Raw genomic sequence first — 144,179 nt, 5'->3', positions numbered from 1 at the left:
CGCGTGGTTTAAATCCCAGTTTCTTGTCGCCATTAATACGTCCTTACTATACAGTATAAATACACACGAGGCCCATGCTTAAGAGAAGGTCAGTCTGTGACCTGTCCTTTATTTCATAGAACTCAAGTGCAGGAAGTGGGTGGAGCTTCCCCTTTTATATCTGAAGGTCTAGGTTAGGAGTGTCTCCCAAAAGTTCACCACCTAGTGGTCATTGTTCTCACAGTGTACAACTTAGGTTGGATCATACATGGGTTACAATGCTGGTTGAATACATGACAGCGGCGACTGCACCAATTTTTAGTGCGTCCCTCAGCACGTACTCCTGGACCTTGGATTGCGCCAGTCTGCAACACTCGGCCGTGGATATCTCCTTGCTCTGGAAGACCAGCAAGTTTCGGGAAGACGAAAGTGCGCCTTTCATCGAGTTGATGGCTCTCCAGCAGCAGGTGATGTCTGTCTCGGTGTGTGTCCCTGGGAACAGCCCGTAGAGCACAGAGTCCTGTGTTACGGAGCTGCTCAGGATGAACCTCGACAGCAACCACTGCATCTCTTTCCAGACCTGCCTTGCAAAGGGGCAATCCCAAAGGAGATGGATGACTGTCTCGTCCACACCACAACCAACTCGGGGGCAGAGTGCCATGTCTCTGAAACCCCACTGTGCATGAAGTATCTGACGGGTAGGGCCCTTCTCACCACCAACCAAGCTATGTCTTGGTGCTTGTGTGAAAGCTCTGGTGATGAGACATTCTGCCAAACGAGTTCGACAGTCTGCTCGGGGAACCGCCCGACAGGATCCATCATCTCCTTCTTTTGTAGGGCGTCCAGGACCTTGCGTGCTGACCACTGCTTTATGGCTTTGTGGTTCTCATGTATCTCACATTACTGTATATAACTGTATCTTACCATGCTATACATGACTGTAACTGGATATGACCTGTAACAATAAACATACCTTACCACCAGGGGTGCACTTGCAGGAGACACTCCATACCTGTCCCACTGAGGTATATAAAGGGAGGTCTCGGGCAAGTGCATCACGGGAGAGCTGGAATTAAAGGTGCAGATCCTGAGTGACCTTGACTTCAGCATGTGTCTCGTGTAAGTCAGTACATTGGAGTCAGGACATAACAGTGGCGACGAGTTACGGGATCATAGAATCCACAGAATGGCTACCAACAGCTCAGATGAGAAATACAATGCTGGAGACAATTGGGAGGACTTTATAGAAAGGCTCCAGCAAAGCTTTGTGGCGACGATAAGGCAGACAAGAGAAGAGCCCATCTATTGACCAGCTATGGCTCGAAAACATACGCCTTAATGAAAGACCTGCTGGCACCCGAGAAACCAGCAAGCAAGTCGTTTGAGGAGTTGAGCACACTGGTGAGAGACCACCTGAAGCCAGCGAGCAGCCTACACATGGCCAGACACAGGTTCTACAACTACAGGCGCTGCGTGGGCCAGAGCATACCCGACTTTGTGGCGGAACTTCAGAGGCTGGCTAGTTTATGTGAGTTCCCCGATGAACTAGGGAGAGAAGTACTGAGAGACTTTTTTATTGAAGGAATAGGCCACGGAAGCATATTCCGAAAGCTTATAGAGACTAAGAACTTGACTCTAGAGGCAGCAGCACTGGTCGCACAGACGTTCTTGGCAGGCGAAGAAGAAACGAGGCTGATCTATACTTCAGGTATGACAACCAACGAGACATCGGAACATTGTGTAACAAACCGCTAACCACACACACAGACAAAGGCAGGAGAGCAGGCCTTCAACAGCAGACAGTGGCGCCAGAAGCCATCAAAATCAAGGGCCACATGAACGGCCGATCACACCTCATCAACCCACAATGTGAGCAATCAACAACAGATTGAGAGAAGCTCAAGGGAGATCAGCCAGATGCAGCTCATCCTTCGGAAACAATGGAAACGGTCTGTGTTGGAGATGTGGGGGAAGGCACTCAACCAGGGTGTGTCGATTTCAGCATGCCGTTTGCAGAAACTGCAACTACACAGGGCATCTGGCTCGCATGTACAGAAAAACAGCAGCTCGGCTGGTATACAAATCGGAAGGGTCGGAAAGCGGACCAGAAGACGGTTGGAACAGTGCACGGGATGCCGAGGTACAGCGGGTCAACACGATCAATGTCTACTGTTCTTACAACAAGACGACTCCAATTATGATGAGGGTTCTACTCAACGGGATACCAGTCAACATGGAACTGGACACGGGGGCCAGTCAATCCCTCATGAGCGTTCAACAATTTGAACAGCTGTGGTCGCACAAAAGCAACAGACCAAAACTCACAAAGATCGACACCAAACTAAGGACCTATACTAAAGAAATCGTCCCAGTCCTTGGCAGCGCCCTGCTCTCAGTCACACACAAAGGGATGGTGAACCAACTTTCCCTGTGGATTGTCCCTGGGGATCTCCCAGCCCTGTTGGGGAGAAGCTGGCTAGCAGAACTTAATTGGAAATGGGATGATGTTCATGCCATGTCGTCAGAGGAACGGACCTCCTGCTCAACAGTTCTAAGCCGTTTTGAACATCTCTTTGAGCCAGGTGTGGGCACCTTCAAAGGGGCTAAAGTTAGAATCTACATCACACAGAATGCCAGACCGGTCCATCACAAGGCGAGAGCTGTGCCTTATGTGATGAGGGAAAAGATTGCAAACGAACTGGACCGGCTTCTGCGGAAGGCATAATTTTTCCTGTGGAATTCAGCGACTGGGCAAGTCCCATCGTCCCCGTCATGAAGCCTGATGGATCCGTACGAATCTGTGGGGATTACAAGTCTACCATAAACAGAGTCTCCCGACAGGAGCAATACCCGCTGCCCAGAGCAGAGGAGCTATTTGCCACGTTGGCTGGAGGAAAACTTTTCTCAAAACTTGACCTCACATCTGCGTATATGACGCAAGAACTGACCTAATAGTCTAAGCTACTCACCACCACCAACACACATCGAGGCCTTTTTGTGTACAATCGATACCCATTCGGCATCAGGTCGACAGCTGCTATATTGCAGCGCAACATGGAGAGTCTGCTCAAGTCCATCTCGGGGACGGTTGTGTTTCAAGATGACATACTCATCACGGGCAGGGACACCGACTCCCATCTCTGCAATCTTGAGGAAGTACTGAGTCGATTGGATCGGGTAGGCCTAAGAGTTAAGAAATCAAAGTGTCTGTTTCTCGCGCCTGAGATTGAATTTTTGGGCAGAAGGATTGCTGTCGATTGAATCCGCCCAACAGAGTCCAAAACCGAAGCAATTCGTCTGGCACCCAGACCCCGGAATGTCTCGGAACTGCGCGCCTTTCTCAGGCTACTCAATTACTTTGGGAACTTTATGCAGAACTTGAGCACGCTACTGGAGCCTCTCCACGTGCAACTCAGAAAGGGGTGCGATTGGTTTTGGGGGGACGCCCAAGAACGCGCCTTCAATAAGGCACGCAACCTTCTATGTTCCAAGCGTGTTTTAGCCTTTTTTGACCCAGGTAAAAAGTTAGTCCTTACGTGTGATGTGTTAGTGTACGGAGTCGGGTGCGTTGTACAGCATGTCAATGATGCGGGTAAATTGCAGCCCGTTGCTTATGCCTACCAGGAGCGCGGGTACGGTATGGTTGAGAAGGAGGCATTCGCTTGCGTGTACGGTGTCAAAAAGATGCACCAATACCTTTTCATGGGCCAAGTTTGCATTAGAAACCGACCACAAACCCCTCACGTCCCTACTATCTGAGTGCAAGGCAATCAACGGCAACGCCTCGGCGCGCATTCAGCGGTGGGCACTCATGCTGGCAGCTTACGACCACACGATAAGGCACAGAACAGGCACAGACAACTGTGCCGACGCGCTTAGCAGGCTACCCCTGGCGACCACAGAAGGGTCTGACGAACAACACTGTGAGATGGTCATGGCAATCAATGCCTTTGAATCCACAGGTTCGCCCATGACGACTCGCCAAAGCAGAGCCCGGACGACCAGCGACCCCACGTTATCTCTAGTTAAAAGATGCGTTTTAACCAGTGACTGGGCAGAGGCTCGCGATGCCTGCCCTGAGGAGGTCAAACCCTTCCATAGGCGCATGCATGAGCTGTCACTACAGGCAGACTGCCTGATGTGGGGCAGCCGAGTAGTTATGCCCTTACGAGGCAGGGAGGCGTTTGTCCCGGAGCTCCATCGCGAGCACCCGGGGATCATCCTTATGAAGGCCATAGCCAGATCTAATGTCTGGTGACCTGGCATTGACGCGGACTTGGAGCTCTGCGTCCGTCGGTGCACCATTTGTGCCCAACTCAGTAATGCCCCCAGGGAGGCCCCCCAAGCCCCTGGCCCTGGCCCACCAAACCGTGGTCGCGGGTGCATGTAGACTATGCGGGCCCATTCATGGGCAAAATGTTCCTCGTAGTTGTAGATGCATTTTCAAAGTGGATCGAGTGCACCATTTTAAACTCGAGCACCACCTCCACCACTGTGGAGAGCCTTAAAACCATGTCTGCAACGCACGGCATTCCTGACATATTGGTCAGTTATAATGGTCCGTGCTTCACCAGCGCAGAATTTCACGATTTTATAGTTGACCATGGTATAAATCACGTTAAGATGGCACCTTTCAAGCCGGCCTCTAACGGCCAGGTGGAGCGAGCAGTGCAGATCATTAAACAAGGCATGCTCAGAATCCAAGGTCCCACGCTGCAGAGCTGCCTGTCGCGACTGCTGCTGGCATACAGATCTCGTCCGCATTCGTTGACTGGGGTTCCCCCCGCACAACTATTGATGAAATGAACCTTAAAGACCAGGCTCTCGTTAATCCTCCCAGACATGCATGAAATTGTTGAGGCTAAGCATCAAAAGCTAACTGAGTACCATGACTGAAATTCGAGGGAGAGATGGAACGGGATAGGGGACAAAGTGTTTGTGCTAAACTATGGCAGGGGTCCCAAATGGCTTGCAGGGACAGTAACAGACAAAGAGGGAAACAGGCTACTGGTTGTACTAATGGACAATGGCCAAACCTGCCGGAGGCATGTAGACCAAGTAAAAAGTAGATTCACTGATAACACTGAAGATCCAGAGGCAGACTACAATGTGGAACTCACACCACACCTGGTGGACAGACAGGTGGAATAACCTGAGGAAAGGGCAATCTCAACAGACAGCCCAGGCGAGATACCAGCAATCACACCGAACGAAAAACAGGCACCAAGGCAAACAACTGAACCACAACTAAGACGCTCCACACGAGAGCGCAGACCACCTGAGAGACTGAATCTCTTAAGACAATAAAACCTTGGGGGAGGGTGATGTCATGTATCTCACATTACTGTATATAACTATATCTTACCATGCTATACATGACTGTAACTGGATATGACCTGAAACAATAAGCATACCTTACCACCAGGGGTGCACTTGCAGGAGACACTCCATACCTGTCCCACTGAGGTATATAAAGGGAGGTCTCAGGCAAGTGCAGCACTGGAGAGCTGGAATTAAAGGTGCAGGTCCTGAGTGACCTTGACTTCAGCATGTGTCTCGTGTAAGTCAGTACATTAGAGTCAGGACTTAACAGTGGTCAAAGGTGTTTTTCTTGAAAAACTGAGGCATGGTCCAACTGGTTGGAGCGTTCCGCGGCAGCCTGGCCGGACCCACCTTCGCAACACCGGGGACAGATAGAATCTCAGCACGTAGTGACACTTGGTGTTTGTGTACGAAGGGTCTGTGCACAGCTTGATGCAGCCGCACACAAAGGTGGCCATCAGGATGAGGGCCACGTTCGGAACGTCCTTTCCTCCCTTGTCCAGAGATTTGTACATCCTGTCTCTGCGGACGCGGTCCATTTTCGATCTCCAGATGAAATGGAAGACGGCTCGGGTGACTACCACGGCACAGGAGCAGGGTATGGGCCAGACCTGCACCACGTAGAAGAACACCGAGAGCACCTCACTCCTGATGACCAGGTTCTTTCCTGCAATGGAGAGGGAGCGCAGCTTCCACCATCCCAGTTTATGTTTCGCTTTAGCGATACGCTCCTTCCAGTTTTTGACGCACGCCCCATCCACTCCGAACCATATTCCCAGCACCTTCAGGTAATCTGAATTCACGGTGAAGGGAATAAAGGATCGGTCGGACCAGCTTCCAAAGAACGCGGCCTCGCTTTTGCTGCGATTTACCTTCATTCCCGAGGCCAGTTCAAACTGGTCACAGATTGTGAGCAATCCGCGAACCGACCGCGGATCCGAGCAAAAGACAGTGACGTCGTCCATGTACAGAGAAGTCTTGAGCTGAGCGTCTTAGCTGCCTGGAATTGTCACTATTGTGTTCCTAACACAGATGAGGCTGCACACAGGGAGGTTAAAGTAACAGTGACCTCAGTCTTTAATAAGACACTCCAGAGTGAGGAACAGGCCTTAGGGGCCGGCTTATATACAGTGCTCCCAAGGGATGCTGGGATCCCTTGGGACTTCAGGGGATGCGCACCCTGATGGCGGAACATGGGAGTGCATGCTTTACAGATACACAACATCACTCCCCCTCAAAGTCAAAGTGAAAACTATTTACAAGGTGAGGCGGTCGGGAGCCTTTCTTTCCCTGGTGGACCGCCTCGGTACAAATGTCTGTTCTGATCTGTTGGCTGTGCCCTCGCTGGGCTGGCGTGTTGTTGGCCCTGCAGGGCTGCTGGGTGAGCCTGACCTTGCTGGGCTGTTGGGCGTGATGGGTTCGATTTCCTGGTCCGGCGTGGTGTCGTTGATCCTTTGGGTGTGTGTTGTGGGCTCGAAAAAGGTGGTGTCTGCTGTGGGTTGTTCAGGGCAGTCTGTGAACCGCAGCCTCGTTTGGTCCAGGTGCTTTCTGCAAATTTGTCCATTGTCTAGTTTGACTACAAACACCCTATTCCCTTCTTTAGCTATCACCGTGCCCGCGATCCACTTGGGACCATGTCCATAGTTTAGCACATACACAGGGTCATTCAGATCAATTTCCCGTGACACAGTGGCGTGACCATCGTTTACATTTTGTTGCTGCCGCCTGCTCTCTACCTGATCATGCAGGTTGGGGTGAACCAGCGAGAGTCTGGTTTTAAGTGTCCTTTTCATGAGTAGCTCAGCCGGGGGCACCCCAGTGAGCGAGTGGGGTCTCATGCGGTAGCTGAGCAGTACTCGGGACAGGCGGGTTTGGAGTGAGCCTTCTGTGACTCGTTTAAGGCTCTGTTTGATGGTTTGTACTGCCCGCTCTGCCTGCCCATTGGAGGCTGATTTCAACGAGGCCGAGGTGACATGTTTGATCCCATTGAGGGTCATGAATTCTTTAAATTCGGCATTGGTGAAACATGGCCCGTTGTCACTGACCAGTATATCAGGCAGGCCGTGGGTGGCAAACATGGCCCTCAGGCTTTCAATGGTGGCGGTGGCGGTGCTTCCCGACATTATTTCACATTCAATCCATTTTGAAAAAGCATCCACCACCACCAGGAACATTTTACCGAGAAACGGGCCCGCATAGTCGACATGGATCCTCGACCATGGTCTGGAGGGCCAGGAACACAAACTTAGTGGTACCTCTCTGGGCGCATTGCACACACGCTGCATTGCCGTACACAGATCTCTAAGTCAGAGTCGATACCGGGCCACCATACGTGGCTATAGCTTTCATCATTACTATACCCGGGTGTGTGCTGTGGAGATCCGAGATGAACGTCTCCCTGCCCTTTTTGGGTAGCACTACACGGTTACCCCACAACAGGCAGTTTGCCTGAATGGACAGCTCGTCCTTTCGCGTTGGAATGGCTTGATTAGCTCTTGCATTTCAACGGGGATGCTGGCCCAGCTCCCATGCAGTACACAGTTTTTTACTAGGGACAGCAGAGGATCTTGGCTGGTCCAAGTCCTAATCTGGCGGGCCATGACAGGTGATTTATCATTTTCAAACGCTTCCATGACCATCAACAAGTCTGCAGGCTGCACCACCATCAACAAGTTTTCAGGCTGCGCCATTTCCACCCCCGTGGTGGGCAATGGTAGCCGACTGAGAGCATCCGTACAGTTCTCGGTGCCTGGCCTGGGGCAGATGGTATAGCTATACGCTGATAGCGTGAGTGGCCACCTTTGTATGCGGGCTGAGGCATTAGTATTTATCCCCTTGTTTTCAGTGAACAGGGATATGAGGGGCTTGTGATCCGTTTCTAGCTCAAATTTGAGGCCAAACAGGTACTGATGCATTTTCTTTACCCCAAACACACACGCTAATGCCTCTTTCTCAATCATGTTATAGGCCCTCTCGGCCTTAGACAAGCTCTTGGAAGCATAGGCGACAGGTTGCAACTTCCCCGCAATGTTATCTTGTTGTAATACACACCCGACTCCGTACGACGACGCATCACAAGCTAGCACAAGTCTTTTACACGGGTTATACAATACAAGCAGCTTGTTGGAGCATAAAATGTTTCTGGCTTTCTCAAAAGCAATTACTTGGTTTTTTCCCCATACCCAGTTCTCACCTTTAAGCAATAACACATGTAGGGGCTCTAAGAGGGTGCTTCACCCCGGTAGGAAGTTACCAAAATAGTTGAGGAGTCCCAGGAACGACCGCAGCTCCGTGACGTTCTGTGGCCTGGGCGCGTTCCTGATAGCCTCTGTCTTGGCGTCTGTGGGCCGAATGCCGTCCGCCACGATCTTTCTCTCCAAAAACTCCACTTCTGTTGCCATGAAGATGCATTTCGACCTCTTCAGCCGCAGCCCTGCGTGATCTATTCGCTGGAGGACCTCCTCCAGGTTTTGTAGGTGCTCGACGATGTCCCGACCCGTGACCAATATGTCCTCCTGAAAAACCACCGTGCATGGTACCGACTTGAGTAGGCTCTCCATGTTTCTCTGGAAGATCGCTGCAGCCAACCGAATTCCAAATGGGCATCTGTTGTAGATGAACAGTCCCTTGTGTGTGTTGATGCAGGTGAGGCCCTTCGAAGACTCCTCCAGCTCCTGCGTCATGTAGGCCGAAGTCAGGTCGAGCTTGGTGAACATCTTGCCTCCTGCCAGCGTCGAAAATAGGTCGTCTGCCTTAGGTAGCGGGTATTGGTCCTGTAGTAAGAAACGATTAATAGTTACTTTATAATCGCTGCAAATCCTGACCGTGCCATCACTTTTGAGTACTGGAACAATCGGGCTGGCCCACTCGCTGAATTCCACTGGGGAGATGATGCCCTCATGTTGCAGCCTGTCCAGCTCGATTTCCACTCTCTCCCTCATCATGTGAGGTACCGCTCGCGCCTTGTGGTGAATGGGTCGTGCCTCTGGGACCAAGTGGATCCGCACCTTCACCCCGGAAATGTTTTCAATGCCTGGTTCAAAAAGGGAGGGAAATTTGTTAATAACCTGGGTACATGAGGCCTCATCGACATGTGATAGCGCTCGGATGTCATCCCAGTTCCAGCGGCATTTGCCCGCTCCTTCCAAGCAGTGTGGGCCATCGCCGGGACAATCCAGAGTGGCAGTTCGTGCACCGTGCCCTCGTAGGTGACCTTGACCATGGCGCTGCCCAGGACAGTGATAAGCTCTTTGGTGTATGTTCTCAGCTTCGTGTAGATCGGGCTCAGGGCTGGTCTGAGTGCCTTGTTGCACCACAGTCTCTCAAACATCTTTTTACTCATGATGGATTGGCTAGCGCCAGTGTCCAGTTCCATGGCTATGGGTAAGCCATTCAATTTTACATTTAGCACTATAGGTGGACATTTCATTGAAAATGTGTGCGCCCTGTATACTTCAGCATCTGCCTCATCTCTCTGAGGCTCGAAATTGCTTTGATCCACCATGGACTGATCTTCCTCTGCCACGTGGTGGTTAGCAGGTTTTGCAGAGCTTGCAGCTCGTCTGCACGCTCATTGGAGGTGCTCCATTGTTCCACAGCTCTTGCAAACATACCCTTTGAAGCGGCATGAATAGGCTGAATGGAAGCCTCCACAATGCCAACAAGGTGTGAATTGCCTTGCATTCATCCTTTGTTGGGGATTTTGAGTCATCTGGGTCACCTGAGGCCTGCTGGCAGTTGCAGATCGTGGTTTCTGTCCTGCACATTTCTGCTCGCAAACACAGTTCCAGTTAATTTATGAACATTGCTAGCACTTTTGTGCTGAGAGATTTGTTTGGTGTTATCACAGGTGGACATAAACGCCTGTGCTATCGCAATGGCCTTACTGAGGGTCGGTATCTCTACAGTCAAAAGTTTTCATAGGATGGTCGCGTGGCCAATGCCCAGTACAAAAAAGTCTCTGAGCATTTGCTCCAGGTAGCCATCAAACTCACATTGTCCTGCAAGTCGCCTTAGCTCAGCAACGTAGCTCACCACTTCCTGACCTTCAGATCGCTGGCACGTGTAGAACTAATACCTCGCCATCAGCACGCTCTCCCTCGAGTTAAGATGCCCCAGAACCAGTGTACACAGCTCCTCATATGACTTATCTGTGTGTTTCACCGGAGCTAGAATATTCTTCATGAGACTATAGGTCGGTGCCCCGCAGACTGTGAGGAGGACCACTCTCCTTTTTGCAGCGCTTCCTTCTCCGTCCAGCTCATTGGCTACAAAGTACTGGTCTAGCCGTTTGACATAGGCTTCCCAGTCCTCACCCTCCGAGAACTTCTCCAGGATGCCCACAGTTTGCTGCACCTTTGTGTTGGATTCGTATACTCGTCGCCAGTTATTGTGTCCCTAACAAAGATGAGACTACACACAAGGAGGTTAAAGTAACAGTGACCTCAGTCTTTAATAAGACACTCCAGAATGAGAAACAGGCCTTAAGGGCCAGCTTTTATACAGTGCTCCCAAGGGATGCTGTGATCCCTTGGGACTTCAGGGGATGCGCTCCCTGGTGGCGGAACATGGGAGTGCTTGATTTACAGATGCACAACAGTCACCCCCCTAATGCCCGCATCCTTCCTGATGGATTCGGCAAAGGGCTCGATACAGCACACAAACAAGACAGAGGAGAGGGGACAGCCTTGCCTGACTCCAGAACTGATCGGAAAGCTTTCAGTTTCCCACCCGTTGATTAGAACTGTGCTACTGATGTCTGTGTAGAGCAGTTGGATCCAATTGCGGATACCCTCCCCAAACCCCATCTTGGAGAGCACGTCCATCAGGTACGTGTGCGATATCCTGTCAAAGGCCTTCTCTTGGCTCAAGCTGATTAAACAGGTGTCCAACCTCCTGTCCCGCATGTAGGCGATCATATCCATGAGTAGCGTGAGGCCATCAGAGATCTTCCTGCCGGGGACAGCGCAGGTCTGGTCCGGTTGGATCACCAACTCCAGAGCAGACTTTACCCTGTTTGCAATGACCTTCGACAGGATCTTGTAGTCCACATTGAGCAGTGAAATGGGCCGCCAGTTTTTGATTTCCTCCCTCTCCCCCTTCTGCTTGTAGATGAGGGTGATGATGCCTTTCCTCATTGATTCTGACATACTACCAGCCAGAAGCATACCCTCGTACACTTCCAGCAGGTCTGGGCCCATCCAGTCCCACAGAGCCCAATACAACTCGACCGGTAAGCCGTCGCTTCCGGGAGTTTTACTCGTCGCGAGGGACCGGACGGTCTTTGTCATCTTGTCCAGAGTTAGCGGGTGGTCCAGACTCTCCCGCTCGCTGTCGTCTAAGACCTCCAAAATAGACGACAGGAAAGACTGGGAGGCCGCGCGGTCTGTGGGCTTGACGTCGTACAGCCCGGCATAGAAGGATTTGCTGATCCTCAGCATGTCAGGCTGCGAAGACATCACAGAACCATCTTCTTCCTTTAGGCTGCTGATCACAGAGCTCCCCCTGTGTACCTTTTGGAAGAAGAAACGCGAACACGTCTCATCCTGCTCGACGGAGCGGACTCTGGAGCAGGAGATGATTTTGGAGGACTCTGAGGCAAAGAGTGAGGCTTGCTGGCCCTTCACCTCTTGGAGTTCCTCCGTGACATTGACCCCCATCGACTGCAGCAAACGCAGGTTTTGCATACTCTTCTGGAGTTGGGACAATTCCCTCTGTCTCCCTTTCGCCTCCTGAACACCTTTGAGGCATACCTCCTTGCTCTTGTATTCCATGCCTCAACTAATAAAGGCAAGTATTCCGTATGCCTTCTTAACCACCTTATCTACCTGCCTGCTACCTTTAGGGATCTGTGGACCTGCACTCCAAGGTCCCTTTGTTCCTCTACCACTACAGCTTCATACCATTAAATGTGTATTCTATTTCCTTGTTAGACCTCCCCAAATGCATTACCTCACACTTAACCAGATTGAATTCCATTTGCCACTGTTCTGCCCACCTGACCAGTACATTGATATCTTCCTGCAATCCACAGCTTTCTTCTTCATTATCAACCACACAGCCTATTGTAGTGTAATCTGCAAACTTCTTAGTCATACCCCCAACATTCAAGTCTAGATCATTGATATATACCACAAAAAGCAAGGGACCTAGCACTGAGCCCTGCGGAACCCCACTGGATACAGCCTTCCAGTCACAAAAACACCCATCAACCATTACTCTTTGCTTCCTGCCTTTGAGCCAATTTTGGATCCAACTTGCCACTTTGCCCTGGATCCCATGGGCTTTTACTTTCGTGGCCAGTCTGCCATGTGGGACCTTATCAAAGGCTTTGCTAAAATCCATATACACTACATCATACACACTGCCCTCATCAACCCTCCTGGTTACCTCATCCTTTAACGTAGTGAAATATCCCAAGGTGCTTCACGGGAGAATTATGAGACAAAAAATTTGACACTGAGCCGCGTAAGGAGAAAGTAGGCCAGGTTACTAGAAGCTTGGTCAAAGAGGTAGGGTTTTACGGACCGTCTTGAAGGTGGAAAGAGAGGTAGGGAGATGGAGAGGTTTAGGCAGGGAGTTCCAGAGTTTGGGGCCCAGGCAACAGAAGGCCCCACAACAGAAGAGATGCTCAGGAGCGCAGACATCTCGGAGGGTTGTGGGGCTGGAGGAGGTTACAGAGATAGGGAGGGGCGAGGCCATGGAGGCATTTGAAAACAAGGATGAGAATTTTGAAATCGAAGCGTTGCTTAACTGGAAGCCAATGTAGGTCAGCGAGCACAGGGGGTGATGGGCGAACGGGACTTGGTGCGAGTTAGGACACAGGCAGCCGAGGTTTGGATCACCTCTAGTTTACGTAGGGTAGAATGTGGGAGGTCGGCCAGGAGTGCGTTGGAATAGTCAAGTCTAGAGGTAACAAAGGCATGGATGAGGGCTTCAGCAGTGGACAAGTTGAGGCAGGGATGGAGACTGGCGATGTTACGGAGGTGTAAATAGGCGGTGTTAGTTATATTGCTGATATGTGCTCTAAAGCTCATTTCAGGGTCAAATATGACACCAAGGCTGCAAACAGTGTGATTCAGCCTCAGGCAGAAGTTGTTCATAAATGTAAGTTATTATTGTTATTACTGTGGCATCTCTGAGCCAGAAGGTTGTGTGTTCAAGTGCCACTCCAGAGACTGGAGCCTATAATCCAGGCTGATACTCCAGTGCAGTACTGAGGGAATGCTCCTCTGTCGGAGGTGCCGTCTTTCAGAGAAGATGTTAGACCGAGGCCCCGTCTTCCCTCTAAGGTGGACGTAAAAAAATCTCACGGTCACTATTTCGAAGAAGAGCAGGGGAGTTATCCCCAGTGTCCTGGACAATATTTGTCCCTCAACCAACATCATTAAAAACAGATTATCTGGTCATTATCACATTGCTGTTTGTGGGAGCTTGCTGTGTATAAATTGGCTGCTGCGTTTCCCACATTATAACAGTGACTACACTTCAAAAAGTACTTCATTGGCTGTAAAGCGCTTTGAGATATCCTGCGTTTTTTTTAGGACGCTGTACAAATGCAATTTCTCCCTCCCTCCTCTCCCTCCCTCCCTTCCTCCCTTCCTTCCTTCCTTCCTTCCCTCCTTCATCATGGCTGATATGTATCTTAACTCTATTTACCTGCCTTGGTTCCGTAACCCTTAATACCCTTGCCCAACAAAAATCTATTGATCTCCATTTTGAAATTTTCAATTGATCCCCAGCCTTGACAGCTTTTTGGGAGAGAGAGTTCCAGATTCCCACCACCCTTTGTGTGAAGAAGTGCTTCCTGACATCGCCCCTGAAAGGCCTGGTTCCAATGTTACGCCCTGTTGTTCTGGACTCCTCTATTCACCAGACTGTGTAGATGAGGAAAGTTCCTTTCCCCGAGGAGCATCAGTGAACCGGTTTGGATTCCGGTGTCATTTTATGTTAACAGCCCACAATATCAAATTTATTCAATTTAATTTGACAAAAAACGAAGGCGGAAATTCAACTTAAGTTCTCTCGGTTGCTGGTCTGCTGCCATAAACACTACACTACAATACCCATAGTTGAATTAAGAACATAACATAAGAACATAAGAAATAGAAGCAGGAGTAGGCCATTGGCCCCTCGAGCCTGCTCCGCCATTCAATAAGATCATGGCTGATCTGATCTTGGGCTCAGCTCGACTTCCCTGCCCCCTCTCTATAAACCTTTACTCCCTTATCGTTCAAAAATCTATCTATCGCCACGTTAAATATATTCAATGACTCAACCTCCACGGCTCTCTGGGGCAGAGAATTCCACAGATTTACGACTCTCTGAGAGAAGAAATTTCTCCTCATCTCAGTTCTAAATGGGCGACCCCTTATTTTTAAACTATGCTCCCTAGTTCTAAATTTCCCACAAGTGGAAACATCCTCTCTGCATCCTTCTCGAGTCCCCTCAGTAACTTATATGTTTCAATATCACCTCTCATTCTTCTAAACTCCAATGTGTATAGGCTCAACCTGCTCAACGTTTCTTCATAAGTCAACCCCCTTATCTCAGGAATCAACCTCGTGAATCTTCTCTGAACTGCCTCTAATGCAAGTATATCATTCCTTAAATAAGGAGACCAAAATTGCACGCATTACTCTAGGTGTGGTTTCACCAATACCCTGTACAGTTGTAGCAGGACTTCCCTGCTTTTATACACCATCCCCCTTGCAATAAAGGCCAATGTTCCATTTGTCTTCCTGATTACTTGCTGTACCTGCATACTCACTTTCTGTGTTTCATGCACAAGGACTCCCAGGTCCCTCTGTATTACAGCATTTTGTAATCTCTTCCCATTTAAATAATAATTTGCTATTTTATTTTTCCTGCCAAATTTGGATAACCTCACACTTTCCCACATTATACTCCATCTGCCCACTCACTTAGCCTGTCTATATCCCTTTCCAGATTATTTGTGTCCTCCTCATAATTTGCTTTCCCACCCATCTTTGTATCATCAGCAAACTTGGCTACATTACACTCGGTCCCTTCATCCAAGTCATTAATATAGATTGTAAATAGTTGAGGCCCCAGCACCAATCCCTGTGGCACCCCATTAATTACCATTTGCCAACCTGAAAATGACCCATTTATCCCGACTCTGTTTTCTGTTAGTTAGCCAATCCTCTATCCATGCTAATATATTACCCCCAATCCTGTGAGCTCTTATTTTGTGCAGTAACCTTTTATGTGGCACCTTATCGAATGCCTTCTGGAAATCCAAATACACCACATCCACTGGTTCCCCCTATCCACCCCGCTCGTTGCATTCTCAAAGAACTCCAGCAAATTTGTCAAAGGTGATTTCCCTTTCATAAAACCATGCTGACTCTGCTTGATTGAATTATGCTTTTCCAAATGTCCTACTGTTTCCTTAATAATGGACTCCAGTATATTCCCAATAACAGATGTTAGACTAACTGGTCTATAGTTTCCTGCTTTCTGTCTCCCTCCTTTTTAAAATAGGGGCGTTACAATTGCGGTTTTCCAATCTGCTGGGACCTACCCAGAAACCAGGGAATTTTGGCAGATTGCAATCTCTGCAACCACTTCTTTTGCCATCAGGTCCAGTGGACTTGTCCGCCTCTAGTCCCATTATTTTACCAAGTGCTTTTTCTTTAGTGATTGTGATTCTTTTAAGTTCCCCCTCCCTTTAGCCCCTTGATAATTTATTATTGGGATGTTTTTAGTGTCTTCTACCGTGAAGACCGATACAAAATATTTGTTCAAAGTCTCTGCCATTTTCCTGTTCCCCATTATTCATTCCCCAGTCTCATCCTCTGAGGGACCAATGTTTACTTTAGCTACTCTCTTCCTCTTAATGTACCTGTAGAAACTCTTATTATCTGTTTTTATATTTCTTGCTAGTTTACTCTCATAATCCATCTTCTCTCTCTTTATTATTTTTTTAGTCATCCTTTTCTGGTTTTTAAAAATTTCCCAATCCTCTGGCCTCCCACTAATCCCACTTTGTATGCCATTGTTTTTAATTTGATACTATCCCTTATTTCCGTAGTTAGTCATGGCTGCTTCTCCCTTCTCTTAAATTCTTTCCTTCTCACTGGAATATATTTTTGTTGAGAGTTATGCAATATCTCCTTAAATATCTGCCACTGTTTATCGATGGTCTTACTTTTCATCTATTTTCCCAGTCCACTTTATCCAACTCTGCTTTCATAGCTTTGTAGTCTCCTTTATTTAAGATCAGGACTCTACTCTGAGACCCAACTTTCTCATCCTCCAACTGAATTTGAAATTCAACCATGCTATGATTACTCTTTCCTAGAGGATCCTTTACTCTGAAATTGTATCATTGAACAATGTAACACTGTATATTATGGGTCTTTAAAATTCTCACCATTGTTTTCAAATCCCTCCATGTCCTCGCCCCTCCCTACCTCTGTAATCTCTTCCAGTCCTACAACTTTCCAACATCTCTGCACTCCTCCATTCTGGCATCTTGTGCATCACCAATGTCCTTCACTCCACCATCGGTGGCCGTACCTTCAGCTGACTCGGCCCCAAGCTTTGGAATTTCCTCCCTAAACCTCTGCCTCTCTACCATTCTCTCCACCATTAAGTCACTACTTAACACCTTCCTCTGTGACCAAGCTTTTGGCCACCCTTCCTAATGTTTCCTTATGTGGCTCGCTGTCAAATCTTAGAGAAAACGTTTCAAGGACACCCTCAAAGCCTCCTTGATAAAGTGCAACATCCCCACTGACGCCTGGGAGTCCCTGGCCAAAGACCGCCCTAAGTGGAGGAAGAGCATCCTGGAAGGGCGCTGAGCACCTCGAGTCTCGTCGCCGAGAGCGTGCAGAAATCAAGCGCAGGCAGCGGAAGGAGCGTGCGGCAAACCAGTCCCACCCTCCCTTTCCTTCAACCACTGTCTGTCCCACCTGTGACAGGGACTGTGGTTCTCGTATTGGGCTGTTCAGTCACCCAAGAACTTGCTTTTAGAGTGAAAGCAAGCCTTCCTCGATTTCGAGAGACTGCCTATGATTTATCTGATAATCGCTCCTCTGAAGCGCCTTGGAATGTCTTAGTACATTAAATGTGCTATATAAATACAAGTTGTGCAACGCATAGGAACCAAACCTTTGATGTCTCAGCACATTTTCTTCTAGTGAGCTGTCACTTGTTATTGGTGATGTGCCCGTCACTGCTCTCCACGGCATCTACTTATTTTATTTTACGGTTAGTTCACTGGTGATGTGAAATGTTGCATTGTGTGGGTCGCTGATGGTGCTTTCTTCCTCAAGTGTAATGTTTCAGTAACGGGCGGACTGGGGTCAGGACTATTGGGGGATTTACTTGTGAAAATTATCACATGTTTGTGTTCCTGAGGAAGAGCAGAGTACTCCTTTACTATAAAATAACTTCCCCACCCCAGAGTTACTTGTGTATGCATTTTTCCCTTTCTAGCACTATGGAAATAAATTTGGTAAAACAATTGACTTCAGTTTTAGAGACTTCAGCCGGCAGTGAGCTGGGCCGCCAGTCAGACTCTTCTTCACAAACCGATCTGGGACTTTATATTTGCCGTTCACTCTGAAATTCTTCTTTGCTACGACAAGATATAATAATCTTTACAGACGACAAAATACTTTGAAAGCCAATCATTAGGTAAGGAAATACTTTGCATAAGTGATGCATTATGGTAGGAAGAACAAGGAGGGGCAATATAAACAAAATGGTGCAATTTTAAAGTGGGCGCAGGAACAGAGAGACCTGGAGGTGTTTGTGCATAAATCTTTGAAGGTGGCAGGACAGGTTGAGTAGGCTGTTTAAAAAGCTTACGGGATCCTTGGTTAAATAAATAGAGGCATAGAGTACAAAAGCAAGGAAGTTATGATGGAGTTAGCTGGAGTATTCCGGGCACCACACTTTAGGAAGGATGTGAAGGCCTCTGAGAGGGTGCAGAGGAGGTTTACCAGAATGGTACCAGGGATGAGGGACTTCAGTTGCGTTGAGAGACTGGAGAAGCTGGGGTTGTTCTCCTTGGAGCAGGGAAGGTTAAGGGGAGACTTGATAGAGGTGTTCAAAATCAAGAAGGCTTTTGATAGAGTAAATAAGGAGAAACTGTTCCCATTGGCGGAAGGGTCGGTAACCAGAGGACACAGATTTAAGGTGATTGGCGAAAGAACCAGAGGGGAGATGAGGAAAAAGTACATTTACGCAGCGAGTTGCTGTGATCTGGAACGCGCTGCCTGAAAGGGCGGTGGGAGCAGATTCAATAGTAACTTTCAAAAGATAAACACTTGAAGAGGGGAAAATGTGTTGAACTGTGGGGAAAGAGCGGGGGGAGTGGGACTAATTGGATCGCTCGTTCACAGAGCCGGCACTGGCACGATGGGCCGAATGGCCTCCTTCTGCGCTGTATCATTCTCTGATTTTATAAAATGCAACTTACAGCAAATATCGTCAGGTTCCATTTAAAGATACTGGGGGGGGGGGATGGGGGGTGCAGGGGGAGGGGGGGGGGAATTAACAGCAAGACCTGAGCTAAATATGGGACCTCTGCTAAAAGTCATCATAATGCAGAAAACCTGATTATAACCACTTAATCATATTAATCTAAGTGTGACGTACTGTGATATGACTTGGTTTATTATTACTGCTGCAGTGTGTGAACATCCTACTGGCCGATTTCTTGATGCATTTTACTGCATGTTTTTTTTTAGGGTGAGGAGCCAAAAAATGTTCCCTCGACTTATTTTTAGTGCCTGTTCCCTTTAACTGGGCGCGTGGTCCCTTTAACTGGGTCCGCGGTCCCTTTAACTGGGTGCGTAGTCCCTTTAACTGGGCGCGTGGGCAGTCCCTTTAACTGGGCGCGCGGTCCCTTTAACTGGGCACGCGGTCCCTTTAACTGGGCGCGCGATCCCTTTAACTGGGCGCGCGATCCCTTTAACTGGATGCGCGGTCCCTTTAACTGGGCGCATGGCCCCTTTAACTGGATGCACGGTCCCTTTAACTGGGCGCATGGCCCCTTTAACTGGGTGCGTAGTCCCTTTAACTGGGCACGCGGTCCCTTTAACTGGGCGCGCGATCCCTTTAACTGGGCGCGCGATCCCTTTAACTGGATGCGCGGTCCCTTTAACTGGGCGCGCGATCCCTTTAACTGGGCGCGCGATCCCTTTAACTGGGCGCGCGATCCCTTTAACTGGATGCGCGGTCCCTTTAACTGGGCGCGCGATCCCTTTAACTGGGCGCGCGATCCCTTTAACTGGGCGCGCGATCCCTTTAACTGGGCGCGCGATCCCTTTAACTGGGCGCGCGATCCCTTTAACTGGGCGCATGGCCCATTCAGATTTTCGCACCTGCGCGGTTTCTTCCCATTCAAAGCTGGTGAGCGTCCCGCACAGGACCCCTAGATCACCGCGCGGCATAGCGGGAACAGTTGCCCTGATGGGACACCGACAGAAAAGGGATGGTGGTGGGGGGGGGGGGCGGGGGGCAATCGGTCTCGAGCGGGGGTGACAGAGAATACGCAGCTCGTTTTACGCCCAGCCCGATTTCCACTGGAGTCAACAGGGAGGTGAATCGGGCTGGATGTAGAACAGGGGGCCGATTCACTATCGCCTCTCCTGCGCTGGCCCCCCCCCAGACAGGTTTCACCCCCCCCGCAGTCTCGGAAGACGGTGTTGTCACTAATCGCTACTCAGTGTTCCTGCAGGAACAGCTGCTTTTAGCAGTGAAACGGGATGGAATGGTTTACCGTGCCCTCTATTAATACCGTGGCTCAGTGGGAGCACGTCTAAGGGAGAATACAAAACTCTTACAGGGATTGACAGCATAGATGCTGAGAGGCAGTTTCCGCTGGCTGGAGTGTCTAGAACTAGTCTCAGGATAAGGGGTCGGCCATTTAAGAAAGAAAGAAAGGAAGACTTGCATTTATATAGCGCCTTTCACATCCACCGGACATCTCAAAGTGCTTTACGACCAATGAAGTACTTTTGGAGTGTAGTCATTATTGTAATGTGGGAAACGCGGCAGCCAATTTGCGCACAGCAAGTTCCCACACACAGCAACATGATAATGACCAGATAATCTGTTTTTGTTATGTTGAATGAGGGATAAATATTGACCCCAGGACACCGGGGATAACTCCCCTGCTCTTCTTCGAAATAGTGCCATGGGATCATTTACGTCTACCTGAGAGAGCAGACGGGGCCTCGGTTTGATGTCTCATCCGAAAGACGGCACCTCCGACAGTGCAGCACTCCCTCAGCACTGCAATGGAGTTGAGTTGAGGAGGAATTTCTCCACTCAGAGGGTTGTAAATCTTTGGAAATGTCTACTCCAGAGGTCTGTGGAGGCTCAGTCATTGAGTGTGTTCAAGACAGAGATCGATTTTTGGACATTAGGTGGAATCAAGGGATATGGGGATCGGGCGGGAAAGTGGAGTTGAGGTCGATGATCAGCCATGATCTGATTGGATGGCGGAGCAGGCTCGAGGGGCCGAATGGCTGGACTCTTGCTCCTAATTCTGATGGTCCTGTGTGATATAGTTTGGGCAAATTAAAATTCCAGCCAGTCAGAATAAGTAAGGACCCAGGTCAATTTATATATTGAGGCCGCAGACGTGTAACTTTCTAACAGACCGTGTCATAACTGACTGTGATTTAAACCTCAAGAATCCCTTCTGCTGCAAAGCTTGCACTCAGAACGTTGGGACTTGGGGGCCCTCATTAAATTCTACGCATACGGTTTGTAAATCTGGTACAGTACAGATCTCAGTTATACACAAAATATCGCAGAAGCTGGGGCCCTCTGCTGCTGCCTGTGGGTACTGCAGCTTGGCCGAATGGTGACTGCAACACTTCGCTCAGCCTGTTCTGCCGGCTCGGGCGGGTTTGCAGATCACATGGTGTTATTCAAAGAGGTTGCAGGGAGTGCTCCCAGTGTCCTGGCCCACATTCCATCAACACCACCAGGGCCGGGTCAGAGGGCAGTGGGACTCAGAGAAAGGTCAGAGGGCAATGGGACTCAGGGCCGGGTCAGAGGGCAGTGGGAGTCAGGGCCAGGTCAGAGGGCAGTGGGAGTCAGAGGCCGGGTCAGAGGGCAGTGGGAGTCAGAGGCCGGGTCAGAGGGCAGTGGGAGTCAGGGCCAGGTCAGAGGGCAGTGGGAGTCAGAGGCCGGGTCAGATGGCAGTGGGAGTCAGAGGCCGGGTCAGAGGGCAGTGGGAGTCAGACGCCGGGTCAGAGGGCAGTGGGAGTCAGACGCCGGGTCAGAGGGCAGTGGGAGTCAGAGGCCGGGTCAGAGGGCAGCGGCATTTAAGGTCCATTCCTCATTGCCCTGAGAAGGTGGTGGTGGGCTGTCAACTTCACTGCAGCCGTTTTGACACAGCTGAGTGTTTTGCTGGGCCATTTCAGAGGGCAGTTTAGAGTCAACCACATTGCTGTGGGTCTGGAGTCACATATAGGCCCAGACTGGGTAAGGATGGCAGATTTCCTTCCCTGAAGGACATCAGTGAACCAGTTGGGTATTTCCGACAATCCGAAGTCATTGGGGCCAAAATTGTCCCTCTCAGGAAGGTCCGTTAGCGCCTCCGGGAAGTGCTGACAAGGCGCTAAAGGGCTTTTGCCGGAGCGACCACCCCACCCGCCCCCCCCCCCCCCCCAGCGGAATTGCCCACGGGGCTCCGCCAGCCAAGCATGGTTTGCACCGCGCCCCGTGATTAGCGCACCGTCGTGGCGCACGCACATGACGTCATCGGCGTACGGGCCAACCCCCTTTGCGCCCTTCTGGGGAAATCGCCCCGGGGGACGCGAGGTCGGCGTGGGGGCGATGCCATCCGGCAGCTTCTTGGGGGCGAGACTGTGGCGCCCCGGCCGCCCGTAAAGGGGGAGGCGGTAGCGCGGCGGCCGCCATCTTTGTTCGGTCGGCGCGACAATGGCGGCCGTCGGCCCGCCCGGCACCCACCCCTGGTGGCCGTTACCTAAGTGGCCGCAGAGCTCGCAGCGGCCCCGCCCCCTTTAAAATAAGGGGAGGGACGTTGTGAGGCACCACCGCGGAGGCTCACGCCCCGCGAGCGCGCCCCGCGAGCGCCCCATTGCTGCGCTCAACACTTGTTTTATTCAAAGAGGCCAATTCCCGCCGAGGCCGACGGTGCAAACTAATCAGATAATTGGCGCTGCCTCCAGACCCGGCGTGGCCGATCCCGGCCCCCTTTTATCCGGTGCACCGGTGGGATTGGAGCTGACGGGTTGCCAGTCCCGGACCGGACCATCTCTGGGCCCACTGTACCCGGGTAACCGAGGGGGACCCACAACGATCGGCCGATTGCCATCGCCTGCCGGGGAATCTGCCTCCGACTCGGGGCCGCGACCCCTCCGCCAGAATTTGATAAATAAAGTCACATTCCGTTCTTTAAAAATATCGCCCAGATTTCCCTGCTGATGTTTCGATTTCTGAACTTCCTTCACCGCAGAGAATAATGACTCAGCTGCGAGCGGCAGCTTTGGCAGCGAAGGGGATTTCCGGTCCCCCTCCTGCTCCGCGAGCGAGCGGGGGCCCAGGCAATGCGCAGACAAGGTTGCTTGGGCCCTCTGCTGCTGCCTCTGGGTACTGCATGCAGCGACACCCAGCTCGGTCTGGCCAGCCGGCTCGAGCGGGTTTGCAGATCGCACGGTGCGATTCGAAGAGGTTGCAGGGAGTGCTCCCAGTGTCCCGGCCCATATCCCGTCAACACCACCTAACATGTGGCAGCTTGCTGCGTACAAATTGGCCATTGTGTTTGCCAAGATAATAACAGCGAATACATTATAGTGTAGCTTGTATCAATATAATAAGATGAAGTATAAATATAACTCTTCCTTCTTTCTTTCTTTCTTTCTCTCTCTCTTTCTCTCTCTCTTTCTTTCTTTCTTTCTATTATGTATGAGAAAGAGTCAGACTGAACACTGTGAGCTCAAAGTAATATGTGACCTTAGTCTTCTATTGCAGGTCTCCAGAGTGCCTCTTCAACCTGTGAAGCCTCCTTAAATACTTGTGCTCCCAAGGGATTATGGGATTCCTTGGGACTCTGGGGAATGAGCCCTCAGGTGGCTGTACAGAGTAATTACAAGTCCACATATATAACAACATTCCCCCGCAAAGTCAATAGTGTAACTTTACAATGTGAGTCGATTTGGGGCCCTTCTTGCCCTGGTTGATTGCCTTGGTGTGAAAGTTGGTGTTGTTGAGTCATTTGTTGGGCCCTCGCTGGGCTGCTGGGCAGCTGGCCTTGCTGGGCTGCCTGTTGTGTTGGGCTCTGCAGGGCCGCTGTGGATGATGGGTTCTGCTTCGTGGTCAACCGTGGTGTCATAGGAACATAGAAACATAGAAAATAGGTGCAGGAGTAGGCCATTCGGCCCTTCGAGCCTGCACCGCCATTCAATGAGTTCATGGCTGAACATGCAACTTCAGTACCCCATTCCTGCTTTCTCGCCATACCCTTTGATCCCCCGCGTAGTAAGGACTACATCTAACTCCTTTTTGAATATATTTAGTGAATTGGCCTCAACAACTTTCTGTGGTAGAGAATTCCACAGGTTCACCACTCTCTGGGTGCAGAAATTTCTCCTCATCTCGGTCCTAAATGGTTTCCCCTTATCTTTAGACTGTGCCCCCTGGTTCTGGATTTCCCCAACATTGGGAACATTCTTCCTGCATCTAACCTGTCCAGTCCCGTCAGAATTTTAAACGTTTCTGTGAGATCCCCTCTCATTCTTCTGAACTCCAGTGAATACAAGCCCAGTTGATCCAGTCTTTCTTGATATGTCAGTCCCGCCATCCCGGGAATCAGTCTGGTGAACCTTCGCTGCACTCCCTCAATAGCAAGAATGTCCTTCCTCAAGTTAGGAGACTAAAACTGTACACAATACTCCAGGTGTGGCCTCACCAAGGCCCTGTACAACTGCAGTAACATCTCCCTGCCCCTGTACTCAAATCTCCTCGCTATGAAGGCCAACATGCCATTTGCTTTCTTAACCGCCTACTGTACCTGCATGCCAACCTTCAATGACTGATGTACCATGACACCCAGGTCTCGTTGCACCTCCCCTTTTCCTAATCTGTCACCATTCAGGTAATAGTCTGTCTCTGTTTTTACCACCAAAGTGGATAACCTCATATTTATCCACATTATACTTCATCTGCCATGCATTTGCCCACTCACCTAACCTATCCAAGTCAGTTGGTTGCCATTGGTGTGTGTGTTGGGGGGGTCAAAAAAGGTAGGGTCCAAGGTGGACTGCTCAGGGTAGTCCGTGAATCTGAGTTTGATTTGGTCCAAGTGTTTCCGGTGAATGAGTCCATTTGAAAGTTTGACCCGAAACACCCTGCTCCCCTCTTTGGCCACGACAGTGCCAGGAAGCCACTTGGGACCTTATGCATAATTTAATACAAATACAGGATCATTGACTTCAATCTCGCATGACACATTTGAGCTATCATGGTATGCACTTTGTTGAAGCCGCCTGCTCTCTACCTGTTCATGTAGATCAGGATGAACTAACGAGAGCCTTGTCTTAAGTGCTCCTTTCATGAGCAGTTCAGCAGGTGGGATCCCAGTGAGTGAGTGTGGTCTCGTGCGGTTGCTAAGCAGGCCTCGGGATAGGCGAGTCTGCAGTGAGCTTTCAGTTACCCTCTTCAAGCCTTGCTTTATGGTTTGCACTGCTCTCTCTGCCTGACCATTGGACGCTGGTTTAAACGGGGCAGATGTGACATGTTTGATCCCATTACGGGTCATGAATTCTTTGAACTCAGCATGTAAAACATGGCCCGTTGTTGCTCACCAGGATATTGGGTAAGCCGTGTGTGGCAAATATGGCCCGCAGGCTTTCAGTAGTGGCAGTGGACATACTAGCCGACATTATCTCACATTCAATCCACTTGGAGTACGCGTCTACAACCACAAGGAACATTTTACCCAAGAACGGGCCTGCATAGTCGACATGTACCCTAGACCACGGTTTGGAGGGCCAAGACCATGAACTTAGCGGTGCCTCCCTGGGTACATTGCTTAACTGCGAGCATGTATTACATCTGTGAACGCAGGACTCTAAGTCCGTATTGATACCAGGCCACCACACATGGGATCTGGCTATCGCTTTCATCATTACGATGCCTGGGTGGGTACTGTGGAGGTCATTGATGAAGGTGTCTCTGCCCTTCTTGGGGACCACTACTCGATTGCCTCACAGAAGGCAGTCTGCCTGTACAGACATTTCATCTTTGCGCCGCTGGAACGGCTTAATCTCTTCCTGCATTTCCACTGGGACACTGGACCAGTTCCCGTGAAGCACACAGCTTTTGACTAGAGATAATAAGGGGTCCTAGTTTGTCCAGGTTTTGATCTGCCGGGCAGTGACGGGTGATTGCTCACTCTCAAATGCTTCCATAACCATGGCTAGATCTGCGGGCTGCGTCATGGTCAATGGCAGCCTACTGAGAGCATCGGCGCAGTTTTCTGTGCCTAGCCTGTGGCGGATGGCGTAGTTGTATATGGATAATGTGAGCGCCCATCTCTGGATGCGGCCCGATGCGTTGGTATTTATCCACTAACTCTCGGAAAACAGATATAAGTGGCTTATGGTCGGTTTCCAATTCAAATTTGAGCCCAAACAGATATTGATGCATTTTCTTTACCCCATAAACACATGCTAACGCTTCTTTTTCAATCATGCTGTAGACTCTCTCGGCCTTAGACAGACTCCTGGATGCATAAGCAACCAAAATCATTAGCTTGTTGCAATACACACCCGACCCCATATGACGATGCATCACATGCTAGTACCAAACGCTTACATGGATCATACAACACAAGCAATTTGTTTGAGCATAACAATTTTCTCACTTTTACAAAGGCATTTTCTTGGCTTTTGCCCCAAACCCATTCGCCCCCTTTTCATAGTAAGACATGTAGTGGTTCTAACAGTGTGCTGAGACCCGGTAAGAAGTTACCAAAGCAGTTCAAGAGTCCCAGAAACGACCGCAGCTCTGTCACGTTCTGTGACCTCGGTGCGTTCTCGATTGCCTCCGTCTTCGCGTTGGTGGGCCTGATGCCGTCTGCCGCAATCCTCTTTCCCAGGAACTCTGCTTCAGGCACCAGGAAAACGCACTTCAAGCGTTTTAACCTGAGCCCCACGCGGTTGAGTCGACTAAGAACCTCCTCCAGGTTCTGCAGGTGCTCGACTGTGTTCCGACCTGTGACCAAGATGTCGTCCTAGAAGACCACGGTGTGCGGGACCGACTTCAGTAAAATTTCCATGTTTCTCTGAAATATCGCCGCCGCTGATCGGATTCCAAACGGGCATTTGTTATAAACAAAAAGATCTTTGTGCGTGTTGATGCAGGTGAGGGCCTTCGATGATTCCTGCAGTTCCTGCGTCATGTAGGCTGAAGTCAGATCCAGCTTTGTGAACGTCTTTCCTCCCGCCAGCGTTGCAAAGAGGTCGTCGGCTTTTGGAAGAGGGTATTGGTCCTGCAGGGAGGAACAATTGATAGTTACTTTGTAATCGCCACAGATTCTGACGGTGCCGTCTTCCTTGAGGATTGGGACAATAGGATTGGCCCACTAGATGAACTCGATCGGGGAAATGATGCCCTCTCTTTGCAGCCGGTCTAGCTCGATCTCTACCCTTTCTCTCATCATGTACGGTACTGCTCTCGCCTTGTGATGGATGGGTCGCGCCCCCGGAATTAGGTGGATCTGCACTTTTGCTCCTTGGAATTTCCTGATGCCTGGTTCGAATAGCGAAGGAAATTTGTTTAAGACCTGGGCACATGAAGTGTCGTCAGCGGGCAATAGCGCTCGGACATCGTCCCAGTTCCAGCGTATCTTTCCCAGCCAGCTCCTGCCGAGCAGCGTGGGACCATCGCCCAGTACCACCCAGAGTGGTAGCTTGTGCATCGCTCCATAGTAGGAGACCTTTACGGTAGCACTGCCGATTACAGAAATCAGTTCTTTAGTGTAAGTTCTTAGTCTCGTGCGAACTGGAGTTAAGACTGGCCTTGAGGCCTTGTTGCACCACAACATTTCAAAAGTCTTTTTGCCCATGATGGACTGGCTCGCGCCCGTGTCCAGCTCCATTGACACCGGGAGTCCATTTAGCTCAACATTCAGCATTATCGGGGGACAATTCGTGGTGAATGTGTGCACCCGATGTACCTCTGACTCCTCTATCTGAGGCTCTGGTTCATAGTGATCCTCTGTGGATATGTCCTCCTCTGCAATGTGGTGGTTTGCAGGTTTAACAGGCTTAGCAGATCGCCTGCACACTCGTTGGAGGTGTCCCATTGTTCCACAGCCCTTGCAAATGTATCCTTTGAATCGGCATGAATCGAAACGATGATCACCCCCGCAGCGCCTTCAAGGTGATAAAGGACTTGCATTCATCACCCTTAATGGTGGACTCTGAGACATCTGCGGACAGGTAGCTGCAGGTATGTGTGACCTGCCCTGTACATTACGATTGGAAAACAACATCACTTTTTCACAGTACTTGTAGCAGCACTTGTGTGCTGAGAGAATTGCTTCGTATTGTCACTGGTGGCAATCAACACCTGGGCTATTGCTATGGCCTTACTCAAGGTTAGTGTAAAGTTCTGACCCTGCAGTACAGACTTACACGAGGCACATGCTGAAGTTAAGGTCACTCTGGACCTGCATCTTTATTTCACAGCTCTCGAATACCACACTTGCCTGAGACCTGCCTTTATATACCTGTGTGGAACAGGTATGCAGTGTATCCTGCAAGTGCACCCCTGGTGGTAAGTATGCTTGTGGTTACAGGTCATATCTAGTTACAGTCATGTATAGCATGGTAAGATACAGTTATGTACAGTGGTGTGAGATACATGACATCACCTTCCCCCAAGGTCTTATTGTCTTTATAGATTCAGTCTCTCAGGTGGTCTACGCTCTCGCATGGAGCATCTTAGTTGTGCTTCAGTTGTTTGCCTTGGTGCCTGTTCTTCTTTCGGTGTGATTGCTGGTATCTCGCCTGGGCTGTCTGTCGAGACTGCCCTTTCCTCAGGTTGTTCCCTCTGTCTGTCCACCAGGTGTGGTGTGAGTTCCACATTGTAGTCTGCCTCTGGTTCTGCAGTGTTGTTGGTGAATCCACTTTTTACTTGGTCTACATGCCTCTGGCAGGTTGGGCCATTGTCCATTTGTACAACCAGTAGCCTGTTTCCTTCCTTGCCTGTTACTGTCCCTGCAAGCCATTTGGGACCCCTGCCATAGTTTAGCACAAACACTTTATCCCCTATCTCATTCCACCTCCCCCTCGAATTTTGGTCATGGTACTCAGTTAGCTTTGCCTCAACAATTTCATGCATGTCTGGGAGGATTAATGAGAGCCTTATCTTTAAGGTCCATTTCATCAATAGTTGCGCGGGGGCGTGGGACCTTGGATTTTAAGCATGCCTTGTTTAATGATTTGCACTGCTCGCTCCACCTGGCCATTGGAGGCCGGCTTGAACGGTGCTGTCTTAATGTGATTTATGCTGTGGTCAACTATAAAATCTTGAAATTCTGCGCTGGTGAAGCACGGACCATTATAACTGACCAATATGTCAGGAATGCTGTGCATTGCAAACATGGTTCTAAGGCTCTCCACAGTGGTGGAGGTGGTGCTCGAGTTTAAAATGGTGCATTCGATCCACTTTGAAAATGCATCAACGACTACGAGGAACATTTTGCCCATGAATGGGCCCGCATAGTCTACATGCACCCGCGACCACGGTTTGGTGGGCCAGGGCCAGGGGCTTGGGGGGCCTCCCTGGGGGCATTACTGAGTTGGGCACAAATGGTGCACCGCCGGACGCAGAGCTCCAAGTCCGCGTCAATGCCAGGCCACCAGACATTAGATCTGGCTATGGCCTTCATAAGGACGATCTCCGGGTGATCGCAATGGAGCTCCGGGACAAACGCCTCCCTGCCTCGTAAGGGCATAACTACTCGGCTGCCCCACATCAGGCAGTCTGCCTGTAGTGACAGCTCATGCATGCGCCTATGGAAAGGTTTGATCTCCTCGGGGCAGGAATCACGAGCCTCTGCCCAGTCACCGGTTAAAACGCATCTTTTTACAAAGGATAACGTGGGGTCGCTGGTCGTCCAGGCTCTGATTTGGTGAGCCGTCATGGGCGAACCTGTGGATTCAAAGGCATTGATTGCCATGACCATCTCACAGTCCTGTTCGTCAGACCCTTCCGTGTTCGCCAGGGATAGCCTGCTAAGCGCGTCGACACAATTGTCTGTGTCTGGTCTGTGCTTTATTGTGTAGTCGTAAGACGCCAGCATGCCACCGCTGAATTCGCGGCGAGGCATTGGCGTTTATTGGCTTGCAGTTGGATAGCAGGGACGTGAGGGGTTTGTGGTCGGTTTCTAATGCGAGCTTGGCCCCGAAAAGGTATTGGTGCATCTTTTTGACACCGTACACGCACGCGAGCGCCTCCTTCTCCACCATTCCGTACCCGCGCTCCGCCCGTGAAAGTGACCTGGAGGCATAAGCTATGGGTTGTAATTTACCCGCATCATTGACATGCTGTAAAACGCATCCGACCCCATACGCCGACGCATCACATGTAAGAACTAGCTTTTTACCTGGGTCAAAAAAGGCTAAAACACTGTTGGAACATAGAAGGTTGCGTGCCTTATTGAAGGTGCATTCTTGGGCGTCCCCCCAAAACCAATCGCACCCCTTTCTGAGTTGCACGTGGAGAGGCTCCAGCAGCGTGCTCAAGTTCTGCATAAAGTTCCCAAAGTAATTGAGTAGCCCGAGAAAGGCGCGCAGTTCCGAGACATTCCGGGGCCTGGGTGCCAGACGAATTGCTTCGGTTTTGGATTCTGTTGGGCGGTTTCCATCAGCGGCAATCCTTCTGCCCAAAAATTCAATCTCGGGTGCGAGAAACGGACACTTGGATTTCTTAACTCTTAGGCCTACCCAATCCAATCGACTTAGTACTTCCTCCAAATTGCGGAGATGAGAGTCGGTGTCCCTGCCCGTGATGAGTATGTCATCTTGAAACACAACCGTCTCCGGGATGGATTTGAGCAGACTCTCCATGTTGCGCTGGAATATAGCAGCTGCCGACCTGATGCCGAATGGGCATCGATTGTACATAAAAAGGCCTCGATGTGTGTTGATGGTGGTGAGTAGCTTAGACTCTTCGGTCAGTTCTTGCATCATATACGCAGATGTGAGATCTAGTTTCGAGAAAAGTTTTCCTCCAGCCAACGTGGCAAATAGGTCCTCCGCTCTGGGCAGCGGGTATTGCTCCTGTCGGGAGACTCTGTTTATGGTAGACTTATAATCCCCACAGATTCGTATGGATCCATCAGGCTTCATGACGGGGACGATGGGACTTGCCCAGTTGCTAAATTCCACGGGTGAGATAATGCCTTCCCGCAGAAGCCGGTCCAGTTCGTGTTCAATCTTTTCCCTCATCAATAAGGCACAGCTTTAGCCTTATGATGGACCGGTCTGGCATCCTGTGTGATGTATATTTTAACTTTAGCCCCTTTGAAGGTGCCCACACCTGGCTGAAAGAGATGTTCAAAACGACTTAGAACTGTTGAGCAGGAGGTCCGTTCCTCTGATGACATGGCGTGAACATCATCCCATTTCCAATTTAGTTTTGCCAGCCAGCTTCGCCCCAGCAGTGCTGGGAGATCTCCGGGGACAATCCACAGGGGAAGTCGGTTCACTGTCCCTTTGTGTGTGACTGAGAGCAGGGCGCTGCCAAGGACTGGGACGATTTATATGGTATAGGTCCTTAGTTTGGTGTCGATCTTTGTGAGTTTTGGTCTGTTGCTTTTGTGCGGCCACAGCTGTTCAAATTGTTGAATGCTCATGAGAGATTGACTAGCTCCCGTATCCAGTTCCATGTTGATGGGTATCCCGTTGAGTAGGACCCTCATCATTATTGGAGGCGTCTTGTTGTAAGAGCAGTGGCCATTGATCGTGTTGACCCGCTGTACCTCGGCGTCCCGGACACTGTCCCCACCGTCTTCTGGTCCGCTTTCCGATCATTCCGATTCGTATACCAGCCGAGCTGCTGTTTTTCTGCACATGCGAGCCAGATGCCCTGTATAGTTGCAGTTTCTGCAAACAGCATGCTGAAATCGACACCCCTTTGTTGAGTGCCTTTCCCCACATCTCCAGCACAGACCGCTTCCATTGTTTCCGAAGGATGAGCTGCGTCTGGCTGATCTCTCTTGAGCTTCTCTCAGTCTGTAGTTGATTGCTCGCATTGTGGGTTGATGAGGTGTGAACGGCCGTTCATGTGGCCCTTGATGGCTTCTGGCACCACTGCCTGCTGTTGAAGTCCTGCTCTCCTGCCTTTGTCTGTGTGTGGGGGTAGCGGCTTGTTTCACGCTGTGAACCCCTTGTTCCGATGTTTCGTTAGTTGTCGTACCCGCAGTGTAGATCAACCTTGTTTCTTCTTCTCCTGCCAAGAATGTCTGTGCAACCAGTGCTGCTGCCTCTAGGGTCAAGTTCTTGGTCTCTATAAGCTTTCGGAATATGCCTGCGTGGCCTATTCCTTCAATAAAAAAGTCTCTCGGTACTTCTTTCCTTAGTTCATCGGAGAACTCACATAAACTAGCCAGCCTCTGAAGTTCCGCCACAAAGTCGGGTATGCTCTGGCCCACACAGCGTCTGTAGTTGTAGAACCTGTGTCTGGCCATGTGTAGGCTGCTCGCTGGCTTCAGACGGTCTCTCACCAGTGTGCTCAACTCCTCAAACGATTTGCTTGCTGGTTTCTTGGGTGCCAGCAGGTCCTTCATTAAAGCGTATGTTTTCGAGCCACAGCTGGTCAAGAGATGGGCTCTTCTCTTGTCTGCCTTATCGTCACCCAACCAGTCTTTGGTTACAAAGCTTTGCTGGAGCCTTTCTATAAAGTCCTCCCAATTGTCTCCAGCATTGTTTTTCTCATCTGAGCCGTTGGTAGCCATTCTGTGGATTCTGTGATCCCGTAACTCATCGCCACTGTAAAGTCCTGACCCTGCAGTACAGACTCACACGAGGCACATGCTGAAGTCAAGGTCACTCTGGACCTGCACCTTTATTTCACAGCTCTCGAGTACCACACTTGCCTGAGACCTGCCTTTATATACCTGTGTGGAACAAGTATGCAGAGTCTCCTGCAAGTGCACCCCTGGTGGTAAGGTAAGCTTGTGGTTACAGGTCATATCTAGTTGCAGTCATGTATAGCATGGTAAGATACAGTTATATACAGTGGTGTGAGATACATGACAGTTGCGGTCTCTACAGTCAAAAGCTTGCGAAGTATGGTTTCGTGGCCAATGCCAAGTACGAAAAAGTCTCTGAGCATGTGCTCCAAATGTCCTTCAAATTCGCAATGTCCTGGCGACATAACTCGCCACTTCCTGGCCTTCAGACCTTTTGTAGGTGTAAAACTGGTACCTCACCATCAAAACGCTTTCCTTCGGGTTCAAATGCTCTTGGACCAGTGTGCACAAATCATCATACGATTTCTCCGTAGGTTTCGCTGGAGTGAGCAGATTCTTCATGAGGCCATACGTTGGTGCCCCACAGACGGTGAGGAGGATCGCTCTACGTTTGGCAGCGTTCTCTTCCCCATCTAGCTCGTTGGCCACGAAGTATTGGTTGAGTCGCTCCACAAAAGTTTCCCAATCATCTACCTCCAAAAATTTCTCCAGGATGCCCACTGTTCTCTGCATCTTTGGGTTCGTTATCTGTATCTCGTCGCCAGTTGTTGTGTATGGAGAAAGAGTCAGACTGAACACTGTGAGCTCAAAGTAAAGTGTGACCTTAGTCTTTTATTGCAGGTCTCCAGAGTGCCTCTCCAACCTGTGAAGCCTCCTTAAATACCTGTGCTCCCAAGGATTATGGGATTCCCTTGGGACTCTGGGGAATGAGCTCTCTGGTGGCTGTACAGAGTAAATATAAGTCCACATATATAACACTTGCTTCCTTTCTTTCTTTCCTTCCTTCCCATCAGGACACCACACTTGGTGTGAGCAAAGGTAACTGGACAGAGCTTCACAGTAAAAGAGGTTACGAGTTGGATAATCGGATTAAATGTGATATTTATCCATGTAATGGCCAATAGTCCATTGACAGAATGTGTGTCTGACTTACGTACGGTATTGTTTTAAATTATGAAAAATTACACCTTTTAACTCCATATAAAGAGTTTTAGAGTAGATCGGGAGAAACTGTTTCAGTGGCAGGAGGGCCGGTACCCAGAGGGCTCTGTAACACGCTGCCTGAAAGGGCGATGGAGGCAGACACAATCGTAACTCTCAGAAGGGAATTGGATAAATACTTACGAAGAAAAAATGTGCAGGGCTGTGGGGAAGGAGCAGGGGGAGTGGGACTGATTGGATCGCTCGTTCACAGAGCCGGCACAGGCACGATGGGCCGAATGGCCTCCTTCTGTGCTGTGTCATTCTATGATTCTAGGTGAGTAATGTAATGAGCTGTTCAGAACATGGAAGTTGACATATAAATTCTGCAGGGTTCATTTTATGAAGCAGCAGTCCAGGCGAGAGCTTGCCCCGATGTCTCTCCGCGTCCGATCGGCCAGGACGGTCCCCAAAGGTCCCAGGCTGCGGCCTCCCCATCTCCCCCGCTCCCTCCTCCCCTGCTCTCTCCCCATCTCCCCCGCTCCCTCCTCCCCCGCTCTCTCCCCAATCCCTTGCACCCTCCCCCGCTCCCTACTCCCCGCACCCTCCACATCCCCATTTTTTTTTACTCGTTCCTGGGATATGAGCGTCGCTGGCAAGGACGGCATTTATTGCCCATCCCTAATGCCCTTGACGAAGTGGTGGTGAGCAGCCTTCCTGAACCGCTGCAGTCCGTGTGGTGAAGGTGCTCCCACAGTGCATCTTGTAGATGGTGCACACTGCAGCCACGGTGCGCCGGTGGTGGAGGGAGTGAATGTTTAAGGTGCTGGTTGGGCTGCCGATTAAACGGGCTGCTTTGTCCTGGATGGTATCGAGCTTCTTGAGTGTTGTTGGAGCTGCACTCAACCAGGCAAGTAGAGAGTATTCTCTCACACTCCTGACTTGTGCCTTGTAGATGGTGGAAAGGCTTTGGGGCGTCAGGAGGTGAGACACTCGCCGCAGAATACCCAGCCTCTGACCTGCTCTTGTTGCCACAGTATTTATGTGGCTGGTCCAGTTAAGTTTCTGGTCAATGGTAACCCCCAGGATGTTAATGGTGGGGGATTCGTCGATGGTAATGCCGTTGAATATCACGGTGCAGTGGTTAGACTCTCGCTTGTTGGAGATGGTCATTGCCTGGCACTTGTGTGGCGTGAATGTTACTTGCCACTTGTCAGTCCAAGCCTGAATGTTGTCCAGGTCTTGCTGCATGCAGGCATGGACTGCTTCATTATCTGAGGAGTTGTGAATGGAACTGAACACTGTGCAATCATCAGCGAACATCCCCACTTCTGACCTTATGATGGAGGGAAGGTCATTGCTGAAGCAGCTGAAGATGGTTGGGCCCAAGACACTGCCCTGAGGAACTCCTGCAGCGATGTCCTGAGCTGGGACTATTGACCTCCAACCACCGCAACCACCTTCCTTTGTGCTGGGTATGACTCCAGCCAGTGGAGAGTTTTCCCTCGGATTCCCATTGACTTCAGTTTTACTCGGGCTCCTTGATGCCACACTCGATCAAATGCTGTCTTGATGTCAAAGACAGTCACTCTCACCTCACCTCTGGAATTGAAGCCTTTAATGAGGTCTGGAACGGAGTGGTCCTGACGGAATCCAAACTGGGCATCGGTGAGCAGGTTATTGGAGTAAGTGCCACTTGATAGCACTGTTGAGGACATCTTCCATCACTTTGCCGATGATTGAAAGTAGACTGATGGGCAGTAATTGACCGGATTGGATTTGTCCTTTTTGTGGACAGGATATATCTGGGCAGTTTTCCACAATGTCGGGTAGATGCCAGTGCTGTAGCTGTACTGGAACAGCTTGGCTAGAGGCGCGGCTAGTTCTGGAGCACGAGTCTTCAGCACAACAGGCGGGATGTTGTCGGGGCCCATAGCCTTTGCTGTATCCAATGAGCTCAGCCGTTTCTTGATATCCTGTGGAGTGAATCGAATTGGCTGAAGGCTGGCTTCTGTGATGGTGGGGACCTCAGGAGGAGGCCGTTATGAAACATCCTCTCGGCATTTCTGGCTGAAGATGGTTGTAACCGCTTCAGCCTCGTCTTTTGCGCTCACATGCTGGGCTCCGTCATCACTGAGGATGGGGATGTTCACGGAGACTCCTCCCCCCATTAGTTGTTGTTTAATGGTCCACCATCATTCACGACTGGATGTGGGCAGGACTGCAGAGCTTTGATCTGATCCGCTGATTGTGGGATCGCTTAGCCCTGTCTATGGCATGCTGCTTCCGCTGTTAACATGCATGTAGTCCTGTGTTGCAGCTTCCCCAGGTTGGCACCTCATTTTAAGGTACGCCTGGTGCTGCTCCCGGCATGCTCTTCTGCACTCCTCATTGAAACAAGGTTGGTCCCCTGGCTTGATGGTAATGGTAGAGTGAGGGATGTGCCGGGCCATGAGGTTACAGATTGCGGTGGAATACAATTCTGCTGCTGCTGATGGCCCACAGTGCCTCATGGATGCCAAGTTTTGAGCTGCTAGATCTGTTCTGAATCCATCCCATTTAGCTCGGTGTAGTGCCACACAACACGATGGAGGGTGTCCTCAGTGTGAAGACGGGACTTCATCTGCACAATGACTATGCGGTGGTCACTGCGACCAATGCTGTCATGCACACATGTGTCTGCCACAGGAAGATTGGTGAGGACAAGGTCAAGTAGGTTTTTCCCTCATGTTGGTTCTCTCACCACCTGCCGCAGGCCCAGTCTGACAGCTATGTCCTTCAGGACTTGGCCAGCTCGATCAGTAGTGGTGCTGCCCAGCCACTCTTGGTGATGGACATTGAAGTCCCCCGCCCAGAGTACATTTGCTGCCCTTGCTGCCTTCAGTGCTTCTTCCAAATGGTGTTCAACATGGAGGAGTACTGATTCATCAGCTGAGGGAGGGCAGTAGGGGGTAATCAGCAGGAGGTTTCCTTGCCCATGCTTGACCTGAAGCCATGAGATTTCATGATGTCTGGATTCAATGTTCAGGACTCCCAGGGCCACTCCCTCCCGACTATATACCACTGTGCAACCACCCCTGAGCGATAAAGGATTAAAGGGTTACGGGGAGCGGGCTGGGAAGTGGGGCTGAGTCCATGATCAGCTCAGCCATGATCTTATTGAATGGCAGAGCGGCTCGAGGGGCCAAATGGCCTACTCCTGCTCCTATTTCTTATGTCCTTATGTGGGACAGGACATACCCAGGGATAGTGATGGAGGGGTCTGGGACATTGGCTGAAAGGTACGATTCTGTGAGTATGACTACATCGGGCTGTTGCTTGACCAGTCTGTGAGACAGCTCTCCCAATTTGGGCACAAGTTTCCAGATGTTGGTGAGGAGGACTTTGCCGGGTCGACTGGGCTGGGTGTGCCGTTGTACTGTCTGTAGGTGGTGCCAAATTCAATGTCGGGTGTTCCATCCGATATTATTCTTATTGTTTTTCGTAGCGGCTGTGTACAACTGAGTGTCTCACTGGGCCACATCGGAGGGGCGGTTGAGTCAACCACTTTGCTATGGGTCTGGAGTCACATATCGGCCTGACCGGGTAAAGGCAGCAGATTTCCTTCCCTAAAGGGTATTAGAGAACCAGATGGGTTTTTAACAACAATCCCGTAGTTTCATGGTTACCATTACTGAGAAAAGGTTTTTATTATGGATTTTTATTGAATTAACTGAATTTAAATTCCCCAGCTGCCGTGGTGGGATTAGAACTCATGTCTCCGGATCATAGTCCAGGCCTCTGGATTACTAGTCCAGTGATGTTACTACTATTCTATCGTTTCCTACTCCCGCGCACCATTCCCGCACACGCCCCCTCCCCCTCCCCCGCATCCTTTCCTCCCCACCTCTCCCCCTCCCCCTCCCACTCCCGGCTCCCTCCCCCTCCCCTCCCCACCCCTCCCCCTTCCCGCACCCTCCCCCTCCCCCTCCCCGCTCCCTACCCCTCACCCGCACCCTTACTCGCCTGCACCCTCACCCTCCCCTCCCCGCTCCCTCCCCTTCCCTGCTCCCTCACCCTCACCCCTCTCCACCCCCACTCTGCCTCTCCCCCTCCCCGCTCCCTCCCCCTCCCCCGCACTCTCCCCCTTCCCGCACCCTACCCCTCCCCGCCCCCTCCCCGCTCCCTACCCCTCACCTGCACCTCTACTCGTCTGCACCCTCCCCCTCCCCAGCACCCTCCCCCTCCGTGCTCCCTCCCCCTCCCTGCTCCCTTTCCCTCCTCCGCACCCTCCCCCTCCCCAGCAAGCTCCCACAAACAGTGATGTGATAATGACCAGATCATCTGTTTTTTCTTCCGTTGATTGAGTATTAAATATTGGCCAGGGCACCATTCTAGTAAATCTCCTCTGAACCCATTCTAAGGCCGTGACATTCTTCATGAAGGGGGGTGCCTAGAATTGACCACAATACTCTATCTGGGGTCTACCAGGGACATCGGGAGAACTCCCCTGCTCTTCTTCAAATAGTGCCTGTGGGATCCTTTACACCCATCATGGAGGCAGACGAGCTCTTGGTTTTAATGTCTCATCCAGAACATAATGCCTCCGACAGTGCAGCACTCCCTCAGTACTGGCCCTCCGACAGTGCGGCGCTCCTTCAGTGCTGCCCCTCCGACAGTGCAGTTCTCCCTCAGTACTGCCGCTCCGACAGTGCAGCGCTCCCTCAGTATTGCCCCTCCGAGAGTGCAGTGTTCCCTCAGTACTGTCCCTCCGACAGTGCGGCACTCCCTCAGTACTGCCCCTCCGACAGTGCAGCGCTCCCTCAGTATTGCCCCTCCAAGAGTGCAGTGTTCCCTCAGTACTGCCCCTCCGACAGTGCAGTTCTCCCTCAGTACTGCCGCTCCGACAGTGCAGCGCTCCCTCAGTATTGCCCCTCCGAGAGTGCAGTGTTCCCTCAGTACTGTCCCTCCGACAGTGCGGCACTCCCTCAGTACTGCCCCTCCGACAGTGCAGCGCTCCCTCAGTATTGCCCCTCCAAGAGTGCAGTGTTCCCTCAGTACTGCCCCTCCGACAGTGCAGTGCTCCCTCAGCACTGCCCCTCCGATAGTGCAGCGCTTCCTCAGTACTGCCCCTCCGACAGTGCAGCGTTCCATAGAAACATTGAAACATAGAAACATAGAAAATAGGTGCAGGAGTAGGCCATTCGGCCCTTCTAGCCTGCACCGCCATTCAATGAGTTCATGGCTGAACATGCAACTTCAGTACCCCATTCCTGCTTTCTCGCCATACCCCTTGATCCCCCTAGTAGTAAGGACTTCATCTAACTCCTTTTTGAATATATTTAGTGAATTGGCCTCAACAACTTTCTGTGGTAGAGAATTCCACAGGTTCACCACTCTCTGGGTGAAGAAGTTTCTCCTCATCTCGGTCCTAAATGGCTTACCCCTTATCCTTAGACTGTGATCCCTGGTTCTGGACTTCCCCAACATCGGGAACATTCTTCCTGCATCTAACCTGTCTAAACCCATCAGAATTTTAAACGTTTCTATGAGGTCCCCTCTCATTCTTCTGAACTCCAGTGAATACAAGCCCAGTTGATCCAGTTCTTGATAGGTCAGTCCCGCCATCCCGGGAATCAGTCTGGTGAACCTTCGCTGCACTCCCTCAATAGCAAGAATGTCCTTCCTCAGGTTAGGAGACCAAAACTGTACACAATACTCCAGGTGTGGCCTCACCAAGGCCATGTACAACTGTAGCAACACCTCCCTGCCCCTGTACTCAAATCCCCTCGCTATGAAGGCCAACATGCCATTTGCTTTCTTGACCACCTGCTGTACCTGCATGCCAACCTTCAATGACTGATGTACCATGACACCCAGGTCTCGTTGCACCTCCCCTTTTCCTAATCTGTCACCATTCAGATAATAGTCTGTCTCTCTGTTTTTACCACCAAAGTGGATAACCTCACATTTATCCACATTATACTTCATCTGCCATGCATTTGCCCACTCACCTAACCTATCCAAGTCGCTCTGCAGCCTCATAGCATCCTCCTCGCAGCTCACACTGCCACCCAACTTAGTGTGATCCGCAAATTTGGAGATACTACATTTAATCCCCTCGTCTAAATCATTAATGTACAATGTAAACAGCTGGGGCCCCAGCACAGAACCTTGCGGTACCCCACTAGTCACTGCCTGCCATTCTGAAAAGTCCCCATTTACTCCTACTCTTTGCTTCCTGTCTGCCAACCAGTTCTCAATCCATGTCAGCACACTACCCCCAAGCCCATGTGCTTTAACTTTGCACATTAATCTCTTGTGTGGGACCTTGTCGAAAGCCTCCTGAAAGTCCAAATATACCACATCAACTGGTTCTCCCTTGTCCACTCTACTGGAAACATCCTCAAAAAATTCCAGAAGATTTGTCAAGCATGATTTCCCTTTCACAAATCCATGCTGACTTGGACCTATCATGTCACCTCTTTCCAAATGCGCTGCTATGACATCCTTAATAATTGATTCTATCATTTTACCCACTACCGATGTCAGGCTGACCGGTCTATAATTCCCTGTTTTCTCTCTCCCTCCTTTTTTAAAAAGTGGGGTTACATTGGCTACCCTCCATTCGATAGGAACTGATCCAGAGTCAATGGAATGTTGGAAAATGACTGTCAATGCATCCGCTATTTCCAAGGCCATCTCCTTAAGTACTCTGGGATGCAGTCCATCAGGCCCTGGGGATTTATCGGCCTTCAATCCCATCAATTTCCCCAACACAATTTCCCGACTAATAAGGATTTCCCTCAGTTCCTCCTCCTTACTAGACCCTCAGACCCCTTTTATATCTGAAAGGTTGTTTGTGTCCTCCTCAGTGAATACCGAACCAAAGTACTTGTTCAATTGGTCCGCCATTTCTTTGTTCCCCGTTATGTCTTCGCCTGATTCTGACTGCAGGGGACCTACATTTGACTTTACTAACCTTTTTCTCTTTACATATCTATAGAAACTTTTGCAATCAGTCTTAATGTTCCCTGCAAGTTCTTCTCGTACTCTATTTTCCCTGCCCTAATCAAACCCTTTGTCCTCCTCTGCTGAGTTCTAAATTTCTTCCAGTCCCCGGGTTCGCTGCTATTTCTGGCCAATTTGTATGCCACTTCCTTGGCTTTAATACTAGCCCTGATTTCCCTTGATAGCCACAGTTGAGCCACCTTCCCTTTTTTATTTTTACGCCAGACAGGGATGTACAATTGTTGTAGTTCATCCATGCGGTCTCTAAATGTCTGCCATTGCCCATCCACAGTCAACCCCTTCAGTATCATTCGCCAATCTATCCTAGCCAATTCACGCCTCATACCTTCAAAGTTAGCCTTCTTTAAGTTCTGGACCATGGTCTCTGAATTAACTGTTTCATTCTCCATCCTAATGCAGAATTCCACCATATTATGGTCACTCTTCCCCAAGGGGCCTCGCACAACGAGATTGCTAATTAATCCTAATTAATCCTCTCTCATTACACAACACCCAGTCTAAGATGGCCTCCCCCCTAGTTGGTTGCTCGACATATTGGTCTAGAAAACCATCCCTTATGCACTCCAGGAAATCCTCCTCCACCGTATTGCTTCCTGTTTGGTTAGCCCAATCTATGTGCATATTAAAGTCACCCATTATAACTGCTGCACCTTTATTGCATGCACCCCTAATTTCCTGTTTGATGCCCTCCCCAACATCACTACTACTGTTTGGAGGTCTGTACACAACTCCCACTAACATTTTTTGCTCTTTGGTGTTCTGCAGCTCTACTCATTTAGATTCCACATCATCCAAGCTAATGTCCTTCCTAACTATTGCATTAATCTCCTCCTTAACCAGCAATGCTACCCCACCTCCTTTTCCTTTTATTCTATCCTTCCTGAATGTTGAATACCCCTGGATGTTGAGTTCCCAGCCCTGATCATCCTGGAGCCACGTCTATGTAATCCCAATCACATCATATTTGTTAACATCTATTTGCACAGTTAATTCATCCACCTTATTACGGATACTCCTTGCATTAAGACACAAAGCCTTCAGGCTTGTTTTTTTAACACCCTTTGTCCTTTTAGAATTTTGCTGTACAGTGGCCCTTTTTGTTCTTGCCTTGGGTTTCTCTGCCCTCCACTTTTCCTCATCTCCTTTCTGTCTTTTGCTTTTGTCTCCTTTTTGTTTCCCTCTGTCTCCCTGCATTGGTTCCCAACCCCCTGCCATATTAGTTTAACTCCTCCCCAACAGCACTAGCAAACACTCCCCCTAGGACATTGGTTCCGGTCCTGCCCAGGTGCAGACCGTCAGTACTGCCCCTCCAACAGTGCAGCGCTCCCTCAGTACTACCCCACCGACAGTGCAGCACTCCCTCAGTGCTGCCCCTCCGACAGTGCAGCACTCCCTCAGTACTGCCCCTCCGACAGTACGGCGCTCCCTCAGTACTGCCCCTCCGACAGTGCAGCGCTCCCTCAGTACTGCCCCTCCGACAGTACGGCGCTCCCTCAGTACTGCCCCTCCGACAGTGCGGCGCTCCCTCAGTACTGCCCCTCCGACAGTGCGGCGCTCTCTCAGTACTGCCCCTCCGACAGTACGGCGCTCCCTCAGTACTGCCCCTCCGACAGTGCGGCGCTCCCTCAGTACTGCCCCTCCGACAGTGCAGCGCTCCCTCAGTACTGCCCCTCCGACAGTACGGCGCTCCCTCAGTACTGCCCCTCCGACAGTGCAGCGCTCCCTCAGAACGGCACTGGGAGCGTCAGCCTGGATTATGTGCTCAAGTCTCTGGAGTGGGATTTGAACCCACAACCTTTCGACTCCGGCGCGAGAGTGCCACACACTGAGCCATGGCGAACACAGAGTATTCTTTAAGAGCTGCTGCCTCATTGGATTCCATCTGGCGGCCAATTGCTCACCTCCCTGGGCTCCACGCACTGACTGCTCTCGTTAAATCCGGTGAGGGATGAGTCGGAGCCTGCCCACAAAGGCAGCATTCCTGATCTTGACAGGACGGACAATGCATTCTCTGGATGTGTGTGTGACGCTGGCAATGCTGCACCTACAGTCCCGAGAAGGTGATGGTGGGCCTCCTCCAACACTAATTGGCTTTAGAACTGAACGGCTCGCACGACCACTTCAAAGCACATCAACCCTATGGTGCGGGACTGGAGTGACTGGGAGTACAGACCAAGTCGGGCTTGTAGGCTCCATTCCTCCTCAGCAAAATGGGGACGGCCATTTTGGACTGAGATGAGTCGAAATGTCTTCACTCAGAGGGTGGTGAATCTTTGGAATTCTCTACCCCAGAGGGCCGTGGATGCTCAGTCATTGAGTACATTCAAGGCTGAGATCGATAGATTTTTGGTCTAACGGAATCAAGGGATATGGGGATCGGGCGGGAAAGTGGAGTTGAGGTTGATGATCAGCCGTGAGCTCATTGAATGGCGGAGCAGTCTCGAGGAGCCGAATGGTCTACACCTGCTCCTAATGCTTATGTTCTTATGTTTGAGGCCCCTGCACATTACTGGACAGACCCATCGCTGGATCAGCTCGAGGCCTCGTGCAATTGCACGGTTCCAACTCCGCCCCTGAATGGTGAGCAGGGCCAGTGCGGTGTCAAACCAAGTGTGAACATTGCCCAGCCTGTCTTACAAGCTCCTGGATTCTTCCCGAACTCACCCACCACTAATCTTAATGTTCAGAAAGTGCAGACGCTGCTGCCCAGGGAGAGGAGCTTTTTCATACAAAATATGACCCCCATCTGCATATACTCTCCTGGACAGCATATTGAAGTATCAGCCAAGCAAAGCAGCCCACTTGATTGGCACCCCATCCACCATATTCAACATTCACTCCCTCCATTACCGGCGCACTGTGGCTGCAGTGATGCACGGAGGCAGCAAGTGCATGGCCTACTCCTGCTCCTAGTTCTCATGTTCTTATGTCAACTGAAGGACATTAGTGAACTTTCAGGCTCTTTTCTCTTGTAAAGAGAAGTCTGAGGGTTGACCTGGTTGAGGTGTTTCAAATTATGAAGTGGTTCGATAGGGTAGACGTAGAGAAGATGCTTCCCTTTCTCGGGGGAGTCCAAAGCAAGAGGACACAAATATCAGATAGTCACTAATAAATCCAGTAAGGAATTCAAGAGAAACCTCTTTACCCAGAGAGCGGTGAGAATGTGGAACTCGCTACCACCGGGAGTGGTTGAGGTGAATAGTATCGATGCATTTAAGGGGAACCTGGATAAACACACGAGGGAGAAAGGAATAGAAGGATAGGTTGATGGGGTGAGATGGCGAGGGGTGGGAGGAGGGTCGTGTGGAGCATAAACACCGGCACGGACCTGTTGGGCCGAATGGCCTGTTTCTGTGCTGTACGCTCGATGTCATTCTATGTGAATGGTTGAGACTGTGGGGTCTGGGGAAATCCGAGGCAATTCTGGGGCAGTGCTGGAGCAGGGAGGGGGATGGGCGGAGACCCTGGGCTTCCAGAAAAGGAGGCTGCTGACCAAACACAGCCCAAGCAAACATTTTTGTTCCACAGAGAGCAATTGTCAGAAATTGTTAAATGTATATTCAATTCTTCTTCTTCCTTAGAGCAGAGGGGAGATTTAACAGAGGTGTTCAAAATTACGAGAGGTTTTACATAGAAACATAGAAAAGAGGTGCAGGATCAGGCCATTCAGCCCTTCGAGCCTGCACCACCATTCAATAAGATCATGGCCGATCATGCAACCTCAGTACCCCATTCCTGCTTTCTCTCCATACCCCTTGATCTCTTTAGCCGTAAGGATCGTATCTAACTCCCTTTTGAATATATCTAACGAACTGGCCTCAACAACTTTCTGTGGTAGAGAATTCCACAGGTTCACAATTTTCTAAGTGAAGAAGTTTCTCCTCATCTCGGTCCTAAATGGCTTATCCCTCATCCTTAGACTGTGACCCCTGGTTCTGGACTTCCCCAACATCGGGAACATTCTTCCTGCATCTAACCTGTCCAATCCTGTCAGAATTTTATATGTTTCTATGAGATTCCCTCTCATTCTTCTAAATTCCAGTGAATATAAGCCTAGCCGATCCAATCTTTCTTCATATGTCAGTCCTGCCATCCCGGGAATCAGTCTGGTGAACCTTCGCTGCACTCCCTCAATAGCAAGCATGTCCTTCCTCAGATTAGGAGACCAAAACTGAATACAATTTTGATCGAGTAAATAAGGAGAAACTTTTTCCACAAATTTAAGGTAATTGGAAAATGAACCAGAGGGGGAGATGAAGAGAATGTTTTTACGCAGCGAGTTGTTGTGATCTGGAACGCGCTGCCTGAAAGGGCGGTGGGAGCAGATTCAATAGTAACTTTCAAAAGGGAATTGGATAAATACTTGAAGGGGGGAAAATGTGCAGGGCTAGGGGAGGGTGCAGGGGGGAGTGGGACTGATTCGATCGCTTACACAGAGCCGGCACAGGCACGATGGGCCGAATGGCCTCCTGTAAGATTCTATGATGATAATATAGAAAAAGGTTGCTGGCTTCAACTGCACAGAATATTGTATTGTGTTATTTGTAGCAGCATTGGAGAACAAGAAATAGTTCAATGGCAGTTTCCCTTTTCCTTTGTGGGGAGTTGACATTCGGCTTTGAAATTACTTCTTTATTGAGGCTATTTATGAAGAAGTTGTGTGTGTCACGTGGATTTAGTCAAGTCATATCCTGGCTCCAAGCGGTGAACAACCTGTGTTCTGTTTCTTCCATTCACAAGAACAGGTGTTGGACGTAATGGGGAAGCAATGAACCTGTTTGGCAATTTACCATCAAATTGCGATCACTTGGCTTTTATTTATGGTAATACAGGTACTATAGAAAGTTAAGCAATTCACGCCCGAAGGTTTTTGTAGTCGCTATTCTTTTGCAATGATAGTTTTATACATCAGCAACTTGCATTTATATAAAGCAAAATGAAGACTTGCATTTCTATAGCGCCTTTCATGACCACCGGATGTATCAAAGCGCTTTGCAGCCAATGAATACTTTTTAAAGTGTAGTCACTGTTGTAATGTAGAAAATGCGGCTGTCAATTTGCACATAGCAAGCTCCCGCAAATAGCAATGTGATAATGATCCAGATAATCTGTTTTTGTTATGTTGAAAAATATTGCCTCCAGGACTTGGAGGGGAACGTGGAGGTGGTGGTGTTCCCATGCGCCTGCTGCCCTTGTCCTTCTAGGTGGTAGAGGTCACAGGTTTGGGAGGTGCTGCCGAAGAAGATGCAGTGCATCTTGTAGATGGTACACACTGCAGCCACGGTGCGCCGGTGGTGGAGGGAGTGAGTGTTGAAGGTGAAACATCACAGAGGTACAGGGGAAAATAGACACTGAATCAAAGAAGGAGAGATTAGAACGGGTGACCAAGTGTTGGTCGAAGAGAAGGGTCTGAGTGCTATCTCTGTTTACCAAGGTATCCCTTATCTGCTAATTTATTATAGTTAACATTTATCCACATAGCAAGCTGGAGAAGTACCACCAGCGCTGCCTCCGCAAGATCCTGCAAATCCCCTGGGAGGACAGATGAAACAATGTCAGTGATCTTGATCAGGCCAACAGCCCCAGCATCGCAGCACTGACCACACTCAACCAGCTCCGTTGGTCGGGCCACATCGCTCGCATGCCCGACACGAGACACGCAGTCGGCTTGCCGGCTTTTCAATGGGAAACACCGCCCATGCCAGTATTTTGGATGGGTCGTGCACCCAACAGAATTAACGGGAACATTGACTCCCCAAATCCTCACCACCATCTACAAGTCACAAGACAGGAGTGTGATGCCTGGATGAGTTGCAGCTCCAGCAACACTCTGGAAACATCCAGTACAAAGCAGCCCGCTAGATTGGCAGCCCACCTACTGGCTGAAACGTTAAATCTCTCCACCACCAGAGCACCGTGGCTACCATGTGTACACAAGGGCAGTAGGTGCATAGTATAATGTATGCACATGTGAGCATGCTCACAGCTTTGTAGAGCTGCTGCATTGTGAGTGGCTCAGCCAGTCACGTGATGTTCACAAGACTCAATAAAACCCCAGTCAGTCGGTTCTAGGTCAACCCACGATGAGGTATGCAGTTGTGAGCCTAGTGGTTGAACTGGCTGCGCGTGTTCAGAGGCTGAACTCCAAGTCATCGTCAACATCTTCACTGAGGTGTACGAAAGCGAAAGCATAGGCCTTACACTAAACATCCGCAAGACAAATATCCTCTGCCAACCTGACCCCACCACACAGCGCTACCCCCCGGTCATCAAGCTCCACGGCGCGGCCCTGGACAACGTGGACCACTTTCCATACCTCAAGAGCCTATTATCAGCAAGTGCAGACATCGATGGCGAGGTTCAACACCGCCTCCAATGCACCAGCGCAGCCTTCGGCCACCTGAGGAAGAGAGTGTTCGAAGATCAGGCCCTCAAATCTGACGCCAAGCTTATGATCTACAGGACTGTAGTGATGCCCGCCCTCCTGTATGGCTCAGAGACGTGGACCATATACAGTAGACGCCTCAAATCGCTGGAGAAATACCACCAACGATGTCTCCGCAAGTTCCTGCAAATCCACTGGGAGGACAGACGCATCAACATCAGTGTTTTCGATCAGGCCAACATCACCATCATCGAAGCACTGACCACACTCAACCAGCTCCGTTGGGCGGGCCACATTGTTCGCATGCCTGACACAAGACTCCCAAAGCAAGCGCTCTACTCGGAACTCCTACACGGCAAGCGAGCCCCAGGTGGGCAGAGGAAACGTTTCAAGGACACCCTCAAAGCCTCCTTGATTAAGTGCAACATCCCACCGACAGCTGGGAGTCCCTGGCCAAAGACCGGCCCTAAGTGGAGGAAGAGCATCCAGGAGGGCGCTGAGCACCTCGAGTCTCGTCACCGAGAGCATGCAGAAAACAAGCGCAGGCAGCGGAAGGAGTGTGCGGCAAACCAGTTCCACCCACCCTTTCCCTCAACGACTGTCTATCCCACCTGTGACAGGGACTGTAATTCCCGCATTGAACTGTTCAGTCACCTGAGAACTCACTTTTAGAGTGGAAGCAAGTCTTTCTCGATTTTGAGGGACTGCCTAAGTGATGGTGGATGAACTGGTAATGTGTAACGTGATTGTTAAACCTTTTGCTAATAAACCAACTAGTTCTTAATAGCAATGTGTCGCTATGAATTCTTAAGCAAAGAGCCCATGAAGCAAATACAGGGGAACACCACCACCTCCAAGTCACACACCACCCTGACTTGGACATTTATCACCGTTCCTTCATCGTCGCTGGGTCACAATCCTTAAAACGGCCCCAACCACCCAAAAGATAAAATCAAAAACCCCTCCACATGGTACGTTCCCATAGCAACCCAGCTGAGATTGGGAATGCAGCAGAGTGGAGGATTGAGCCTGTATCCAGTGAGAGTAAAGTTGATGGAGCGATCTAAACTCAGCAGGTTATTCATGTTGCTGGTAATTGTAGTGGCTGTGCTTTATACACTGTTACATTAAAACAACGCCACTGTCTGACTGGGGGTTCTGGGGGGAAAGAGAGGGAGGTTTGTCTCAACTAACCATACTGTTATGTAGAGACGCCATTAATCTATCCTCTATAACAAGGGAAACCCTAGATCTTTGTGGGCTCGTGCAGAGCACAAAATAAAGGGGAAATAGGGAATCTGAAGAAGCTGTCAAAGGTTACTGAGACAGAAAAAAGTAATAGACTTTTTCCACCAGTAACTGCGGGGGCACAGAATGGGGAACCATCACCAGAATAACAAAGGGGCAGTGGGGTCTGAGTAATTGTTTTCACACTGAGGGATTTTAGTGTCAGCTGTGGTTCAGTGGGCAGCACTCTCACCTCCGAAGCAACAACGGCATCTTGCAGTTATATCGCACCTTTAACGCAGTAAAAATGTTCGAAGGCATTTCGTACGAGTGCTATCATACACAATTTCACACTGAGTCATGTAAAGAGATATTAGGACAGGTGAACAAAAGCTTGGTGAAAGAGGTAGGTTTTAAGGAGCTACTTGGAGGAGAGAGAGGCGGAGAGGTTTAGGGAGGGAATTCCAGAGCTTGGGGCCCAGGCAGCTGAAGGTACGGCCACCAATGGTGGACAATGATGATGAAGGAAATCAGGGATGCACACCAGGCCAGATTTCAGAGGGAAGATGGTTGTGGGTTCAAGCCCCCACTCCAGAGACATGAGCACATAATCTAGGCTGACCCTCCCAGTGCAGGGCTGAGGGAGCGCTGCACCGTCAGATCTGCTGTCTTTCAAATGAGACTTCAGACCAAGGCCTCATCTGCTCTCTCGGGTGGATCCCACAGCACTATTTGAAAGAAGAGAAGAGAAGTTACCCCTGGCGCCTTGGCCAATATCTATCTCTCAATCAACATCACTAAAACAGATTATATGTTCATTGTCTCGCAGTTGTTTCTGGGAGCTTGCTGTGCATAAATTCACTGCCGTGTTTCCTACATTACAACAGTGACTACCCTTCAAAAAGTACCTCATTGGCTGTAAAGTGGTTTGGAATGTCCCTGGGTCATGAAAGGCCCTGCACCAATGCAAGTTTTTTTTTCTTAAAACGCGGACAGAGACTGTCGATAAATTTCCGGTTTTGCACTCCCACTGGGAATCCTGGCCCAATGTGAATTCTGGGTGGGCAGGCTGTGACTTTTCCCTCCATTGGAATGAAGGGATGGACTGTCAGGAACTGCTCGCACATGATTAACGTTCCCAGAGGATGAGGCTTCACACTGGAAGCGCTCAAACAGAGGATTTACCCTGACAATATCCAACATTGTATTTGCAAAAGAAGACTATTCCTGGGATGGGGGGTGGGAATTGTTGTCCTATGAGGAGAGATAGCGTAGAGTTGGGCCTATATTCTCTGGAGTTTAGAAGAATGCGAGTTGATCTCATTGAATCATATAAGATTCTGAGGGGGATTGACAGGGTAGATGCTGAGAGGCTGTTTCCCCCTGGCTGGGGAGTCTAGAACCAGGGGGCATAGTCTCAGGATATGGGGTCAGCCAGTTAAGACTGAGTTGAGGAGGAATTTCTTCACTCAGAGTGAATCTTAGGAACTCTCCAACCCAAAGAGCTGTGGAGGCTCAGTTGTTGAGTATATTCAAGGCTGAGATAGATACATTTTTGGACTCCAGGGAAATCAAGGGATATGGAGATCAGGCGGGAAAATGGAGTTGAGGTGGAAGATCAGCCTTGATCTTATTGAATGGCGGCGCAGGCTCGAGGGGCCATATGGCCGACTCCTGCTCCTATTTCTTATGTTCTTGTGTAAAAGGATACAGGTAAGAGGGCGGGAAAATGGGATGAGATTAGACAACTCCTGCAGAAGTGTGAGCTCTCTTTGAAATGGGCCGAGAGCTTTGGTTTGCCCTGTCTCTGCCATCACTGATGTTATCCAGACTAACGTGGCAGCCTATTTGAATACAGCAAGGTCCCACAAACAGCAATGAGATCGGAACAGGAGTAGCCCCTCGAGCCTGTTCCGCCATTCAATTAAATCTTGGCTGATCTGCGACCTAACTCCATCTCCCTGCCTTGGTTCCGTAACCCTGAATGACCAGATAATATGCTTATTTTTAGTGATGTTGATTTGGCAGCTAAATATTGGCCAGGACACCGGGAGAACTCCCCAGCTCTTCTTCAAAATAGTGCCCCAAGTGTTGTGTTCATACTCTATTTGTTTGTTACACGAACCCTCACTAGACGTGCATTAGGACCCTGCGGGAGCTATTCACACACTGTTGTAAAGATGCTGGTTCATGCTGGTTTGGGGACACCATTTTGGGAGTTGCTATAAAGGACACAGTTAAGTTACCTTACTCCTGGTTCAGTTAGTCTGTTTATTTACATACACAACATAATTTGGTGACGAGGATGAATCAAATTAACCTCCCTACCCACCCCCCTCCGCCTTTCCTCTCCACACCCGGGGACCCTCCAATCCCGTAGCCGAAATGGATAAAAAGCTTTTCAACCTACATCACGGCGAGTGGGTTAGACGGCGACAACGTAACACCAGCTCACCACCGTGCAATACTTATCCACTGCCTCGGCACCGAAGGTCAACGCACCTTTGGCCAAATCGAAGACACGGAGTCCTACAGCAAAGCGGTAAGCGCCCTAGAGAAATATTTTGGGCCAAAGAAATGTATCCTGATGGAGAGATACCAATTTCATCAAAGGGGGCAAGGGAACGGTGAACCAATCAAACAGTATATCATTTCATTAACTGAACTGGCCGCTACGTGTAACTTTGGAGCACTCACAAAGGAAATGATCAGGGATCAAATGATTGAGAAAACAACGATCCCCCTCATTCGGGAACACTTGCTAATGGAGGTTTACAAAATGACATTGGACAAAGCAACTAATTTGGCCATCCAAATCGAATCAGCGTTTCCGATTCAAAAGCGATCAGATCCCCTGCTCCCCCTGTGCAGCAGACTTCAGCTACAGCCCATGTGCAAGGCGTTCGTCCAAAGCGGAAATCACAGCAGAGACCCAGGGCTAGTAATAAGCCACCCACTACGGATCACGGGCCTAACTTCCACGGCTTTAACTGTGGGGACACATCACACTCAGTAAAGAGACCAAATTTCCCTGCACATGGGAAGAAATGCTCCGCATGTGGTATAATTAACCATTTTGCTAGTGTCTGTCACTCATTGCAGCATATTCAACATGTGGACAATGCATATAGCGATGAACACAGTATGGTTTACACCGTTAGTGACATTTCACACATCGGTTCGGACAAATTCAAGGACTGTGATGTAAACACTGACGGCACGCCCTGCTGCCTCCTCATTGACCTTGGAGCCGAAGTCTCCATATTGAGCGAGGCTGTGTACAAAACCCACTTCACGCACCGTCAACTGCAGCCCGCAACTTCCACTCGACATGCGTACTCCGACTCCAAAATTGAGGTACTTGGGGTCATATCTGTCCTGATATACGACAAGGACATAACATTGGAGAACTTTTCCTTTCATGTCGTGAAGGAACGAAGCCTCATGGGTGTTGACCTTTTTGACGAGCTTGGGTTCAAAGTTTACGACCCAACCGGCACACCTGTGTACACGGCGCACTTTGACAAGCAGCATCCCTCAATCTTCACAGGGTTTGGAGTGACAACAACATTTTGCCATCGTCAATGTGGTGACCCTTCCGTCAAACCGGTTACACAGCGACTTCGCCGTCTCCCATTCGCGGTCCGTGACCAAGTATCCGCAGAGGTAACCCGACTCGAATCTCAGGGAATCATTGAGAGCATCGACTCCTCACCCTGGACCTCGAACTTAGTCATTGCTTGGCCTAAAAATGGGGAGATCCGCCTATGCATCGACCTGAAAGAGGTCAACAAGGCCATCATCCCCGACAAGTACCCTCTTCCTACCATCGACGAATTGTCGTCAGAATTCCACGGCTCAATAGTTTTTACGAAACTCGACATGTGCCGCAGTTACCTGCAAATACCCCTAGCGGAGGACAGCAAACCGCTCACGGCATTCACGACGCATTCAACATTCAGGAATGATAGACAGAAAGGAAAAGGAGGTGGGGTAGCATTGCTGGTTAAAGAGGAAATTAACGCAAGAGTAAGAAAGTACATTAGCTTGGATGATGTGAAATCTGAATGGATAGAGCTGTGGAATACCAAAGGGCAGAAAACGCTAGTGGGAGTTGTGTACAGACCACCAAACAGTAGTAGTGAGGTTGGGGATGGCATCAAACAAGAAATTAGGGATGCGTGCAATAAAGGTACAGCAGTTATCATGGCCGACTTTAATTTACATATAGATTGGGTTAACCAAGTTGGTAGCAATGCGGTGGAAGAGGATTTCTTGGAGTGTATTAGGGATGGCTTTCTAGACCAATATGTCGAGGAACCAACTAGAGAGCTGGCCATCCTAGCCTGGGTGTTGTGTAATGAGAAAGGACTAATTAGCAATCTTGTTGTGCGAGGCCCCCTGAGGAAGAGTGACCATAATATGGTAGAATTCTTTATTAAGATGGAAAGTGACAGTGTTATTTCAGAGACTAGGGTCCTGAACTTAAGGAAAGGTAACTTCAATGGTATGAGACGTGAATTGGCTAGGATAGACTGGCAAATGATACTTAAAGGGTTGACAGTGGATAGGCAATGGCAGACATTTATAGATTACATGGATGAACTTCAACAATTGTACATCCCTGTCTGGAGTAAAAATAAAAAGGGAAGGTAGCTCAACCGTGGCTAACAAGGGAAATTTGGGATAGTGTTGAATCCAAGGAAGAAGCATATAAATTGGTGAGAAAAAACAGCAAACCTGAGGACTGGGAGAAATTTAGAATTCAGCAGAGGAGGACAAAGGGTCCAATTAGGAGGGGGAAAATAAAGAATGAGAGGAAGCTTGCAGGAAACATAAAAACTGACTGCAAAAGCTTCTATAGATATGTGAAGTGAAAAAGATTAGTGAAGACCAACGTAGATTCTTTGCAGACAGAATCGGGTGAATTTATAATGGGGAACAAAGAAATGGCAGACCAATTGAACAAATACTTTGGATCTGTCTTCACTAAGGAAGACACAAATAACCTTTCAGAATTATTAGGGGTTCGAGGGTCTAGCGAAAAGGAGGAACTGAAGGAAATCCTTATTAGTCAGGAAATTGTGTTGGGGAAATTGATGGGATTGAAGGCCGATAAATCCCCAGGGCCTGATAGGCTGCATCCCAGAGTACGTAAGGAAGTGGCCCTAGAAATAGTGGATGCATTGGTGATCATTTTCCAACATTCTATTGACTCTGGATCAGTTCCTATGGACTGGAGGGTAGCTAATGTAACACCACTTTTTAAAAAAGGAGGGAGAGAAAAAATGGGGAATTATAGACCGGTTAGCCTGACATCAGTAGTGGGGAAAATGTTGTAATCAATTATTAAAGATGAAATAGCAACGCATTTGGAAAGCAGTGACAGGATCGGTCCAAGTCAGCATGGATTTATGAAAGGGAAATCATTCTTGACAAATCTTTTAGAATTTTTTGAGGATGTAACTAGTAGAGTGGACAAGGGAGAACCAGTCGATGTGGTGTATTTGGACTTTCAAAAGGCTTTTGACAAGGTCCCACACAAGAGATTAGTGTGCAAAATTAAAGTACATGGTATTGGGGGTAATGTATTGACGTGGATAGAGAACTGGTTGGCAGACAGGAAACAGAGAGTCAGAATAAATGGATCCTTTTCAGAATGGCAGGCAGTGACCAGTGGGGTGCCGCAGGGTTCAGTGCTGGGACCCCAGCTATTTACAATATACATCAATATAGATGAAGGAATTGAATGTAATATCTCCAAGTTTGCAGATGACACCAAGCTGGGTGGCGGTGTGAGCTGTGAGGAGGATGCTAAGAGACTGCAGGGTGACTTGGACAGGTTAGGTGAGTGGGCAAATGCATGACAGATGCAGTATAATGTGGATAAATGTGAGGTTATCCACTTTGGCGGCAAAAACAGAAAGACGGAATATTACCTGAATGGTGACAGATTAGGAAAAGGGGAGATGCAACGAGATCTGGGTGTCATGGTACATCAGTCATTGAAGTTTGGCATGCAGGTACAGCAGGCGGTGAAGAAGATAAATGACATGTTGGTCTTCATAGCCAGAGGATTTGACTATAGGAGCAGGGAGGTCTTACTTTAGTTGTACAGAGCCTTGGTGAGGCCACACCTGGAATATTGTTTTGGTCTCCTAATCTAAGGAAGTTCTTGCTATTGAAGGAATACAGCGAAGGTTCACCAGATTGATTCCCGGGATGACAGGACTGACATATGAGGAGAGACTGGATCAACTGGGCTTGTATCCACTGGAGTTTAGAAGAATGAGAGGGGATCTCATAGAAACATCTAAAATTCTGACGGCACTGGACAGGTTTGAGGCAGGAAGAATGTTCCCGTTGCTGGGGAGTTCCAGAACCAGGGGTCACAGTCTAAGAGTAAGGGGTAAGCCATTTAGGACCGGGATGAGGAGAAACGTCTTCACTCAGAGAGTTGTTAACCTGTGGAATTCTCTACCATAGTTTGTTAGATATATTCAAAAGGGATTTAGATATGGCCCTTACGGCCAAAAGGATCAAGGGGTCTGGAGGGAAAGCAGGAAAGGGGTACTGAGGTGAATGATCAGCCATGATCTTATTGAATGGCGGTGCAGGCTCGAAGGGCAGAATGGCCTACTCCTGCACCTAATTTCTATGTTTCTATGTTTCTATGATGGTCTGTATCAGTATCAACGCATGCCCTACGGACGATATCATCGTCCATGGAAGGACAATGGAAGAACATGACCAGCAACTTCATGTAGTTATGGCTAGACTTGCTACACATAATATTACACTAAATGCCGATAAGTGTACATTCACTGCTGGAGAAATAAACTTTCTGGACTATAGAGTCACAGCACAAGCTCAACGCTTGACAACAGATTGACACGATCCAGCGAAAGAGGGAGGCTACCAACGTCAAAGAATTTTCATCATTCCTCGGCACTTGCAACTTCTATCTGAAGTTCGTCGCACACTACGTGCACATTGCCGAACCACTTCACAAGTTGCTGCGCAAGGACGTCCCTTGGGAATGGACAGATTCCCAGGCTCAGGCATTCACCACGCTAAGGAGAAAATCACATCTCCTCCTATCCTCGCGCACTTTGATCTGAATGCCACTACATACGTCACCACGGTCTGCGTCGATACTGATACAGATCAGGCATCACCATGGGAGCTGTGCTCTCGCAATTGATTGACGGCCTGGAGCGCCCAGTAGCCTTTGCCTCTCGCACGCTCGCATGCCAGATTTCGGAACGCCAACGAAAAGCGAAGTCGTACACTGACACAAAACGATGCGCTCAAAAGCCCCAACTGAAGAACGGAGATTGGGTCAGAGTTAAACGCCAAACCGGAGTAATAAGCTCGCATCTTCATTTTGGCCTCCAAAACAGATCGGGTGAAAGTTCAGCCCTCACACCTACGAGTTCAATGCTGGAACTCGATGGAACGCTCGTGGACACATCCTAACTCACAGGCCAACAGACCAGCAGGATGGAACGGAGGCACCGTTCTGTTTTCCAACCGAAAATCTCGATCAAACACCGCAAGCTCCAATCCGGTCTCAGCGTATCAGAACACGGCCTGGCTATCTCACGGACTTTATCTGTTCATAGACTGTGTTGTTCAGAAGGGGGGAAATATGTTGTGTTCACACTCTTGTTTATTTGTTACACGAACCCTCACTAGATAGGCATTAGGACCCTGCGGGAGCTATTCACACACTTCTGTAAACATGCGGGTTCATGCTGGTTTGGGACACCATTTTGGGAGTTGCTATAAAGGAACAGTTAAGTTACTTTACTCCTGGTTCAGTTAGTCTGTTATTTACGTGCATAACACTGGGCTCTGTTACATCCACCTGAGAGGGCAGATGGGGCCTCGGTTTAACGCCTCATCCAAAAGAGTAACGATGAAAGTTGGTTATTCTTGGTAAGGTTGGCCGTGAGGAGGGGATCACAACTCCTCCAGCCTTACAACTCTCAGAGATCTCTGTGCTCCTCCAATTCTGGTTTGTTGCACATCCTTGATTTTCATCGCTCCGCCATTGGAGGCCGTGACTTCAGCTGCCTGGGATCTGAGCTCTGGAATTCCCTCCCTAAACCTCTCCACCTCTCTCTATCCTGCTTTACAATGCTTCTTAAGATCAATGTCTTTGATCAAGCTTTTGGCCTAATCTGTCCTAATATCTCCATATGTCGCTCGGTGTAAAATTTTGTTTCATAACGCTCCTGTGAAATGCCTTGGGATGTTTGGCTATGTTAACTGCGCTATAGAAATGCAAGATGCAGTTGTTGTTGATTATGCCGTACTTCGGAGCTCCGTAAAATATGTTCCAATTTAATACGTGAAACTCTGCTGTAGCCCAAAAGAGTCACTCAAATGCAGTTGTGGTTGACCCAGAAGCACCTCAGCAGAAGAAGAGAAACTTTACTGAGTGAATAATCCAACAGGAAGTTCAGGAGTAAAAGCCGTCGTGATCTGGTACAACTCTGAGTGTCCCCGTGGCAAGTAAACAAGGAAGGTTATAACAGAAACCATGCTTGCTCACTGAGTGAGTAATAAAGGCTTGTTGTGTTTTCTGACACTTCTCCAAAAATATCAATAGTTCACATTTTTTGGGGCGGGGGGAGCTAATTTTTTAGAAAGAAAAAAATACTTGGATTTATATAGCGTCTTTCATGATCACCGGACACCCCAAAACGCGATACAGCCAATGCAGCACTTTTGGAGTGTAGTCACTGTTGTAATGTGGGAAATGCAGCAGCCAATTTGCGCACAGCAAGCTCCCACAAATAGCAATGTGATAATGACCAGATAAAATATTTATTTTGCACTGTTGATTGAGGGATAAATATTGGCCCCAGGACACTGGGGAAAACTCCCCTGCTCTTCTTCAAAATAGTGCCATGCGATCTTTACGTCCACCTGAGATGGTAGACGGGGCCTTGGTTTAACGTCTCATCTGAAAGACGGCACCTCCGACAGTGCAGCACTCGCTCAGCACTGCCCCTCCAACAGTGCAGTGCTCCCTCAGTACTGCCCCTCTGACAGAGCAGTGCTCCCTCAGTACTGCCCCTCCGACAGTGCAGCGCTCCTTGAGTACTGCCCCTCCGACAGTGCGGCGCACCCTCAGTTCTGCCCCTCCGACAGTGCAGCGCTCCCTCAGTACTGCCCCTCCGACAGTGCAGTGCTCCCTCAGTACTGCCCCTCCGACAGTGCAGTGCTCCCTCAGTACTGCCCCTCCGACAGTGCAGTGCTCCCTCAGTACTGCCCCACTGACATTGCAGCGCTCCTTGAGTACTGCACTGGAGTGTCAGCCTAGATTTTGTGCTCAAATCCCTGGAGTGGGACTTGAACCCACATCCTTCTGACTCAGAAGCGAGAGTGACTACACTTCAACAGTACTTCGTTGGATGTAAAGCATTTGGGACATCCTGAGGTCATGAAAGGTGCTAGAGGAATGCAAATCTTTCCTAATAGCTCTGGAATTGTAAGACTGCGCTGATGGCGGATTGTCTTTATCAGCGAGTGTGTAAATCAGAGGTAGATATGTCTCATTCACACTACTCTCGATTTTCCTGCCAATAATTCCGGGATTCACACTCCTGTCAAGAGAGACTCGACACTGAGAGTGAAATCTTGCAAAGTGAGTTTGATTAGCTGCAGGCATTTTATAGCAAACAATATAAGTTCCCTGTATTCTTTCCATAGCTTCATAAACTTCCATATTTAGCATTCTCCTGTGACAGTCGCAAAGCAGAAGCAATTCTCACTACTTCCACACCTCGCCAAGGTCCTGTTTGTTTGTAAAATCTGAAGCTCGTGCTGTCTGCCCCTGAACCCCAGGCCTGGCATTGTTAAAGTAGAAATACAATCAGATCATGTAAACAATGAGCAGGAGGAGAATCAATAATTCCAGTGTGAAACCTCAGGACTCGAACTCTGTGTTGGTCTGTAGAATCTTAGGCCGCGAAATCCGGTTGGGTATCGCCTCCCATTAGCGCCCTGGAGATTTTAGCGGTGTCCGTAAACTTCGGTTGACTTTCACCGGCTACGCTAACAGTTACCGCCTCGCCCCCTAACGCCAGCCAGATCATAATAAGAACATAAGAACATAAGAAATAGGAGCAGGAGTAGGCCATACGGCCCCTTGAGCCTGCTCCGCCATTCAATACAATCATGGCTGATCCGATCATGGACTCAGGTCCATTTCCCTGCCCGCTTCCCATTACCCCTTATTACCTTATCGGTTAAGAAACTGTCTATTTCTGTCTTAAATCTACTCAATGTCCCAGCTTCCACAGCTCTCTGAATTCCACAGATTTACAACCCCCTCAGAGAAGAAATTTCTCCTCATCTCAGTTTTAAATGGGAGGCCCCTTATTCTAAGATTATACCCCCTAGTTCTAGTCTCCCCCATCAGTGGAAACATCCTCTCTGCATCCACCTTGTCAAGCCACCTCACAATCTTATATGTTTCGATAAGATCACCTCTCATTCTTCTGAATTCCAATGAGTAGAGGCCTAACCTACTCAACCTTTCCCTCATAAGTCAACCCCCTCATCCCCGGAATCAACCGAGTGAACCTTCTCTGAACTGCCTCCAAAGCAAGTATATCCTTTCTTAAATATGGAGACCAAAACTGTACACAGTATTCCAGGTGTGGCCTCACCTATACCCTGTATAACTGTAGCAAGACTTCACGTCAGTCCGCGTGTAACACCCCACTAGTATCCCCCCCAGACGCGAACTTCGGTTGGTGCGCCTCACATACCAATAGCCGCTGAACACGCCAGAGAAACCAGGCAGACCCAGCTTCTTTGGGCGATACCGGGAGGGTATTTCAAGGGATGAGCAACCGAGGTACTCAGAGATCGCAGTGAGCGCTAAGTTTCCACATAGCACAGTGCGTGTATCTCTGGGATCGCTGTGGCACATCCGTCTTCAAAGTTACAATTAATCATAGAATCATATCATAGAAAGTTACAGCATGGAAGGAAGCCATTTTGGCCCATCGTGTCCGTGCCAGCCTAATCCCACTTTCCAGCTCTGGGTCCATAGCCCTGCAGGTTACGACACTTTAAGTGCACATCTTTTAAATGTGGTGAGAATTTCTGCCTCTACTACCCTTTCAGGCAGTGAGTTCCAGACCCCCACCACCCTTTGGATGAAGAAATTTCCCCTCATATCTCCTCTAAACCTCCCCCCAGTTACTTTAAATCTATGCCCCCTGGTTGTTGACCCCTCTGCCAAGTGAAACAGGTCCTTCCTATCCACTCTATCCAGGCCCCTCATAATTTTATACACCTCAATCAGGTCTCCCCTCAGCCTCCTCTGTTCCAAAAGAAAACAGACCCAGCGTATCCAATCTTTCCTCAAAGCCAAAATTCTCCAGTACAGGCAAGATTCTTGTAAATCTCCTCTGCACCCTTTCCAATGTAATCACGTCTTTCCTGTAATGTGGTGACCAGAACTGCACGCAGTACTCCAGCTGTGGCCTAACCAGTGTTTTATACAGTTCAAACATAACCTCCCAGCTCTTGTATTCCAAATGCCTTCTTAACCATCTTATCTACCTGGCCTGCTACCTTCAGGGATCTGTGGACCTGCACTCCAAGATCCCTTTGTTCCTCTACACTTTTCAGTGTCATACCATTTAATGTGTATTCCCTTTCCTTGTTAGCCCTCCCCAAATGCATTACCTCACACGTCTCCGGATTGAATTAAGTAGCGAGTTGAGGTGTGCATTTAGATGGGTGCAGTGCTAACACGTCAACTTTGTGTCCTCCAAGCAATTTGCAGGCGGTGTCTATAGAGAAGGGAAATTTGGGAATGTGGGTCACGAATGAGGAGACCCCACAGACATCGGGACCAGAGGCCTTCCCGCCCACAGGTTTATTGGGAGCACGTATCATACCTGGACATGTCTGAGGAGCAGTGCGTAAGAAGGCTGTGGTTCCACGAGGAGGTCGTCACCAAGCAATGCCATCTCCTGCAGCCAGATCTACAGGCTGACATCGGGACCAGGACTTCGCTGTCCGTCACAGCGAAGGTCACTGTGGTGCTCAGTTTCTATGCCTCCGGCTCCTTCCAGGCTGCAGCAGGGGACATCTGCAGCTTGTCGCAATTTGCTGCTCATTACTGCATCCGCAAGGTCACAGGCGCTTTCTACCGCAGGAGAATGGACTACATAACGTTCCCCTTGACGAGGGAGAAACAGAAGGAATGGTCATGTGGGTTCGCCAGGATAGAGAACCTTCCGATGGTTCAGGGTGCCACTGATTGCACCCACATGACATTGCAAGCGCCACACCAGAATGCGGAGGTGTTTCGCAACCGCAAGAGCTACCACTCTCTCAATGTACAGTTGGTGTGCGACCACACGTAACGCATCCTCGCTGTGAATGCCCGCTATCCTGGCAGTGAATCCTCGCTGTGAATGCCCGCTATCCTGGCAGTGAATCCTCGCTGTGAATGCCCGCTATCCTCGCAGTGAATTCTCACTGTGAATGCCCGCTATCCTGGCAGTGAATTCTCGCTGTGAATGCCCGCTATCCTGGCAGTGAATCCTCGCTGTGAATGCCCGCTATCCTGGCAGTGAATTCTTGCTGTGAATGCCCGCTATCCTGGCAGTGAATTCTCACTGTGAATGCCCGCTATCCTGGCAGTGAATCCTCGCTGTGAATGCCCGCTATCCTGGCAGTGAATTCTCACTGTGAATGCCCGCTATCCTGGCAGTGAATCCTCGCTGTGAATGCCCGCTATCCTGGCAGTGAATTCTTGCTGTGAATGCCCGCTATCCTGGCAGTGAATTCTCGCTGTGAATGCCCGCTATCCTGGCAGTGAATTCTCGCTGTGAATGCCCGCTATCCTGGCAGTGAATCCTCGCTGTGAATGCCCGCTATCCTGGCAGTGAATCCTCGCTGTGAATGCCCGCTATCCTGGCAGTGAATTCTCGCTGTGAATGCCCACTATCCTGGCAGTGAATTCTCGCTGTGAATGCCCACTATCCTGGCAGTGAATCCTCGCTGTGAATGCCCGCTATCCTGGCAGTGAATTCTCGCTGTGAATGCCCGCTATCCTGGCAGTGAATCCTCGCTGTGAATGCCCGCTATCCTGGCAGTGAATTCTCGCTGTGAATGCCCGCTATCCTGGCAGTGAATCCTCGCTGTGAATGCCCGCTATCCTGGCAGTGAATCCTCGCTGTGAATGCCCACTATCCTGGCAGTGAATTCTCGCTGTGAATGCCCGCTATCCTGGCAGTGAATCCTCGCTGTGAATGCCCGCTATCCTGGCAGTGAATCCTCGCTGTGAATGCCCGCTATCCTGGCAGTGAATTCTCGCTGTGAATGCCCGCTATCCTGGCAACGCACACGATGCTTTCATCCTGCGGGAGACCGCTGTTCCACGACTCTTCCAGCCACTGCACGAAAGTCGCGCTGGCTGCTCGGCGACAAAGGCTATGGTGTAGCCACCTGGCGCACGACACCCCTCCGCAGCCCCAACACCCGTGCTGAGCATCGGGTTCAACGAGAGCCACGCGGCCACCCGGAACCTCATAGAGCAGATTAGCGGGGTGCAAGAGCAGCGTTTCCCCATGCCTTGGCCGCTCTGCAGGCAGCCTTCTGTACTCCCCTGATCAAGTCTCGCTCTTCGTTGTGCTCTGCTGCATTCTGCACAACCTGGCCATCAGGAGGCCCCAGGCATTGGCACTGGGGATTGCAGCTCCACCTCAGGAGGAGGAAGAGGAGCATGACGATGCACAGCATGGCGAGGCAGACGAGGAGGAGGAACAGCAGACACGGAGGAGGCACCGTGCCAATGCTGCCGTTGCAAGAACCACGTGTCAACACCTCATCCCGCATCGATTCCGATCAATCAATGTCCAGACGATGACTGGGCCTCATAGTCACATCGCTAGATGCTAGGCTCATGGTACAGCTCCGCGAAATTCTCCGTTAACACACATCACGGCAATGCACACAGTCAAACCAACATTTTAATACCTCTAACAAGAATGTGCCCTCAAGCAGCACACCAACAACCCTTCACCAGCAACTAATACAGAATGTAACAAATGCCCTTTGAAACAGCATGACACGCAAGCAACTTCATGAATATATATAGAAACATCCCTCCCATCAGAAATGCAAGACCAGCTCCCATAAACCATATTGTGCCAAGACTCTTCCACAAATAACAGGCGGCAAACATCCGCAGCAAAATATGTACAATTCTATTTAGAAGATTAGGACATCTGGCCATGGTTGGGATTTACTCACATATTTCCCACCCCTTCTCTTTTCCCCCCTCACACGCCTAGTGCTCCTCCTTAATGTGTCCGCAGTGCCTGCAGCAAGGCTGCTGGAAGGCTGCTGTGTAAGTGAGGCAGAGACTGCAGATGGCCTAGCAGGATGCCCCCGACCAGCTCTGGGCCTGCAAAGCCCGGCTGCAGACTGCACCACCTCAGCATGGGCGGCAGCAGTCTGGGATGGGTGGGGTGCAGACTGCGGCAGGTGCAAAGGCGGAGCGGCAGTGGTGGGAGCCGGAATGCTGTCATCGTGAGAGAGGACAGCACCTTCCATTTTTATCAACATAAGAACATCAGAAATAGGAGCAGGAGTAGGCCATACGGCCCCTCGAGCCTGCTCCGCCATTCAATAAGATCATGGCTGATCTGATCATGGTCTCTCAGCTCCACTTCCCTGCCCGCTCCCCATAACCCTTGACTCCCTTATCGCTGAAAAATCTGTCTATCTCCACCTTAAATATATTCAATGACCCAGCCTCCAAAGCTCTCTGTGACAGAGAATTCCACAGATTTACAACCCTCTGAGAGAAGAAATTCCTCCTCATCTCAGTTTTAAATGGGCCACTCCCCCGGGGCGGAGCCTCAGCATCCCAAGCAATCGGCTGGAGCACAGGTTGCTGGCCTACTTCAGCACCATCAGTTCCCCGTTGGACTGTGGGGGCTCCAAAGGATGGCAGCAGTCAGTGTTGGTGTGGCATCAATCTGAGTCAGCCAAGCAGCAGACTGAGAATTGATGCCACCAATCAGTGACTGCGCCATATCACGACGGCCTTGTGTTGCTTCGGCCTGTGCCGTGATAGCTGCTGCCACGTCAGCCATGGCACGCACCATCACCTCTGGGACCCCAGGTTTCGCTCGTCGACTCCGACATCCTTTGGTGCTTGCCAAGGCTGGGCCCGATGGGCTGCTCAGAGCCAGGCGCAATGCTTGAGGCGGCGTTCCCCCAACCTCACAGCAAGTGTGCCCATGCTCTGTGGGACCCTTGCCAATGCACCCTTAAGCTCGCTGTGCATCCCTTGAGAAGCTCGCCAGATTTTCCCAGATTTTTTTTCTCCCTAAATTGGCCTGGGGGGTTTTTGCTTCTCCCAGGAGATCACATGGCTCCGGTTGGGGTGGGAGTGTAGAATGTTTCAGTGCAAGGGGTGTCGCAGTTGTGTGGGGTGGACTGGTTGGGCTGGGTGCTCTTTACTTTTGCGCCATTGTTCATTGTTCATAAGTTTATATGTAACCTTCAGGGCTGCTGACCGAGGGCCGTGCGGCTCTTTGTCGGCCGGCGCGGACACGATGGGCCGAAATGGCCTCCTTCTGCGCTGTAAATTTCTATGTTTCTATACCCTCCAAATCCAGGTCCACATCTGAGTCAGGCACAGCAGGACTCAGGCGCCGACTCACCCGCCAGGGAGCTGGCACCCCCCCCACCCCCACCCCCAAGCTTCCCTTTGCGCTGGGTGTTGCTGCAGGTCACTGGATCCCGGAGCCTCAGGCTTGTCAAACCCCAGGACATTTGGCTCTTCCCCACTGTCTGCTGCAGATGGATCCAGCCGGACTTGCACAGAACTGTCGTCCCCTTCCCCCTCGTTCCCCCGTTGTAAGGGGGTGGTCCCGGGGGTCAGGTTCACCTCTGACCAACTTGAGCGGTTCGAATCGCTCCCACTCCCTTGGGCCCTAGACTCTGGATTTATTTGGGGGATGTGATAAAGTGCAAAGGACAACTGGTTTGGTGCAAAAGAACTTTGATTTTATTAAAGACAAGAAAATACAATGTCAAACTTATAATCACTCTAATAAAGAACAATACATTGCACATTCAAAGGAGGGTACAGTAAAATTACATCTCCCACCTCCCAATACCTAATTCTAGCTAGGTTAGACTCCAGGGCAGGCTTACCAATCCTCTATTGTCAGTTAGCGATAGTTCGCGATTTCGGGGTTCGTTGAAATCTGTAGGTTCTGCTTGCCGTACCCCGAACGTCGGAGAAGACTTCTTACTGCGCAATCTTCAGTTGGGTTGAGTCCGCTGATGCAGTAAGGCGTGTTTTGGATCTATGAGGTAAGTACCCGGTTTTCTTTGTTAGAAATAGGTTCAAAGTCTCTTTAGGTAATGTTTTCACCTGTTGGTAGTCAGGTCTTAGATTGTAGAGTGGAAACTTTCGATTCTTCGGTTTCTTCCTGTTGGAATTTTGTTTCGAGCTTGGTCGATTGCGGTGGCTTTTCGTTGATAACACATTGGCTGTGGTCGGTTGTTGCCACGATGGTGATGTTCTTCCTTCCTTCAGGACTTCAGGACTTCGAGGCTGGAGAAGTTGGTTTACAACTGTCACATTGGTTTCTCTCCCTGTCTTGATGACATAAGCGTGGTCTCGGTTGTATGGCAAAGTGTGTCATCTGAGGTGGTAGAACCTTGTAGCTACCTAGCAACCTAACCTCTGTTAAAAACAGGGGCCAGTTATACGGTTTGAGTTGTTCTAATCTTGGCACCAAATCAGTTCAGAATTCTTTGTTTAAATTTGGCGGGCTTGACTCTTCTTTGTAATATTTTGGTGGGTTCGTTAAAAGTTGATATGTTTTAGGTGGGTTGATGTTCGAAAACTGTTTCCCGATGGAAATATTAGCTTGGTAATCGCAATGTCCTTTTGTGCTTAGTTTTTCGCATACAGGCTGGATTGGGCCTCTTTGCAATGTATATGCTGAAATGGTTTTCCAGATTCAGGTTGATGGTTGGCTATCTCTGGGTTATTTGTTGTAATGTTAACGTCTCTTGTGGAGAAGGATTCTCGAATGCCCATTTCTCCAGTCAACTTAGTCCCAACACCCAGACAATCCTAATAATCAAGTGGGCTTCCTGTGTTCCCTAGGCCCGCCCACAAGCTTGAACTTGTCTTGTAAAAGTCCAAAATTCGATTAAAGTTCGTAGTTTCTTCCATAAGCACTTTAGGATTTCAAACTTTCTGGTGGATAGTCCCAAATTATATTTCCTTTCGAATGAGCCCAAGCACTGGGGGGGTTTCTTCTGAATTTTTCATCCTTTCACCGTCGTTGGAGGTGGACGCCTCACGGGCAGACTGATGCACTTCTGGCTTATTCTCTGTAAATGCAAAGCGACAGAAGTGTGGTTAGCACCAGTGGAAGGGGGCAGGAAGAGAACAATGAGGTGACAAAGGACATTTATATGTAAAGTGGGAAAGAACATAAGAACATAAGAAATAGGAGCAGGAGTAGGCCATACAGCCACTCGTGACTGCTCTGCCATTCAATAAGATCATGGCTGATCCGATCATGGATTCAGCTCCACTTCCCCGCCTGCTCCCCATAACCCCTATGGGACTATAGTGCCATGGGACATTTTAGGTCCACCTGAGAGAGCAGACAGAGCCTCGGTTTTAACTTCTCCTCCAAAAGACAGCACCTCCGACAGTGCAGCACTCCCTCATCATCATCATAAGAACATAAGAAATAGGAGCAGGAGTAGGCCATACGGCCCCTCGAGCCTGCTCTGCCATTCAATAAGATCATGGATGATCTGATCATGGACTCAGGTCCACTTCCCTGCCTGCTCCCCATAACCCTTATCCCCTTATCATTTAAGAAACTGTCTATCTCTCTTAAATTTATTCAATGTCCCAGCTCCACAGCTCTCTGAGGCAGTGAATTCCACAGATTTACAACCCTCTGAGAGAAGAAATTTCTCCTCATCTCTGTTTTAAATGGGCGGCCCCTTATTCTAAGATCGTGCCCTCTAGTTCTAGTCTCCCCTATCAGTGGAAACATTCTCTCTGCATCCACCTTGTGAAGCCTCCTCATAATCTTATACGTTTCGATAAGATCACCTCTCATTCTTCTGAATTCCAATGAGTAGAGGCCCAACCTACTCAACCTTTCCTCATAAACCCCTCATCTCCGGAATCAACCTAGTGAACCTTCTCTGAACTGCCTCCAAAGCAAGTATATCCTTTCATAAATATGGAAACCAAAACTGCAGACAATATTCCAGGTGTGGCCTCACCAATACCCTGTATAACTGTAGCAAGGTTTCCCTGCTTTTATACTCCATCCCCTTTGCAATAATCATTGGCCTTCCTGATCGCTTGCTGTACCTGCTTACTATCCTTTTGCGTGTGGTTTCAGTGGCAAATGGTCTCATTTCAGAGGGAAAGGTGATGGAGATACCGTCACTGTCTCTCGGGGGGCTCGGCTACAACGACCAGTGCCGCACCCACTTGTGCGCCCATGAGGGCGGGCACTCACTCTTCCACCTCTGTGAGGGCGTAGAGGTCAACCTCCCCTCCTCCGCTCCGCATTTGCTGTCGCCTGTTGTGAGCGAGTTTCGCCTGCACTAACAAACAGACGAAGGTGTGAGTAAGTGTGCAGCTAGTCATCTGCCACATGGGCCTTGCAGAGTTGAATAGCTGCAACTGTATGGAAGTGTGCAGATGTCCATTTGACTCTCAGTAGTTGTGCAGAGTGGCTGTGTGAACAGTGGGATTCGGTGGCAACCAGTTACGACTAAGGGTAAGGCTAACGTTTTGCAAACGCATATAAAGAGTGAAAAGGTAGCCATTATCATAGGCACTCCCTCGAAATCGAGGAAGACTTGCTTCCACTCTAAAAGTGAGTTCTCAGGTGACTGAACAGTCCAATACGGGAATTACAGTCTCTGTCACAGGTGGGACAGACAGTGGTTGAAGGAAAGGGTGGGTGGGGAGTCTGGTTTGCCGCACGCTCTTTCCGCTGCCTGCGCTTGATTTCTGCATGCTCTCGGCAACAAAACTCAAGGTGCTCAGCGCCCTCCCGGATGCTCTTCCTCCACTTTGGGCGGTCTTTGGCCAGGGACTCCCAGGTGTGGGGGTTGTTGCACTTTATCAAGGATGCTTTGAGGGTGTCCTTGAAACGATTCCTCTGCCCACCTGGGGCTCGCTTGCCGTGTAGGAGTTCCGAGTAGAGTGCTCGCTTTGGCAGTCTCGTGTCGGGCATGCGGACAATGTGGCCCACCCAACGGAGCTGGTCGAGTGTGGTCAGTGCTTCGATGCTGGGGATGTTGGCCTGATCGAGAACACTGACGTTGGTGCATCTGTCCTCTCAGTGGATTTGCAGGATCTTGCGGAGACAGCGTTGGTGGTACTTCTCCACGCTTTGAGATTTTTGCTGTATATAGTCCACGTCTCTGAGCCATACAGGAGGGCGGGCATCACTACAGCCCTGTAGACCATAAGCTTGGTGCCAGATTTGAGGTCCTGGTCTTCGAACACTCTCTTCCTCAGGCAACCGAAGGTTGCACTGGTGCACTGGAGGCAGTGTTGGACCTCGTCGTCGATGTCTGCCCTTGCTGATAGTAGGCTCCCGTGGTATGGAAAATGGTCCACGTTGTCCAAGGCCGTGCCGTGGATTTTAATGTCCAGGAGCAGTGCTCTGTGGTGGGGTCAGGTTGGTGGAGGACCTGTATCTTATGGATGTTTAGTTTAAGGCCCATGCTCTCGTACGCCTCGGTGAAGGTGTTGACGATGACTTGGAGCTCGGCCTCTGAGTGTGCGCAGACGCAGGCTTCATCTGTGTACTGCAGTTCGACGATAGAATAAGAGGAGGGGTGGGGCTGTGTAGGGACCAAGAAGGGGAGTTACACATGGTGGTCCATGGTATGTCTGCTGAACCGAGGTGGATCTTTGCAGCTCTCTTCAGTAACAAAGAGTATTGGCCCGGTACACATAGTGAAGGAGCAGGTACCGCACAAACTGTACATTGTGTTCTGCTGGGCAGGCCTCATTGTCTGTATGCCCGACACGAGACTCCCAAAGCAAGCACTCTATTCGGAACTCCTTCACGGCAAACGAGTCAAAGGTGGGAAGAGGAAACGTTTCAACGACACCCTCAAAGGCTCCCTGATAAAGTGCAACATCCCCACCGACACCTGGGAGTACCTGGCCAAAGACCGCCCCAAGTGGAGATAGTGCATCCGGGAGGGCGCTGAGCACCTCGAGCCTCGTTGCCGAGAGCATGCAGAAAGCAAGCGCAGGCAGCGGAAGGAGTGTGTGGAAAACCTGTCCCACCCACCCTTTCCCTCAGCGACTATCTGTCCCACCTGTGACAGTGACTGTGGCTCTCGTATTGGACTGTACAGCCACCTAAGAACTCACGTTGTGAGTGGAAGCAAGCCTTCCTCGATTCCGAGGGACTGCCGATGATGACATTGCGTGAGATAGTGAGGTTCACATTATCGCATCGTAAGGTTAATAGAAAGGGTACTCGCCCTGATGACCCGAGTGAGGTCGTTGAGCTTCTTGTGACATCGTGTCCGGGCACCGTGCTCCTTGCAGACACGTGCGTTGCCACCTCCCTCCACAAACACCTGAAAACTCTAGGCAGGAACCTCCTGCCACTCTCAGGCTGCAGGGCATCCCTTCGCCTCTCCACAGCCTCCATCAAAGCCTCCAGGGCCGCGTTGGGACAGCGGTGGACACGCTGGCGAGCTGCACGCTCCGCCATGTTGTCGCTCTGACCAGACTGCGATGGTGAAACTGCGCCTCGCAGAGTCATGTCACCGCGCCTTTAAGGAGCGTCTGGCGCCGGAATATCTAACGACCATCAACATTCGCTCTGGGAAATTATCGCGATGATTTTCGGCTTCACCGCCCCAAGAGAATTGTGCAATGACTGATTTCCCGATCCAGTTCCCTCTCGGGGCGCTGAAACCCAATATCGCGGTCGACGGCGTTAACTTTCACAAGGAGCTAGACTTACCGACCAGCCGGGATTACCGCCCGAAAATGGGCGATGCCAAATTTCTAGCCCATCGAATCTTACAGCACAGAAGGAGGCCATTCGGCCCATCGTGCCTGTGCCGGCTCTGTGAAAGAGCGATCCAATTAGTCCCACTCCCTCGAGGGAATATGTTGTTTGTACCCCAATCACTACCTGTTGGTAATTTCCCGTTGTTTGTGCACTAATTTGCCAATCAATTCCCTTTTCAATTCATTGATATTTGTTTTTGTTTAAAAAAAAGTCAGGCAGCTTTATCACTGACTATTCCCTCTCCTGTTCCACGAATGTTCTGGTTGCTGTTTTCTGGATGATGCTCTAACCTTACCTCAACCACAAGCCCCACTTCATTTCTTGGAACTAGATCAGTCCTGCCTCCAATCTTGCTGGTCTAAAAACGTGCTGATCCAGAAAACAGTCCTGGACTTGAAGCCACACCTTTCTGACTGAGGCGAGAGTGATACCATGTGATCGCGGCTCACTCCTATGATGCTATGGACCTGTGTTCCTATATTCCTAAGGACCCCACTTCCTGAAGGGTCTGCAGGCTTGCTTTGTGCAGGCGAAACACCAGTTTTTAAAGGTACTGTTGCAGGAAATGTCCCTTCCCCACCCCCACCCCATCCTCTCCACGTTCCCTCCGCTACCCTCTCCCCCCTCTACCCACCCCCTCCCCAACCCTCTCCCCATCCCATCCTCTCCCCATCCTCTCTCCTGCCCACGTCCTCCCCAATCCTCTCCCCATCTCACTCCATCGCACCTCCTCCCCATCCTCTTCCAGCGAACCCTGGCACAAGACACGAGAGGCAGCGCTGCCCCCACAGCCCCCCGCCCCCCCCCCCCTACAAACCCCCCACCACTAAAAGGTCTGACCCCAGAATCTGATTCCATCCGCCATGCACACGCCCCCGAAACATCGGGGGCCATGGGTTTTAGTGGCCCCAGTACCGCCACGCTACTCACCCGCTGGGGGTGTGGTGGGGGTGGGGGGGGGGGGGGGGAGCGGTCTCAGACTTGGAAGGAATGAGCAACACAACGAGGGAGTTTGACCTGAAAGCCCAGAGCACTTGCCGATTACCACGATGTTGTCAGCCCAGGACTGCTGACGTGTTCTGTCCTGGGTTCTGCTACTGCCTCGTGTTGAGGCAGGAAGCAGCTCAGAAACTTGCAGCTTGGCGACTTGTTCCTCCACCAGCGATGCGCTAAATATACTTTATCTTGTTTTTCTAACTAAGTTGAAGGGCCGGAGAGCGATGGGAAGCCTTCACGGGCCCCTGGGATATGGGGAGTATCGCACAGCGTGGACATGCTAGACGGGGGCAGAAAGTAAAAATCATTTCGTGCCATGGCACGATTGGTGCTGCTCTCGTACCGCTGGTTAAAGCGCGGGTTGCTGGTTAGCCGGGTCAAACACCTGGTTTACAACGACGGAGGGTAAGAGTGTGCAAAGCGATTTGTTACGGCAGCTGGCCCGGTTGTCGGGGAATCTAAAACCAGGGGTCACAGTCTCAGAATAAGGGCTCGGCTATTTAGGACTGAGATGAGGAGACATTTCTTCACTCAGATGGCTGTGGAGGCTCAGTCATTGAGTATATTCAAGTCAGAGAGTGATAGATTTTTGGACTCTCAGGAAATCAGGTTATATGGGGATCGGACGGGAAAGTGGAGTTGAGGTAGAAGATCAGCCGTGACCTTATTGAATGGCCGAGCAGGCTCGAGGGGCTGAAAGGCCTACTCCTGCTCCTAATTCTTGTGGTCTTATTGTAATTTACACCCTGATTCTGCCAACAAAGACATTCTAGTATTTACAGCACAGAAACAGGCCATTCGGCCCATCGGGTCCGTGCCGGTGTTTATGCTCCACACGAGCCTCCTCCCACCCCTCTTCATCTCACCCCATCAACATGATACAGATGCTGGGCTAAATTCACCAATACCCAGTGGGGATTGTGTGAGGAATGAGGACACATCAGAGATAGGGCTGAATCTTTGGCCTCTGCTCCCTTCAGGCACAGCTCCCCGATGGGAGCGCGGGATCAGTGAATTAAAATGCAGTAAACCTCCCGCATATATTAAACCCAACTTCAGAAGAGCGGCTCAGTTGATAGCACTCACACCTCTGAGTCAAAAGATTCTACAGTTCAAACATTACTCTGGGACTTCAGCACACTGACACTCCTGTGCAGTACTGAGGGAGTACCATACTGTCGGAGGGGCAGTACTGAGGGAGTAACCGTACTGTCAGAGGGGCAGTACTGAGGGAGTAACCGTACTGTCAGAGGGGCAGTACTGAGGGAGTAACCGTACTGTCGGAGGGGCAGTACTGAGGGAGTAACCGTACTGTCAGAGGGGCAGTACTGAGGGAGTAACCGTACTGTCAGAGGGGCAGTACTGAGGGAGTAACCGTACTGTCGGAAGGGCAGTACTGAGGGAGTAACCGTACTGTCGGAGGGGCAGTGCTGAGGGAGTACTATACTGTCGGAGGGGCAGTACTGAGGGAGTGCCGCACTGTCGGAGAGGCAGCACTGAGGGAGTGCTGCACTGTCGGAGGGGCAGTACTGAGGGAGTGCCACACTGTCAGAGGGGCAGGACTGAGGGAGTGCTGCACCGTCAGAGGGGCAGAACTGAGGGATCGTTGCAATGTCAGAGGGGCAGTACTGAGGGAAGGTTACACTGTCGGAGGGGCAGTACTGAGGGAGTGCTGCACATTTGGAGGGGCAGTAATGAGGGAGTGCTGCACTGTCGGAGGGGCAATACTGAGGGAGCGCTGCACTGTTGGTGGGGCAGTACTGAGGGAGGGCTGTTCTGTCTGAGGGGCAGTCTTTCAAATGAGATGTTAAAGTGAGGCCCCATCTGCCCCCTCAGGTGAATGTAAAAGATCCCATTGCACTATTTTAAGAAATGCAGTGGAGTTCTCTCCAGTGTCCTGGCCAATATTTATCCCTTAACCAAAATCACTAAAACAGATTATCTGATCATTTATCTCATTGTTTTACGTAGGAACTGCATGCAAATTATCTGCTGCGTTTCCCTGGACACATGTTATGCTCCTCCTGTACTATGTGGGAAGTCAGGGACGCTTCCGGTGTCCCTGACGACTACGTGTGCGGGAAGTGTGTCCGCCTGCAGCTCCTGACGGACCGCATTGCGGCACGATGCTGAGAATGATGTGAATAGCATGTTTAGTGAGTTGGTCTCACCACAGGAAAAGGGTACACAGCCAGATAGTAAATGGGTGACCAGCAGGAAGAGCAGTACAAGGAAGGTAGTGCAGGGGACCCCTGCGGTCATCCCCCTGCCAAACAGATACACCGTTTTGAGGGGGATAACTTATCAGGGGGGAGCAGCAGCAGCCAAGTTCATGGCACCGTGGGTGGCTCTGCTGCACAGGAGGGCAGGAAAAAGAGTGGGAGAGCGATAGTGATAGGGGATTCGATTGTAAGGGGAATAGATAGGCGTTTCTGCGGCCACAACCGAGACTCCAGGATGGTATGTTGCGTCCCCGGTGCAAGGGTCAAGGACGTCTCGGAGCGGGTGCAGGACATTCTGAAAAGGGAGGATGAACAGCCAGTTGTCGTGGTGCATATAGGTACCAACGATATAGGTAAAAAACAGGATGAGGTCCTTCGAGACGAATTTAGGGAGCTAGGAGCTAAATTAAAAAGTAGGACCTCAAAAGTAGTAATCTCAGGATTGCTACCAGTGCCATGTGCTAGTCAGAGTAGGAATCGCAGGATAGCTCAGATGAATACGTGGCTTGAGGAGTGATGCAGAAGGGAGGAATTCAAATTCCTGGGGCATTGGAACCGGTTCTGGGGGAGGTGGGACCAGTACAAACCGGACGGTCTGCAGCTGGGCAGGACCGGAACCAATGTCCTAGGGGGCGTGTTTGCTAGTGCTGTTGGGGAGGGATTAAACTAATATGGCAGGGAGATGGGAACCTATGCAGGGAGACAGAGGGAAATAAAATGGAGGCACAAGCAAAAGATAGAAGGAAGAATAGTAAAACTGGACGGCAGAGAAAGCCAAGGCAAAAAACAAAAAAGGCCACTTTACAGCAAAATTCTAAAGGGGCAAAGTGTGTTAAAAAGACAAGCCTGAAGTCTCTGTGCCTCAATGCGAGGAGTATTCGGAATAAGGTGGACGAATTAACTGCGCAGACAGCAGTTAACGGATATGATGTAATTGGCATCACGGAGACATGGCTCCAGGGTGACCAAGGCTGGGAACTCAACATCCAGGGGTATTCAACATTTAGGAAGGATAGACAGAGAGGAAAAGGAGACGGGGTGGCGTTGCTGGTTAAAGAGGAAATTAATGCAATAGTAAGGAAGGACATTAGCTTGGATGATGTGGAATCGGTATGGTGGAGCTACGGAATTCCAAAGGGCAGAAAACGCTAGTGGGAGTTGTGTACAGACCACCAAACAGTAGTAGTGAGGATGGGGACAGCATCAAACAAGAAATAAGGGATGTGTGCAATAAAGGTACAGCAGTTATCATGGGGGCGAATTTAATCTACATATTGATTAGGCTAACCAAACTGGTAGCAATGCGGTGGAGGAGGATTTCCAGGAGTGTATTAGGGATGGTTTCTAGACCAATATGTCGAGGAAGCAACTGGAGGGCAGGCCATCCTAGACTGGGTGATGTGTAATGAGAAGGGACTAATTAGCAATCTTGTTGTGCGAGGCCCCTTGGGGAAGAGTGACCATAATATGGTAGAATTCTTTATTAAGATGGAGAGTGACACAGTTAATTCGGAAATGAGGGTCCTGAACTTAAGGAAAGGTAACTTCGATGGTATGAGGCGTGAATTGGCTTGAATAGACTAGCAAAGGATACTTAAAGGGTTGACGGTGGATAAGCAATGGCAAACATTTAAAGATCACATGGATGAACTTCAGCAATTGTACATCCCTGCCTGGAGTAAAAATAAAACGGGGAAGGTGGTTCAACCATGGCTAACAAGGGAAATTAAGAATAGTGTTAAAGCCAAGGAAGAGGCATATAAATTGGCTAGAAAAAGCAACAAACCTGAGGACTGGGAGAAATTTAGAATTCAACAGAGGAGGACTAAGGGTTTAATTAAGAGGGGGAAAATAGAGTACGAGAGGAAGCTTGCAGGGAACATAAAAACTGACTGCAAAAACTTCTATAAATATGTGAAGAGAAAAAGATTAGTGAAGTCAAATGTAGGTCCCTTGCAGTCGGATTCAGGTGAATTTATAATGGGGAACAAAGAAATGGCAGACCAATTGAACCAATACTTCGGTTCTGTCTTCGCGAAGGAAGACACAAATAACCTTCCGAATGTACTGGGGACAGTGGGTCTAGTGAGAAGGAGGAACTGAAGGATATCCTTATTAGGCGGGAAATTGTGTTAGGGAAATTGATGGGATTGAAGGCCGATAAATCCTTCGGGTCTGATAGTCTGCATCCCAGAGTACTTAAGGAAGTGGCCCTAGAAATAGTGGATGCATTGGTGATCATTTTCCAACAGTCTATTGACTCTGGATCAGTTCCTATGGACTGGAGGGTAGCTAATGTAACACCACTTTTTAAAAACAGAGGGAGAGAGAAAATGGGTAATTATAGACCGGTTAGCCTGACATCAGTAGTGGGGAAAATGTTGGAATCAATCATTAAGGATGAAATAGTAGCGCATTTGTAAAGCAGTGACAGGATCGGTCCAAGTCAGCATGGATTTATGAAAGGGAAATCATGCTTGACAAATCTTCTGGAATTTTTTGAGGATGTAGCTAGTAGAGTGGACAAGGGAGAACCAGTGGATGTGGTGTATTTGGACTTTTAAAAGGCTTTTGACAAGGTCCCGCACAAGAGATTGGTGTGCAAAATCAAAGCTCATGGTATTGGGGGTAATGTACTGATGTGGATAGAGAACTGGTTGGCAGACAGGAAGCAGACAGTCGGGATAAACGGGTCCTTTTCAGAATGGCAGGCAGTGACTAGTGGAGTGCCGCAGGGCTCAGTGCTGGGACCCCAGCTCGTTACAATATATATATTAACGATTTAGATGAAGGAATTGAGTGTAATATCTCCCAGTTTTCTACTAAATTGGGTGGCGGTGTGAGCTGTGAGGAGGTCGCTCAGAGGCTGCAGGGTGACTTGGACAGGTTAGGTGAGTGGACAAATGCATGGCAGATGCAGCATAATATGGATAAATGTGAGGTTATCCATTTTGGGGGCAAAAACACGAAGACAGAATATAGAAACATAGAAACATAGAAAATAGGTGCAGGGGTAGGCCATTCGGCCCTTCGAGCCTGCACCGCCATTCAATAAGATCATGGCTGATCATTCCTTCAGTACCCCTTTCCTGCTTTCTCTCCATACCCCTTGATCCCCTTAACCGTAAGGGCCATATCTAACTCCCTTTTGAATATATCCAATGAACTGGCATCAACAACTCTCTGCGGCAGGGAACTCCACAGGTCAACAACTCTCTGAGTGAAGAAGTTTCTCCTCATCTCAGTCCTACATGGCCTAACCCTTATCCTAAGACTATGTCCCCTGGTTCTGGACTTCCCCAACATCGAGAACATTCTTCCCGCATCTAACCTGTCCAGTCCCGTCAGAATCCTATATGTTTCTATGAGATACCCTCTCATCCTTCTAAACACCAGTGAATAAAGGCCCAGTTGATCCAGTCTCTCCTCATATGACAGCCCAGCCATCCCTGGAATCAGTCTGGTGAACCTTCGCTGCACTCCCTCAATAGCAAGAACGTCCTTCCTCAGATTAGGAGACCAAAACTGAACACAATATTCCAGGTGAGGTCTCACCAAGACCCTGTACAAATGTAGTAAGACCTCCCTGCTCCTATATTCAAATCTCCTAGCTATGAAGGCTAACATACCATTTGCCTTCTTTACCGCCTGTTATACCTGCGTGCCCACTTTCAGTGACTGATGAACCATGACACCTAGGTCTCGTTGCACCTCCCCTTTTTCTAGTCTGCCGCCATTCAGATAATATTCTGCCTTCATGTTTTTGCCCCCAAAATGGATAACCTCACATTTATCCACAGTATACTGCATCTGCCTTGTATTTGCCCACTCACCTAATCTGTCCAAGTCACCCTGCAGCCTCTTAGCGTCCTCCTCACAGTTCACACCGCCACCCAGTTTAGTGTCATCTGCAAACTTGGAGATATTACACTCTATTCCTTCATCCAAATTGTTAATGTATATTGTAAAGAGCTGGGGTCCCAGCACTGAGCCCTGCAGCACCCCACTAGTAACTGCCTGCCATTCTGAAAAGGACCCGTTTATCCCGAGCCATTAACGTTTATTAACGAGCCAAATGTGGGCAGAGGAAATGCTACAGGGACACCCTCAAAGCCTCCCTGAAAAAGTGCAACATCCCCACTGACACCTGGGAGCCCCTGGCCAAAGACCGCCCTAAATGGAGGAAGTGCATCCGGGAGGGCGCTGAATACCTCGAGTCTCATCGGCGAGAGCATGCAGAAATCAAGCGCAGGCAGCGGAAAGAGTGTGCGGCAAACCAGTCCCACCCACCCTTTCCCTCAATGACTATCTGTCCCACCTGTGACAGGGACTGTGGACTGTTCAGCCACCTAAGGACTCATTAAGAGTGGAAGCAAGTCTTCCTCAATTCCGAGGGACTGCCTATGATGATGATGAGGAGAATCTTGGAACGGTTACAGCACGGAAGGAGGCCATTCGGCCCGTCGAGCCCGTGCCGGCTCTCTGCAAGAGCGCCTCAGCCAGTCTCACTCCCCCGCCCTTTCCCCGTAGCCCTGCACACTTTTTTCCTTCAGGTTCTTATCCAACTCCCTTTTGAAAGCCGCGATTGAGTCTGTCTCCACCGCCCTCTCAAGCCGTGCATTCCAGATCATAACCGCTTGCTGCGTTTAAAAAAAGTTTTCCCGCATGTGGCCCTTGGTTCAGAAGTTCAGAAAGAGTTCACGTGCCCGAGTTGTGCTTTATTTGTGGTTACACATTTGCCATTTGAAGTAGTGCCCACTTTAAGAAACAAAAAAGGAACCATGAGGTTCTGTTGGAATGTTAGTTCCTGCTCTGTGTGACAAATTTTCAACCATAACCGGCGTGCTCTTTGAAACAACAGCCCTAATATCACCTTGTGTTGTTGATGATGGTTAAGAGCAAGACCCATGTATAATCCAGTAATAGTTGCCAAGCAACATCAGAATAGCTTCTGCTGTGTCATGCAGTATTGCTGAACATTATTGACTCAGCAAAGTTCCTTCCAGAATGTTCTGGCTGTTATTGGAATAGCTTGCCAGTAAGAAAAATACATGTATATGTTCAAAGTTGTTAGTGCGATATACATCTGGGGCTTTAGAGGACATTTATTACAGTTTTCAACATGCAGCAGCAAGGGAGTGCTACATTGTCACATGTTCTCGTCATTTGGTTGGGAAGTTAAATCAAGGCTCCGACTGCCCATTCAGGTGGATAGGAACAGGGGGAGGGTCATTCAGCCCCTCGAGCCTGTTATGCAGGAACAGGAGGAGGCCATTCACCCCTCGAGCCTGTTATACAGGAACAGGAGGAGGCCATTCAGCCCCTCAAGCCCGTTACACAGGAACAGGGGGAGGCCATTCAGCCCCTCGAGCCTGTTACACAGGAACAGGAGGAGGCTATTCAGCCCCTCAAGCCCGTTACACAGGAACAGGAGGAGGCCATTCAGCCCCTCAAGCCCGTTACACAGGAACAGGAGGAGGCCATTCAGCCCCTCAAGCCCGTTACACAGGAACAGGGGGAGGCCATTCAGCCCCTCAAGCCCGTTACACAGGAACAGGAGGAGGCCATTCAGTCCCTCAAGCCCGTTACACAGGAACAGGAGGAGGCCATTCAGCCCCTCGAGCCTGTTACACAGGAACAGGGGGAGGCCATTCAGCCCCTCCAGTCTGTTACACAGGAACAGGGGGAGGCCATTCAGCCCCTCCAGCCTGTTACACAGGAACAGGAGGAGGCCATTCAGCCCCTCCAGCCTGTTACACAGGAACAGGGGGAGGCCATTCAACCCCTCGAGCCTGTTATACAGGAACAGGAGGAGGCCATTCAGCCGCTCGAGCCGGTTCCGCTATTGAATCAGATCACGGCCGATCTGCACCTCAACTCCAGTTACCCGCCATAGCTCCCTATCCCTCGATACCCTTACCCATGAAAAATCTACCCATCTCAGCCGCGATAATTTTCCATTGCCCCGCAGCCCGCGCCCCCCCCCCTCCCCCCCCCCGCCAGCATCCACAGAAAGTTCCGGATTGCCACTACACCTTTGCGTGAAAAAATGCTTCCAAATTTCACTCCTAAATCCTGCTCCTACCTTTTTGGTAAAAATCTGAGGGGACTGGGCCCAGCACAGGCTCTACTCCAGGCAGCCCGGTGTCCCAGAGGGGTCCTCGGGCCATCATTGGCATGTGGGAGGGGCCTAAATGGTCCAAGGCCAATATGGCGTTGAATGTTTGCCCTTTGAACGCAGGGCAAAGTGAAATCGGGCATTTTAGTCCCCGTTTTACGTCCAGTGTTATGTCTATAATGGAATTATGAATGATTCCACGAGATAATGTGTTGTACTCAAACTGTAGTGACCTTGGTCCTTTATTCCAAACTCCAGAGTGCCCCACAAGCATGGTGTGCAGCCTTTTATACAGGGCCCTGCCACCAGGGCAGGAAGGCCCCGGTCTCCACCAGTTGTGCCCTCTAGTGGTGCCAGTATGCATGTACACAGTGTAAACCTTATTGATAGTACATCAGGTAAACAAGTCTCCATCTTATGCAATCACACAGTGACTACACATCGAGTACTTCCATAGTCTGCATGTACAACATCCGGGAATTAGGCACAATGAGCCCCAATTTCTATACCTGTGTATCTGTATATTACACACTGAAATTGTTCTGCGATAAAGCCAGATGTCGTAGACCTGCCAGATCCAGTTCCCTTTGGGAGCGACCTGCACTTCAGAGAGAAGGTTTTGTATTGATTCTGCCTCAGAGACAAATCCGTAAACAATGCGTGTCACACAGAGATTATGGTCCATATCGGGGAGAGCGACAGTCAGGGCGACTCTAGATCAGGGTGCTGGGTCCGAGACACCAGCACGATTCAGGGGGCTAGAAATTCCACTGCGTCCCGAATGGGGCGATCACTTTTGAAAAGTGATCCTTTTTTGATCCAGGAACTTCAGCTTTTAGCGCTCCAAGAGGGAAGTGGAGCTAAATCAGGCACTACCACTTCCCACAGCGCACTAAAGTGTGTGAGAGGGGCGGGAGCGACAGAGCGCTGGAGAATGTTCTGTGCAGTGTTGCCGGCCTTCGAGGCTCCTTCCCTTGCTCAAAGGGAAGGGCCAATGGTGGGTTGTAACATTCTTCTTACTTCTGTGGGGCCATGGGACTTGCACAACTTGTATTACAGCCCCAAAAGCTCTGAGAGAGAGTGGAGGGCTAAGACATTGCACAGCAATGAGCCATCGAAAACATTCAGCAGGCACCAGACTTGTGCAAGGAATAAAGTTTGCCCTACCTGACCACCACTACTTTTAATTACCGCTCCCCAAGTGGCCGGCTGAGGTAACCACTCCTCCTGTTGCTGCCGTTGTTGACGCCCGGCGATGCTGCAGGAGGCGGGAGCGAATATCACATCCGGGGCAGTAACGGGGCGCTGCGCACCGGATGATGTCACGATCTCCGGGGAGCAGGAGAGCGAGATGGTAAGTGTTAGAGCCAGCGCAAAACTGCCAGGGAAGTTCGCTGGGGTCGGTGAATTTGCCGCGCCCGGTCGGTAACCCCTCAGCACCCTGTTATCGCCCCCCCGCAGGCGCTAATGGGAGGTGCAAACCTGCCCAATTTCTCCCCCTGGGAGTTGGGTACAGGATTACAACAGGAGTCAGGGTGAAGGCCCTAAGACGGGCAGGATTTGGGGTTTGGGTCTCGGAGATGGGCAGGAGTTGGGGTTTGGGTCTAGACCAGCAGGATTTGGGGTTTGGGTCTCGGAGATGGGCAGAAGTTGGGGTGTTGGGTCTCAGAGACGGGCAGGAGTTGGGGTTTGGGTCTCGGAGATGGGCAGGAGTTGGGGTTTGGGACTAGACCAGCAGGATTTGGGGTTTGGGTCTCGGAGATGGGCAGAAGTTGGGGTGTTGGGTCTCAGAGACGGGCAGGAATTGGGGTTTGGGTCTCGGAGATGGGCAGAAGTTGGGGTGTTGGGTCTAGGAGAGGAGCAGGAGTTGGGGTTTGGGTCTAGACCAGCAGGATTTGGGGTTTGGGTCTCAGAGATGGGCAGGAGTTGGGGTGTTGGGCCTAGGAGACGGGCAGGAGTCAGGGTGCCAGCATTTTCACAGATGCCACAGTTTTAAAGTAGGAGAACGTGGGTCTTAACTGCAAATGCTGAGATCTTGATTGACTGACCTGAACAGGCTAATCAGAAGCTCAGAACATTGGGGAGAAATTTTCTTGGGGATTTTCCAAATTTTCCGCTGTAACTCTAGCAGAAGATTCACGGGAACCCCGGAGAAAGGGGGGAATTTCCTGTCGCTTCTCCACGATGGTTCCAGCGGACAAGTGGAACACCCCCCCAATGGACGTTTATCCCTTAGTCCCACAGTAAGTGTTCGCAGGCCCTCCATTTCCTGAGAATTTTCTCAGGTTGTGAACATGCCCTTGGCAGATAATCGAGGTTACTATAGATTATCTCTTAAACAGTGAATTTCACATCTTTAACATCTATTCCCTCCACCACCCGTGACTGCAGTGTGTACCATCTACAAGATGCACTGCAGCAACTCGCCAAGGCTTCTTCAACTGCACCTCCCAAACCCGCGACCTCTACCACTTAGAAAGACGAGGGCAGCAGGTACATGGGAACACCACCATTTCAAAGTTACTCTCCAAGTCACACACTTAGACATATATCACCATTCCTTCTTCATTGTGTTATGTATGCAACACCTTGTAACCAGCATTTTACCACCACCTGAGGGCGCATCTGTTGGAGTCCCAAGGGATCCCAGCATCCCTTGGGAGCACTGCATATAAGCAGGTCTCCCACACTGTACCGGTACTCTGGAGTCAGAATAAAGAGACTAAGGTCACGCTTACTCAAGTCTACAGTACTCAGTCACATTGCTTTATTTGAGACATGACAAATCGCAGAGTCAAACTCTTGGAATTCCCTACCCAACACCACTGTAAACGAAAAACAGAAAGACTTGCATTTATATAACGCCTTACCCGACCACCGGACTTCCTAAGCACTGTACAGCCAATGAAGTATTTTTTGAAGTGTAGTCAGTGTTGTAATGTAGGAAACGCGGCAGACAATTTGCACACAGCAAGCTTCCACAAACAGCAATGACCAGTTAATCTGTTTTAGTTTATTAAAAAATGTATTCGTTCCTGGGATGAGGGTGTCACTGGCAAGGCCAGCAGTTATTGCCCTTGAGAAGGTGATAGTGGTGAGCTGCCTTACACAACTGAGGGGTTATTTCAGAGGGCAGTTAAGAGTCAACCACATTGCTGTGGGTCTGGAATCACATATAGGCCCAGACCGGGTAAGGGTGGCAGATTTCCTTCACTCAATAACATCAGTGAACCAGATGGGTTTTTCCAACAATCCAGTAGCTTCACAGTCACCAGCTTTTTAATTCCAGATTTATTTATTAACTGAATTTAAATTCCCTAGTTGCCATGCTAAGATTCAAACTCACATCTCTGGATTATTTGGCCTGAGCTCTGGATTACTAGCCCAGTGACATAACCACTATGCTACCATAGTGATGTTGATTGAGGGATGCATACTGAGCTGTGCAGCCCTGCCATGTTGGAAGGCTCCTGCCCTCCTTAAAGGGAAGGGCCATCGCTGCAGGCCTTGCAAAGAACTTGCCTTCTCCCCGACGGCAGCCGTAACCCAGCCCGATCAGCCCCATGCACTGGGGCAGAGCGCCAGGCCGATCGATCATGGGCAGGAACCAGCAAAAAAAACTGAAAGAGAGGAGTGACATTTTTTTTTAACTTACCCCGGCTACCTCTCCTTTAAGCATGGCCCTCAAAGCGCCTGGCCTCTCGATGGATGCCCCCTGCTGCTGTCGTTGTTGACGCCCGGCGATGCTGCAGGGGGCAGGAGCGAATATCACATTCGGGGCGGTAACGGGGCGCTGCATATCGGATGACATCATGATCTCCGGGGAGCAAGGGAGCGAGGCGGTAAGTATTAGTGCCCCATTGCCACCCGATAGTCTGCATCTCAGAGTACTTAAGGAAGTGGCCCTTGAAATAGTGGATGCATTGGTGATCATTTTCCAACATTCTATCGACTCTGGATCAGTTCCTATGGACTGGAGGGTAGCTAATGTAACACCACTTTTTAAAAAAGGAGGGAGAGAGAAAATATTATAGAAAGGTTAGCCTGTCATCGGTGGTGGGAAAAATATTGGAATCAATTGTTAAAGATGAAATAGTAGCGCATTTGGAAAGCAGTGACAGGATCGGTCCAAGTCAGCATGGATTTATAAAAGGGAAATCAGGCTTGACAAATCTTGTAGAATTTTTTGAGGATGTAACTAGTAGAGTGGACAAGGGAGAACCAGTGGATGTGGTGTATTTGGACTTTCAAAAGGCGTTTGAAAAAGTCCCACACAAGAGATTAATGTGCAAAATGAAAACACTGGCATTGGGGGTAATGTATTGACATGGATAGAGAACTAGTTGGCAGACAGGAAGCAGAGAGTCATAATAAATGGGTCCTTTTCAGAATGGCAGGTAGTGACTAGTGGGGTGCCGCAGGGTTCAGTGCTGGGACCCCAGCTATTTACAATATACATCAATGATTTAGATGAAGGAATTGAATGTAATATCTCCAAGTTTGCAGATGACACTAAGCTGGGTGGAGGTGTGAGCTGTGAGGAGGATGCTAAGAGATTGCAGGGTGACTTGGACAGGTTAGGTGAGTGGACAAATGCATGGCAGATGCAGTATAATGTGGATAAATGTGAGGTTATCCACTTTGGTGGCAAAAACAGGAAGACAGAATATTATCTGTATGGTGACAGATTAGGAAAAGGGGAGGTGCAACGAGACCTGGGTGTCATGGTACATCAGTCATTGAAGGTTGGCATGCAGGTACAACAGGCGATGAAGAAGGCAAATGGCATGTTGGCCTTCATAGCTAGGAGATTTGAGTATCGGAGCAGGGAGGTCTTACTGCAGTTGTACAGAGCCTTGGTGAGGCCACACCTGGAATATTGTGTTCAGTTTTGGTCCCCTAATCTGAGGAAGGATGTTCTTGCTATTGAGGAAGTACAGCAAAGGTTCACCAGATTGATTCCCGGGATGGCAGGACTGACATATGAGGATCAACTGGACTTGTATCCACTGAAGTTTAGAAGAATGAGAGGAGATCTCATAGAAACTTAGGAAAAGTTTCCTAAGTTCTGAAGGGAATGGACAGATTAGAGGCAGGAAGAATGTTCCAGTTGCTGGGGAGTTCCAGAACCAGGGGTCACCGTCAAAGAATAGGGGGTAAGCCATTTAGGACCGAGATGAGGAGAAACATCTTCACTCAGAGAGTGGTTAACCTGTGGAATTCTCTACCGCAGAAAGTTGTTGAGGCCAGTTTGTTAGATATATTCAAAAGGGAGTTAGATATTGCCCTTACGGCCAAAGGGATCAAGGGGTTTGGAGAGAAAGCAGGAAAGGGGTACTGAGATTGAATGATCAGCCATGATCTTATTGAATGGCGGTGCAGGCTCGAAGGGCCGAATGGCCTGCTAATGCATTGTGTTCCTAACACAGATGAGGCTGCACACAGGGAGGTTAAAGCAACAGTGACCTCAGTCTTTGACTCCAGAGTGAGGAACAGGCCTTAAGGGCCGGCTTATATACAGTGCCCCCAAGGGATGCTGGGATCCCTTGGGACTTCAGGGGATGCGCTCCCTGGTGGCAGAATATGGGAGTGCATGCTTTACAGATACACATCATTCCCTCCCAAAGTCAAAGTGAAAATTATTTACAAGGTGAGGCGGTCGGGAGCCTTTCTTTCCCTGGTGGACCGCCTCGGTACAAATGTCCGTTCTGGTGTGTTGGCTGTGCCCTCGCTGGGCTGGCGTGTTGTTGGCCCTGCAGGGCTGTTAGGTGAGCCTGGCCTTGCTGGGCTGTTGGGCGCGATGGGTTCAATTTCCTAGTCCGGGGTGGTGTCGTTGATCCTTTGGGTGTGTGTTGTGGGCTTCAAAAAGGTGGTGTCTGCTGTGGGTTGTTCAGGGCAGTCTGTGAGCCGCAGTCTCTTTTGGTCCAGGTGCTTTCTGCAAATTTGTCCATTGTCTAGTTTGACTACAAACACCCTACTCTCTTCTTTAGCTATCACCGTGCCCGCAATCCACTTGGGACCATGTCCATAGATTACCACATACACAGGGTCATTCAGATCAATTTCCCGTGACACAGTGGCGTGACCATCGTTTACATTTTGTTGCTGCCGCCTGCTCTCTACCTGATCATGCAGGTTGGGGTGGACCAGCGAGAGTCTGGTTTTAAGTGTCCTTTTCATGAGCAGCTCAGCCGGGGGCACTCCTGTGAGCGAGTGGGGTCTCATGTGGTAGCTGAGCAGTACTCGGGACAGGCGGGTTTGGAGTGAGCCTTCTGTGACTCGTTTAAGGCTCTGTTTGATTGTTTGTACTGCCCGCTCTGCCTGCCCATTGGAGGCTGGTTTAAACGGGGCCGAGGCGATATGTTTGATCCCATTGAGGGTCATGAATTCTTTAAATTCGGCACTGGTGAAACATGGCCCGTTGTCACTGACCAGTATGTCAGGCAGGCGTGGGTGGCAAACATGGCCCTCAGGCTTTCAATGGTGGCGGTGGTGGTGTTTCCCGACATTATTTCACATTTAATCCATTTTGAAAAAGCATCCGCCACCACCAGGAACATTTTACTGAGAAATGGGCCCACATAGTCGACATGGATCCTTGACCATGGTCTGGAGGGCTAGGACCACAAACTTAGTGGTGCCTCTCTGGGTGCGTTGCTCAACTGAGCACACAGGCTGCATTGCCGTACACAGGACTCTAAGTTAGAGTCGATACTGGGTTACCACACGTGGGATCTGGCTATCGCTTTTATCATTACTATACCCGGGTGTGTGCTGTGGAGATCCGAGATGAACATCTCCCTGCCCTTTTAGGGTAGCACTACGTGGTTACCCCACAACAGGCAGTCTGCCTGAATGGACAACTCATCCTTTCGCCACTGGAACAGCTTGATTAGCTCTTGCATTTCAACGGGGATGCTGGCCCAGCTCCCATGCAGTACACAGTTTTTTATAAGGGACAGCAGAGGATCTTGACTGGTCCAAGTTCTAATCTGGCGGGCCGTGACAGGTGATTTATCATTTTCAAACGCTTCCATGACCATCAACAAGTCTACGGGCTGCGCCACCATCAACAAGTTTGCAGGCTGTGCCATTTCCACCCCCGTGGTGGGCAATGGTAGCCGATTGAGAGCATCCGCACAGTTCTCGGTGCCTGGCCTGTGGCGGATGGTATAGTTATACGCTGATAGCGCGAGTGCCCACCTTTGTATGCAGGCTGAGGCATTAGTATTTATCCCCTTGTTTTCAGCGAACAGGGATATGAGGGGCTTGTGATCGGCTTCCAGCTCAAATTTGAGGCCAAACAGGTACTGATGCATTTTCTTTAACCCGAACACACACGCTAATGCCTCTTTCTCAATCATGCTGTAGGCCCTCTCGGCCTTAGACAAGCTCCTGGTGGCATAGGCGACAGGTTGCAACTTCCCTGCAACGTTAGCTTGTTGTAATAGACACCCAACTCCGTACGACGACGCATCATATGCTAACACAAGTCTTTTACACGGGTTATACAATACAAGCAGCTTGTTGGAGCATAAAATGTTTCTGGCTTTCTCAAAAGCAATTACTTGGTTTTTTTCCCATCCCCAGTTCTCACCTTTACGCAATAACACATGTAGGGGCTCTAAGAGGGTGCTTAACCCCGGTAGGAAGTTACCAAAATAGTTGAGGAGTCCCAGGAATGACCGCAGCTCCGTGACGTTCTGTGGCCTGGGCTTGTTCCTGATAGCCTCTGTCTTGGCGACTGTGGGCCGAATGACGTCCACCGCGATCTTTCTCCCCAAAAACTCCACTTCTGTTGCCATGAAGACTCATTTCGACCTCTTCAGCTGCAGCCCTACGCGATCCAGTCGCTGGAGGACCTCCTCCAGGTTTTGTAGGTGCTCGGACAGTGTCCCAACCCATGACCAATATGTCGTCCTGAAAAGCCACCATGCGTGGTACCGACTTGAGCAGGTTCTCCATGTTTCTTGTGCGTGTTGATGCAGATGAGGCCCTTCGAAGACTCCTCCAGCTCCTGCGTCATGTAAGCCGAAGTCAGGTCGAGCTTGGTGAATGTCTTGCCTCCTGCCAGCGTCGCAAGTAGGTCGTCTGCCTTAGGTAGCGGGTATTGGTCCTGTAGTGAGAAACGACTAATAGTTACTTTATAATCGCCGCAAATCCTGACCGTGCCATCACTTTTGAGTACTGGAACAATCGGGCTGGCGTACTCACTGAATTCCACTGGGGAGATGATGCCCTCGTGTTGCAGCCTGTCCAACTCGATTTCCACTCTCTCCCTCATCATGTGAGGTACCGCTCGCGTCTTGTCTTGAATGGGTCGTGCCTCTGGGACTAAGTGGATCCGCACCTTTGCCACGGAAAAGTTTCCAATGCCTTGCTCAAAAAGGAAGGAAATTTGTTAAGAACCTGGGTACATGAGGCCTCATCAACATGTGATAGTGCTCGGATGTCATCCCAGTTCCAGCGGATTTTGCCCAGCCAGCTCCTTCCAAGCAGTGTGGGACCTTCGCCCGGGACAATCCAGAGTGGCAGTTCATGCACCGTGCCCTCGTAGGTGACCTTGACCATAGCGCTGCCCAGGACAGTGATGAGCTCTTTGGTGTACGTTCTCGTGTGAATGGGCTCAGGGCTGGTCTGAGTGCCTTGTTGCACCACAGTCTCTCAAACATCTTTTTACTCATGATGGATTGGCCAGTGTCCAGTTCCATGGCTACGGGTAAGCCATTCAATTTTACATTTAGCATTATAGGTGGAAATTTCATCGAAAATGTGTGCATCCCATGTACTGCAGCATCTGCCTCCTCTCTCTGAGGCTCGAAATTGCTTTGATTCACCATGGACCGACCTTCCTCTGCCACGTGGTGGTTGGCAGGTTTTGCAGAGCTTGCAGCTCGTCTGCAAGCTCATTGGAGGTGCCCCATTGTTCCACAGCTCTTGCAAATATATCCTTTGAAGTGCCATGAATAGGCTGCATGGAAGCCTCCACAATGCCAACAAGGTGTGAATTGAATTGCCTTGCATTCATCCTTTGTTGCGGACTCTGAGTCATTTGGGTCACCTGAGGCCTGCTGGCAGTTGCAGACTCATGGTTTCTGCCCTGTACATTTCTGCTCGCAAATATAGTTCCAGTTATTTTATGAACATTGCTAGCACTTGTGTGCTGAGAGACTTGTTTGGTGTTATCACTGGTGGACATAAACACCTGTGCTATCGCAATGGCCTTACTGAGGGTCAGTGTCTCTACGGTCAAAAGTTTTCATTGGATGGTCTCGTGGCCAATGCCCAGTACAAAAAAGTCTCTGAGCATCTGCTCCAGGTAGCCATCAAATTCACATTGTCCTGCAAGTCACCTTAGCTCGGCGACGTAGCTCGCCACTTCCTGACCTTCAGATCGCTAGCATGTGTAGAACCGATACCTCGCCATCAGCACGCTCTCCCTCGGGTTAAGATGCTCCAGAACCAGTGTACACAGCTCCTCATACGACTTATCTGTGGGTTTCACTGGAGCCAGAAGATTCTTCATGAGGTTGTAGGTCGGTGCCCCGCAGACCATGAGGAGGACCGCTCTCCTTTTTGCAGCGTTTCCTTCTCTGTTCAGCTCGTTGGCTACAAAGTACTGGCCTAGCCATTTGACATAGGCTTCCCAGTCCTCACCCTCTGAGAACTTCTCCAGGATGCCCACAGTTTGCTGCATCTTTGCGTTGGATTAGTATACTTGTCGCCAGTTATTGTGTTCCTAACACAGATGAGAGTGCACACAGGGAGGTTAAAGTAACAGTGACTTCAGTCTTTAATAAGACACTCCAGGGTGAGGAACAGGCCTTGGGGGCCGGCTTATATACAGTGCTCTCAAGGGATGCTGGGATCCCTTGGGACTTCAGGGGATGCGCTCCCTGATGGCGGAATATGGGAGTGCATGCTTTACAGATACACAACACTATGTTTCTATGATATCAGGCGATAATGGGAGGTGCTACAGAGGCCCATTTCTAGGTCTAGTTCTCCTATAGATTCTGACTGCAAAACCTTTTGTCTTATCGATGTCGGAGGTACACAAACAGAAGAAGTAGATGGCGATGAGGAAGTATCAGGTGCCCCCTCAAAGCCTCCTTTGAAATAATGCAACATCCCCACCGACACCCTGGGAATCCCTGGCCCAAGGCTGCCCAAAGCATCCGGGACCGGCGCCGAACACCTCGGGTCTCTTCACTGGGAGCACGCGCAAGCCAAACGCAAACAGCGGAAGGAGCACACGGCAACCCAGGCAACCCCCACCCACCCATCTCTGCAGCCACCGTCTGCCCCACCTGTGACAGAGACGGTAGGTCCCACATTGGACTCATCAGTCACCTGAGAACTGATATTATTGTGGAAGCAAGTCATCCTCGATTCCGGGCGACTGCCTCGAAAGAGAAGACACAAACAGGAGAAATGGATGGCGATGATGGTGAGGAAGTATCAAGTGCGGGTGAGGGGTGGGGGGGTAAAGTGATTGTGGCTCCAAAATGTTACGAATGTGAAAGAGGGCAAAGCTATCTGGCTGTTGCACTCCTCCATACGGCCGTGTACATGAAGGTGAATGACTGCTCAAAGCTGTTTTGCTGTTGTATTAGCCTCTGTAACAATGACGCTCTGTAACCCTGTACAATACTTGGGGCACTTTCAGGTGGATCATTGAAACACCTGACATTTAGATGTCAGCCGTGGCTCAGTGGGTAGCACTCTTGCCTCTCAGCCAGTAGATTGTGGGTTCAAATCCCACTCAAATGTGCAAAATCTAGGCTGACACTCCCAATGCCAGTCCTGAGGGAGCATCACCATCATCATAGACAGTCCCTCAAATTGAGGATGACTTGCTTCCATGTCAAAAAGTTCACAGGTGTTACAACGAATGACCTAAAATTCTAGGTCCAAACTAAATCTTGAAGGGTGGAAGATGCCTGTGCGTGGATTTGTTTTTAACGTGTGGTGGCCGTTGCTCACCAGCCACCACACGGGCTTGACAGAGCTAGGTCTTGGTCCAGTGGCAAGGGTTAACAAGACGACTGGAGACCTGCTCTGCTGCACGGACCGAGTGCGCGCACATATCGCAGTGTGGGCTGGCCCCCGTGCTGCCCCTGGGCCCTCACGCCTCTCCTGGGCCCCGATCACGTCCCTCTACAATCTCTCGCCGCTCCTTCGCCCCGGCCTCGCCGCTCCTGCAGTACCTGCCCACGCTCCAATCAGCGACCTGGATCTTGGTGACGTCACTCTTCACTGCCGTTGCTCTCCTGCTCCAGCACGTGCTGCTCCCTGGAGTGGTATCTCGCCACGCTGCTCCTTCCGCTCCCCGGCCTGCTCCGCTGGCCTCTTGAGGGAGCACTGCATTGTCAAAGGTGCTGTCTTTCAGAGGATATGTTAAACTGAGGCCCTGACTGTAAAAATCCTATTACACTATATGAAGAAGAGCAGGTGAGTTTTCCTGGCCAATGTTTATCCATTAAACAATGTCACGAAAGCAGATTATCTGGTCACTTATCTCACTTTTGTTTGTGGAACTTTGCTGCGCGCAAATTGGGTGCTGCATTTCCTATAATGCAAAAGTGACCACAATTCAAAACCACTTAATTGCCACAGCAAGGTCCCTCAGTAAAATAGATTATCTCATTTCTGTTTGTGGGAGCTTGCTGTGCGCAAATTAGCTGTCACGCTTCCTACATTACAACAGTGCCTACATTTCAAAAAGTGTTTCATTGGCACAGCAAGGTCCCTCAAACAGCAATGTGGTATCGATTAGAGAATCTGTTTTTGGTGGTGTTGACCGAGGGATGAATGGGGGGCCCAGAACACCGGGGAGAACGCCCTTGCACTTCTTCGAAATAGTCCCAGCTCGGTGAATGTTTCTGGGCTGGTGCTAGGGAGGGTGAGATTAAATTGGGTTGGTGAAGAGGGGCTGGTGCTTGCTGAAGCAGAGGGTCCAAGATCCTCATGCTGCTCCTCTCGTTACTGCGACACGGGAGGGGGAGTGGGGGAGAGAACGGTGCGAGGGAGCTAGAAGCAAGGGCAAAATCAGCATTAGTAATATTAGTAATATTTTTATTCAGTAAATAAATGCACACTCATGCATTGCACTCTTGCCCCGAGCCTGTAAATGCTGAGTTATCGAGTTTCACATCCCGCCTAAATTGAAGAACTTATTTTCTCACAATTTTTATCCTTGCTATTTAGGAGTTGCTGAGTCATGTAACCCGTAACTCACCTTACACTGGGCAACATCTGGTGCGAGATCCCCTCTCGGCATGGCACAGTGCTCGCGCTCCAAGGGTAAAAATGATTTGTTTGTCCGCTGTGATTGTGAAATTTTTTGCCTGCAGCTAAATAAAAGATTAAAAGAAGGAAGACCTGCATTTATGTAGCGCCTTTCACGACCTCAGGATGTCCCAAAATCTATCCCTCAACCGACATCACCAAAATCAGTTTATCCAGTCATTATCGCATGGCCAGCAATCAAGCACTGAGACCCCTGCCTTCGACCTGTGAACAGTGGATTGTGATTTATCAGAAACATGAAGCAATGTGTGGCAGCTCCCTGGATAGCGAGTCAGAAGGTCGTGGGTTCAAGCCCTCTTCCAGAGGCTTGAGCACAAAATCCAAGCTGTCACTCCCAGCATAGTACTGAGGGAGCGCCGCACTGTCGGAGGGGCAGTACTGAGGGAGTGCTGCACTGTCGGTAGGGCAGTACTGAGGGAGTGCTGCACTGTTGGAGGGGCAGTATGGAGGGAGTGCTGCACTGTCGAAGGGTTAATACTGAGGAAGTACTGCACTGTCGGAGGGGCAGTACTGAGGGAGTGCTGCTGTGTCAGAGGGGCAGTACTGAGGGAGTGCTGCTGTGTCAGAGGGGCAGTACTGAGGGAGGGCTGCACTGTCAGAGGGGCAGTACTGAGGGAGGGCCGCACTGTTGGAGGTGCCATCTTTCGGATGAAACTGAGGCCCATCTGCCCTCTCAGGTGGATGTAAAAGATCCCATGGCACTATATGAAAGAAGAGCAGGGGTGCTGCCTGGGGGTGTTCTGGGCCAATATTTGTCCCTCAATCAGCATCACTAAATTCAGATTATCTGGGCTGTACGAATGGCACGGTCGATACGGTACTGGACTAGCACCCTGGAAGTCATGATATCCAATCTCACACCATTCATTGAATCTAGTGATGTGTGGAGAAAGAAAGAAAGTAAGTGTCAGTTCTGCCCCTCCAATAGTGCGGCCCTCCCTCAGTACTGCCCCTCTGACAGTGCAGTGCTCCCTCAGTACTGCCCCTCTGACAGTGCGGCGCTCCCTCAGTACTGCCCCTCTGACAGTGCAGCACTCCCTCAGTACTGCCCCTCTGACAGTGCGGCGCTCCCTCAGTACTGCCCCTCTGACATTGCAGCACTCCCTCAGTACTGCCCCTCCAACAGTGCAGCACTCCCTCATACTGCCCCTCCGATAGTGCAGCGCTCCCTCAGTACTGCCCCTCTGACAGTGCAGCATTCCCTCAGTACTGACCCTCCAACAGTATGCGCTCCCTCAGTACTGCACTGGGAGTGTCAGTCTAGATTTTTGTGCCTGAGTCTCTGGAGTGGGTCTTGAACCCACAACCTTCTGACTCAGAGGCAAGAGTGCTACCCACTGAGCCACTTGCGAACATAGAGTTTCCGCTTTGTGTGAATCCGGACACAAATACCACTTCAAATTACGCTGGTTTTCCGAAGTGAAGCTATGGTTCATGTTTCTGTCCAAGCTCATTTGCATATTGCCGAACATAAAACATTCTGTGAACCAGTGCAACTGGGCAGCGCGATCGAACATAAGGGTTTATTTTTCCCTTGCATTAAAATAATATTCCTTGATGTTCCAAAGATGGGTGGGAAAGCAAATTGTGAGGAGGACACAAGAAATCTGCAAAGGGATATAGACAGGCTAAGTGAGTGAGCAAAAATTTGGCAGATGGAGTATAATGTGGGAAAATGTGAGGTTATCCACTTTGGCAGAAAAAATAGAATTGCAAATTAAAATTTAAATGGAGAAAAATTGCAAAGTGCTGCAGTACAGAGGGACCTGGGGGTTCTTGTGCATGAAACACAAAAAGTTAATATGCAGGTACAGCAAGTGATCAGGAAGGCAAATGGAATGTTGGCCTTTATTGCAAGGGGGATAGAGTATAAAACCAGAGAAGTCCCGCTACAACTGTACAGGGTATTGGTGAGGCCACACCTGGAGTACTGCGTGCAGTTTTGGTCTCCGTATTTAAGGAAGGCTACAATTGCATTGGAGGCTGTTCAGAGAAGGTTCACTCGGTTGATTCCTGAGAAAAGTGGGGTGGGGGTGTGGGTTGACTTATGAGGATAGGTTGAGTAGGTTGGGCCTATACTCATTAGAGTTCAGAAGAATGAGAGGTGATCTTATTGAAACATATAAGATAATAAGGGGCTTCGACAAGGATATTTCCACATAGGGGAAACTAAAACTAGGGGATATAGTCTCAGAATAAGAGACCGCCCATTTAAAACTGAGATGAGGAGGAATTTCTTCTCTCGGAGGGTTGTAAATCTATTGAATTCTCTGCCCCAGAGAGCTATGGAGGCTGGGTCATTTAATATATTTATGGTGGATATAGATTTTTGAGCGATAAGGGAGTAAAGGATTTCTGGGGAGTGGGCGGGGAAGTGGAGCTGAGTCCATGATCAGATCAGCCATGATCTTATTGAATGGTGGAGCAGGCTCGAGGGGCCAAATGGCCGACTCCTGCTCCTATTTCTTATGTTCTTATGTTTACAAGCGGTAACATGGTGCGGTTTTATTAATGCAGCTGAAAATGGATTTATCAGAAAATATAAGCATTTTTAATCTGTGTTCAGTCCTCCACCTGGAAGTGACCTAATTTAAAATCAATGAAAATGACTTAAAAAATATTATACAGAACCATTTGAGCACAAAATATCTAGGCTGAGGGAGCGCTGTACTGTCGGAGAGGCAGTCCTGAGGGAGCGCTGTACTGTCGGAGAGGCAGTACTGAGGGAGCGCTGTACTGTCGGAGAGGCAGTCCTGAGGGAGCGCTGTACTGTCGGAGAGGCAGTACTGAGGGAGCGCTGCACTGTCGGAGGGGCAGTACTGAGGGAGCGTTGTACTGTCGGAGGGGCAGCACTGAGGGAGCGCTGTACTGTCGGAGAGGCAGTCCTGAGGGAGCGCTGTACTGTCGGAGAGGCAGTACTGAGGGAGCGCCGCACTGTCGGAGAGGCAGTACTGAGGGAGCGCTGTACTGTCGGAGAGGCAGCACTGAGGGAGCGCTGTACTGTCGGAGAGGCAGTACTGAGGGAGCGCTGTACTGTCGGAGAGGCAGTACTGAGGGAGCGCTGTACTGTCGGAGAGGCAGTACTGAGGGAGCGCTGTACTGTCGGAGAGGCAGTACTGAGGGAGCGCTGTACTGTCGGAGAGGCAGCACTGAGGGAGCGCTGTACTGTCGGAGAGGCAGTACTGAGGGAGCGCTGTACTGTCGGAGAGGCAGTACTGAGGGAGCGCTGTACTGTCGGAGGGTCAGTACTGAGGGAGTGCTGTACTGTCGGAGAGGCAGTACTGAGGGAGCGCTGTACTGTCGGAGAGGCAGTCCTGAGGGAGCGCTGTACTGTCGGAGAGGCAGTCCTGAGGGAGCGCTGTACTGTCGGAGAGGCAGCACTGAGGGAGCGCTGTACTGTCGGAGAGGCAGTACTGAGGGAGTGCTGCACTGTCGGAGGGTCAGTACTGAAGGAGTGCTGCACTGTCGGAGGGTCAGTACTGAGGGAGTGCTGCACTGTTGGAGGTGACCTCTTTCGGATGAGACGTTAAACCGAGGCTCTGTCTGCTCTCTCAGGGGGATGCAAAAGATCCCATGGCACTGTTTTGAAGAAGAGCAGGGGAGTTATCCCCGGTGTCCTGGGACCAATATTTATCCCTCAATCAACATAGCAGAAAAACAGATTATCTGGTCATTATCACATTGCTGTGTGTGGGAGCTTGCTGTGCACAAACTGGCTGCCGCATTTCCCACATTACACCACACTTCAAAAGTATTTCATTGGCTGTAAAGCGCTTTGGAATGTCTGCTGGTCATGAAAGGCGCTATATAAATTCAAGTCTTTCTTTGCTCTTTCTTTTTTACTATTTCATTGGTCTACACTGCTCAGTTTAGTCAATTAAATATTTTTTAATATTTGAAAACGTTTAATAGGTGCCTACTGTGCATGTGTCCCTAAAAAACAACCCAGCTTAAATTGAAGAGCTTCCTCGAAGGGTCGCAAACGGCGGAGCCTCGCCATCATTGTTAGCTCGATCAGGGGGCGTGGCCAGGTGTGGGGGCGGGACCAGTCGTGTGGGTGGGGCCAGTCGTGTGGGTGGGGCCAGTCGTGTGGGCAGGGCCAGTCGTGTGGGTGGGGCCAGTCGTGTGGGCAGGGCCAGTCGTGTGGGTGGGGCCAGTCGTGTGGGCAAGGACGGCTTCCAGCGTTAAAGCTTGCGTTAACACGTGCTTAAAATTCCACCATCTTTTTAACGCTGGTTTGGCCGATTTCAGGCGAATAATGAAACAAAGAAAGCCTTGCATTTATATAGCACCTTCCACAACTACCAGACGTCCCAAAGCCCTTTACAGCCAATGGAATGGTTACAGCACAGAAGGAGGCTATTCAGCCCATTGAGCCCGTGGCGAATGGCCTCCTCCAGTGAGTCCCACAAACCCGCCTTTTTCCCGTGGCCCCGCAAAATAATTTCCTTCAGGTACTTATGCAATTCCCTTTTGAAAGTTGCGATTGAGTTTGGAGTGTAGTCACTGTTGTAATGTAGGAAATGCTGCAGCCAATTTACACACAGCAAGCTCCCACAATGAGATAATGGGCAGATAATCTGTTTTAGTGATGCTGATTGAGGGATAAATATTGGTCCCGGGACACCTGGTATAACTCCCGTGCTCTTCTTTGAAATAGTGCCATGGGATCTTTTACATTCACCTGAGAGAACAGACGGGGGCCTAGGCTTAACGTCTCATCTGAACCACGACACCTCTGACAGTGCGGCGCTCCCTCAATACTGCACCTCCAACAATGCAACGCTCCCTCAGTACTGCCCCTCCGACAGTGCAGCGCTCCCTCAGTACTGCCCCTCCGACAGTGCGGCGCTCCCTCAGTACTGCCCCTCCGACAGTGTGGCACTCCCTCAGTACTGCCCCTCCGACAGTGTGGCACTCCCTCAGTACTGCCCCTCTGACAGTGTAGCACTCCCTCATTACTACCCCTCCAACAGTGCAGCGCTCCCTCAGTATTACCCCTCCGACAGTGCGGCGCTCCCTCCGTTCTGCCCCTTCAACAGTACAGCACTCGCTCAGTACTGCACTGGAGTGTCAGCCTAGATAATGTCCTCAAGGGGCCGAAAATCCCCCCCGCTGGAAACGAGTTGCACCTATCATTTTTGTCGTGTTTTGGCCTCAATTTATTCCACGGCCCATCTTGCGAAATTCAACTCTTTGTCGTTTTTTTTTCGAGCGGGTCGGAAGTCGGTGATGATGGGGGCGGGACGGAGTGTCCGCCACTGTCAGTCATCAGCGCCGGGCTGGTGACGTCATCGCGCCTGCGCGTCACACCGATGCTCCCAATCAGTTAAAGGGGAGGGCCGCTGCGAGCTCTGCATCTTATTAAGTTTGGTCCGCTGGGCCACCAGGGAGGGTTATGGCCAGGCCAGCGGCCTGTCACCCAAGACGGAGTGTGCCAGGCTGCCTGTCGGCGGCCCGGCCGAACCCAGGGGCACAATTGTCGGGCCGGCATCGCAGTCGGCCGACAAAAAAAAAAAATAAGATGGCGGCCGCGGCAGTGCGCCCTCCCCTTGGATGGCGGCCGCAATCGGCATTTCAAACGCAGCACACCGACAGAAAAAGCTGTCGGACGCACCGGCCAGCAACCTGAAGACTTCCTCCGCTGAATTTTGCTTCCGAGGCGGGACACGGCGGAGCACACTTTTATGACGCACTTAGGAGGCTTCGGCAGCAGCAAGGGGGCGGATGTTGGTGGAGCGGGCCAGATATGGTCACAGCCGGATAAAACCCTGCAGAGAATTCCGCGCGTGGCGGCCATTCGACACCGCTGCAAGGCCGCTGCTTTCCGCTGACCAAAGGCCTTATCGGGAGGCAGAGTTTCGGCCCCCGAAGTCACTGGAGTAAACTAGCACAAACTCTATGCCTCATCATCATAGGTGGTCCCTCGAAGCAAGGATGACTTGCTTCCACGCCAAAAAGGGATGGGTTCACAAGTGTTTCAATGAAGGACCTAATATTCCAGGTCCCGAACTACATGTTGAAGGGTGGGAGATGCCTGTGCGTGGATTTTTTTAACGTGTGGTGGCCATTGCACACCAACCACCACACGGGCTTAACAGAGCTAGGTCTTGGTCCAGTGGCAACGGTTGACCAGGACGACTGGAGACCAGCTCTGCTGCACGGACCTAGTGCGCACACATATCGCAGTGTGGGCTGGCCTGTGCTGTCCCTGGGCCCTCGTCTCTTCAGAGCCCCAAACTCACGTCTCTCCTGGGCCCCGGTCACTTCCCTCTACAAACTTTTGCAGCTCCTACAAGCCTACATCCTTGGTATCTCCCAAATTGCCTTAACATGGACTACTGAGAAAGCCCATTCGAGGGAACCCGGTCTGCCCTGCACGTAATTCCAGTTCCACACTACGTGGCTGCCTCTTAAGGCAATGACCGCGGATTTACCAGCGCGCCCTGCGTCCCAGAAAAATATACCGGCAAAATTAGAAACAGATCAAATCAAGTGGATCTGCTGTGGCCTCAGGGCAGTGTTAGCACCTGTTCTTTCAACAACTGTTAATTCACATAGAAAACAAGAAGTATATTCTAATTGCCTCTCCTGTTTTTTTTTGCTTCTGTAAGAGATAACAGTGTTTTACCACAATACATTTCACTTCTGTATTTTGAAAAATACCCTTCACTTTTTAACTGTCAAAATAATACATTAACATTCATTCTGAATTCTCTCAGGTTGCATGCGTAATGTGCATTTTCTTACATTATTTATTGAACCATACAGCACAGAAGGAGGCCATTCGGCCCATCGTGCCCGTGCCCGCTCTTTGAAAGAGCGATCCAATTAATCCCACTTCCCCTACCCTTTCCCCACTGTCCTGCAATATTTTTTCCCTTTTCAAATATTTATCCAATTCCCTTTTGAAAGTTACTATTGAAGCTGCTCCCACCGCCCTTTCAGGCAGCACGTTCCCGATCACAACAACTCGCTGCGTAAAAATAATTCTCCTTGGTTCCCCACCTGCATTTTTTTCCCAATGACCTTAAATCTGTGTCCCCCATGTTGCTCTAGTTATTACTGATTCCTTGGCTGTTTCTCACTGAAGCAGTTGTTCATCTTCACCATCATCATAGGCAGTCCCTCAAAATCGAGGAAGACTTGCTTCCACTCTAAAAATGAGTTCTCAGGTGACTGAACAGTCTAATACGGGAATTACAGTCTCTGTCACAGGTGGGACAGACAGTGGTTGAGGGAAAGGGTGGGTGGGACTGGTTTGCCGCACGCTCCTTCCGCTGCCTGCGCTTGGTTTCTGCATGCTCTCGGCGACGAGACTCGAGGTGCTCAGCTCCCTCCCGGATGCACTTCCTCCATTTAGGGCGGTCTTTGGCCACGGACTCCCAGGTGTCAGTGGGGATGTTGCATTTTATCAAGGAGGCTTTGAGGGTGTCCTTGAAACATTTCCTCTGCCCACCTTTGGCTCGTTTGCCGTGTAGGAGTTCCGAGTAGAGCGTTTGCTTTGGGAGTCTTGTGTCAGGCATGCGGACAATGTGGCCTGCCCAACGGAGCTGGTCGAGTGTGGTCAGTGCTTCGATGCTGGGGGTGTTGGCCTGATCGAGAACACTAACGTTGGTGCGTCTGTCCTCCCAGGGGATTTGCAAGATCTTGCAGAGACATTGTTGGTGGTATTTCTCCAGAGATTTGAGATGCCTACGGTCTACGGTATATGGTCCACGTCTCTGAGCCATACAGGGGTCGGGTATCACTACAGCCCTGTAGACCATGAGCTTGGTGCCAGATTAGAGGGCCTGATCTTTGAACACTCTCTTCCTCAGGCGGTGTTGTTCCGACAGCAACAAAGCTTATCACGGAAATACATAAGAGACTACAGCCCTTCGAGATCTCTGCGTTGTTCCAATTCTGGCCTCTGACACTTCCACCACCTTCTTTGACCCACCATTGTCAGCCGTGCCTTCAGCTGCCTGGGCCCTAGGCTCTGGAATTCCCTCCGGAAACCTCTCTACCTCTTTCATTTCCTTTAAAATGCTCCTTAAAACCTACCTCGGACCAAGCTTTTGCCCACATGTCCTAGTATCGCCTTTTTTAGCTCGGTGTCAACTTTTGTTTGATTATGCTCCTGTGAAGCGCCTTGGGATGGTTTTACTACATTAAAGGTGCTATATAAATGCAATTCTACATAAGATTCTTTGTAGAATGCTCCAGCATAGAATCAGGCTATTCTCCCTGACTCACCTAGACTAATCCCACTCTCTTGCTCTCTATAATCTTTAATATTCCTCTTTTTGAAGTAACTATCTAATGCTATTTTGAAAGAATTTATGAACTCTCCTTCAATAAAGGTTTGTGCCGGATAATTCCACATTTCAATCCCCATCTGTGAGAAGGCAGTTGCCTCCTGACGAAGGGTCGACGACCTGAAACGTTAACTCGCATTCTCTCTCCACAGATGTTGCCTCACCCGCTGAGATTTCCAGCATTTTCTGTTTTTATTTCAGATTTCAGCATCCGCAGTATTTAGCTTTTGTCCGAATCTCCCCTCTGAAGTGTCAGCTGTGGCTCAGTGGGCAGCACTCTCGCCTCTAGAGTCAGAAGGTTTTGGGTTCAAGTCCCACTCCAGCGACTTGAGTATAACAATCTGGGTTGAGACTCCAGTGCAGTACTGAGGGAATGCTGCACTGTCGGAGGGGTGGTACTGAGGTAGCACCACACTGTTGGAGGTGCTGTCTTTCAGATGAGATGTTAAACCGAGGCCCCGTCTTCTCTCTCAGGTGGACGTAAAAGATCCCATGACACTATTTCGAAGAAGAGCAGGGGAGTTTGTCCTGGGGCCAATATTTATCCCTCAATCAACATCACTGAAAGAGATCATCTGGTCTTTATCACATTGCTGTTTGTGGGAGCTTATTGTATGCAACTTGGCTGCCGCATTTCCCACTTTGCAACGGTGACCACACTTCAAAAAGTACTTCATTGGCTGTAAACTGCTTTGGGACATCCGATGGTCGTGAAAGGCGCTATATGAATGCAAGTTCTTTCTTTCTTTCACAGTGCTATTGGGTAGGGAGTTCTGGGATTTTGACCCTGCAATGAAGAAGGAATGGTGATATATGTCTAAGTCTGCTGGTCATAAAAGGCACTATATAAATGCAAGTCTTTTTTTGTGACTATCTAAGATTTGTAGCCTCTCATTGATCATTAGAAACAAGCTATTTATGGTTATCTCATCATAATCTTCATGCCTCGATCAGGTCAACTGTCTCATCTCTACTGAAAAATAGCCTTAACTGCTCTCTTTCATAACTATAGCCCCTCATCCTGGTAACAGCCTCGAGAATCTGCACCCCACCTTTTCCATTGTTTTCCATCCTCCCTATAAGGTGAAGTCCAAACTAAGCACAATACTCTACTTATACTCTCTCTTAAACAATAAGGGAATAAGGAGTTATGGGAAGCGGGCAGGGAAGTGGACCTGAGTCCATGATCGGATCAGCCATGATCGTATTAAATGGTGGAGCAGGCTCGAGGGTCCATATGCCCTACTCCTGCTCCTATTTCTTATGATCTTATGTAAATACTCATAAGACCAATTGTACCAAAGAAAAGTTTCAATGGTCATGACATTGCCTTATGCAGCAGCAACCTAAATTCACATTTACATTTATATCGACATTTAGTGTCAGCCGTGGCTCAGTGGGTAGCTCACTCGCCTCTGAGTCAGAAGGTTGTGGGTTCAAAGCCCACTCCAGTAACTTGAGAACATAAATCTAGGCTGACACTCCAGTGCAGTGCTGAGGGAGTGTCTTTCAGATGAGATGTTAAACCGAGGCCCCGTCTGCTCTCTCAGCTGGATGTAAAAGATCCCATGGCCACTATTTTGAAGAAGAGCCGGGGAGTTATCCTCGGTGTCCTGGGGCCAATATTTATCCCTCAATCAACATAACAAAAAAACAGATTATCTGGTCATTATCACATTGCTGTTTGTGGGAGCTTGCTTGTGTGCAAATTAGCTGCCGTGTTTCCTACATTACAACAGTGATTACAAAAAGTACTTCATTGGCTATAAAGCGTTTTGAGACGTCCGGTGGTTGTGAAAGGCGCTATATAAATGCCTTTTATATAACGCTTTCAAGATAGCAAAACGTTCCACAGACAAAATTGACACTGAGTCAAAGAACGTGATATTAGGACAGGTGACCAAAAGATTGATCAAAGTGGTAGGTTTTAAGGAGCATCTTAAAGGAGGAGAGCTAGGCGGAGAGGTGGAGAGGTTTAGGGAGAATATTACAGAGCTTAGGGCCCAGGCAGCTGAAGGCACAGCCGCCAATGGTAGAGTGATGGAAATTGGGGATGCGCAAGAGGCCTGAGTTGGAAGAATGCAGAGATCTCGGGGGGTTGTGGGGCAAGGAGGAGGTTAGAGAGGGATGGGGGAAGCCAAGAATGTATTTGAAAACAAGGCTGGGAATTTTAAATTTGAGTGTTTGGTGGACCGAGAGAGAATGTAGGTCAGCGAGCACAGCGGGTGATGGGTGACGGGACTTGGTGCGAGTTAGGACACGGGGCAGCGGGCACAGCGGGTGATGGGTGAGCGGGAATGGGTGCGAGTTAGGACATGGGACAGCGAGCACAAGGGGTGATGGGTGAGCGGGACTGGATAGAGTTAGGACACGGGGCAGCGAGCACAGGGGGTGATGGGTGAGCGGGACTCGGGAGTTAGGACACGGGGCAGCGAGCACAGGGGGTAATGGGTGAGCGGGTCTCAGTGCGAGTTAGGACATGGGGCAGCAAGCACTGGGGGTGATGGGTGATGGGACTCGGTGCAAGTTAGGACACGGGGCAGCGAGCACAGGGGGTGATGGGTGAGCGGGACTCGGTGTGAGTTAGGACACGGGACAGCGAGCACAGCCGGTGATGGGTGAGTGGGACTGGGTGCGAGTTAGGACACAGGGCAGCGAGCACAGGGGGTGATGGGTGACGGGACTTGGTGCGAGTTAACACAAGGGGCAGCAGAGTTTTGGATGAGCTGAGGTTTATGGAGGGTGGAGGATGGGAGGCCGGCCAGGAGAGCTTCAGAATAGTCGGGCCTGAGGTAACAACGGTACAGATGAGGGTTTCATGAGCATACGAGCATTGGTACAAAGCGGAATTACTTCACACCAGCACTAAGACAGTGTTGTGTTAATCTGGAGTCAATGCCCCATCAGACACTGGGTTGATGTTACACCTCCTCCTCCAGGAACTCTTACTCCACTTCACTCTGGAATCTAGTCACCCTCTGACTCTGTTAGCACAAAACCACCGTTGCATCGGCAATAACGTCAATCCAGCCTGTGCAACATTCCAAACCCAGTTATACATCAACATTGTTTGTTTAAGTGTTAACCATGGCTCAGTGGGAAGCGCTCTTGCCTCTGAGTCAGAAGGCTGTGGGTTCAAGTTCCATTCCAGAAAATTGAGCACATAAATCTAGATTGACACTCTAGTGCAGTGCTGAGGGAGCGCAGCACTGTCGGAGGTGCAGTATTGAGGGAGTGCTGCACTGACGGAGGTGCAGTATTGAGGGAGTGCTGCACTGTCGGAGGTACAGTATTGAGGCGCTGCTGCACTGACGGAGGTGCAGTATTGAGGGAGTGCTGCACTGTCGAAGGTGCAGTAGTGAGGGAGTGCTGCACTGTCGGAGGTGCAGTAGTGAGGGAGTGCTGCACTGTCAGAGGCACCGTATTTCGGATGAGATGTTAAACTGAGGCACCATCTGCTCTCTCAGGTGGATGTAAAAGATCCCATGGCACTATTTCAAAGAAGAGTAGGGGAATTATCCCTGATATTCTGGGGCCAATATTTATCCCTCAATCAACATCACTAAAACACTACAAAAGCAAAATACTGCAGATGCTGGAAATCTGAAATAAAAACAGAAAATACTGGAAAATTCTCAGCAGGTCAGGCAGCATCTGTGGAAGGTCATCGACCTGAAACGTTAACCCTGTTTCTCTCTTCACAGATGCTGACCAACCTACTGAGCATTTTTTGTTAATATTTCACTAAAGAAAGCAGATTATCAGGTTGTTATCATATTGCTTTTTGTGGGAGCTTGCCGTGCGCAAATTGGTCGCTGTGTTTCCTACATTACAACAGTGACTACACTTCACAAAGTATTTCATTGGCTGTAAGGCGCTTTGCGACGTCCAGTGGTTGTGACAGGCGCTATAGTTTATTTTCAAAAAGCAATATTGCTAAAACGCAACAACATGTTAGAAAGAGATGGAGATAGAATTCTGCAAGGTAAATACCCCGGCTGGTTGCTAGAGACACAGCCTTGGAAAGCCAGCATGCTGTGTGTACAGACGGAGCGATCTGACAGTTAACAGCCATGAGTAAAGGCCTGAGGCTGAGAGCAGCGAGTGTGGTCCCTTTAATAAAAGAGGAAGGCGATCAGAGGGAAGGTACTGTGCTTATTTGTTGATGTTCCGAACGAAAACATAGCTGGGGAAATGTTTGGGAAGGTGAGCTTTCACTAGGATGGAGCAGGTGTGGGGATTTCCATCAAACACGCCTCCCTTTTGTTCATGGTTATGGTGCTGTTTGTAAAGAGTAGCAGGTGAACAGAGAATCCCCTTCTGTCTCAGTGCTTGATCAGAATTTACAGCTCACGAAATTCCACAGCACAACTTGAGCACTCTTATTATTTTGCTATGGTATTATTTTACATTGTCCCAAGTCATGTTCACCCATCGCCCCCTGTGCTCGCTGACCTACGCTGTCTCCCGGTCCGGCAACGCCCCGATTTTAAAATTCTCATCCTCGTGTTCAAACCCCTCCATGGTCTCGCCCCCCCGCCCCTCCCGATCTCTGTAACCTCCTCCAGCCCCACATCTAATGTTCCCGTTTGCCGTGCGGCCACGCAAACAGTTTGAAGTTTCTGGGCATCCCCCTTACCGGTTTCCCCGTGGAAAAACCGCGCGTGTGCGGAAGTTTTGAATGGGCTGGGCGGCCCTTTAAAGGGGGCCTTTTTTAGCGGGCACATTGCCTACAAGCCCCCCTGTGATCTGTGGATAAACTTTGTGTCATCCGCTCACCCATGTGAGCAGAGCTGAGGGTGCTGGGATTGGGAGTTTGGGCACATAAACTGATATAAATCCAGGGTGAGCACACACACGCACACAGCGCAGTGCTGAGGGAGTGCCGTACTGTCGGAGAGGTAGTGCTGAGGGAGCGACGCACTGTCGGAGGGGCAGTACTGAGGGAGCGCCGCACTGTCGGAGGGCAGTACTGAGGGAGCGCCGCACTGTCAGAGGGGCAGTACTGAGGGAGCGCCGCACTGTCAGAGGGGCAGTACTGAGGGAGTGCCGCACTGTCAGAGGGGCAGTACTGAGGGAGTGCCGCATTATCAGAGAGACAGTGCTGAGGGAGCGACGCACTGTCGGAGGGGCAGTACTGAGGGAGCGCCGCACTGTCAGAGGGGCAGTACTGAGGGAGTGCCGCATTATCAGAGAGACAGTACTGAGGGAGCGCCACACTGTCGGAGCGGCAGTACTGAGGGAGCGTGCATTGTCGGAGGGGCAGTACTGAGGGAGTGCCGCATTATCAGAGAGACAGTACTGAGAGAGCGCCACACTGTCGGAGCGGCAGTACTGAGGGAGCGCGCACTGTCGGAGGGGCAGTATTGAGGGAGCGCCGCACTGTCAGAGGGGCAGTACTGAGGGAGCGCCGCACTGTCAGAGGGGCAGTATTGAGGGAGCGCGCACTGTCGGAGGGGCAGTATTGAGGGAGCGCTGCACTGTCGGAGGGGCAGGATTGAGGGAGTGCTGCATTGTTGGAGGGGAAGTACTGAGGGAGCGCCGCACTATCAGAGGGGCAGGATTGAGGAAGCGCTGCACTGTCGGAGGGGCAGTACTGAAGGCGTACTGCACTGTCGGAGGGGCAGCACTGAGGGAGTGCTGCATTGTTGGAGGGGAAGTACTGAGAGAGCGTTGCACTGTTGGAGGTGTCGTCTTTCAGATGAGGTAATAAACTGCCGCCCCGTTTGGACCTGCCTGATAGTGTTGGGGTCTTGCTGAGACTGGGATCCATTGTCATTCTGAACAGTATGGCACCTTGGGAAAAAGGTCATTGAGTCACCATGCACTTACCGACAATTATCAAATACATTTTTTTATTTGTTCTCGGAATATGGGCATTGCTGGCAAGGCCGGCATTTATTGCCCATCTCCTAATTGCCCTCAAGAAGGTGGTGGTGAGCCGCCGCCTTGATCCACTGCAGGCCATGCGGTGAAGGTGCTCCCACAGTGCTGACTTTGTTGTCATGGTTTGGTACAACTGAATAGCTTACTTGGCCATTTCAGGGGGCAGTTAACAGTCAACCACTTTGCTGTGGGTCTGATTCACATGTAGGCCAGGCCGGGTAAGGACAGCAGATTACCTTCTCTAAAGGACATTCGGGAATCAGATGGGTTTTTACGACAATCCAGTAGTTTCATGGTCACCATTACTGACACTAGCTTTTTAATTCCAGATTTATTTAATGAACTGAATTTAAATTCCCCAGCTGCCATGATGGGATTTGAACTTGGGTCTCTGGATTACTAGCCCAGTAACATAATCTCATCATCATCATAGGCAGTCCCTCAGAATTGAGGAAGACTTGCTTCCACTCTAAAAATGAGTCCTTAGGTGGCCGAATAGTCCAATACGAGAGTCACAGACTCTGTCACAGGTGGGACAGACAGTGGTTGAGGGAAAGGGTGGGTGGGACTGGTTTGCCGCACGCTCCTTCCGCTGCCTGCTCTTGATTTCTGCATGCTCTCGGCGATGAGACTCGAGGTGCTCAGCGCCCTCCCGGATGCACTTCCTCCACTTAGGGCGGTCTTTGGCCACGGACTCCCAGGTGTCAGTGGGGATATTGCATTTTATCAGGGAGGCCTTGAGGGTGTCCTTGTAACGTTTCCTCTGCCCACCTGGGGCTCGCTTGCCGTGAAGGAGTTCAGAGCAGAGCCCTTGCTTTGGGAGTCTCGTGTCTGGCATGCACGTAACATAGCCACAATGCTACCGTACCCCTTAAAATCTAGGATTTCTATGGGCTGCCCAGCAGCAACTAACTATATGTGGGCCATGGAACGAATTCTGCATTCTTAGGATTCAACGTACAAGAGCCGATTGACAATCTAAGAATAAGCCTTCATTTCTGCATTGTCGACAGAATGAAGCAGAACAAGAAAGCAACGTCCTGAGAATAAACACAAAATTATCAGTCATCAACAGAATAAAGCAGAAGAACAAGGCTTACCCTAAAATAAATATTTAGGGTGCACCCTCCCAAGCCAACTACCGATGGTTGTGGTACAGTTCCGTGGTTCAGTGAGTAGCACTCTCGCCTTTGAGGTAGGAGGTTGTAGATTCAAACCCCACTTGACCTACAGAATTTAGGCTGAAACTCCCAGTGCAATGCTGAGTGAGTGCTGCACTGTCAGAGGTGCCGTCTTTCGGATGAGATGTTAAACCGAGGCCCCATCTGCTCTCTCAGGTGTATGTAAAAGATCCCATGACTCTATTTTGAAGAAGAGCAGGAGAGTTCTCCCCGGTCAATATTTATCCCTCAATCAACATCACTAAGAAAAGAAGATAATTTGGCCGTTATCATATTGCTGTTTGTGGGAGCTTGCTGTGCGCACATTGGCTGCCGCGTTTCCCACATTAAAACAGCGATTACACCTCACATGTACTTCATTGGCTGTAAAGCGCTTTGGGACATCCTGAGGTTGTGAAAGGCACTATAGAAATGCAAGTCTTTTTTTATGGTAGATTTTGTTGTGGCAAAACTTGAAAACCAGGGAGAATGACCAATGATCAATCGACTTTGGGGTTTAAACTATTATTGACCGAGTGTGTTGGGTTGTTTTGGCACAATATTCCTCTTACCCCTTTTATTTTACACCATAGATATTCAAAAATACATTAAGTTCAACTTTTTTTGCAATATTACATCGACTCTACGGCCAGAAACAGGCCATTCGGCCCATCGGGTCCGTGCCGGTGTTTATGCTCCACACCAGCCTCCTCCCACCCCTCTTCATCTCACCCCATCAACATATCATTCTATTCCTTTCTCCCTCATGTGTTTATCCAGCTTCTCCTTAAATATATCTATACTATTTGCCTCAACCCCTCCCTGTGGCAGCGAGTTCCACATTCTCACCGCTCTCTGAATAAAGAAGTTTCTCCTGAATTCCCGATTGGATTTATTAGTGACTGTCTGATATGGGCGCCTGATCCCTAACACCAGTTTTATCCCCAGACAGCAAGTTAAAAACCTCCCCCATTAAAGATTCCCAGTACTTGCAATATTGTTCCTCCCAATTTCCTGCATTTAAAAAATAAATAATTCTCGGGATATGGATGTCACTGGCAAGGCAAACGAACCAAAGGTGGTCAAAGGAAACGTTACAAGGACACCCTCAAAGCCTCCCCGATAAAATGCAACATCCCCACTGACACCTGGGAGTCCTTGGCCAAAGACCGCCCTAAGTGAAGGAAGTGCATCTGGGAGGGCGCTGAGCACCTCGAGTCTCATCGCCGAGAATTCTTCTCGAATTTTTTGAGGATGTAACTAGTAGAGTGGACAAGGGAGAATCAGTAGATGTATTTGGACTTTCAAAAGGCATTTGACAAGGTCCCACACAAGAGATTGGTGTGCAAAATTAAAGCACATGGTATTGGGGAATAATGTATTGACGTGGATAGAGAACGGGTTGGCAGACAGGAAGCAGAGAGTCGGGATAAACGGATCCTTTTCAGAATGGCAGGCAGTGACTAGTGGGGTGCTGCAGGGCTCAGTGCTGGGACCCCAGCTATTTACAATATACATCAATGATTTAGATGAAGGAATTGAGTGTAATATCGCCAAGTTTTCAGATGACACTTGTTATATATGTGGACTTGTATTTACTCTGTACAGCCAGCAGAGGGCTCATTCCCCGGAGTCCCAAGGATCCCATAATTCCTTGGGAGCACAGGTATTTAAGAAGGCTTCACAGGTTGGAGAGGCACTTCGGAGACCTGCAATAAAAGACTAAGGTCACACGTTACTTTGAGCTCGCAGTATTCAGTCTGACGCTTTCTCCATACACAACACTGAGCTGGGTGGCGATGTGAACTGTGAGGAGGATGCTAAGAGGCTGCAGGGTGACTTGGACAGGTTAGGTGAATGGGCAAATGCATGGCAGATGCAGTATAATGTGGATAAATGTGAGGTTATCCACTTTGGTGGCAAAAACAGGAAGGCAAAATATTATCTGAATGGCGACAGATTAGGAGAAGGGGAGGTGTAGCGAGACCTGGGTGTCATGGTACATCAGTCATTGAAAGTTGGCATACAGGTGCAGCAGGCGGTGAAGAAGGCAAATGGCATGTTGGCCTTCATAGCTAGGGGATTTGAGTATAGGAGCAGGGAGGTCTTACTGCAATTGTAGAGGGCCTAGGTGAGGCCTCACCTGAAATATTGTGTTCAGTTTTGGTCTCCTAATCTGAGGAAGGACGTTCTTGCTATTGAGGGAGTGCAGCGAAGGTTCACCAGACTGATTCCAGGGATGGTAGGACTGACATATGAGGAGAGACTGGATCAACTGGGCCTGTATTCACTGGAGTTTAGAAGAATGAGAGGGGATCTCATAGATACGTTTAAAATTCTAAACGGGACTGGACAGGTTAAATGCAGGAAAAATGTTCCCGATGTTGGGGAAGTCCAGAGCCAGGGGTCACAGTCTAAGGATAATGGGTAAGCCATTTAGGACCGAGATGAAGAGAAATTCTTCACTCAGAGAGTTGTTAACCTGTGGAATTCTCTACTGCAGAGAGTTGTTGATGCCAGTTCGTTAGGTATATTCAAGAGAGAGTTAGATATGGCCCTTACAGCTAAAGGGATCAAAGGGTAAGGAGAGAAAGCAGGAAAGAGGTATTGAGGTGAATGATCAGCCATGATCTTATTGAATGGTGGTGCAGGCTCGAAGGGCCAAATGGCCTACTCCTGCACCTATTTTCTATGTTTCTATGTTTCTATGAGAGCATGCAGAAATCAAGCGCAGGCAGCGGAAAGAGCGTGTGGCAAACCAGTCCCATCCACCCTTTCCCTCAACAACTATCTGTCCCATCTGTGACAGAGACTGTGGTTCTCGTATTGGACTGTTCAGTCACCTAAGAACTCATTTTTAGAGTGGAAGCAAGTCTTCCTCAATTCCGAGGGACTGCCTATGATGATGATGATGATGACTGAGTGTGAAAGGGGATTGGTTATTGATTGTGAAAGGGGATTGATTATTGAGGGTGAAAGGCGATTCGTTACTGAGTGTGAAGGGTGATTGGTTATCGAAATAGAACCGGGGTCACAGTCTGAGAATAAGGGGTCAGCCATTTAGGACTGAGATGAGGAGAATTTTCTTCACTCAGAGGGTGGTGAATCTTTGGAATTCTCTGCCCCAGAGGGCTGTGGAGTCTCAGTTGCTGAGTATATTCAAGACAGAGATCGATAGATTTTTGGATATTAAGGGAATCAAGGGATATGGGGATCGGGCGGGAAAGTGGAGTTGAGGTCGAAGATCAGCCATGATCTTATTGAGTGGCGGAGCAGGCTCGAGGGGCCATATGGTCGACTCCTTATGTTCTTATTAAATATTTTTAAATGATGAGAGTATTTCTCTCCTCTAACCCCCTCCCCCATTGATCTGTCCCACCTCAGTGGCCATACTTGCCTGGTAGCTGCCTATAGCCGGGACTTGTAACTGATGCAAAGGACACAAACAGTTAATTTACTGTCGCCTGAAATTTATAGGTGAACAATGCAGACTGACATTTATTAAAGAGTGTCCAGCTCTTGTGGTCAAAACATGCAAGAAATTTCATGGAACTAACAGGGTTTCTCCTAACTTTTCAGGCAACCCAGTTGTTAAGCGGTGTTTGTGGTGAGAAATCACTTATCAGCTCTAGCTGCGCAGGAACTTGGGGACCACAGGATTGGAACTACTCGACTGAGTAAAAGCCGGGGAGCTTTTATCACTGAAGTGTAGAAGTCAAAGTCTCCAACTCCAACCCACACCTCTGTCCATTATTCGGGCTTTCTGCACAGGAAATGTTTGGCAACAGGAAATTACTTTTCATTCGGCTATGTGTTCTGCAGCTATCTGGAGTACGTGCAGTGTCCCGTACAGCTGGGTAGCCATAATTCTTTGGGGACAGGGAGCTGTTTTGCTGCTCTGTCATGTTACTCTAGATTTAATATTAACTACGGATTGTCTGGTCATTATCATATTGCTGTTTGTGGGAGCTTGCTGTGCACAAATTGGCGGCTGCATTTCTCTATATTGCAACAGTGACAACACTCCAAAAATTACTTCAATGGCTGTAAAGCACTTTGAGGTCGAGGTCATGAAGGCGCGATAGAAATTCAAATATTTATTTCTCTCTTTTTCTTTCTTTCTTTCTTCCTTTCTCTTTTTCTCATTCTTTATTTCTCTCTTTCTTTCTTTTCCCTTTCTTTTTCATTTGTACCAGGGAGCGGAGGTCATGGGGATTGCAAATCGTGGGTACGTAGGCCCACACCCTCCCCATGAGCCCCCCTCCCCCACCACCACCTTTACATCTTTAGCACTGGTGAGATGTGGCTCCCACACGAGGTCACGCTGTACTAGAGAAGGAGGAAGCGTGCTGGGCCAGCCGAGCTTGTGTTGGGTTTGTGCGAATGATCTGGCTATGAGCCTAAACCCTAACAGCCAGGTAGCGCTCGACTGAGATTGTCTGGGTAAAGACGGGTCTAAGCCACATAACTTGTACTTGTAATGTATTTGCTTCATGGGTTCTTTGCTTAAGAATTCATAGCAACACATTGCTATTAAGAACTAGTTGGTTTATTAGCAAAAGGTTTAACAATCACGCTACACATTTCCAGTTTATCCACCAGGTTCACAGCCACCTGCCTCATCGTGAATCCCCCGAACTCAACTGGCTGGGGTTTTATTGAGTCTTGTGAATATCACGTGACTGGCTAAGCCACTCCCACTCAACAGCTCTCCCAACCTGAGCATACTCACAGGTGCAAACATTACAATTCCATTAAAATCCGCCCTGCACAGCAGAGCTAGGCTGCCGAGGCTCTCCTTTGGTTCCTCTGACACCAGTGAGACCAACCCAAGGAAGCAGCTTAAGACTGGAGTAACCGTGGCCTAGAAGCTCCAGAAGCCCCACTCTGGCACCGGAAGTGGGGTTGAGTGGAACTTCTGCCCATCCATCTGCCCTCACCCTGACCTGGTCCTAATTCCCAGGGACAGGTTCGTTGAATAATAGCAGGAAGGCTATTGAAGTATTCAGCTAGCACAGGCAAAGGGATTTCAGAATGGCAGATTGAGAGGACAGACGGGCATTAAAAAACATCGTTCTGGGGATATTGGCATCACAGGCAAGGCTGGCATTTATTTCCCGTCACTAGTTGCCCTTGAGAAGGTGGTGGTGAGCCGCCTTCTTGAACCGCTGCAGTCTCGTGCAATAGACGCTGGACCTGACGTTTGAGGGACGCGGAGTGAGGCTGGAAGGGTCGGTCTCTGGGATTTGGCGCCATAAGGAGTGTAAGTCGATGACACGTCGACAGGTGGAATTGTAGGCAGTGTCGATGGAAGCATAACATTAGAACGGGATATTGACATTAAGTGAATGGGCAAAACTGTATCAAGTGGATTTCAATGTCGCCAAGTGCGAGATCATCCACTTTGGACCTAAAAAGGATAGAGCAGGGTACTTGCTAAAAGCCAAAAACAGTGGAGGCCCAAAGAGACTTGGGGTCCAGGTACACAGATCATTAAAATGTTATGAACAGGTACAGAATATAATTAAAAAGGCTAATGGAATGCTGGCCTTTATATGTAGAGGATCAGAATACAAGGGGGTAGAAGTTATGCTGCAGCTATACAAAGCCCTGGTTAGACCACACCTGGAACACTAGGAGCAGTTCTGGGAACCACACCTTAGGGAGGATATATTGGCCTTGGAGGGGGTGCAGCGTAGGTTTACCAGAATGATATCCGGACTTCAAGGGTTAAATTACAGAAGAGATTTCACAAATTAGGGTTGTATTCCCTGGAATTTAGAAAGTTAAGGGGTGATCTGATCGAAGTATTCTGGATATTAAGGGGAACAGACAGGGTAGATAGAGAAAAACTATTCCCGCTGGTTGGGGATTCTCGGACTAGGGGGCAAAGTCTAAAAATTAGAGCCAGACCTTTCAGGAGTGGAGTTGGGAAACACTTCTACACACAAAAGGTGGTAGAAGTTTGGAATTCTCGTCCGCAAACGACAATTGAAACTGGGTCAGTTGTTAATCTTAAATCGCAGATTAATAGATTTTTGTTAACCAAAGGCATTAAGGGATGTGGGCCATTGGCGGGTAAATGGAGTTAGGTCATAGTCAGCCGTGATCTCATTGAATGGCGGAACAGGCTCGAGGGGCTGAATGGCCTCCTGTTCCTTTGTTCCTAAGTCCAGTGTGATATCAAATGGGTTTCGAAAAACCAGCAGCAGGAGGTCACTTGGAGTTCTTGGCGGATTTTGAAAACCTGCGCTGGGGTTCATTTTGATGGTCATACAATGCGGGCGCTGTCAGTCACTCTCTTTTAATTGTTTAGAATGGAACGGCTGTGAGAGGGGATTTGCTCTGTGTGTGTGTGTGTGTGTGTGTGTAGCCTTGCCTTGTACGGAGCCCGCTCCTGAACAGCGATGCAGTTCGAGCCAGGCAGTGCGATTGAGGTACTGCCACCCTTTAGCTGTAGCCTAAAGGCAGCATCGAAGGGCCCTTTCACTGATCGCAATTGACGTGCGCCCACGCTATAGAGAGAGTAGTACTTGGCCCGAAGCTGAGAGACTGAGAGCAGCTTAGCGGCTGGCATATTGAGGTTTCCACTCTCCATTGATTGATTTGTTCCAAGCTTTTCCTCACTTTCTCTGGCTGGTGTCTGTCGGAGATAGTGGAATCAATTTTCCTACATGGTAACAGTCCCAACGGCCTACCCACAGCCCACATCCTTACCCAGCAAATAAACAGGGATCACCACTGCCTGCTCACCAGCAAACCCAAAGCATAGTAAGTATCAGATAAAAGGAGGCCTTGTTTTTATTGCGATGGGACTTGCCTTCGAGTTGGCTGTGAGCCCTTTCTGGGAAAGGCAAAGCAGAGAAAGACAGACTTGCATTTCCCATATTACAACAGTGCCTACACTCCAAAAGTACTCCATTGGCTGTAAAGCGATGTGAGATGTCTAGTGGGAGTGAAAGGCGCTATATATTCTTTTATAGCGCCTTTCATCTCCTCAAAATGCCCCAAAGCTTTTCATAGCCAATGAAGAATTTTTTGAAGTGTAGTCACTGTTGTAACGTAGGAAACGTGGCATCGAATTCGTGCACAGCAAGCTCCCACAAACTGCAATCTGATAATGACTAGATAATCTGTTTTAGTGATGTTAATTACGGATAAATATCAGCCAGGACAGGACACCCGGGAGAACTCCACTGCTCTTCTTCGAAATAGTGCCATGGTATCTTTTACGTCCACTCGAGAGAGAGAGAGAGAGCGAGCAGACAGGGCCTCGGTTTAACATCTCATCCAAAAGACGGCACCTCCAACAGTGCAGCACTCCCTCAGTACTGCCCCTCCTACAGTGCAGCACTCCCTCAGTACTGCCCTCCGACAGTGTAGCGCTCACTCAGTACTGCCCCTCCAACAGTGCAGCACTCCCTCAGTACTGCCCCTCCGACATTGCGGCGCTCCCTCAGTGCTGCGCTCCCTCAGTACTGCCCCTCCGACAGTGCGGCGCTCCCTCAGTACTGCCCCTCCGAAAGTGCGGCGCTCCTTCAGTACTGCCTCTCCGACAGTGCAGCACTCACTCGTAACTGCCCCTCCGACAGTGCGGCACTCCCTCAGTACTGCCCCTCCAACAGGTTGTGTCAGCCTGGGATTTGTGCTCAAGTCCCTGAAGTGGGGCTTGAACCCACAGCCTTCAGACCCAGAGGCGAGAGTGCTACCCACAGAGCCACGGCTGACACCTATATATGTATGTTAATTTGCTCAGTCACCAAATTAGTCCACACATCAGAGTAGAAATGACAGCCAGCTTTGACCTAACCTGCTCGTGCCAAATTCCTTTCCGCGCTATTTTAATGGAGGCATTAACTTGTTTAAATTTAACAGCTCCGTTGAAACAGAACATAGGGAAAAGTGGTCCAGGCCTAGTATACAACAACAGCAGCAGCATCATTTACACCCGATGGGCTAGAAATTCCGTTGTGCCCCGTTTGGGCCGATAACTTTTGAAATCTGAGAAAAGTATCGCCAGGCGAAAATCCTTCTTTGATTCCAGGGACTTCAGCTTTAGCACACCAAGAGGAAAGTGAAGCTAAGGAAGTGGCATACAAATTGGCCAGAAATAGCAGTGAACCTGGGGACTGGGAGAAATTTAGAACTCAGCAGAGGAGGACAAAGGGTTTGATTAGGGCAGGGAAAATGGAGTACGAGAAGAAGCTTGCAGGGAACATTAAGACGGATTACAAAAGCTTCTATAGATATGTAAAGAGAAAAAGGTTAGTAAAGACAAACGTAGGTCCCCTGCAGTCAGAATCAGGGGAAGTCATAACAGGGAACAAAGAAATGGTGGACCAATTGAACAAGTACTTTGGTTCGGTACTCACTAAGGAGGACACAAACAACCTTCCGGATATAAAAGGGGTCAGAGGGTCTAGCAAGAAGGAGGAACTGAGGGAAATCCTTATTAGTCGGGAAATTGTGTTGGGGAAATTGATGAGATTGAAGGCCGATAAATCCCCAGGGCCTGATGGACTGCATCCCAGAGTACTTAAGGAGGTGGCCTTGGAAATAGCGGATGCATTGACAGTCATTTTCCAACATTCCATTGACTCTGGATCAGTTCCTATTGAGTGGAGGGTAGCCAATGTAACCCCACTTTTTAAAAAAGGAGGGAGAGAGAAAACAGGGAATTATAGACCGGTCAGCCGGACATCGGTAGTGGGTAAAATGATGGAATCAATTATTAAGGATGTCATAGCAGCGCATTTGGAAAGGTGACATGATAGGTCCAAGTCAGCATGGATTTGTGAAAGGGAAATCATGCTTGACAAATCTTCTGGAATTTTTTGAGGATGTTTCCAGTAGAGTGGACAAGGGAGAACCAGTTGATGTGGTGTATTTGGACTTTCAGAAGACTTTCGACAAGGTCCCACACAAGAGATTAATGTGCAAAGTTAAAGCACATGGGATTGGGGGTAGTGTGCTGATGTGGATTGAGAACTGGTTGTCAGACAGGAAGCAAAGAGTAGGAGTAAATGGGTACTATTCAGAATGGCAGGCAGTGACTAGTGGGGTACAGCAAGGTTCTGTGCTGGGGCCCCAGCTGTTTACATTGTACATTAATGATTTAGACGAGGGGATTAAATGTAGTATCTCCAAATTTGCGGATGACACTAAGTTGGGTGGCAGTGTGAGCTGCGAGGAGGATGCTATGAGGCTGCAGAGTGACTTGGATAGGTTAGGTGAGTGGGCAAATGCATGGCAGATGGAGTATAATGTGGATAATGTGAGGTTATCCACTTTGGTGGTAAAAACAGAGAGACAGACTATTATCTGAATGGTGACAGATTAGGAAAAGGGGAGGTGCAATGAGACCTGAGTGTCATGGTACATCAGTCATTGAAGGTTGGCATGCAGGTACAGCAGGCGGTTAAGAAAGCAAATGGCATGTTGGCCTTCATAGCGAGGGGATTTGAGTACAGGAGCAGGGAGGTGTTACTATAGTTGTACAGGGCCTCGGTGAGGCCACACCTGGAGTATTGTGTACAGTTTTGGTCTCCTAACTTGAGGAAGGACATTCTTGCTATTGAGGGAATGCAACGAAGGTTCACCAGACTGATTCCTGGGATGGCGGGACTGACATATCAAGAAAGACTGGATCAACTGGGCTTGTATTCACTGGAGTTCAGAAGAATGAGAGGTGATCTCATAGAAATGTATAAAATTCTGATGGGACTGGACAGGTTAGATGCAGGAAGAATGTTCCCAATGTTGGGGAAGTCCAGAACCAGGGGGCACAGTCTAAGGATAAGGGGTAAGCCATTTAGGACCGAGATGAGGAGAAACTTCTTCACCCAGAGAGTGGTGAACCTGTGGAATTCTCTACCACAGAAAGTTGTTGAGGCCACTTCACTAAATATATTCAAAAAGGAGTTAGATGTAGCCCTTACTACTCGGGGGATCAAGGGGTATGGTGAGAAAGCAGGAATGGAGTACTGAAGTTGCATGTTCAGCCATGAACTCATTGAATAGAGGTGCAGGCTCGAAGGGCCAAATGGCCTACTCCTGCACCTATTTTCTATGTTTTTATGTTTCTAAATCAAGCGCTAACCTCTTCTCTGAGAGCGATGAAGGGTGTGAGAGGGGCGACAGCGGCAGATCGCTGAAGAGTGTTCAGTGCAGCGCTGTCGGCATCAGAGGCTCCTGGCCTCGCTTAAAAGGAAGGACCAATGGTGGGTTGCAACATTCTTCTTAGTTCTGTGGGGCCACGGGACCTGCGTGACTTTCATTACAGCCCCAAACCTTTGGCAGGTTTGGTGCACCAACGTCAGTGTTCTCGCTCAGGCCAACATCCCCAGCATCGAAGAATTGACCACGCTCGACCAGCTCCGTTGGGCGGGCCACATGCCCGACACGAGACTCCCAAAGCAAGCGCTCTACTCGGAACTCCTACACGGCAAACAAGCCCCAGGTGGGCAGAGGAAACGCTTCAAGGACACCCTCAAAGCCTCCTTGATAAAGTGCAACATCCCCACCGGCACCTGGGAATCCCTGGCCCAAGACTGCCCTAAGTGGAGGAGAAGCATCCAGGAAGGCACTGAACACCTCGAATCTCTTCGCCGGGAGCACGCGGAAGCCAAGCGTAGACAGCGGAAGGAGCGCACAGCAACCCAAGCCCCCCCACCCACTCGTCCCTCCAACCACCGTCTGCCCCACCTGTGACAGAGACTGTAGGTCCTGTATTGGACTCACCAGTCACCTGAGAACTCATTAGTGTGAAAGCAAGTCATCCTCGACTCCGGGGCGCTGCCTAAGAAGAAGGAGTATCACTCTCAGAGCGTGGAGATCTGAGGCATCGCTCAGCAATTAGCCATCCAAAACAGAGAGTCGGGATAAATGGGTCATTTTTGGGTTGGCAATCAGTAACTAGTGGGGTGCCGCAGGGATCAGTGCTGGGACCCCAACTATTTACAATCTATATTAACGACTTGGATGAAGGGACCGAGTGTAACGTAGCCAAGCTTGCTGGCGATACAAAGATGGGAGGAAAAGCAATGTGTGAGGAGGACACAAAAAACCTGCAAAAGGACATAGACAGACTAAGTGAGTGGGCAAAAATTTGGCAGATGGTGTATAATGTTGGAAAGTGTGAGGTCATGCACTTTGGCAGAAAAAAAATCAAAGAGCAAGTTATTATTTAAATGGAGAAAGATTGCAAAGTGCTGCAGTACAACAGTACCTGGTGGTACTAATGCATGAAACACAAAAGGTTAGGATGCAGGTACAGCAAGTGATCAGGAAGGCCAATGGAATCTTGGCCTTTATTGCAAAGGGGATGGAGTATAAAAGCAGGGAAGTCTTGCTACAGTTATACAGGGTATTGGTGAGGCCACACCTGGAATACTGCGTGCAGTTTTGGTTTCCATATTTAAAAAAGGATATACTTGCTTTGGAGGCAGTTCAGAGAAGGTTCACAAGGTTGATTCCGGAGATGAGGGGGTTGACTTATGAGGAAAGGTTGAGTATGTTGGGCCTCTACTCATTGAAATTCAGAAGAATGAGGTGATCTTATTGAAACGTATAAGATTATGAGGGAGCTTGCCAAGCTGGATACAGAGAGGATGTTTCCACTGATAGAGGAGACTAGAACTAGGGGGCATAATCTTAGAATAAGGGGCCGCCCATTTAAAACTGAGATGAGGAGGAATTTCTACTCTCAGAGTAAATCTGTGGAATTCGCTATCTCAGAGAGCTGTGGAGAGACAGTTTCTTAACGGAATAAGTGGTTATGGGGAGCGGGCGGGGAAGTGGAGCTGAGTCCATGATTAGATCAGCCATGATCATATTAAATGGCGGAGCATGCTCGAGGGGCCAAATGGCCTACTCCTGCTCCTATTATTATGTTCTTATTCAGCAGGTACCAGACAGGTGTGAGGAATAAAGTTTGCCCTAACTGACCACCATTGCCTTTAACTATCGTTCCCCAAGCGGCCGGCCGAGGTGACCACGCCTCCTGTTGCTGCGGTTGTTGACACCCGGCGATGCTGCAGGGGGCGGGAGTGACTATCACATCCGGGGCAGTAATGGGGCGCTGCGCACCGGATGACGTCACGATCCCTGGGGCGCAGGAGAGCAAGGCAGTAAGTGTTAGCGCCAGTGCAAAACCCGCCAGGGAAGTTCGCGGGGGGAGGTGAATTCACCGCGCCTAGTCGGTAACCCCTCAGCGCCCCGTTACCACCTCCCGCAGGCACTAACCGGAGGCGCAAAGCAGCCAAATTTCTCCCCCCCTTTGTTTCCAGAGGGTTAGTTAATGAGAAGGGTTGGCTGGACCAATTGGTTCCCATTGAGGAGTTCCCTTGAGAAGTGCCCGCTGTGTGTCCATAATGTGCCTGAGGAGAAACGTGGGCAGAGGAAACATTTCAAGGACACCCTCAAAGCTTCCCTGATAAAGTGCAACATCCCCACCGACACCTGGGAGTCCCTGGCCAAAGACCGCCCTAAGTGGAGGAAGTGCATCCGGGAGGGCGCTGAGCACCTCGAGTCTCATCGCCGAGAGCATGCAGAAACCAAGCGTAGGCAGCGGAAGGAGTGTGCGGCAAACCAGTCCCACCCACCCTTTCCTTCAACCACTGTCTGACCCACCTGCGACAGAGACTGTTGTTCCCGTATTGGACTGTTCAGTCACCTGAGAACTCACTTTTGGAATGGAAGCTAGTCTTCCTCGAATTCGAGGGACTGCCTATGATGATGATGGGTTATTATCTCATTGTTTGATAATAAAACAGAGGTTCGCTTGGGGTCACGTTACCAAACAGGGCGAATTTTCCGTACATTGCTCTGAGGAACACGCGCCCTTCCCAACCATAAGTGTGAAAGATCCCAAGACACTATTTTAATGAAGAAGAGTCGAGTTCTCCTGGGGTCCTGGCCAACATTTCTCCCTCAAACAGAAACACATTAGCCAGTCATTTACCTCGATGCTGTTTGTGGGACCTTGCTGTGCGCAAATTGGCTGCTCTGTTTGCAAACACACAATGTTTATGTTTATGTATCCAAGGTGAGAATCTCTACAAACACATATTAAATACACAGCCCCCCTCTTTCTTGTCTTCAAGAAGGGTATGTTAGTGCACTGGTTATATTATTGAACTAGTAATCCACAGGCCTGAAATAACAGTCTAGAGATTAGTCTAGAAATCCTGGCTGTTTGAGAATTTGAGTTTAGTGAAGCAGTCCTTATAACCAACAGGTTCACTAATGCCCTTTAGGGAAGGAAATCTGCTGTCCTTACCCAGTCTGGCCTATATGTGACTAGACCCACAGGAATGTGGTTGACTCTTGGATTGGCCTAGCAGGCTTGATATCAAACTTGATATCAGTTGCATCAAAACCTCTACCAGAGGTTCCACCACCACCTTCTCAGGGCAATTCGGGATGGGCAATAAATGCCGGTTTCTGAGTCAGAATGTCATGAGTTCAAGCTGCACATCAGAGACCTGAGCACATAATCTAGGCTGACACTAAACCAGGCTGACACGTAATCTAAGTTCCTTGCAATGTTTTACTACATTAAAGGCGATAAATGCAATGTTGTTAAAACTTCAGTGCTGCACTGTCGGAGGGGCAGTACTGAGTGAGTGCTGCACTGTCGGAGGGGCAGTACTGAGGGAGAGCTGCACTGTCGGAGGGGCAGTACTGAGTGAGTGCTGCACTGTCGGAGGGGCAGTACTGAGGGAGAGCTGCACTGGCGGAGGGGCAGTACTGAAGGAGCGCTGCACTGTCGGAGGGGCAGTACTGAGGGAGCGCTGCACTGTCGGAGGGGCAGTACTGAGGGAGAGCTGCACTGGCGGAGGGGCAGTACTGAGGGAGCGCTGCACTGTCGGAGGGGCAGTACTGAGGGAGAGCTGCACTGTCGAAGGGGCACCTACGATGTCTCCGCAAGATCCTGCAAATCCCCTGGGAGGACAGACACACCAATGTTAGCGTCCTTGATCAGGCCACCATCCCCAGCATCGAAGCACTGACCACGCTCGACCAGCTCCGTTGAGCGGGCCACATTGTTCGCATGCCTGACACAAGATTCCCAAAGCAAGTGCTCTACTCGGAACTCCTACACGGCAAGCAAGCCCCAGGTGGGCAAAGGAAATGTTTCAAAGACACCCTCAAAGCATCCTTGATAAAATGTAACATCCCCACTGACACCTGGGAGTCCCTGGCCAAAGACCACTCTAAGTGGAGGAAGAGCATCTGGGAGGACGGTGAGCACCTCGAGTCTCGTCGCTGAGAGCATGCAGAAAGCAAGCACAGGCAGCTGAAGGAGCGTGCGGCAATCCAGTCCCACCCACCCTTTCCTTCAACCACTGTCTGTTCCACCTGCGACAGAGACTGTAATTCCTATATTGGACTGTTCAGTCACCTAAGAACTCACCTTTACAGTGGAAGCAAGACTTGCTTTCGATTTCGATGAACTGCCTATGATGACTGAGGGAGTGCCGCACTATCGGAGCGGCAGCACTGAGGGAGAGCCGCACTGTCGGAGGGGGAGTACTGAGGGAGTGCCGCACTGTCAGAGGAGTAGTACTGAAGGCGCGCTGCACTTTCGGAGGTGCAATATTGAGGGAGCGCTTCAGTGTCGGAGGGGCAGTGGTGACAGAGCGCCACACTGTCGGAGGGGCAGTACTGAGGGAGGGCTGCACTATCAGAGGGACGGCACTAAGGGAGTGCTGCACTATCGGTGGGGCAATACTGAGGGAGCACCGCACTGTCGGAGGGGCAATACGATGTCACCGCTGTCATGTATTCAACTGTCATTGTAACCCATGTATAAACTGACCTAAGTTGTACACCGTGAGAACATTGACCACTAGGTGGTGAACCTGTGGGAGACACTCCTAACCTGGACTTTCAGGTATAAAAGGGGAAGCTCCACCCACCTTCATCACTTCGGTGCTGGCTAATAAAGGTTACTGGTCACAGAGTGACCTTCTCTCAAGTATGGGCCTCGTGTGCATTTATACTGTATAGTAAGGACATATTATTGGCGACGAGAAACTGGGATTTAAACAACACGAGCATGGCCACTAGCAGCACAGACGAGAGGTACTGTGTTGGTGATGATTGGGACGATTTTATTGAGAGACTACAGCAAAGTTTTGTCACTAAGGAATGGCTGGGACAGGATTCGGCCGACAAACGCAGGGCTCATCTCCTGACGGTTTGTGGATCCAGGGCGTACTCCCTGATGAAGGACCTTCTAGCGCCAGAGAAGCCGGCGGACAAGACTTTTGAAGAGCTCAGTAAGTTGATCGGGAAACACTTTAAACTGGCGAGCAGCATGCACATGGCGAGACACCGGTTTTACACGCACCGGCGGTGAGAAGGGCAAAGCGTTCCAGACTTCGTGGCAGATCTCCGGCGACTGGCGAACCTATGTAAGTTCCCAGATACATGCAGAGCAGAGATGCTGCGAGACTTTTTTATTGAGGGCATCGGGCACGCTGGGGTTTTCAGGAAACTGATTGAGACCAAAGACTTGACCCTGGAAACAGCGGCTTTGCTGTCCCAAACATTTATCTCAGGGGAGGAAGAGACCAGAATGATGTTTGACAAAATCTTGGTTTAAATGCAGCAAATGGACAGGGAGTCAACATTGTTAACATGGCACACAGTTCTCCAGGCAGACAGGGGCAATCGGACATGCCCGAGCATGTAGTCGAACCCAAACGGGGAATTCAACAGAGACAATGGCTAGCTGAACGGCGATTCATGCCATCACAAGCGACAATGCGGCCAGTAATGGGGCCATCAACACCTGTCAAAGGTACGTTTAAGGACAGTTACAGAGACAATCAGAGACGATCGACTGGTAGTGGACCTTTTGTTTCCAACAACGGCTCATGTTGGAGGTGTGGAGGCAAACACACAGCCAGAGCTTGCAGGTATCAGCAATATACCTGCAGAAACTGCAACATCAGTGGCGCGTATGTGCAGGAAGACTGCAGCCAGATTGATGTACGAGGAGGATGGGCCCGATGTAAGCCCTACCAGGCCAAATGGACACTGGGGGAAATCGCTGGAAGCTGAAGTTCAGCGAGTTCATGTGGAGCACAAATACAGTTCATACACCAGGACGCCAACGATAATAATGATCAATGGAGCTAGACACAGGGGCCAGCCAGTCCCTGATGAGTATTAAACAGTTCGACAAGTTGTGGGCGTCCAAGGCCAGGAGGCCAAAATTATTGCCAATTGACGCACAGCTACGGACATATAAAAAGGAGATCATTCCGGTGCTAGGCAGTGCCATGGTAGTCGTGACCCACAAAGATTCGGAGAACAGGTTGCCACTCTGGATTGTCCCAGGGGACGGTCCCGTACTGCTGGAGAGGAGTTGGCTGGCTGTCATGAACTGGAAATGGGTCGATGTCAATGCAATTTCTTCTGTGGAGCGAATATCATGCTCACAGGTCCTGGACAAATTTGACTCACTATTTCAACCCGGCATTGGCACTTTCATGGGGACCAAGGTAGTGATTCACATAAACCCGGACGCCAGGCCCAGGCCAGTACACCACAAGGCCAGAGCAGTGCCGTATGTGATGCAGGAAAAGATAGAAGGCAAATTGGACCGCCTGCTGAGGGAAGGCATCATCTCGCCAATCGAATTCAGTGACTGGGCGAGCCCGATTGTGCCGGTGCTCAAGACGGATGGGTTGGTCAGGATATGTGGTGATTACAAGGCCACCATCAATCGGGTGTCACTCCAAGACCAGTACCCACTACCAAGAGTGGAGGACCTCTTTGCGACGCTATCCAGTGGCAAACATTTTTCAAAATTGGACCTGACCTCAGCTTACATGACCCAGGACCTGGTGAGCGAGTCGAAGAAACTGACCACCATCACGACACACAAGGGGTTGTTGGAGTACAAGAGATGTCCGTTTGGGATTCGCTCGGCCACCGTGATCTTTCAACGAAATATGGAAAGCCTCCTCAAGTCGATTCCAAGGACAGTGGTTTTTCAAGACGACATTCTCATCACGGGTTGTGATACTGAAGAACACCTCCGCAACCTGGAGGAGGTGCTATGCAGACTGGACTGGGTAGGTCTGCGTCTGAAAAAGGCGAAGTGCGTCTTCTTAGCTCCAGAGGTAGAATTCCTGGGGTTGAGGGTAGCAGCAGACGGGATCAGACCTACTGCGTCCAAAACAGAAGCGATCCAGAGAGCATCCAGACCCCGGAACACGACGGAGCTGCGTTCGTTCCTGGGGCTCCTGAACTATTTTGGTAACTTTCTTCCCAAATTGAGCATGCTGTTAGAGCCGCTACACGCACTCCTATGCAAAGGTCACGAATGGTTCTGGGGGGACAGCCAGGAAAGGGCTTTTGATAGAGCACAAAATTGTTATGCTCCAACAATCTGTTAACACTATATGACCCATGTAAGAAACTTGTGTTAACATGTGATGCATCGTCCTATGGGGTCGGGTGTGTGTTGCAGCATGTCAATGCCAAGGGTCAGTTACAGCCGGTAGCTTATGCCACCAGAAGTCTATCCCAGGCAGAACGGGGCTACGGGATGGTAGAAAAGGAAGCGCTTGCATGTTTATATGCTGTAAAAAAAATGCACCAATACCTGTTTGGCAGGAAATTTGAGCTGGAGACAGATCACAAACCCCTAACGTCCCTTTTGGCTGACAACAAGGCCATAAATGCAAATGCATCGGCCTGCATACAGAAGTGGGCACTCATACTAGCCGCCTATGACTATACAATTCGGCACAGACCGCTAATTGAAAACTGCGCCGATGCACTCAGCAGGCTCCCACTAGCCACCACCGAAGGGGCAACCGAGCATGCTGCTGAGATGGTCATGGCTGTGAAGCTTTCGAAAGCGATGGCTCACCCGTGACAGCCCGTCAGGTTAAAGTCTGGACAAATAGAGACCCGCTACTGTCTTTAGTCAAGAAATGTGTCCTGAATGGGGACTGGGCAGCCACATACGGGGCATGCCCTGAGGAATTCAAACCATTTCACAGGCGCAAGGATGAACTCTCGATTCAGGCCGATTGCCTACTATGGAGAAACCGAGTAGTCATGCCCCAGATGGGCAGCGAGATGTTCATCAGAGAACTCCACAATGAGCACCCGGGCATTGTCATGATGAAGGCAATTGCCAGGTCACACGTTTGGTGGCCAGGGATAGATGCAGACCTGGAACTTTGTGTTCGCAGGTGCAACAGCTGGGAAATGCGCCCAGGGAAGCCTCCCTTAGCCCCTGGTCCTGGCCCGCCAAGCCTTGGTCACGCATCCATGTGGACTACGCAGGTCCGTTCATGAGAAAAATGTTTCTGGTTGTAGTAGACGCGTACTCCAAATGTATCGAGTGTGACATTCTCAATTCAAGCACATCCTCTGCCACGATAGAAAGTCTACGGGCAATGTTCGCCGCCCATGGTCTACCGGACGTCTTGGTCAGCGACAATGGCCCGTGCTTTACAAGCATTGAATTCCAGGACTTCATGGCAGGAAATGGTATCAACCATGTCAGAACGGCACCGTTCAAGCCGGCCTCAAACGACCAGACAGAACGAGCAGTGCAGATAATCAAACAGGGGATGCTCAGAATCCAAGGGGGTTCCCTACAAAGCCGCTTATCACGCCTCCTGTTGGCCTACAGATCCCGACCACGCTCGCTCACAGGGGTTCCACCCGCAGAGCTGCTAATGAAAAGGACGCTCAACACCAGGTTATCCCTTATACACCCCACCATGAAAGAAATTGTTGAGAGCAGGTGCCAGTCACAATGTGACTACCATGACGGGAATGCGAGGGCGCGATGTATTGATGTCAATGACCCTGTCTTTGTCCTCAACTACGCTGCATGGCCTAAATGGCTCGCAGGCACTATGATTGCCAAAGAGGGGAATAGGATTCTGGTAGTTAAACTTATCAATGGACAAATCTGCCGCAAACACGTGGATCAAACAAAAAGGAGGTTCAGCAACCCCATAGAAGAAGCAGAGGAAGAACACGATGTAGAGTTCACTCCACCACAGGTGACTGAACACCGGAACCAAGCGGAGGAGAGCCCAGTCACTGTGGGCAGTCCGGACAGGCCTGAGGCACAGCAAACAGCAGACACTCAGGCCAGCGCCCAACAACCGGAGCCCCAACTCAGGCGCTCTACAAGGGAGCATAAACCACCAGAGAGACTTAATCTGTGATCCCAGTAAGACTTTGGGGGGGGAGGTGATGTCATGCATTTAACTGTCATTGTAACCCATGTATAAACTGACTTAAGTTGTACACCGTGAGAACACTGACCACTAGGTGGTGAACTTGTGGGAGGCACTCCTAATCTGGACTTTCAGGTATAAAAGGGGAAGCTCCACCCACCTTCATCACTTCAGTGCTGGCTAATAAAGGTTACTGATCACAGAGTGACCTTCTCTCAAGTATAGGCCTCGTGTGCATTTATACTGTATAGTAAGGACATATTAGCCGCAAGATCCTGCAAATCCCCTGGGAGGACAGACACACCAATGTTAGCGTCCTTGATCAGGCCAACACTCCCAGCATTGAAGCACTGACCACACTCGACCAGCTCAGTTGAGCAGGCCACATTGTTCGCATGCCTGACACAAGACTCCCAAAGCAAGCACTCTACTCGGAACTCCTACATGGCATGCGAGCCCCAGGTGGGCAGAGGAAACGTTTCAAGGACACCCTCAAAGCATCCTTGATAAAGTGCAACATCCCCAGAAACACCTGGGAGTCGGTGGCCAAAGACCACCCGAAGTGGAGGTGCAGCATCCGGGAGGGCGCTGAGCACCTCGAGTCTTGTCGCTGAGAGCATGCAGAAAACAAGTGCAGGCAGCGGAAGGAGCATGCGGCAAACCAGTCCCACCCACCCCTTCCCTCAACGACTGTCTCTCCCACCTGCGACAGAGATTGTAATTCCCATATTGGACTGATCAGTCACCTAATAACTCACTTTTCGAGTGGAAGCAAGTCTTCCTTGATTTCGAGGAAATGCCTATGATGACTGAGGGAGTGCCGCACTGTCGGAGCTGCAGTACTGAGGGAGCGCCACACTGTCAGAGGGACAGTACTGAGGGAGTGCTGCACTGTCGGAGGGACAGTACTGAGGGAGCGCCGCACTGTCGGAGGTGCAGTACTGGGGGAATGCTGCAGTGTCGGAGGTGCTGTCCTTCGGATGAGGTGTTCAACGGAGGCCCCATGTGTCCTCTCAGGTGGATGTAAAATCTCCCACAAAGCACTATTTCGAAGAAGAGCCGAGGAGTTTTCCTGGTGTCCTGGGGCCTACAGTTATCCCTCGCCCTATCTCACTAAAACAGATGATCTGGTCACGATCTCACTGCTGTTTGTGCGATCTTGTGTGTAGATTGTCTGCTGTGTTTCCCACATTGCAACAGTGACTACACTTCAAAATGTATTTCATTGCCTGTGAAGTGGTTTGGGAGATTCCGAGAACATCAAGAGAAATGCAAGCCTTTCTCTCCCCCAGTATTTCACTGCTGGTGATGTTTTATGAAACTCAAAAGCAGCGTTACACAGTCATTTCATACAGTGACCAACACATAGCTTTATCATACATTATAGGCCAATTTTCTGAAATCACTGTCCTTGTAGGGATTCACAACTGAGAAGAGCGTATATCAGGAAATAAGGGCAAGGCCGGCATTTATTGCCCGTCCCTAATTGCCCTTGAGAAGGTGATGGGGATGAACTCGGAGGTGATGGTATTCTCATGTGCCTGCTGCCCTTGTTCTTGTAGGTGGTAGAGGTCGCTGGTTTGGGAGGTGACTGACTGGTAGACTCTTAACTGCTCTTTTGAAGTGTTTAAGACCAGTGCGTAGATCTGTTACAGTTATTTGAAAATAAATTTGGTCTAGGATCTGGGCGTCGCTGGCAAGACAAGCATTTATTGCCCATCCCTAATTGCCCCTTGAGAAGGTGGTGGTGAGCCGCCTTCTTGAACCGCTGCAGTCCGTGTGGTGAAGGTGCTCCCACAGTGCTGTTGGGGAGGGAGTTCCAGGATTGTGACCCAGCGACGATGAAGGAACGGTCGATATATTTCCAAGTCAGGATGGTGTGTGACTGGGAGGGGAACGTGGAGGTGGTGGTGTTCCCATGCGCCTGCTGCCCTTGTCCTTCGAGGTGGTAGAGGTCGCGGGTTTGGGAGGTGCTGCCGAAGAAGCCTTGGCGAGTTGCTGCAGTGCATCTTGTAGATGGTGCACACTGTATTATTTACTATTACATTAAATTATAGAATCGTACAGCACAGATGGAGGCCATTCGGCCCATGAGTCTGTGCCGGCTCTTTCGAACAGCGATCCCGTCAGTCCCACTCCCCCCGCTCTTTCCCCACATCCCGGTAATTTTTTCTCCTTCAAGTATTTACCAATCATAGGCAGCCCCTCGAAACGAGGATGACTTGCTTCTACGCTGAAAGCGGATGAGTTCACAGGTGTTTCAATGATATTCCGAATCCCTCCTGAAGGATGGAAGATGCCTGTGCGAGGATTTTTTTAACGTGTGGTGGCCGTTGCACACCAGCCACCACACGGGCTTGACCGAGCTAGGTCTTGGTCCAGTGGCAAGGTCCTTGCCAAGTGTTTATCCCCTTTGAAGGCTACTATTGAATCTGTTTCCACCGCCCTTTCAGGCAGCGCGTTCCAGATCCTCACCACTCGTTGCCTAAAAAAAGAGTTCTCACTCATGTCGCCTCTGGTTCTTTTGAACATTTCTCAACGTAAATCTTTCCTCATTGAGGGAAAACTTCAGGTTGGGCCACAGGACAGAATGCCCCTAAAGGACTGGTGCATTCCCGAATGCTTCATGTGAGCGTGGAGGCTTTGGGGTGATTGAACAGGAATTTCTTTGCATGGGTGGTTCAGCGGACTCACCTGGTCACAGTGTATCTTGTGTCTGTGGATTCCAGTTTATCTTATGATTATTACAAATGGCAAAGGGGAATTTCACAGCTTTTTCAGTTGTAGCTCTGAATAGTTTCTGCCACCTCACTAACTTCTCCAAATTGCGTAGCTTGTCACATGACGTTACACAGCATCTTGCCGTGTCATGCTGGCATGTATCGCCTTTGTTCATTATACTTTTAACCACCAAATATAGAGTGACCTCAGTGGCTTCATAGTCACACTGATGCTAAAAAAGCCTCCTGCGTGATTCGAATGAAAACGGCTCAATATATCACCACCTCTCTCTCCGCCTTTAAACCTACCGCTTTGACCAACAACAACACCAGCAACAACAACTTGTATTTATATAGCGCCTTTAACGTAGTAAAATGTCCCAAGGCGCTTCACAGCAGTGTTATAGGACAAAAAATTGATACTGAGCCACATGTTAGGGCAGGTGACCAAAAGCTCGGTCAAAGAGGTAGGGTTTAAGCAGCGTCTTAAAGGAGGATAGACAGAGGTTGAGAGGTTTAGGCAGGGAGTTCCAGAGCTTAGGGCCCAGGCAGCTGAAGGCACGGCCGCCAATGGTGGAGCGATTAAAATCAGGAATGGTCAAGAGGGCAGAATTGGAGGAGCGCAGACATCTCGGGGGTGCTGTCGGGCTGGAGGAGATTACAGAGATAGGGAGGGGTGAGGCCATGGAGGGATTTGAATGCAAGGATGAGAATTTTGAAATTGAGGCATTGCTTAACCGGGAGCCAATGTAGGTCAGCGAGCACAGGGGGTGATGGGTGAGCGGGACTTGGTGCGAGTTAGGACACGGGGGCAGCGAGCACAGGGGGTGATGGGTGAGCGGGACTTGGTGCAAGTTAGGACGCGGGTAGCCGAGTTTTGTATGGCCTCACGTTTACGTAGGATAGGCGGTCTTAGTTATGCCACGGATCGGTGATATATCCAAGCTAATAGTCACCCTGCCTTCTTTTGCTCGATTTTTACCTGATAACACTCCCATGAAGCCCTTTGCTACCTTTTCCTACCTTAAAGGTGCTATATAAATGCAAGCTGTTGTTATTTCTGCCAGAGATATGTCGAGTTAAGGTTTGAGTTTGGTTGTGGCGGTGAGCTCCAAGCAGGAGGTATTGGTCTCCATGTGGTGGTAGGATTTACTCGCAGCAGCAATATGCATTTAAATAGCACCTTTAACAGGAACGAGTCCCAAGACACTTCACATCAGCCCCTCGGGCCTGTTCCACCATTCAATGTGATCATGGCAGATCTATATCCTAACTCCATCCACTCCTCTGGGCTTCATATTCTTTTCTGCCCTTGGCTAGCAAAAATCCATCACTCTCAGATTTAAAATTATTAATAAAAGTTGCATCTGCTACTTTTTGTGGGAGAGAGTTCCACACGTCTACCACCCATTGCATGAAGAAAAGCTTTCTAACATCTCTCTGGAATGGCCTGGCTCTGATTTTAACGCTATATCCCCTTGTCCTAGACTTCCCCCACCAGCGGAAAAAAAATTCTCTCTATCTACCCTATCAATTCCTTTCAAAATCCTAAAAACCTCAATCAGATCACCTCTTCACCTTCTATATTCCAGGGAATACAAGTCTAGTTGGTGTAATCTCTCCTCATAGTCTAACCCTTGGAGCGCTGGTAACATTCTGGTCAATCTGCGCTGCAGTCTTTCCAAGGCCAATATATCTTTCCCACGGTGTGGTACCCAGAACTGTACACAGTGCTCCAGGTGTGGACTAACCAGGGCTTTGTATGGCTGTAGCAAAACTTCCTCCCCTTTATACTCGAGCCCTCTCGTTAGAAAGGCTAACGTCCCATTAGCCTTTTGGATTTTTTTTTGTACTTGACCACTACATTGGGAAATGTCCCAAGACACTTTGCAAATTGAAGTAAGGAAGCAGGCGCTGGGACAGAACGGGATCGATTAAGGGGAATGATCGGAGAGAAGGGTGTGGAGAAGGTTCTGAAAGGTGGAGAGGCAGAGAGTGTTTAGGGGAGGGAGTCCCACGGAGGAGGAGCCCAGGTGGGCGAAGGCGCTGCCATCGGTGATGGGGTGAAGTGAAGGAAGAGGCAGCAAAGACTGGAGGCAGAGGTTTGGGGCTGAAGGAGCACTGGGATGTTTAGTCGAGAATGTGTGCTCAAGAGCGGGACTTGAACCCGAAACATTTTTGACTCGGAGGTGAGGGTGTTAACTGATCCACGGCTGTCACTTAATATTGACCAGGGCACCTGCAAAAGTCCCCTTCTCGTCTTCAATTAGTTTCAGGGGATTTTTTTTTTACATCCACCTGAACCACAGATGGGAGCTTTGTTCTAACGTCTGAGCTGAAGGACAGTGCCTCCGGCAGTGCAGCACTCACTCGGTACTGCAGTGAGCTCTCAGCCTTAGATTAGGTGCTCAATTCTCTGGAGGGGGCCGGAACCCACGACCTTCTGACCCAGAGACAAGAGTGCTACCCACTGAGCCAAAAATATTACAGTGAAAATACAGAATAATCAATTCAGATAGACTTTGGTGCTAGTTATATTTTTGAGTACAATGGCTGTTGATACCAGGATAATGGTAACTCTACCTGACTGTGAAGGATATTACTGGGGGAGGCTGGGCGGAGGGGAAAGAAGGGAATTTACGGGCGATTGATGAAGAACCAGTTTATAAATCAGTGTAAGGAACCCATTCAGCCCATTGGGGTGATCCCATTAGTCCCACAGCCAAGTCAGAAAAGCATCGGCTCACCACTACTCTCTGCCTCCTATCTCTTAGCCATTTCGTACCAAGTTACCACCATCTGTTTAATCCCATGTGCTGCTATTTTCTGAATAAATCTGTTATGCGGTACTTGATTAAATGCCATTTGAAAGTCCATATATACAACCTCTACTGCACTCCCTTCATTAATCCACCCTATTACTTCATCAAAGAACTCAATCAGGTTAGTCAGACACAATTTGCCTTTAACAAGTCCCTTATTACAACAGTGACTGCACTTCAAAAAGTACTTCATTGGCTGTAAAGCGCTTTGAGACGTCCAGTGATGGTGAAAGGCACTATATAAATCCAAGTCTTTCTTTCTTATTAACGCATGTTTAGCATGTGTCAGCTGTGGCTCAGTGGATAGCACACTTACCTCTAGGTCAGAAGGTTATTGGTTTAAGTCCCACTCCAGTGGAGTACTGAGGGAGAGCTATGCTGTCGGAGCTGCTGTCTTTCGGATGAGATGTTAAACCGAGGCTTTGACTGCCCTCTCAGGTGGATGTGAAAGATCCCATGGCACTATTTTGAAGAGGACAAGTGGAGTTATCCCTGGTATCCTGGCCAATATTTATCCCTCAGTTAACATAACAGAAACAGATGATCTGGGTCATTATCACATTGCTGTTTGTGGAAGCTTGCTGTGCACAAATTGGCTGCCATGCTTCCTACATTACAACAGTACCTCATTGGCTGTAAAGCGCCTTGAGATGGCTGATGGTTATGAAAGGTGCTTTAGAAATGCAGATCTTTCTTTTTTATGCTTCTCTAAGTGAGAATCAATTTTGTCCTTGACAATGGATTCTAGTAGTTTTGCCATCACTGACGTTAAACTGATTGGCCTGTAGTTCCAAGGTTTATCCCTTGCCTCTCTTTTGAATAGGGGTGTATATAAAATATTTTTGGATGCCCTTTTATGTTACCCGCTAGTCCTTTCTCATACTCTCTCTTTGCCCTTCTTATATCCTTTTTCGATTTTTCCCCGCACTCTTTGTATTCTACTTGGTTCCGACTATATCCTGTACCTGACATTTGTTCTAAATCTCCTTTTTCTGTTTTGTTTTATCCTCGATTTCCTTGGCCACTCAGGGAGCTCTAGTTTTGGATGCCCCATCTTTCCGCCTTACGGGAATAGGCTTGGTTTGTTCGCAAAGTATCTCCGTCTTGGAGGCCTGCCATTGCTCACTGACTGTTTCCCAGCCAATCTCTGTTTCCAGTCCACCTGTGCTAGATCCCTTCTCAACTCACTGAAATTGGCTTTCTTCCAGTTGGGTATTTTCACTGTTGAATTTTCTTTGTCCCTCTTAGTCTAATTATATTGTGGTCATTATTACCCAGATAAGAACATAAGAACATAAGAATTGGAGCAGGAGTAGGTCATACTTCGAGCCTGCTCCACCATTCAATAAGATCATGGTTGATCATCGACCTCAACTCCACTTTCCCACCCGATCCCCATATCCCTCGATTCCCCAGGAATCCAAAAATCAATCGACCTCAGCCTTGAATATATGATTCAGCTTCCACAGCCCTCTGGGGTAGAGAATTCCAAAGATTCACACCCCTCCGAATGAAGAAATTCCACCTCATCTCAATCCTAAATTGCCAACCGTTTATCCTGAGACTGTGACCCCTGATTCTAGATTCTCCAGCCAGGAGGGAACAGCCTCTCAGCCTCTACCCTGTCAATCCCCCTCAGAATCTTATGTTTCCAATGAGATCACCTCTCATTCTTCTAAACTCCAGAGAGTAGCGGCCCAATCTGCTCAATCTATCCACATAGGACAACCTTCTCATCCCAGGAATCAATCTAGTGACCCTTCGTTGCACCGCCTCCAAGGCATGTATGTCCTTTTTCAGATGAGGAGACCAAAACTGTGTGCAGTACTTCAGCTGTGGTCTCACCAAGGCCCTGTACAATTGCAGCAAGACTTCCTTACTCTTGTACTACAACCCCGTTGCAATAAAGGCCAACATGCCATTTGCCTTCCTTATTGCTTGCTGTGCCTGCATGCTAGCTTTCTGTATTTCCTGTACAAGGACACCCGAATCTCTCTGAACACCAACATTTAATAGTTTCTCACCACTTAAAAATATTCTGTTTTTCTATTATTTCTATCAAAGTGAATAACCTCACATTTCCCCACATTATACTCCATTGGCCACCTTATTGCCCACTCACTCAGTCTATCTATATCCCTTTGCAGGCTCTTTGTGTCCACCTCACAGCTTACTGTCCCACCTAGCTTTGTATCATGAGTTAAGTTGGATACATTACACTCGGTCCCTTGGTCTAGGTCATTAATATAGATTGTAAAAGTTGAGGCCCCAGCACTGATCCCTGTGGTACCCTAGCAGATGTTCTCGCACTGCAACACACCCCACTTGTCCTACTTCATTCCCCAGAACCAGATCCAGCACTGCTTCCTTCCTCATTGGGCTAGAAACATACTCATTAAGAAAGTTCTCATGTACAAATTTTTAGGAATTCTTCATCATCCTTGTCCTTTACTCTGTTTTTCCCCCAGTCTATATTAAGATAATTGAAGTTCCCTACTATTACATAAGAACATAAGAACACAAGAAATAAGAGCAGGAGTCGGCCATTTGGCTCCTCGAGCTTGCTCCGCCATTCATGGCTGATCTGATCTTGGCCTCAACTCCACTTCCCTGCCCTCGCCCTATAACCCTAGATGCCCTTATTGCTCAAAAATCTGTCTATCTCCAACTTAAATATATTCAATGACCCAGCCTCCACAGCTCTCTGGGGCAGAGAATTCCACAGATTTACTTCTATCTGAGAGAAGAAATTCCTCCTCATTTCTGTTTTAAATGGGAGACACCTTATTCTGAAACTATGCCCCCCTAGTTCTTGATTCCCCACAAGGGGAAACATTCTCTCTGCATCTACTCTATCAAGCCCCCTCAGAATCTTATATGTTTCAATAAGATCACCTCTCATTTTTCTAAACTCCAATGAGTAGAGGCCCAACCTGCTCAACCTTTATTCATAAGACGACCCCTTCATCCCAGGAGTCAACCTCATGAACCTTCTCTGAACTGCCTCCAATGCAAGTATAATCTTCCTTAAATAAGGAGACCAAAACTGTATACAGTATTCCAGGTGTGGTCTCATCAATACCCTGTAGAGTTGTAGCAGGACTTCCCTACTATTATACTCTATCCCCCTTGCAATAAAGGCCAACATTCCATTTGCCTTCCTGATTACTTGCTGTACCTGCATGCTAATGTTTTGTGTTTCATGTACAAGGACCCCCAGGTCCCTCTGTACTGCAGCAATTTGTAATCTCTCCCATTTAAATAATCATTTGCTTTTTTATTTTTCCTATCAAAGTGGATAACCTCACATTTTCCCATATTATACTCCATCTGCCAAATTTTTGCCCACTCACTTAGCCTGTCTATAATTGTTATATTTTTCTGACATTTGCCGACAGATTATTCCTCTATCTCCTTCTCACAATTTGGGGTCTGTAGTAAATACCCAACAATGTAACAGCTCATTTTTCCGTTCCTTAACTCTACCCAAATAGTCTTTGAAGCCTCTTGTATATCGTCCCTCTGTAGAACTGTAATATTACCCTTGATCAACAGTGCCACCCTCCTTTCATTTGTCCTTCCCTATCCCTCCTGAATATATTGTAGCCAGGAATGTTTAGTTCCCATTCCTGCCCATGTTGAAGCCTAGTCTCCATTAAAGCCACTATTTCATAACCCCAGGTGGCAACTTGTGCCTGCAGCTCTTCAAGCTTATTTGTAACACCTTGAGTTAGCACATGTGCATTCCAGCACCATGCTAGTTGGCTTTGCTCTTTTCCTCCATCTAATTCCCGTTCTTACTGCACCACTCTTTATTCTCTTACATTACAACAGTGACTACACTTTGGCTGTAAAGTGCTTTGGGACGCCCTGAGGTCATGAAAGGCGCTATATAAATGCAAGTCTTTTTATTTTCGGTTGCTGTTTTTCCCTCCTAGTTTTCTATGCACCTTGTCTCTCCTTTCTGCTGCGATGTTCTGGTGCCGCTCCCCCACAGCATGAGTTAACCTGCTGATGAGGACATTGGTCCCAGCCCTGTTAGGTACAACCCGTCCGGCTTCTGTAGGTCCCTACTGCCCCAGAACTGGTCCAATGCCCTAGGAATCTGAAGCCCTCCCTTTTGCGCCGCTCCTCCAGCCACGCATTCACCTGCACTATCTTCCTGTTACTGTACTCGCTCGCAAGTGGCACTGAGAGTAACCCAGAGATTACCACCTTTGAGGGGCCGGCCTAGAAATTGGGTATTGCCCCACTTGGGGGCGGTAACATTCAGGGGGGAGGCGGGACATTTCGCACCAGGCACAGATGTCCTGCCCCGCTCGCTAAATTCGGGTTACCGCCCCCCCCCCCCCCCCAGGAAGGAAGCGTAGCGCTCCGCTCCCTTCCCAGGGCTGTCACAGTGCGCACAGCTCAGCACGGTATGCACCGGGCCGCGTAACGCTGGCGCATAGGCGGGTCTCTTCCCTCAATTAAAGGGAAGGGCCCAAGCTGCATACTCTGCATATTGGGAACCCACCTGTCTGGACCACCGGGGAGCGTGGGTGCCGTGCGATCGGCCCGGTATCAAGCGGAGTGATTGCGGCACCGACCACACAACCAAAACGCCACCGGTGCGGAAAGCTAAAAAGGCACCTGGTTCCAACATGGATCACGGCATCTGGCTGTTCCCTTCCCCCTCACAGAATGTCCTGCACCCGTTCAGTCTTGCAGTTTTTTTACTTGATTTCACAGTATAAAAACAAATGATGTTGACGGGTCCCCATTAATGGCTCCTCCACCTTTAAATTACAACAACAACTAGCATTTATATCGCACCTTTAACGTAGTAAAATGTCCCAAGGTGCTTCACACGAGCGTTATCAAACAAAATTCGACACCGAGCCGCATAAAGAGACATTAGCGCAGGTGACCAAAAGCTTGATCAAAGAGGTAGGTTTTAAGGAGTGTCTTGAAGGAGGAGAGAGAGGTAGAGAGGCGGAGAGGTTTAGGGAGGGAGTCCCAGAGCTTGGGATCCAGGCAGCTGAAGGCACGGCCCCCAATGGTGGAGCGATTAAAACCGGCGGATGAGCAAGAGGCCAGAATTGGAGGAGCGCAGAGATCTGGGAGGGTTGTGGGGCTGGAGGAGGTTATAGATAAGAGAGAAAATAATTCTTGTTTGGGGTTTTTGTTCTTGGTGATTCACAAAAAGTTACAAAAGACAAATGCACAAGCTGAACTTTAAAAGAATCTATAGTTTGAAGTGGAACTGTTGATTTGATTGGGAGGCCCAGCCTTGGCTAGAAAGGGACAAGAGAACTAACTGTATTGGTATTCTGGGGAAAGGGCTTTCCTTTGACTCAGTAAAGGAATGAGTTGTAAAAATGACCCCAACATTGCGGCAGATGATTGAAAGTCATCATTCCTATAAAGATGAGGAAGTGAGGCTCCACTAAAAAAAAAAATCCCTAACACTAGTAAAAGTATTTAAGGGCAGTCCTGGATTTGTGTCTTGTTAAATTTCTCCCGAGCATTTGGTGCGGAGAATATCGAATCAATGGATGTGGAGCAGTGAGCCAGGATCAAATAACAGTGACGTAAGGCAGACCATCCACGGAGCAAAAGTTGCTCTGTTTAAAATGCCTCGACTGCCCAAAGCTGAGTGTCTGGGAGGTTAGCACAGGTAAGTCACACCTGCACAATAACCCTCCCACAGCCCGCCGCGAAGCCAGGCTCCCAGTCGCCTTGTTGCAGACTAAAGCCTTCACAGAATCAATAGTCAGCAAGTGTCTCTGCAGTCTGGGCCACTGAAATGGTGCAGTTAATCATTTAACTTTATTTTTTTTTCCAGGTCGTCCCGCTGTTGAATATGGTAAGCGAATCTCAAATGACTTCATCTAACTTTTGTTCCTGTTAGATTTTGAAAGTCAGGTATTATTCGGTTCTTGATAATTGTGTAATGCAACTATATATATTTTTAATTTTATTTTTAAGAGCTGCTGCCTGCAGGATAACTACACGCCTCTGTTCAATGATGCCTTAGAGGTGATACACCAACAACACCTGCTCGCCTCGCCGCACTTTCGGCAGGACCCAGCCCTGCAGTATCTGCCAAGCAAGTATCCCAACGCCTTGCTCTGCTGCGCTTGGGCTTCTGTTGCCGCCGGTCTGTTGGTGGACTCCGCGATCCCGTTGTATAATCCCATTCCCTTCTTGTGCAGGTTCTTCGCTCTCGATGTACAGCTTCCCGCACCACCAGGAGCCGGGGCTCGACCCTTACTGTGCCCTGGATGCTCATGCCCAACACTTGCAGAACGCGGTAAGTTCACAAACTGGCCATTTGGGACTGGGGGGGGGGGATCTGTGCTGAGAATGGACGCAGTAACGCAGGGGCTGATGAGAGATAAGGAGATTTGTGTTTTAACACAGCGAGTTGTTGTGATCTGGAGTGCGCTGCCTGAAAGGGCAGTGGGAGCAGATTCAATAGTAACCTTCAAAAGGGAAATTGGATAAATACTTGGGGAATAAAAATTGTAGGGCTATTGGGAAAGAGCAGGGGGAGTGGGACCAATTGAATAGTGTCAGCTCTGGCTCAGTGGGTAGCACTCTCTGCCTCTGAGTCAAAAGGTTGTGGGTTCAAGTCCCACTCCAGGGACTTTAGCACAAAAAAAATCTAGGCTGACACTCCAATGCAGTGCTGAGGGATCAAAAACTGGATTATCTGGTCATTATTACGCTGCTGTTTGTGGGAGCTTGCTGTGCTCAAAATTCACTGCCGTGTCATTACAACAGTGACTACATTCCAAAAGTACTTCATCGGCTGTAAAGTGCTTTAGGGCGTCCGGTGGTTGTGAAAGGTGCTATATAAATCCAAATCTTTCACAGAGCTGACACAGGCACGATGGGCTGAATGGCCTCCTCCCATGCTCTATCATTCGATGATTCTATAAAGGAATCACTGAATAACCGGATTGTCATGGAGCAGTAACTAGGATTGTTCATAAGAGGAACTGACCCAAAATATTGTCCATTTTTATATGCTCAGGGTCAGCTCATAATCTAAAGATGTATTTACGCTGTGGGTTTGGAGTCTCCGCCCGGTGATTTCAGAGCATAAAAAGAAAAGAAAGACTTGCATTTCTATAGCGCCTTTCATGACCTCAGGATATTCCAAAGTGCTTCACAGCCAATGAAGTACTTTTGAAGTGTAGTCACTGTTGTAATGTAGGAAACGCGGCAGCTAATTTGCACACAGAAAGCTTCCACAAACAGCAATGTGATAATGACCAGATCATCTGTTGTTTTAGTGATGTTGATTGAGGGATAAATATTGGCCAGGATACCGGGGATAACTCCTCCAAAAATAGTGCCATGGGATCTTTTACATCCATCTGAGAGTGCACAGGGGGCCTCAGTTTAATGTCTCTCCGTAACTCCGAAAGACGCTTAGCTCTGGTGGCATGCAGCGTGAGATTCCTCTGAAGGGGGAAGATGGTCTCACACCCCTTGGGATTGACACCCAGTGAAATGTAAGTCTAGAAAGGTGTCAAATCTGTTCAGTGAATCTGTTGGACACTTTGTAAACTGACCTGATCTAAGGTGTTCAGAGAGTGAGGACTTTCTCCCTCCAAACCTTCTATACATTTAACTTTCTAACTCCTCCCCTCTCCCCTCCTCCTCTCCTCTCCTTCCCTTCCCTCTCCTCCCCTCTCAGAGGAAAGGGGTGGTAGGGGGGAATAAGAGGAGGGAGAGGAGAGAAAACCAATGGCAAGTGGAGGAGGAGAGTAGAGGGGAGGAGGAGGAGAGGGGAAAAGGAGGAAAGGAGAGGGGAGGGAAGGAGAGGGGAGAGGGTAGGAAGAGGGGAGGAGTGGGGAGAGGGGAGGAGAGGGGATGGGAGGGTGGGAGAGGGGAATAGGAGGAGAGGGGGAGGAAGAGGAGAGGAGTGAGGAGAGGGAAGGGGAAAGGGGAGGTGAGGGGAGGGGAAGAGGAAAAGGAGGAGAGGAGTGGGGAGGAGGAGGGGAGGGGGGAGGGGAGGAGGAGGAGAGGGGCGGAGGAGGGGAGGGTGCTACTCATGCGCGTATCCAGACATGGGCTGAGTCGTCACCTCAACAGGACAGGGGGGCAGGAGCCAAGCAATGTAAAGTGGGTTTGGTTGGATGGAACCCAAACTATCTTCGCGTCTCGGGCCAGTAGTTGCAGAATGGTCAGAACGATGCCGAGAGAGTGTTGCATTGTTGGAGATCTCCCCCCTTCACTCTGATGTTCAAGAAGGATATAGAGGCACTGGAGAAGGAGCAAAGAAAGCTTCAGAAGGATGATACCATAACTGAGAGTGTATACATATCAGGAAATGTTGAACATGCTGGGGCTCTTGTCTCTAGAAAAAAGAAGGCTGAGGGGTGACCTGATTGAGGTCTTTAAAATTCCGAAGGGGTTTGATAGGGTAGGCAAGGAGAAGATGTTTCCACTTGTGGGGGAAGTCCACAACTAGGAGCCATCAATATAAGATATTTACTAATAAATCCAATGGGGAATTCAGGAGAAACTTCTTCACCCACAGAGTGGTGAGAATGTGGAACTCACTACCACAGGGAGTAGTTGAAGTGAATAGTATCGATGCATTAAAGAGGAAGCTGGATAAACACACGAAAGGAATAGAAGGATATGTTGATGGGGTGAGATGAAGAGGGGTGGGAGAAGGCTGGTGTAGATCATAAACACCGGCACGGACCCGTTGGACCGAATGGCCTGTTTCTGTGCTGTAAATACTCTGTAATTCTATTATGTTAAACCCGAGGCCCTTGTCAGTCTGTCCCAATGGTTCAGGGGGTGTTCAAGATCCTGTAGCACTACTTGAAGAGGAATTGCATTGGTCAATGTATCGTCCCCAACCAAGATGCAGCAAGGAAACAAACTGGCCCTTCATCTTATAGCTGTGGGATTGTGCTGTGCACAAGATGGCTGTTACGTTTGCCTGAATAGCAAAGGATCCAATGTTTGTGAAAGGCATTTCTGAGAGTAGCGATCGGGTGCTACAGAAATGCAAATCTTTCTTAACCAAAAATATATATTTATTATTGGACTACCGTAATTACAAATTAAAATGACATCAGTGTCAGTCCAACAAAGAAGCTAAAAATTGTTGCGACAATAACAGCAAACTATGTGACAACCCAGTGTCCCCTATTTTAGTTCAGATGCAGTCCATTTATTTTAAACAAACAGATCAGTCAGTATCTGTGGAGAGGAGAGAGGAGTTAAAATTTCAGGCATAGACTCTTGATCAAACATTTTCTTTTTCCCTATTTATTTTCAAATAACTAAAAAAAGAAACATGCTTTTTTAATAATACCCACATTAATTTCTAGGCTGAGTACTGAGGGAGCGCCGCACTGTCGGAGGGGCAGTACTGAGGGAGCGCCGCACTGTCGGAGGGGCAGTACTGAGGGAGCGCCGCACTGTCGGAGGGGCAGTACTGAGGGAGCGCCGCACTGTCGGAGGGGCAGTACTGAGGGAGCGCAGCACTGTCTGAGGGGCAGTACTGAGGGAGCGCCGCACTGTCGGAGGGGCAGTACTGAGGGAGCGCAGCACTGTTGGAGGGGCAGTACTGAGGGAGCGCTGCACTGTCAGAGACACTGTCTTTCAGATGAGACGTTAAACGGAGGCCCCATCTGCTCTCTCAGGTGGACGTAGAAGATCCCATGGCAATATTTTGAAGAAGAGCAGGGGGGGAGTTCTCCCCGGTATCCTGGGCCCAATATTTATCCCTCAATGAACATTACTAAAAATACTGATTATCTGGTCATTATCACATTGCTGTGTATGGGAGTTTGCTGTGCGCAAATCAGCTGCCGCGTTTCCTATATTACAACAGAGACTACACTTCAAAAAAATACTTCATTGACTGCAAAGCGCTTTGGGACATCCAGAGGTCATGAAAGGCGCTATAGAAATGCAAGTCTTTTTGTTTCTTTCAATGTTCAATGTTAAACATGATTGAGATTCAGGCTGCAGAGAACTTCTCCTTTCAATGCACACTGTCCGAGTAAAAACACAACCACACAAGGAGCTTCGCAAAGGGGATTTTCTCCAAACCCGTGATCCTAACCAGACCTCTACTTTTCTATCTCCAGATGGATTTTAATCTCGACAGCAACAAACTAATGTATGAGAATTGCTCCCAGAATCCAAACTATTTTCCAGAGAATCACATTCCGGATTTCTTTATCCCAAGGCAAGGAAAAGGTTTGTCATCTCATTCTCACTCACTTTAACGCCCCCCTCCGCCCCCACCAATTATTTGGGCAGATTTTCTATGGGTCCTGTTTGGCTATCAAGTTCGGCTATTGTTTCATTCATTCTCGGGATGTGGGCATCACTTGGTAAGGCCAGCATTTATTGCCCGTCCCTAATTGCCCTCGAGAAGGTGGTGGTGAGCTGTCTTCTGGAACCGCTGCAATCTATTGTAGCAGGTTTTGTTTTGATATGACTGAGTGTCTCGCTGAGCCATTTCAGAGGGCAGTTAAGAGTCAACCACATTGCTGTGGGTCTGGAGTCACATATCGGCCCAGACCGGGTAAGGATGGCAGATTTCCTTCCCCAAAGGGCATTAGTGAACCAGATGGTGTTTTTACAATAATCCGACAATTTCATGGTCATCATAACTGATGCTGGCTTTTTATTCCAGATTTTCCTCTCTGCATTATTTTAAAACCAATGTTGAGTCACGCATAGAGCAATTTGGCTCCTTAATCCAGATGTTAGAACACTTGTTCGGCCTCAATTGTATTGTGTCCAATTCTGGGCACTGCACTTTAGGAAGGATGTGAAGGCCTTAGAGAGGGTGCAGAAAAGATTTACAAGAACGATTCCAGGGATGGGGAACTTCAGTTACATGGATAGACTGGAGAAGCTGGGGTTGTTCTCCTTAAAGCAGAGAAGGTTCAGAGGAGATTTGATCGAGGTGTTCAAAATCATGAGGGGTCTGGACAGAGTAGATAGAGAGAAACTGTTCCCATTGGCGGAAGGGTCGAGAACCAGAGGACACAGATTTAAGGTGATTGGCAAAGGAACCAAAGGCGATGTAAGGAAAAACTTTTTTACACAGCGAGTGGTTAGGATCTGGAATGCACGGCCTGAGAGGGTGGTGGAGGCAGACTCAATTGTGGCTTTCAAAAGGGAGTTGGATAAGTACCTGAAGGGGAAACATTTGCAGGGCTACGGGGAAAGGGCGGGGGAGTGGGACTAGCTGAAGTGCTCTTGCAGAGAGCCTTCAGGGGCCAAATGGCCTCCTTCTGTGCTGTAACCATTCTGTGGTTCTATTCACTAAGGAACAGGTTAACAGGGAGTGAAGGGTGATGGAGTGCGGGCAGGGAGGTGGAGCTGAGTCCATGATCAGATCAGCCATGATCGTATTGAATGGCGGAGCAGGCTTTAGGGGCCAAATGGCCTACCCCCGCTCCTATTTCTTATGTTCTTATATTAACCGGGCGTTGTGTAGCGCAGAGAGCAACGTGGGACCAGTAAGGGTTTGGCGCTCATGGAGCCGGTGGGGCTCAGTGCCCCCAGGAGCAGGGAGACCCCCTCCCCATGTTACAGAACGTACTAACACCACTCTGGGTTTGCAGGCAGGAAGAGGCTGCGCCTGTACGAGTTTCTGAGCGAGTCGCTGCGCGATTCGCAGATGTCTGACTGCATCCAGTGGGTGGACAAGAAGAGTGGCGTGTTCCAGTTCATCTCCAAGAACAAGGAGCGGGTGGCCGAGATGTGGGGCCGGCGGAAGGGCAACCGCAAGACCATGACCTACCAGAAAATGGCCCGGGCGCTGCGCAACTACAGCCGGACCGGAGAGATCGTGAAGGTGCGGAGAAAGTTGACCTACCAGTTCGATGCTCAGGTCCTGCAGAGATTGGGCGGGGGTCGTAGCACCCACTGCCCTCACAGCGACCTGGGGTACTGTGCCCCTGAGCACTGGCACTTCAACTCCAACTACAATGAACTTTTGCACGAGAATTCCATCTGAACAGTCCTGGCTGACACTAACCCACCCGCAGAGAGTCAGGAGGGAATCCCCGAGTTAACCCGACACTTGCAACAACCCAACATTAAAACCCTGTAAATATCATTTACTCTTTTAAAGCAGTGTGTGCGTGCGTGTGTGCCATGTCTCGGCTCGGCCCGGGGCCGTGCACTAAGCTTACTTGAATAAAGGTTTCTTGTTTTGTACAGTGTGTGGTGTGTCAGATTGGGCAGGGTTCCACAGCGGGGTCTCACAGGCCGGGATCTCACACCGCAACAGCCTCACTGTCAGTCTGATGGGGAAAGGCGGCTCACTGCAGTCAAAGAACCAATCTAACAGAGAAATACATAGAGAAATGCAGAGAAAGAGAAATTGAGAGACTCGTAGAGTCGCAAGGGGAAGCAAGAGAGAGAGATAGAGAGAGAGAGAGAATCAGGAAGAGACAGACAGACAGAGAGAGACACACACACAGAGACAGAGAAACAGGGAGAGACAGACAGACAGAGAGAGAGAGAGAGACAGAGAGAGAAAGACAGAGAGACAGAGAAAGAGACAGGAAGAGACAGAGAGAGAAAGACAGAGAAAGAGAGAGAGACAGAGACAGAGAGAGAGACAGACAGACAGAGAGAGAGAGAATCAGAAAGAGACAGAGACAGACAGACATAGAGAGATACAGGCAGAGAATCAGGGAGAGACAGAGAGAGAGAGACAGACAGAGAGACAGAGAGAGAAAGACAGAGAGAGAGAGAGAGAGAGACAGAGAGAGAGAGAGACAGAGAGAGACAGATAGACAGACAGAGACAGAGACAGACAGATAGACAGAGAGAGACAGAAAGAGAGACACAGATAGAGAGAGTGACAGAGAGAGAGAGACAGACAGAGAGAGAGTGCTAGGAAGAGACAGAGAGAGACAGAGAAAGAGAGAGACAGACAGAGAGAGACAGAGAGACAGGAAAAGACAGAGAGAGACTGACAGACAGACAAAGAAACAGGGAGCAACAGAGAGAGAGAGACAGAAAAAGAGAGACAGAGAGAGAGAGGGACAGAAAGAGAGAGAGAGAGAGAGATACAGAGACAGAGAGACAGATAGAAACAGGGAGTGATATATAGACAGAAAAACAAACAAAGAGACAGAGATACAGGGCGACAAATGCAAAAGAATGCAGATACTGGAAATCCGAAATAAAAGCAGAAAATACTGGAAATGCCCAGCGGGTCAGGCAGCATCTGTGGAGAGAAACAGAGTTAAC

At 49.5% G+C, this 144,179-nt stretch overlaps 1 protein-coding gene across 1 annotated transcript; it reads left to right on the top strand.

Annotated features, from left to right (window-relative positions):
* Positions 1-79,763: 79,763 nt before the first annotated feature.
* On the top strand, positions 79,764-142,932 carry LOC139281348 (transcription factor Spi-C-like). The gene is made up of 6 exons (XM_070901503.1): positions 79,764-79,862; positions 136,762-136,782; positions 136,905-137,025; positions 137,132-137,229; positions 141,044-141,155; positions 142,538-142,932. The coding sequence occupies exons 1-6, from the start codon at positions 79,764-79,766 to the stop codon at positions 142,930-142,932; spliced, it is 846 nt and encodes a 281-aa protein (XP_070757604.1).
* The last annotated feature ends 1,247 nt before the right edge of the window (positions 142,933-144,179 follow it).

This window comes from Pristiophorus japonicus, chromosome 15 (genome assembly GCF_044704955.1).
Source record: "Pristiophorus japonicus isolate sPriJap1 chromosome 15, sPriJap1.hap1, whole genome shotgun sequence".
NCBI classification, from domain to species: Eukaryota; Metazoa; Chordata; class Chondrichthyes; family Pristiophoridae; genus Pristiophorus; species Pristiophorus japonicus.
The sequence above is the reverse complement of the archived record's forward strand: the minus strand, read 5'-3'. Positions and strand labels throughout refer to the sequence as shown.

Bases quoted from the DNA above. Each gene is read 5' to 3' on its own strand.
- LOC139281348 (XM_070901503.1), top strand. From the start codon at position 79,764: ATGCTGCAGGAGGCGGGAGCGAATATCACATCCGGGGCAGTAACGGGG. The intron at 79,863-136,761 runs GTAAGTGTTAGA...TTTTTTTTCCAG, and splicing joins GGGAGCAGGAGAGCGAGATG to GTCGTCCCGCTGTTGAATAT. The intron at 137,026-137,131 runs GCAAGTATCCCA...CTTCTTGTGCAG, and splicing joins AGCCCTGCAGTATCTGCCAA to GTTCTTCGCTCTCGATGTAC.